General features: G+C 43.3%; 1 protein-coding gene across 1 annotated transcript; it reads right to left on the reverse strand.

Moving 5' to 3' along the window:
• Positions 1-9,164: 9,164 nt before the first annotated feature.
• On the reverse strand, positions 9,165-108,916 carry rrn3 (RRN3 homolog, RNA polymerase I transcription factor). The gene is made up of 17 exons (XM_084328892.1): positions 108,537-108,916; positions 103,064-103,120; positions 102,886-102,975; positions 99,218-99,347; positions 93,770-93,829; positions 93,335-93,398; positions 90,317-90,386; positions 89,390-89,488; positions 60,259-60,354; positions 54,180-54,321; positions 45,080-45,210; positions 43,091-43,221; positions 40,318-40,505; positions 25,773-25,881; positions 24,925-25,077; positions 10,236-10,320; positions 9,165-9,801 (listed from the first exon to the last, which is right to left on the reverse strand). The coding sequence occupies exons 1-17, from the start codon at positions 108,630-108,632 to the stop codon at positions 9,649-9,651; spliced, it is 1,854 nt and encodes a 617-aa protein (XP_084185018.1). The 5' UTR covers positions 108,633-108,916; the 3' UTR covers positions 9,165-9,648.
• Between the last annotated feature and the right edge of the window lie 35,263 nt (positions 108,917-144,179).

Raw genomic sequence — 144,179 nt, forward strand, 5'->3', positions numbered from 1 at the left:
CCAATCCATGTGTTATAAACGTTACTCATCCCCGACTACGAAAACCCGGACCGGACTTTTTAGATCGACGTACAGGCTGAGCCAGAGAGATTCCAAGGATGTGCAATACCGGCCACAAGGCGTTAGGCGGCGGTATTGGACGTTTGCGATCTCAGACCCATTCAGGACAGTCTGCACAGGCTGCCTTGATGGATTATGAATGGAAATAGCGAATAAAAGAAATAACGACGGCACTGAACCGTTGGGCCACAGAAACGAGAATTCTCATGAACGGCACTGGATGTGTTAATAAATAAACAAAAACTAAAAATATACTTATGTCAACTAAAATGTTCAGTAGGCCTAACGAAATAACAGATACGCGCATAAAATGCTGAACACAACCAACTGTACTAACGACACTGAGAGTACTGAGTATTTTAACACTTCTGCCAATGACGCCGTAACACGTCATTGAGATCAATATTTCAAAAATCTGTGATCGCAATCATATTTCTCCCCCGGAGACTTGAGATCTACTGTTGATCCCCTCTCAACTCTCCAACGGTTCAAGAGCGCCATCTGGTGGCCGATCGGCGGATCGCCCAAACCGGAAACCGGAAACGGAAGCTGGTGCTCATTCCAATTCGGTCCGATCACTCGCTAATAGTCCCGGGACTCGAGCTAGACACAATGGATAGCAATCCGTTACCAATAACTCGATAAACAACATGATTTGGACGTATATACTATTATACAACCTGGAGATGGATCGCATATTTCAACATCCCATAATAGGAATATTTCTGCTCCACGCTCATCGCCCAATGCTACGAGGAAGCTACGGTGAGTTTTAGCATTTTTTTTTAACGTGTTCGATACTAACTGCTCTAATGATCATATCACCCACACTAGATGAATCATCTAACGTTGGCCACGGAATTATAAACGACCCCCCCCCCCCATCCGGTCAACATCAGATGATAAGTAGTAACTTCTAGAAGCACGTCCATTTGAAATTTTTTATCTCACGCAGATCGCTATCAAACTGTATTTGATCATCAATATAATGCATTTAGGGCTATAAATCACGTTCTGGAGAAAGCTACAGAAAACGATAAAAACATACTTATACTTTAGACTGTATTTTAGTATGAATATGTGAATGAAAAAGTATAACGTTCCTACGTCCTGAACGATAGATAATTGACGTTGAATGGGCCATAGTAATGTCAATTTAGCAATACAATTTAAAAAGGTATAGCCCTGCAAAGAAGGGGAACTTCTCCATAGACAAATAGAGCTGGCAGAGAGGGGTATAATGATGCCTGGCGAAGAAAGTGTTATTAATGAGGCTATTATTATTATTATTATTATTATTATTATTATTATTATTATTATTATTATTATTATTATTATTATTATTATTATTATTATTATTATTATTAGTATTAGTATTATTATTATTAGTATTATTATTATTATTTATTATTATTATTATTATTATTATTATTATTATTATTATTATTATTATTATTATTTTGCAACAAGATAGCCTACATAAAACATAAATAGCCGGTCAGTCGGATTTTTATCCAGGGATGGGTAAATCACAGCCTCTCTCCGTTACTGCAAGCAGCATCTGACGGTTGAATCTGTCTGATGGCCCAACCTGTCTGACGGCGCACTGGAGTAGATAGAGAAACTATATGAAATATAGAAATACTGTAAATGCATTTGTTGGAGGAAACAAATTTCAATAATATATGCCTTATTCTATGTGCACTGCCAGCCAGCCTTAATGCGACGGAGATATACACCTTCAACTTTGACAAAGAAGATAATCTCCCGATTCAGATACAATTGAACACAAACAAGATATTTAATGTTTGTCGGCATAGTTTCACACCGCCAACAAAGTACTGGGTCCATTGTCTCTCAGATTTTCTGTCAAAACATAATTTTTACTTTTCAGTTGCTGCCGCCAATGAATATCAGCTCACTATGCATGCTCGGACTGTTGTTCTATGGCAGGGGTGCCCAACCTTTTTTGAACCAAGATCTACTTTTTTATTTACCACCTAGCCCGAGAGCTACCAGCCAAAATTGTATATTGTAAGCCGTCATTTGAGGCTTTATAAAAGCAGCATAATGAACACAAATCTGTCAGTGCCGAGTCCGACCTCATCTTAAATAACAAACAGCATTGCTTGTTGTACAGTAGTTAACAAGGAGAGGAAGAGTTGATTTAGCAAAAAAATAAAAAAAAAATGTTTTATAATCGAATTTTATTAATCAAGATCTACTTGAAATCAGCCCGCGGTCTACCTGTCGATCGCGATCGACTGGTTGGGCACCACTGTTCTATGGTATTTGAGATATCGCTTATCGCCACCTACTGGCCCGGCATGCTTGTGTTGGAGCAATTTATATTTATACGGATTTACTCTCAATAATTGTCAAACAAATGAATGTGTGCAAAACTGTTTTTGGATGTGTGAGATTATGTGCAAAATAAATCTGCATTGTTTAGTGCCTAAAGTAATATTTTTAAAGAGAAAGATTTATGAAAATGTTATTAAAGAAAAGAGTAATGAAAAGTACCATAATTGATAACTCAACTTTTGATAGTAGAAATGTTTTTCTTATACTCAATTATATTTAATAATACTGCTAAATCGTACTTTTTTTCTATACTTTTTCACATTATACAGTATAAACTACGCTTAATTCAAAATGATTCAGTGTTGCAGCTCTTGTTGACTTGCTTGCATGCACTAAAGTGTGACGGTTGAACACAAAATCAATTGCTACAGCTATTGGTAAAACAGATTACTCAACCATAAACAGTCACTGATGCTCCCAAAGCCACTAGATTTGTTGCTCGTCTCTTTTTAATAAATTAAGTCCCTTAAGAGGAGTGTGAAAAGTTGCTAGAAATAGTGATTAGTTGCGACACGGACAGCAGGGGCCATGGAAGCATGCAGGCTGCAGTATACGGTCTAAGACTTGGGTCATAAATTATTCCTCAACCATGACTTTTACTGGTTAGGGAACACAAGGCTTTCACCAGTACAACTTTAGAAAGTAACACGAGGGATGTAAAAATGAGTTCTATAGAAGGGTACCCATTACAAATACTGTACATCTGAATTACAACTGGTCATTCAGCTGTGGAAGGCCAGAGGTGGTCCTGCTGTGAAAGTTAAAACTCAGAAATCTATAAATAAAAGCCAATTGCAGAGAAAATAATACCTCTTTATTTTCATAATACTTTCCATAGTAACAGCTACTATGGGCTATGGTATTAACTTTATAAATAACCAGTTACATCTGATTTACAAAATCATATATCAACTGTTACTGCCAAATTTAACAGTATTGCCAACCAATTGTCTTCTGTGTAAAGTAGAAGTTCAATATTTTCTCAGGCACTAATAAAAGTCCAAAAACCAATAAACCTCTGAAATAGTCTGAATTGAGAGAGAAACAGTAGAAATAGTGTCCCTTGGCTATAAAGGAACAGTATATTCCCCTCCACTAAAACATCTCAGGAAAATACAATATTATGTCGGGAAAATGGCTGAAAAAATTGGCACAATTGACAACAAATTTCACAACTAACAGATTGTGAAACACTTAAGTAGAATATACACAACCGCCACCTCATAACCATTATTTTGTTGCGTCTCTGGTCACAATTTTCAAGTTGTAGCTTCCGAGCGGTCTTCTTCCACTAGGGATGTGCAAGTCTATTTCTTTTAAGAGTTTGTCTCCTCTTAACGATCTTGTTCCAAATGAAGAATAATAACAGCATGGCGGCCGGGTAGCACAGCGGACTAAGCGTCTGTCTACCACTGCAGAGACACTGGTATCGAATCCAGCTGTCAGCGGTGCCTCCGGCCGGCCGTCATACTGACACAATTGGCGGTGTCAGCGGGGAGGGAAGCCGGTGGGTGGTAATCTGGTCATTGTAAACAGCGACTCCTACAGGTCGGTCAGGGCGCCTGCACAGCGAGGGAGGGAAATGGTGAAGGTAGTGTGACCTCCCACGCATTACACTTCACCAATGAGAGTCCTCGCTGTCAGGTGAAAAGAGGCTGCTGGCTGTCTCCTATGTATCGGAGGAAGCATGTGATAGACTTCAGGGCTCCCTAGACCAACCAGTGGGGGGCACGTGTGCGCAACGACCAGGAAGGGGAGGGGGGAATTGGCATAATGACTAAATTGGGATGGGAGGAAAAGACAGAAAATAGGAGAAAAAGTGGATACAAAAAAAATAATAATAATAATAATAATAATAATAATAATAATAATAATAATAATAATAATAATAATAATAATAATAATAACAGCATCATTGATGAAAGACATCCACTCCATGTAAAAATGCAGTTAGTGCATTAAAGGGTAATTCCGGTATTTAAAAAAACTTTCCCCATCATTTGGCATCTACAGTAAATGACTAATAGGGACAAAGATATTTGGAATTGGTCCAGAGGGAGATCGCTTCAGCTGACAGCCGGGAAGAGAGCTGCAAAGTAACAATTTGGGGCATTTGTTCAACCCACATCAGACAAAACAAGAACTGCAAACAAAGTGCAATTACACACCATCATATTTTGCCTAGAGGTTGCTGTTTGACACCATTATAGATTCTACCTTTAACTCTTTCAGTGCCACTCACGAGATTTCTCTGTTTTTTTTATAGGTGGTTGCATGCCACTCACGAGATTTCTCGGAATTATTATAATTTTTTTTTTTTGCGATCTGAAAAATGATTGCATCACCCGAGCCTACCCAAGTATAGCCGAGCTGCGCCGGTGATCACTGTGGAAAAAAGCGCCCCCTGTCGTCTCCCAGATGACATAAGTGATTTTGGAATGGACTCAATGAAAATGAAGGGAAAAAAATCCGGTACTCCACATTTTCCAGTTCACTGATCCAGCCGGGGTTACCACAGTTCATTCTGGAGCCTCAGATCCCCGCGGATCATGGAGATCTACTGTGTCGAGTTGGATCCATACACGTATCGATTTTTTCGAATGGTGATCAGGAATTGGAATATACCAGTTGGATACCATCTGATGTCAGGTAAGGACTCTATGTTATCAGTGGTAGGATAATCGGAGTAAGTTTGATGAAGTTATAAGCTGTTTTGTGAAATGTCTTCTTTCGGTTTCACTGTAAAAGTCTGTGAGGAAATCAACAGAGCGATTATCAGTGCGCGGCCGTAATGTGCTTGCGTGCACGTATAATATTGATCATCTAGCGTTTATTTGAAAACGATTCATAAAAAGGCCGACGAATATCAACGTTGTGGAATATTCCACTAAAAGACGATTTTCATAGAATGCTCCAGAATGAGCTGTTTTTTATATCAAAAACGAGGGCTTTTCTAACTGCTCTGAAACGGAAACGACGCGATAAAAAAACAATCTGTCTTCACAGCACTGACTGGAAAAGTCTTTGATAATGCGATGGGCAGATTAGACACATAGCCATAATTTAAAACATAGATTAGGCGATATTAACGTTAACATTGGCGCCGATGGTGGCATTCAAGCGGTAAAACGGAAAACCAGGCGTGGCACTGAAAGAGTTAAGGAGTCCTAAACAAAGAACTGTGGCCAGTTGTGTGAAGCATATTATTCAAGTTTTTCCATACAAATGTTTTATTAAAATGAGTCGCACAAATTCACCTCAAATCTTGTCATTATGTATCCTTAATATTTAAGTGTCCTTCCTGGTCTTACCTTTTTCGCTTAAAGGAAAACGCCAACATTTTGGGAAATTAGCTTATTTGCTATCTTCCCTGAAGTTCCCTACAATCCCCTACAGTCACGAAATACACTCCAAATACAACTCCAAAATGTTCCTGTAAACATGTTGTGACCTGTATATTTACCACGTGGAGAAATAAAGAAATTATTGAAATCGACAATTACGTTTTCTAAGCAAATATACTCTGAAATCTTTTTTGCCAAACCACTCCTCTCTGGGCTCAGTCAGTGATTTCACGCAACGCAGTGATACTTTCTAACGTGACGCCATGCAGTGTTTGTTTACATTCTCATTTCATTCAAAGGATCCAAACCGATTGAAGTTTATGGATACCATGCCTTCAAATCCTCTTACCTTGACGATTAAAAGCCTCCACAATTTAGAAAACAGTATTCCCATGGCTGGTGTTGATATGCTGCTAGCTAACGGAAACCAACAAACACAGAACTGGGCGGACACTAAAGCAGATAACGAGGCATCATTTTTACTTCCGGTCGGGGGGTTTCAAAATAAAAGAGCGACGTCTAAAGCACCGGAAATACGTTTATTTTGTACATTATCTAACGTTAACACGAACCTTAACTAACTTTAGGTTAGTTGTAACGTTAGCGTTAGTCAACACCAGCCATGGGAATACTGTTTTCTAAATTGTGGAGGCTTTTAATCGTCAAGGTAAGAGGATTTGAAGACATGGTATCCATAAACTTCAATCGGTTCGGATCCTTTGAATGAAATGAGAATGTAAACAAACACTGCATGGCGTCACGTTAGATCACTGCGTTGCGTGAAATCACTTACTGAGCCCAGAGAAGAGTGGTTTGGCAAAAAATTGTTCCGAGTATATTTGCTTAAAAAACGTAATTGTCGAATTCAATTATTTCTTATTTCTCCATGTGGTAAATACACAGGTCACAACATGTTTACAGGAAGGTTTTGGAGTTGTATTTGGAGTGTATTTCGTGACTGTAGGGGACTGTAGGGAACTTCAGGGTAAAGGACTGCCCCACTTCCAGTGATGAAGCTAAGCTACGCTAACGGTGCGGGCGTTCCCTAAGCCCCTACAGTCACGAAATACACTCCAAATACAACTCCAAAATGTTCCTGTAAACATGTTGTGACCTGTGTATTTACCACGTGGAGAAATAAAGAAATGATTGAATTCGACAATTACGTTTTCTAAGCAAATATACTCTGAACAATTTTTTGCCAAACCACTCCTCTCTGGGCTCAGTCAGTGATTTCACGCAACGCAGTGATACTTTCTAACGTGACGCCATGCAGTGTTTGTTTACATTCTCATTTCATTCAAAGGATCCAAACCGATTGAAGTTTATGGATACCATGCCTTCAAATCCTCTTACCTTGACGATTAAAAGCCTCCACAATTTAGAAAACAGTATTCCCATGGCTGGTGTTGATATGCTGCTAGCTAACGGAAACCAACAAACACAGAACTGGGCGGACACTAAAGCAGATAACGAGGCATCATTTTTACTTCCGGTCGGGGGGTTTCAAAATAAAAGAGCGACGTCTAAAGCACCGGAAATACGTTTATTTTGTACATTATCTAACGTTAACACGAACCTTAACACTTTGGCTGCCAGGAAACGTGTTTAGACGTCATTGCCGGCCATGCTCAAGTTGCCGGAGGACGCTTTACAGCGTCCTTATATCAATATTTCAAAAATCTGCGATCGGATTCATATGTCCCCTCCGCTGGCCTGAGATCCACCAGGAGGACCCACTGAGCTCTCTGGCGGTTCAGGAGCGCCATCTGGTGGCCGATCGGCGCAATCGCTTTAACAGGAAGTGGCATAGAGGTTGTGCTGGACGTCCGTATTACTTCCGGGCACTCGCTATAGGTCCCGGCATTCTAGCTCGTCACAATACACAGTGATCGATTGCCAATAACTCGATAAACAACATGATTTGGACGTATATACCATTATACAAGCTGGAGATGGACCGGGTAAATCTACATCCCATAATGATAAGATTTCTACTCTACGATGATCGCCCAACGGCGCGCGGAGACTGGGGTGAGTTTTAACTGCTATTATCAACATTTGACCCACATTAGATGATTGGTATAACGCTGCCCACGGAATTATAAACGCCCCCTAGCCCATCCGGTCAACATCAGATGACGTGTAGTAACTTCTAGAAGTACGTCTAGTTGGAATTTTTTATATCGCGCTGATTGCCATAAAACTGTATTGCATCATCAATATAATGCATTTGGGGCTATAGATCACGTTCTGGAGAAAGCTGCAGAAAGAGATGAAAACATACTTATACATTAGACCATACTTTACTATGAATATGTGAATGAAAAAGTTTAACGTTGCTACACAATGAACAATACATATAGGACTTTGAATGGGCCCTAATAATGGCAATGTAGCAATAGAATTTAAAAAGTTATAGCCATGCAAAGAAGGGGTACTTCTCCATAGACAAATAGAGCCGGCAACCTATGGTATATCATGAATTTAACCCAAGGCAACCAAAGTGTTAACTAACTTTAGGTTAGTTGTAACGTTAGCGTTAGTCAACACCAGCCATGGGAATACTGTTTTCTAAATTTTGGAGGCTTTTAATCGTCAAGGTAAGAGGATTTGAAGGCATGGTATCCATAAACTTCAATCGGTTCGGATCCTTTGAATGAAATGAGAATGTAAACAAACACTGCATGGCGTCACGTTAGATCACTGCGTTGCGTGAAATCACTGACTGAGCCCAGAGAAGAGTGGTTTGGCAAAAAAAAATTCAGAGTATATTTGCTTAGAAAACGTAATTGTCTAATTCAATTATTTCTTATTTCTCCATGTGGTAAATACACAGGTCACAACATGTTTACAGGAAGGTTTTGGAGTTGTATTTGGAGTGTATTTCGTGACTGTAGGGGACTGTAGGGAACTTCAGGGTAAAGGACTGCCCCACTTCCAGTGATGAAGCTAAGCTACGCTAACGGTGCAGGCGTTCCCTAAGCCTACTGCACGCACAGAGAAGAAAAGGGTATGTATCTTCTTGTCTAACTCCAGGGAAGATGGCAAATAAGCTAATTTCCCAAAATGTTGGCGTTTTCCTTTAAGTAATTTGGGTCAAACTAAAAATCACCCTTACCAACTGAAACTTAAGGAGCCCAAAACAACCATTTAACCTCAACAAGTCTAGTCTTTTTCTTGATTTTTTTTAAGATACCGTATTGATCCGAATATACTGTAATACCTGATTTCTGATATCATACGACTATATATATATATATATATATATATATATATATATATATATATACACACACATTCAGACTAGATGAGACCTTTGGATCACATTTTCTCTGGAGAATATGTTTCCTCTTAACATATTCATCAAGCAGAATAAGCTTTGATCTTGGGCATCATAGGCTTCTGCTGTCTGCTTAGTGTAACTTCATGTTATGGCTACAGTCATTGTGTTAACATTATAGCTACAGAAATCTTTGGTCAATATTCATCACCTTGGTAACTGTGGAATATTCAGGCCATATTTCAGTTGAAATGTGGTAAACAGCTTAGTATTTTCCTTACTTAAGGAATCAGTTTGAGATGTTTGTCGTCTTAGAGCATTTCCTAAACCTAGGAAAAATAAGACCTTAAGTGAAATCTTAAATGACAAAAACATAGAATGTTTTGTGCAACCGGCCACTGGAGTTTAACTCTTATTCTATCGTCCTCAACAGGATTCATCAGCAGGGCTGTAAGTCTTCAGATGCTATAAAACACAGAGCAGGTAGGGAGGCCGGCCGACTCCTTCTCACAGACAGTGTGGAGAGGTTGGATTAGTCCATTTCAAGAGTGGGGCGGGGGTGCTCTTGGGTTAGTCCATTTCAGGGGAAGGGGGGTGTCAGAAAGGTCTCTGTAGGAAGGCAATTGGGGGCGATCCCACACTGCTGGGGCTGCGAAGGTGAGAATCATAGGAGCCCGGCGTCATACCCACAACCCCATCCGTCTGGGGCGTCTCCCCGCACAGGAAGTCGTCCTCATCTTCCACGGAACACTGAGGGAGATAATATGATCAATCAGGACCAGGAAAGACACACAAAACAACCAATCAGGACTCAACCACTCAAATCATCAATTCAAGAAAATCGAAATCCCATGTTAGTGGCACAACAGGCAGCCAATATCAGATGTCAATACCCCTTGCACTGCACACACAGCTGCAACAGAGTACAAACAACCATATAACTCTGTTTCATGTTTTCAAAGGAACAATGTTTTCAAACGTTGACGTAAGACGTAAGTTAAGAGTGCGGTGTTCATTCATAGTTAAAAGACAGTAGATATTGTGATATATCACATTCACAAGTGATTTGGATCGACCGCAAATACATGGGCTGTCCAAATAATTTAATAAGGGAGTTATATGGTTCTTCAGTGCAAGGGTTCCAACTAAATGAATGTAAAGTGAAGTCCACCCTGAGTGCTCACCTGTCGGCCTCTCTTGGTGGCATCTACCCCAGTGGCTGCCGGCTCCTCCCACACCTGGTACAGCGGCTCAATCAGCTTCCCTGACCTGCAGACGGAGAGAGTGGATCAAACATGCTGGAACTCTACACACACAGGGTTCCTGTAGGTTTCAACAAGTTCAAAAAGATTTTTTAAGACCACTTTGAATAGAATTTAATACCTATTTCACGGCCATACTGGCAAAAAAATTATGAAATTACTATGAAAGAGGGCGGCTAGGTGGTGCAGTGGGCAAGGCGCTCACCACCAATGCAGGAGATGCTGGGTTCGAGCCCAGCTCTCCGCATTGCTATCAGCTTGGCTGGTCGTTCATACTAATACAATTGGCAGTATTAGGGGGTGGGAAGCTGATGGGTGAGGATCGGACGTTGTGGACAGCGACTCCTACAGGTCGGTTGGTGCGCCTGCGCTGCAGAATCAGGAAGCGACGGGGGCGGCGTGCCCTCCAAACGCAGACCCCCGACGCTGAGAGATCGTGCTGTGCAGGTGAAAAGATGCGACGGCTGCTTCCTCGAGTACCGGAGGGGACATGTGATGTAAGGCTTAGTCCACATTGCAGCCGGCTTGTGGGAGGCATGGCCTAACAACGTTCGAGACAGGGGAGGGTAGAATTGGACAATATGAAATTGGGGTAGGGTGAAGTAATTTCATACAAATTGTGTGTGTGTGTGTGTGTGTGGGGGGGGGGGGGTGGACTGATTACCGTACTGCTTACTTTGTAGCCTGGACATTTCCCCCACACACATTTAAACAAGATGCAGAGAAGATATCACAACATAGAAGTAACTCCCTAATCCAATACTTTAAGACCTATTTAAGGCCTAAAACTCAGATGATTATGTAAGACTTGCACACAAAGCCACCAAAGAGACCTACAAATAACCACATTCCAATATTCCAACACCCTCCCTTTCCTTGACCTCCATGGTAAAAATGTTGGTGAGTGGAGGACAATAAGAGTTGTTCCGTTTTATTATTTTACATTTTGTCCTACTGTCCTTATAAGTGAACATACATGTGCAATTTCTGGGACTTTTTTACGTCCACTTTTACTAATGAAGTCAATAAAGAAATGAAGACAGGAAAAAGTCACTTAAAATTTACATATCTGTACTTTCACTTATAGTGACAGGAGGGTGAAGATGCATATTTATTTGAACCCGCAGGGACTGGACAGCATAGAAGTCAACTACATGTGTTTTGAGTATTCTGAAGGAGAGTCTGCTGTACACTTAAAATCCCATTAACTCATTCAGTGCCAGCTATTAGTCTTGGCCTAGCTAACGTGCCAGGTTTCCATTACATATTTTCACTGTGTGTCACTATGTTTGGAGAGCTATATCTATATTCTATATCAGGGGTAGGCAACCCTAGGCACGCGTGCCTGCATAGGCACGCGGGGGCATTTGCATAGGCACAGGGGGCAGCAAAAAATAAAAAAAAATAATAATAATTAAAATTATACATTTTTTTTTTTTTGAAATATTATAGTGAAATATTTTGCACTGTTGTCGCATTTATCTTGTTGAAATCCTCCCACAGGTTCTTTTTACTACCACATATTTAATTGAGACCCTTTATTTGTTTATTATTTCAATTTAGCTGGAAATACATTGCTACATCATTCAGTAACATTTGCAGAGCCTTATAACAAAAACATTATTACGGTCACCATTGTGACCAGTGGGATTAATCAACAAATTGTATTATTTATTTTTCTATTTCATTGAACATTGCACATGTTAAAAGCCATTTTTCTTACTCAAAATGTGAGTATTACCAAGTAAACTTGTGTTCTTAAAACAATGACAATAAACAGTTTTATTAGGTTGAAATAATGTGGTTGTGTACTTATTTTTCTGTTAACTTATTATGGATTGAAAACTGAAAACCTTAATGCACAGTAACTGAACTCAATATTTTTAAGTTCTGGTAACTTATTATTATATTTTTTTTTACAGTGTAGTCTTGCGATCAATCAAAACTTATTTACACGGTATACCTCACATTCACCCTCCATTCACATCCTGGTGTTCTCCATTAGGCCTGTAGGTGGAGCTATGACAGCACACGTACAGTACACACACCAATGGTGTGTGATGTGTCCAAAAATGAATGGGCAAATGTGAGTGAAATGGTCGCACTGTATGCAGCTGTTTGTCTGCATTGCATCCCCCCCCCCCCCCCCCCCGCCCCAACTCAGATTTAGGGTTGATGCAACCATCATAATAATATTGTTAATAATAACAATAACAATAATGATGTAATAATGTAAAAATTATCATTAAAAAGACCTGATTATGAGAAAAAAAATTACGATGCATGGAATATTGTTGAGGCACACTAGTTACAACTATATTTCAAACAGGCACTCCATGTCAAAAAGGTTGCTGACCCCTGTTCTATATTATAGCTATGGGAACAATACTATAGTAATTTGACAGTGACTTTCTTCCATCCAAGATGCAAAAAAAGAGAAAAAATTTTCATGCATACGTTTGCGCGTTATCCCGTGGTGAATATAAGTGATAATTCCCGAAAGGCTGAGTTATAGGGCGCTATGTGAATTCTACTATAAGCGTTGGCTTGTCTTGCCTGGACACGCTACTATTTCCAAATCAAATCTATATAATAGGTATTATGTTTCATCATGAATGCATGAAAAGGGGGGGGGGGGTGTCGTTTCTGATGCTTTGATTGCCAGTAACGGCATTCGTATTGAACACTAAAAATGCTGGATCGGTATGAAAACATTGCACGATCAAGCTGGAATTGACGTCAGATAGTCCTTACCTCTGATCGGTAGGGTTGGGCATCGTTTGGATAATGGATTTGAACGATTCCGGTTCCGATTCTCCATTTCGATTCCTGTTCTAAACGATTCTCGATTTTGAAAAATCATAAAAAAATGTCATACTATTCACATTGTCAGTTGCCTTGATACAGTTTAATTTGGTTGCTGTACTGTAACTAGGGTATTAATTAACAAAGTAAAAAAAAAAAAAAAATCCCCCCCAAAAAGAATATTCCAATTGTTTGATCGCCATCTGGTCCATCTGATGTCCATCTGGTCCACGACATAATACGGCACAACACATGCACCGAGTGTCCCGTAGACGTTTCGATGTGACCGAGTGAACCTCTAGGCTTCCCTGTACTAAAAAACTGCGCCCGGAGCGGTTTAAGAGTCCAAACTCCTTTTTGCACCCATGGGCGGAGAACAAACGGATTTAGAATGTCTCACAAATGCTCAGGAAGTCGCGCTTTTCAGAAATCGGTAAAAATAGAAAAATTACATTTTCGAGTGCTTTGAGATGTTATATATAAGTCTCCTTACATGCTAAACTTAATACGACTTGTAAATATGTTTAATTCTTGCTAAATGGTATAGTTCTAATTATCCCCGTATTCATGGGAACTACAACGCGTCACATACACGCACGCGCGCACACACAAACAGAGCGCCGTGTGCGGTTGATAGGTGTTAAATCACTGAGTGATACCAATATGCATTCCATGCAAATCATTCAGAGCGAGAGGGGGGAGGGATAGTTTGTTTCTCACATTGTCGCTGTCTGTGAACTCACTGCTCTCTGAAAAGCTCTCTCGACTCGCGAGGCTATCCATGGGGCTGCATATTTCTCCAACAAATCATATACCGTTTATAAGATCTATTTTCTGGTATTCCAAGTTTAGTCAGGATAATAGAACCTGCATTATACAACAGCATGCCCATTTCTCGATTCTGATTGGCTGAAACAGTCAAGTTACACGTGGGTATTTGTACTAACCCCACACTCTTGGTCCCAGGACCCGCCCACAACCGCATTACTATCACTCCGCCATGCGAGTTTTTAGAAGTGAAAGCAAGATGGTGGACACGCCGCGACAGTAAACATTACGAAAGGATATGGTGATAGGGTCATAAAGACTAAATGAAAAACGATTCTGTCACGGCGAATGTGTTAGTTTCTTAAACAATGTTGGATGATGTAATTGATGGGTCGTGAGTCATTGTGGAACAAAATAAAAATTGCGCGAATTGATTGATTGATTGATTGCAATTATTAATGTCTGCCTTGTTTCCAACTGGTTAAGTTTAGGCACTCTTTCGAAGTCGCTCTCTTTCGAAGTTGGTTATGGTTAGAGTTTGTCTTTAGAGGAGGGCGATAGACCACCAGCCCTGATTCCTAACCTCTAACCTTAACCAACTTCGAAAGAGAGCGACTTCGAAAGAGTGCCTAAACTTAACCAGTTGGAAACAAGGCGGACAGTAATAAAATTAGCAATCAATCAATCAATCAATCAATCAATTCAATAACCCACGCTCACTTAAAACAGCGTACCTCCCAGCTGCTTCTATAGAAAGTAGGTTAAAAAAAAAAACTCTTAAGAACCCCCCCCCCCCCCCCCCCCCCCCTAAAAAAGAAAACTTTTTTTTATTTGTTTTACCTACTTTCTATAGAAGCATCTAAGAATGAAGTTCTATAGAAAGTAGGTTCAAAAGAAAAGTTGGATGTGTTAGTTTGTTGGATGTCTTAGTTTGTTGGATGTCTTAGTTGAGAGACAGTTGGATGTCTTAGTTTGTTGGATGTCTAGTTGAAAGACAGTTGGATGTCTTCGTTTGTTGGATGTCTTAGTTGAGAGACAGTGAGAACAGTTGGATGCACTTCCAAGCTGCTTCCACATGGACATCAATTGCAAATCTATCATGAGGTTGAGTTAGTATGATGGACCCTATAATTTATAGGGCTGTCAAAATTAATGCTTTAACTTTTGAGATTAATTTAAAATAAAGCATTAAAATAAATTAATCTAGATTAATCTATAGAGTGAAAAATCTTCAACGTTCTGAACTTTCAGCAGTATATTCGCCACGGATATAAGAAAGAGGTCTAGCTGAGTCAATGTTGTTGAACATTTGTATTTCACAGGAGAGAAACTGTATTCAAAGAAAGCTATTAAAATAGTCTTTGAATCTCTCTCTCTCTCTCTAATGTACAGAGTGGAGTGTGCTCCGCGACAACACAGATAATATTAATGACTACACGGAAACAATGCTGGACTTTGTTTGTACTTTGGTAGAAGATACAATCCCCTCTACCACAATTAGAGTTTACCCAAACCAAAAGCCTTGGGTAGACAAATCCGTCCACGAAGCTCTGAAAGCGCGCACCTCAGCATACAATGCCGGGCTTGTGACAGGCAACAGGAATGACCACAAGGTGGCGAGATACAACGTAAGGAAGACAGTAATAGAGGCAAAACGGCGCTACAGGGGATAACATTTTACTTAAATATGAACAGGCTGACTCTAGAGGTATGTGGCAGGGCCTCAGAACGATGACAGATTACAAAGGCACCTCACTCAAGCTGAACAGTGACATCCAATTGGCAAATGATCTCAATACCTTCTATGCGAGGTTTGAGGCTGTGAATACATTTTTCAGGCAAAGCCGTTGCAGTGGCTTAAACGAGGAAATATTGTGCACTTCACACGTTTCTATAATTGTTTTGTCGAAACCGGAAAGCCTGTAGCCGGTACTTCCTGTACTTCCGTTTTCACACTTTAGGAGGCATAGCTTTAGCAGCCTACAGCGGGAGGGAAGCCGGTGGGTGGGTCCGGGTCGTTGTAAACAGCGACTCCTACAGTTCGGTCGGGGCGCCTGCACAGCGAGGGAAGGATCTGGAGGGAGGTAGTGTGACCTTCCACACGTTACACTCTCCCAGTGAGAGTCCGTGCTGCCAGGTGAAAAGAAGTGGTGGGCTGGGTACACATGTGTCGGAGGAAGCATGTGATAGTCTCCGCCTTCCCAGACCGACGGTAGGGGGTAGAGTGCGCAACGACCAGGAAGGGGATTGGGAATTGGCATAACGACTAACATTGGGAGGGGAGAAAAACGGAAAAAGAAGGGGGGAAAGATAATAATAATAATAAAAAAAAAAGTGAATATCAGGAAGGCAGCAGGACCGGACGGTATCCCCGGCCGCGTCCTAAAAGTCTGTGCCGACCAACTGGCCCGGTATTCACAGACATATTTAACCTGTCCTTAGAACAGGCTGTCATCCCCACCTGTCTGAAGAAGTCCACCATTATCCCTGTACCCAAAAAAATCCAAGCCCGCTTGCCTCAACGACTACAGCCCTGTAGCTCTCACCTCCATAGCCATGAAGTGCTTTGAGAAGCTAGTTAAGGGCTACATCTGTTCCTCCCTTCCCATAAACCTGGACGCCTGTACCCGTTCCGCAACTGTAAGTTACTTCCGGGGTAGGCCTGATTGGCCCCGACAGGCACGTGACGCGGCAAACTCAGGACGCGCAACGAGGCTGCTGAGAGCTGACGCGCGGAAATAGGCTGTCTATTGCCATTCTCTAACACAAACTCTAACCTTAACCAGCTCCTTAACAGCGCCTAAACTTAACCGTTCTAACCTTAACCAACTCCGAAACAATGCCTAACCTTAACCTTAACCTTAACCATGCCTAACCTTAACCATAGAAAGAATATTGCCATTCTCTAAGACAAACTCTAACCTTAACCAGCTCCTTAACAGCGCCTAAACTTAACCGTTCTAACCTTAACCAACTCCGAAACAATGCCTAACCTTAACCTTAACCATGCCTAACCTTAACCGGCGAAAGAATACACGTTAAAAAAAAATCACGTTAAAAAAAAAATTTGATGGGATTCGAACTCGTCAACAACGGACCGCAGGACCGCAGGACCGCTGCTCTGCCAGGTGAGCTGAAGCGCCTAATGAAAATCATGGCGGATTAGGGCGGTCACATAATTCCGCGGAGCGTGCCGCGCGGCAGAGAAAGTTGCGCGTCACGTGCCTGTCGGGGCCAATCAGGCCTACCCCGGAAGTAATTTACAGTTGCGGAACAGTTATAGGCAACCTGGACCCCCTGCAATTTGCATACCGCCCCAACAGGTCCACGGAGGACGCCATAGCCCATGTGCTGCACACAGCAGCATCACACCTGGACAAGAGGCAGGGGAACTATGTGAGAATGCTATTCATCAACTACAGCTCAGCATTCAATACCATAGTCCCCTCCAAACTCATAGCCAAGCTCAGGGACCTGGGCTTGAACTATGACCTCTGCCAGTGGGTCTTGGACTTCCTGACGGGCAGACCCCAGGTGGTGAGAGCAGGCAACTGCACCTCCTCATCAATCACTCTCAACATAGGGGCCCCCCAGGGCTGTGTTCTGAGTCCCCTACTCTACTCCCTGTACACACATGACTGTGTGGCACAGCGGAACAACAACACAATCATCAAATTTGCTGACGACACAGTAGTAGTGGGCCTGATCTCTGCAAACGACGAGAGGGCCTACCTGGAAGAGGTAAAGGTTCTAGCGGGATGGTGTCAAGAGAACAGCCTCTCCCTGAACGTCAGCAAAACAAAATAGATGATTGTGGACTTTAGGAGGTCGGGGGTCAGGGACTACAGCCCCCTCAGCATCGACGGGGCACCGGTTGAGAGAGTGAACCGTTTTAAGTACCTCGGAGTCCACATATCCGAGGACTTGACATGGACCACACACATTGACAGTGTTATCAAGAAGGCACGACAACGCCTTTACTTCCTTCGGCGCCTAAGGAAGTTCGAAGTGAGTCAGAAGATCCTCAAGAACTTCTACTCATGCACACTAGAGAGCATCCTGACTGGCAATATCACCTCCTGGTTTGGGAATAGCACTGCACAAGACCGTAGCAGACTACAGAGAGTGGCCCGTTCAGCCAAACGCACAATTGGAGGGGGGCTTCCTACTCTCCAAGACATTTACAACAAGCGCTGCATGGGTAAGGCTAAGAGAATAATCAAAGACCCCAGCCACCCAAACAACTGCCTCTTTGAACTGTTGCGGTCAGGCAAGCGATACCGGAGTCTCATGGCAAGCACAGAGACTCAGAAGGAGCTTCTATCCCCAGGCCATCAGGATGCTCAATGAACAATAACAGACCATCAAATACACCCACAACACACACATCCACACTAACACACTTTATATACATTTACATTTACATTTAGTCATTTAGCTGACGCTTTTATCCAAAGCGACTTACAAGTTCTGTACGACAAGCCATCAGGAAGGGCACAACTCTATCAGCTGAGCAACAATGTTCATCAAAGTGTTGAGTGCTACAGTGTAGGTTAGTTTATTAGGACAAGTGCATGACAGTACGGTTAGTTAGGGTTAGATTTTTTTTTTTTTTTTTTTTTTTTTTTAATTCAGATAATGGTTGAAGAAGTGCGTCTTTAGTCGACGGCGAAAGATTGGACGTGATTCGGCTGTCCTAACTGGGGTGGGTAGTTCATTCCACCATTGTGGGGCAAGGACTGAGAATAGGCGACTTCTCTTTGATGACCCTCCCGGAGCTTGGATAGGAGTAGGTCTGAGGCGGCCAGAAGATGCAGAGCGTAGGGGTCTTGAGGGTGTGTAGTTAGAGACCATTGACCGGAGGTAGGCGGGAGCGGTTCCCTTTGCCGCACGGTATGCTAGGTCGAGGGCCTTGAAGCGGATTCGTGCAGCAATGGGGAGCCAGTGCAGGTCCCTAAGAAGTGGGGTGACATGGGCCGACTTCGGTAGGTTTGAGATCAGGCGGGCCGCTGCGTTCTGAATGAGTTGAAGAGGCTTAGTGGCAGTGGCCGGGAGGCCAGCGAGCAGTGCATTGCAGTAGTCGAGGCGGGAGATGACTGTTGATTGGACGAGGAGTTGGGTGGCTTCTTTTGTCAGGAAGGGGCGTATCCTTCTGACGTTGCTCAGGAGGAATCGGCAGGTTCTGGTCGTCGCTGCGATGTGAGCAGAGAAGTTCAACTGGTCGTCGAGGACAACACCAAGGTTCTTGGCGGTCGGGGACGCAGTCACAGCTGCATTCTCAACTGTGATTGAAAGGTCGGTTAGGGGGGAGGATTTGGCCGGCAGGTGGAGCAATTCTGTTTTGCTTAGGTTCAGTTTGAGGTGGTTGGACGTCATCCAGGCTGAGATGTCGGACAGACAGGCCGAGATCCGCTCAGAGACGTGGATATCTGAGGGAGGGAAGGAGAGGAAGAGTTGAGTATCGTCGGCATAACAATGGTAGGAGAAGCCATGAGACGTGATAATGTTACCCAGTGATTTAGTGTAGAGGGAGAAGAGAAGGGGTCCTAAAACCGAGCCCTGGGGGACACCCGTCCGCAGGGGGCGGGTGGCCGACAGGGTCCCTCTCCATGACACTTGGTAGGAGCGGTCATTGAGGTATGATGACAGCCATGTCAGCGCAGAGCCAGCCACTCCCATTCCTGCGAGGGCCGCAAGGAGGATCTGGTGGTTGACTGTGTCGAAGGCTGCAGATAGATCTAGGAGAATCAGGACAGAGGAGAGGCCTTTCGCTTTTGCTAAGTGAAGTGCCTCTGTGACCGCAATGAGGGCTGTCTCTGTGGAGTGACCAGTCCTGAAGCCTGACTGATTAGGGTCTAGGAGGTCATTCTGTAAGAGATAAGCAGTAAGTTGGTTGGATACAGCACGTTCAAGTGTTTTAGAAAGGAAGGAGAGAAGAGAGACAGGACGGTAGTTGCCTATGACGGTAGGGTTCAGGGTTGGTTTTTTTATGAGCGGCGTGACTCTGGCTTGTTTTAGGGAGGTGGGGACCACCCCCGAGTTGAGTGAGGAGTTGATGGTTGCAGTTAGGAATGGGAGGATGTCTGGTGCTATGGTCTGGAGGAGTGGGGAGGGTAGCTGGTCCAGCTGGCAAGTAGTCGGACGGTTTGACGTTACCAGTGTCAGGGTCTCTGCTTCTGTAATGGGAGAGAAAGATGACAGAGTGAAGGATGAGGTTCTCGATTCAGCATTTGGAATGGGTGGGGGTTGGGAGAAGGAGCTGCGGATGTTCTCCACTTTTTCCTCAAAGAAGATCGCAAAGTCTTCGGCAGAGAAAGATGAGGGAGGGGGGGGTGGGGGGGGAGTGAGGAGGGAGGACATGGTAGCATGCAGTTTGCGAAGATTCTTGGCAGAGGCCTCGATCCTATGGTGGAAGAAAGAAGCTTTGGCATTAGTGATGGTTTTGGAGAATGTTAACAAGAGGTTGTGATATGTGTCGATGTCAGCAGTGAGGCGTGACTTTCTATACTTCCTTTCAGCTGCTCTCAGGACCTGTCTTTGTTCTCTCACTGGATCTGTCAGCCATGGACTGGGTGGGGAACGGCGGGCAGGTTTCTCAACGAGGGGACAGAGCTTGTTGAAGGAGGTTGCAAGGGCTGAAAGGAGGGTGGAGGTTGCCATCTCTGTGGAGAGAGCAGAGAAGGTGTCACTCAAAGGTAGAGCGGATAGTATGTCAGAGGAGAGGGTGGAGGGGGATAGGGAGGGTAGGTTGCGTCTGAGTGAGACTGTTTGAGTTGGGGTGAAGACCTTTCGGTTAAGCATGAGAGTTAGTGAGAAGGATATGAAGGAATGGTCAGATACATGTAGGGGAGTTACCGTGGTGTTAATGATGCTGGAGTTACGGGAAAATATGAGATCCAAGGAGTTGCCTGCTTTGTGGGTGGGAGGCATGGCAGTGGGAGTCAGGTCAAACGATTGTAGTAGGGAGACTACTATGACTGACTGAGATGAGTCAGGCAGGTTGAAGTCGCCCAGTAGAAGGAGAGGGGTACCATCTTCCGGTAAGGAGCTAAGAAGCATGTCCAGCTCATCTGTGAAGTGATCGAGTGTACCTGGAGGGCGGTAGAGTGTAACAATGGTGAGATTGAAAGGATTAGAGACAGATACTGCATGATATTCGAGAGAGGAGAGTGACAGTTCTGGGAGTGGTGTTACGTTTGTAGCCCATGAAGGAGATGTCATGAGGGCAGTGCCTCCGCCCCGTCTGGAAGGTCGAGGTGTGTGAGTGAAGTTATAGTTTGTAGATAATGCTGCAGGTGTTGATGAGTTATTGGGGGTTATCCAGGTCTCAGTTAGAGCCAGGAGCTGCAGATTTAGACTATGGGCGTAGGCAGTAATGAAGTCAGCTTTCTTGACTGCTGATTGACAATTCCATAAGCCTCCCCGTACTGTGACAGGTGTATTAGTGGCTGTAGGAGGGTAGGAGAGATTAGCCGGGTTGCTAGCAAACTGGCGTGGATGGGTAGAGTCAGTTCTGGAGGAGCAGATTGTGGATATAGGTATGAGACACATTGTCTTGTCAAGAGTGGCAGGGAGGAAGTAGAGAAATAGCAGAGTGGGAGGGAAAGGGAGATTTTTCAGAGTGGAGTGTAAGATAGGACTAGGGTGTACTTAGCACTAGGTGGATCGGTGGATCTCTCGGCGGATAACTCCAGGAAAACTCCTCCTCTTTGTCCCTCTTCGTTTCTCGACGCTTCGCTGACGCTACACCAGCAAGCCTTTAAATCTCTATCACTAATTAGTGCTGTCTTAACACCTGGCCCTTAATGGGGGCACTTAACAAAACAAAATGGCCGTTTTAAACACGCCCCTTTAATCTATATCTATCTAATATATTTATTGGCATCAATCTCATGCACCTCACCACCACAAGCTAAGCTATACCTCACCATTTCTACACTGTACTGTATCTGCATTGTATACTGTACATATGTATATTGAACATTTTTGTTTTGTTTACACTTGTTTACGTACTTGACTTTCTATTTTATACTTTTATTTTATCTTGTTATTTTATCTAGCACACTCTCAGGAGCATAACAGAAAGAAGCATTTCATGCAAAAGTATTCTGTTCTGTATGACAACTAATAAAGAAACTTGAACTCTGTCTCTCTCTCTATTATATTATATATTATATTACTATACTATTATATCTAATGTATTCAGCTAAACCTCGATCTATCTAGTGGGTGTACATGGCATCAAATCAAAGTGTGTGTCACTGTAGGCCTGCCTGGGCCCAGTCATTGGAATAACAAAGGAACAGACTATAAACTGGGCCTTTGTTCCAGGTGTGAATTGGTCTAGTGACATTGACATTGCATTCTGGGAGGGAGTGTAGTTCTCTTATAATTTTGCTGAATTCACTGAATCCTTTCAGACCCGCCTGCTGCGAATTGGTAAGGATTTTACCAGAATGTTTCATAGGACATTGATTAAAAACTATCGGCTTGAATTTTACAATTGATGGCTTATTTTGAAGGTATGAACCTGTAGTTTCATATTATGTACAAAAAAAAGTGAAAATTCTTGAGGAGGAGCATAACCGGCTAGACTTCAGAGGGTTAAACGTAACACACTGTCTGGGACAGGGGTTACTGCACTCTCGATACTGCCACCTGGCAGGATCTGGCCGGTACTGCACCCTCAGGGTCCCAGTATGCCTTTTAACGGCAACATACAGGTCCGTGACATTGAATAGGATATTAAAATCTAATAAAAGAAAAAACGACCTCGCCACCAACGCAGGAGATGCTGGGTTCGAGCCCAGCTCTCGCCGTTGCTACCAGCTTGGCTGGTCGTTCATACTAATACAATTGGCAGTATTAGGGGGTGGGAAGCTGGTGGGTGGGGATCGGACGTTGTGGACAGCGACTCCTACAGGTCGGTTGGTGCGCCTGCGCAGTAGAATCAGGAAGCGACGGGGGCGGCGTGTCCCTCCCACGCAGACCCTCGCCGCTGAGAGATTGCGCTGTGCAGGTGAAAAGATGCGACGGCTGCCTCCTCGAGTACCGGAGGGGACACGTGATGCAAGGCTTCGTCCACATTGCAGCCGGCTTGTGGGAGGCATGGCCTAACAGCGTTCGAGACAGGGGAGGGTAGAATTGGACAATACGAAATTGGGGAAGGGAGAAAAATAGAAAATGGGGAGAAAAAGTAGATACAAAAATAAGAAAAAAACGACCAAAACCAGAGATATCTCGGGTCTGGCAGCCAACGCATGCATGGTGAGTTAACCCGAGATATCTCGGGTCTGGCAATTAAAGAGTTAAGAGCGTGAGTCTCTGCTTTGTTGTTTCATGGCCACTTACTGTAAGTCACATTGATTGAAAACTTTAATTAGACTTTCGTCTTGTTTACATCAGGGTCCCCCATTTTCAATTCATAATGACATACACCACATACAGATATACAGATATAATAATCTAATCTGGTGATGACATTTATGACATACATGACATACAGTACCGTTACATTTGTGACATACAAGATATATAAAACAGATCCTAACAGTAAATATATACATACGAGGGGGAGGGAATTTACGGGTGCCAGTTTCGAATTGCAGCCTCCCGTAGGTGCTCTTTGAGAGGGGTTTTGAAGGTGGGTAGGGATTCACATTTTTTTACGGCTGTGGGTAGGGCGTTCCACATTGATGTGGCATAATTACGGAACGTGTTTAGTCCCTTGTTTGAGCTGAATCTGGGTTGGACATGATTTGTGGAACTCCCTCGGGTGTTGTGGTTGTGGTGTTCACTGACCTTTGGGAAGTATTTCGACATGTACATGAGTACCTTAGTGGTGTAGTGCATCTTGTAGACCAGGCCCATTGCAAGTTGCTGTACGCTGTCGTCTACTCTAAGCCATCCTAGGTTGTCAAAATGGGCAGGGGTGAGGTGGGTTCTAGGAGTAAGGTCAAGCAGTAGTCTGACCAGTTTGTTTTGTGATGTTTGTAATCTTGTTTTTAGTGCCTTTGAGGTGCTTTGGTACCATGAGGTGCAAGCATAGTCGTAGTACCCTTGACTAGTCTCGACTCTAGTCTTCAGGGTATTTTTGTTTAACAGAGAGGAGATCCGGTACAAGAATCTTGTTCGTTAGTTGACTTTTTTTTATTACATTGGATGCCATCTTGTCACAGGAAAGATTTGCCTCTAGGATGGGACCCAGGTATGTAATTTCATATTTCCTTGTGACAATATTGTCACCCACTGTAACAGAGAAGCCGTTGGTATTGCTGAGTTTGTTATTTGATCCGAAGAGAATGGACTCTGTTTTACCCAGGTGTAATGATAGTTTGTTATCAGCGAGCCAGGTGCAGATTATGCCGAGTTCTGAGCTGAGGGTTTGTTCAACCTGTAACTTGTTCTTGTCAGAGACCAGCAGGGCTGAGTCGTCCGCGAACAGGAAAAAGTTGCAGTCACAAGCTGATGACATGTCATTTGCATAAATTAGGAACAGTAACGGTCCTAGTATGCTTCCTTGTGGAACACCACAGTTCACTGGGAGAGGGGGGGGGGGGTAGGGTACTGTTTACCTATACCATCTGTTCTCTCCCCTCCAGGTAGGATTGCATCCAGCTCACTGATAAATTATCAAAACCAATGGCTTTTAGCTTGTCAATCAGAATGGAGTGATTGACAGTCTGACTGCACACTGATTGCAAAGGATTTAAGTTTGTTACTCTTGGTCCCCTAAAATGGGGGTGTTATGTATAAAAAGGGCTGCAATTACTACATGGTTCACCCAAGATGGATGTAAACACCCTGAAATGAAAGCTGAAAGTCTGCACTTTCCATTCCAAATCCAATATGCTGGAGTACAGAGCCAAAATGTTCTTAATAAAAATGCTTCACTGGACTCAGACTAACGGACTGCATTGGACACATAAATAATCACAATACGATATCACAGACGACATCAGATACATATCGATAGATCACCCAGCCGTACACTACATCTCTTGGCTGAGGTTCCACACAGATCTTTGACAGAGCCTACCTCTTGAGCAGGTAGGGGTCGAAGGGGAAGAAGCTGTCCAGGGGGTTGGTGTTGGTGGCCACAGCGTCGCCCCCCGTGGAGCTCCTCACCACAGGCAGCATGTTGCGGTTGTTCTTCTCTATGATGGTGTAACAGAACACCAGCTGGTACATCCTGTCAGGGATGAGACCGCCGAGGCCACAAGGGTGACTGAACCTGCTATGCTTATTTTCTTTCAACACGTCAATAGAATTCTGATAATGCCGCCGCTGTCATCAACACGATTTTCATCATTTTGGCTCTGTACACCACCACAATGGATTTGAAATGAAACAATCAAGATTTGCTTTCAGTGCAGACTTTCCGCTTTTACATACAAATCAGGTGAACGGTGTAGGAATTACAATAATTTCTATATGTGCCTCCTCCTTTTTAAAGGGACCAAAAGTTGTCAGGAAAGACAAGTTGTCAGAAAGCACATCTTGATTGTTTAATTTCATGTCCATTGTGGTGGTGTACAGAGACATTGTGGTGGGGGGCATGGGGGACGGATGTACCTGGTGCTGAGTGGTGGGGGGCATGGGGGACGGATGTACCTGGTGCTGAGTGGTGGGGGGCATGGGGGACGGATGTACCTGGTGCTGAGTGGTGGGGGGCATGGGGGACGGATGTACCTGGTGCTGAGTGGTGGGGGGCATGGGGGACGGATGTACCTAGTGCTGAGTGGTGGGGGGCATGGGGGACGGATGTACCTAGTGCTGAGTGGTGGGGGGCATGGGGGACGGATGTACCTAGTGCTGAGTGGTGGGGGGCATGGGGGACGGATGTACCTGGTGCTGAGTGGTGGGGGGCATGGGGGACGGATGTACCTGGTGATGGCAGCAAACATGTTGGTGACGGCAGGCAGGCAGACCTTCAAGGGGTTGAGCTGACACATCACCACCCGCTCCAGGTTCAGACTCTGTAGGTATGCCAGACCTGAAACACACACGCACATACTTTAAGATGGCCAGACTATGTAAATTGTGAGTCTGAGAATCTCTGCATGCGTGTGTGTGTGTGTTGTGTCGGCTGGACACAGGGTGTTGTGATGCGTCTAGTAGGCTTGCTGCGGTAGACATGATACCGGTGTTACTTAGTGTTCAGGCATCCATCGAGTACATTACTTGCCCACTGCTGGTGTATGTCTTTTTCTTTCTTTATCGAAATGAACCCCATTTAGTTAATTTTTAGCATATTTGTGGCCAAATTCATCAAATAAAAAACTATCAATTCTTAGAGCTATTTTATACAGTAGGTGTGCAGCAGAGATGCAGTAAAGAGTAGCTTTCATTTTCAAAATATGTAACTTCACGTGAAGCAGAGAAAGAAGGTTCTAGAGACAACAGATATTTTGTAAAATGTCTGGTGTCACCGGTAACACCGGTGTTGTCCTGAGTTTATTAATGATGGTAAACATCTCACTATCATCTACTGCAGGGGTTCCCAACGTTTTCAGGCCGCAACCCCCGAAATAACGGTGTCAGAGAGCCGCGACCCCCACTAGGTGTTGTCATGAGTTTATTAATGATGGTAAATGTCTCACTAGCATCTACTGCAGTAGTTAGAGATGAGGTGTTGTCATGTGTTTATTAATGATTGTAAACGTCTCACTATCATCTACTGCAGTAGTTAGAGACAAGGTGTTGTCATGAGTTTATTAATGATGGTAAATGACTATCATCTACTGCAGTCATTTGAGATGAGGTGCTTCCTTGGTTCCTTTGCCATTTGCTTGCAACCCTCTTGCTTACAGCTTGCTGCCGCTGGCAAAGACCTTGTGGGGAAGCCGTGTCTAAGTCTTCCCTCGCCGGTACAAAGCCTCCCTTCATCAAGACTCCTGTCCAGCCTCCTTGTGGCGGCACACAGTAACTGGATTTCTCACGATTCCAGGCAAATCAACAGGGAATCTCAGAGCTGCACTGGTCCCCAGAGTGTGATGTGCAGGCACACCTATGCTATGACGTATTGGAACCAGTGTCATCAGTAGATTCAAAGTTTTTATTTGCCACATGGAAGCAATACAATCATACAGTTGTCATACAAAATCATAAATACAGTTCTACCATGGGCAAAAGGAGCAGGAAGAAGAATAACTCTTATGGTTACCTGCCCCCTATTCTTAAACTAAACAAGTATCAGTTTCAGTTTCATTTGTTCATTTCAAACCATACAACCTATACAATACAAGACAACCACAAAACAGCACAACAACCACCACAAAACAATAGACAACAGCAACAACAGACACCACCCATGGTCCGAAAAGTGGGATGGAAGAAGCCAAGCCTGTGAACTTCCATTCCCCACACCCCGACCATCAACCGCTACACACACAACATGCAACACAGCTCCGCTTCCCACATTCCCCCGACATCTCAACAAGACACACATGAGTCTGACCAGTCAATACATATTTTATATAACGTACTCCTTTTAATGCCAAACATCATGTTCACCCTCCTCCTTATACCTTTCAAATATTCCTTTTTTAAACTTTCTTTTAAACTGGTATTGTTTTTACTCAATTTAACCTCCTCGTCCAATCCATTCCATAATCTTACTCCACAAACAGATATGCACATAGATTTTAGAGTGGTTCTTACACCCGGTTGCTGAAGTTTCTGTTTCCCTCTAATATTATAATTCCTAGTTCCTACCCTCTGTGAACCGATATTGGATGGGGGTTGGAAGAGAGTTATGTGAAGCTTTGAACATGATTTTGGCAGTTCTAAGTTTGATCAAGTCCCATAATTTAAAAGCTGATGCTTGTAAAAACAATGGGGTAGAGTGTTGGTTGTACTTCGCATTGTACACAATCCTAATGGCCTTTTTTTGCAGAATATAAAGAGGTGATATATTGGAATGATAAGTATTACCCCATACTTCCAGACAATAATTTAAATATGGGACTACAAGTGCATGGTAGAGGATGAGAAGTGACCTTTGGTTGACAATTCTTGGATCGATACATAATCCCCACACTTTTGGCCATCTTGGATTTTACTTGACTGATGTGTGGTTTCCAGCTTATCCTGTCGTCTATGATCACACCCAGGAATGTGGTTTGATTTACTCTTTCTAGGGCTGACCTTCGAAGCTTTTTTTGGCAATCGAAGCTTCGGGGCCGAGCTTCGATTTTAATTCGAAGCTTCGAGAAAAAAAAAATAAAAAATTAACGTTTTTTTTTTTTTATCTTATGTTGTGGGACTTGTACAGCACTTTCGTAAACTTTGTTGTTTTTAAATGTGCTCTATAAATAAAGTGGGTTGGATTAATTAATTAAGTAGCCCCTTTCGTGACTGTGACGCATCCAACAAGGTTTCACTCGGCTGTGTGATTTAATTCAAGGTGGATCGCTGTTGTCGTTTGAACAACTTCAGATTTCATGGGAACTACCAATCCCCCAAATCAAGAATGTTTAAGATGAATGAAGTAAGATTTTGATTATTTGAAATATGGCCTGTGTAGACTAAACTATGCACAGAATTATGTCAGTCTACAAGGTCCGGATTCTACATGGTCCGGCAATGTAGACCTTGTAGACTCCACTACAGACCAATTATCAGTGAATGTTCATGCATTTTTAAGAAGGGCAACTTCCACAAAAAAACAAAGAACTCACCAAAACATCTCAGTAGCACCTTATCTAAATGTTATATTTCATATATGGAGATTCATATTTATTTATGTATTGCATGCATTTCTACATTTTATTTCCTATTTTGTTTATTCATCCCAGTATCTTTCTTTCTTATGTGTGGAATTCTACAAGGCGCGCGCACACACACACACTTACATTTAGTCATTTAGCTGACGCTTTTATCCAAAGCGACTTACAAGTTCTGTACGACAAGACAGCAAGAAGGGTACAACTCTATCAGCTGAGTAACAATGTTCATCAAAGTGTTGCGTGTTACAGTGTAGGTTAGTTTATTAGGACAAGTGCATGACAGTAAGGTTAGTCACGGTTAGATTTTTTTTTTTTTTTTTTTTAATCATTTCAGATAATGGTTGAAGAAGTGAGTCTTTAGTCGACGGCGAAAGATTGGACGGGATTCGGCTGTCCTAACTGGGATGGGTAGTTCACTCTCTCTCACTCACTCACTCACTCACTCACTCACTCACTCACTCACTCACTCACACACTCACACACTCACTCACACACTCACACACACACACACACACACACACACAAATCGAAGTAAAAAAAAATTGAAACACACACAAATCGAAGTAAAAAAAATTTGAAAAAAGAAATTTGAAAAAAAAAAAATTTTTTCTTTTTTAAACTTCGATTTTTTTTTAATGTTCGAAGCTTGTGCCATCGAACGAAGCTTCGAAGCTTCGAAGTATTTAAGACAGCCCTAACTCTTTCAATACATACATTGTCTATCATAACTTTCACTGTTATGTCACTATGCTTTCCAAAAAACATTCATTTAGTTTTACTCAAATTCAACGACAATTTATTCTCATCAAACCATTTTTTTTAACTTGATCAACTCCTGTGTGATCACCTGCAAAATATCCTGCAAATTTTGCCCTGAACAAATTATATTAGTGTCATCTGCAAAAAGAATGAATTTCATGATTGATGATACTCTACATATGTCATTAATGTATAATAAAAACAGTATCGGACCCAAAATGTACCCTTGCGGTACTCCGCAGACGATGTTCATCAGTGTTGACCTACGTTTGTCAATTTGTACAAATTGTTTCCTGTCTTCCAAATAACTTTCCAGCCAATTTAGAACAGTTCCTCTAATACCACATCGATCCAGCTTTTGTAATAATATACCATGATCTATAGTATCAAACGCCTTCTTCAAATCTATAAATATTCCTACAGCACATTTCTTGTTGTCTGTACATGTGGTGATTTCCTCAATTAGGTCTGTAAGTGCCAATGAAGTTGATCTATTATGTCGGAAACCATACTGGCTGTCGGAAAGCAAGTTATTTTTTTCAATAAAACTGAAAAGTCTTATTGAAAAAAGCTTTTCTAGTATTTTTGAGAACTGAGGTAGGAGAGACTGGCCGGTCATTTGTAAAAGTATGTTTATCCCCCGATTTAAATAATGGTATTACTTTAGCTATTTTCATTTTATTTGGAAATGTTTCTGTTTGAAAAGATAAGTTGCAAATGTGAGTTAGTGGTTTTATAATTCCCCCAACAATTTTCTTAATAGTCTCCATATCAATATCATTATAATCTTTAGATTTTTTATTCTTACAGTTCAATACAGTGTCCATTACTTCATTTTCATCTACCGGATAAAGAAACATTGAGCTTGAGTTGAAGTCTATCAGTTTATCCAGTGACCCAGTTGTGAATATAATTTTCTCTGCCAATTCAGGTCCAATATGTACAAAGAATTTATTAAAACCATCAACCACCTCATCCATGTTGCTTATGGACTTTTCATTTACAATAAAATGATCTGGATAGTTCACACCATTAGACTCCTTTCTGATAAGATTATTAAGCACCTTCCAAATACCCTTAATATCATGTTTTTCTTTTAACTTTCTAGTAGATTGGCATAGTATTCCATAGTATTCCTTTTTACAATTTCTCATAATATTTGTTAACTTGTTTTTATTTTTAGACTCTGTTTCATTAGTTCTGTATTTAATAAATCTTCTATACAACAGGTTTTTCTTTTTGCAAGCATTTAATAGCCCCTTTGTTAACCATGGATTCTTTGTGGAATTTCTTCTCGTCCTGTTTTTTTATTGGACATTTGTTGTCATAAGATGCTTTAAATATTTCCAGAAAAGAGTCATAGGCGACATCAATATTATTTGCTTGGTATACACTAGCAGCCACTTTAACATGAGCACACACTCACTCATGCTGCACACGCTCACACTATGGACACTTTACAGAAGGAAATATCACTTTAAGAATAGTACAGCTTGAGATCGTATAATATATTGTATAGCAGTGTACATAAAGACCCAATGCCTCATCCGTAGCTAACAGTGTACTGCACTGCCGCAGGACCTAGCATGTCCTACCATGCTCTGTAAATGGCTCATGTACAGATACCGATATGCCTACTTTGTTTACTTGTTTATTGCACTATGTCGCTCTATTGGTTGGACTCTTATTATTATTACTTGTATTATGCACATCGTTGCGGGCGAGACCCCCCGCATTTCACTGTATGTGCCGTGACAAATAAAACTCTTGTATCTTGTATCTGTATTCCAATCCTGTTCAATTAAGTTATTTCTCAGAGCAGTCAATGACTCCTCACTTCTTACACGGCTATAGTTAAAAAAATTTGCCTCCAGGACATTTTTTTTTTTTTTTTTTTGGTCTTTTTCCCCCTCCATTTTCCTCCGATTTTCTCCCATCCCAATGTTAGTCGTATGCCAATTCCCAGTCCCTTCCTGGTCGCTGCGCACTTACCCCCCACAGTCAGATCATCTGGGAGAGTGGAGGCTACCACGTGCTTCCTCCGACACACGTCCAGCCAATCACCGCTTCTTTTCACCTGGCAGCGCGGATTCTCATTGAGAGGGCGTAGCGTGTGGGAGGACCACACTATCCCCCTCACGTCCAATCCGCGCTTAGCAGGCGCCCCGACCGAACTGTAGGAGTCGCTGTTTACAACGACCCGGACCCACCCCGCCAGCTTCTCCCACCCTCTGATACAGCCAATTGTATCAGTGCAGACGGCCAGCCAAGCTGGTGACAACCCCGGAGCTGTGAGCTGGATTCGAACAGGCAAATCCAGCCTCCAGGACATTTCTATACATAGTATCATACACAACAAAAGATGGTCACTAATGTCATTAAGTAATAGCCCACTTTTGACAGGTTAGAATGGTCGTATCTATGGGCAGTATTAGAAAGGATGGGGTTAGGAAAAGGATTCATTGATATGATTAAAGTATTATACAAAGACCCATCGGCCATGATTACAACAGGTACAATCATCTCCAAAATCTTTCCGGTATCACGCTCAGCCGGACAGGGTTGCCCTCTTAGTCCCGGACTATTCGATCTATCATTAGAGCCTTTAGCACAATATATAAGACAATCCCAATCCATAGAACCAATCATAATCAAGGGCACACAACACAAAATTTGTTTATATGCGGACGACGTAATACTGTTCATGCAAAACCCCAACACAGCATTGCCTCATCTTCTCAAGCTGATTGAGGACTTTGGAGATCTATCGGGATTTAGGATAAATTGGCCGAAGTCGGCCTTCCTCCCACTTAACGCCCCAGCAAAAAGAAATATAACCCTCCCAAAAGAGATACAGATGGTAAAACAATTTAGATGTTTGGGAGTTGAGATATTCCCCACCATAACCCAAACGGTGAAGCACAATTACATAAAAATCCAAAACAAAATCAAATACGACCTTGTCAGGTGGTCGAAACTTAAAAACTCAGTACAGGCACGTATATCAATAATCAAGATGGACGTCCTACCTAGAATCAACTTCTTCAGCTCAATGCTACCGTTACCCCCTCCAAAGGGTTACTGGAAAGAATTACACTCCTCCACATACAAATTTATTTGGAATAACAAACCACCACGTATAAAAAGATCCACCACACAGAGAAACAAAGCAGACGGAGGTATGGCATTTCCAGATTTCTACCACTACTTTAAGGCGTACACTTTAAGACCACTAACAACATGGTTTGATCCCCAAGCATTAGTATCCTGGAGAAATTTAGAAGAAAATATAGTAGCTCCACACAAGCTGAAGGGCATAGTATACACCAAATTACCAATTAAGCAATGCGAACGGAAATTTGGCCCCATAATCACTCATGCGATCCGGATATGGCGCGAAACACAAAAAAAATATTCTACCCTACATAAATGGCATAATCATACTCCCTTATTCAATAACAATGCACTCTGGATAGGAAAACAACCTATAAGATTCCCTAGATGGGAAAAGCAAGGCATACACTCATTAGGAGACGTCTTCAATAAACAGGGTTTTTGTAGTTTCAAGGAAATACGCAAAAAATGTAATCTCACCAAGTCCACATATTACTTTTACGCACAGTTATTGGCATGTTTGAAGGCTCACGGTGTTCCATTAAATATACCAATTGTACACCACAGATACCGCAAATTCTTCTATGAAAGAGAGACATCAAGAGGTTTTGTTTCAGATTTTTATCATCAATTACTAACGTCCTCATATGAAACCCTCCACCTAGACTCCGTCTGGAGGAGGGATATACCAGACCTGGAAAGTGATTTTTGATTGGCAAGAAGCCTGGGCAAATATTCGATTCACATCAAGGAACCCGGACCATCAACAAATCAATCTTAACTATATTCACAGGACATACTCGACTCCTATAAGACTGAAAAAAATGGGTCTTATACAAGACTCCAAATGCTCCTTATGTACAAATGGGGAGGGGACATTTATGCACATGTACTGGGACTGCCCACCAGTTAAGATATTCTGGAAAGAGGTGACCCATCAACTATCAAATCTCTTAACTTGGAATATACCTGTACACCCCTCTGTACTACTGCTGAATGATGTTTTTGAGTGTGCAGTACATCCACAGCTAAAGAGATTGGTTTTATCAGGTATCACAGTGGCTAAAAAGCTGATAGCATCACGATGGTTCCAACCGGAAAAAATTTGCCGAAAGGTCTGGATTATTACATATCTCGATGTGATCTATCAAGAAATATCTACAGCAAGAATTTTGGGTCTCAATGAATCCAAAATGACATTGTGGTTAGAAGTGGTGGAGAAAATAAAAGCTAGCATATAATGGTAATGTCTGGTTAGGAGCGAGGGAAAGTGGATGGATTATCCAATGGGGGGTCCGGAAGGGGGGGGTACGAGCTGGAGCATATGTGTGTAGGTTTTTAGATAACAGGTATTAAGGGTATATCCTATACAAGACAATTAACTAAAATGTGATTTCATTGGATGTGCACTGACTAATGCTTGTATATCTTATCGTGTGTTGTCATGTTTGTTTATATGTTTGTTTAAAAAATAAAAAAAATAAAATACAACAACAAGTAATAGCCCACTCACAGTATTGTTATCTATTATGTTTGTAAAAATGTTATCTATCAGTGTGGCACTATGTGAACTTATTCTGCTGGGTCTGGTGATTTTAGGATATAGGCTCATGCTGAACATAGTGTCAATGAATTCCTCTGTCAATCTATGTTTTTGGGGATTTAGCAGATCAATATTGAAATCCCCACATATGAATACATCTTTTTGATTATTTATAGAAAATAGTTTTTCCATCCAGTTGTTAAACACATTACGGTAATATCTGATCCTGGTGTCCTATATATACAGCTAACAACTATATTATTATTTTTTGCCAAGCTTATTTCAACTGTTACACATTCAAACACATTTTCTACTGCCAATGACATTTTATCCAACACTTTACAATCCATTTTACTATCAACATATAATGCCACACCCCCTCCGCTTTTGTTTTGTCTGTTTGTGTAAAACATGCCATAACCAGGCATATTAAGATCTGTACCTCTGCCAAGGTTTAACCAAGTCTCTGAAATGGCTATTATGCTAAACGGTGAATTAAATTGCATCAAGTAATCCTGAATGTGCTCATAATTAGCATACAGGCTCCTACTATTAAAATTAATTAATGATATTTTGTGTTTCGCATCAATCATTTCATTCAATTTTGTTTCTGTATAATATCTGCAGTCTTTCTTAATATCTATAAAGATGTTATTATCTGGATCAATTTCATTCACCGTATTTTGAGATTTATAGTCAGTATACTCAAACGTTTCAAATTCTAGACTCTCGTAATCAAGATTTGTGGAGGTTTCGTTCAAATTCTCACCCTCTATCAGGGATGAGTATTCATCATCATCATCGTCACCATTCATATAAAACTATCCTAGTAAATTGGTAACATGGAAAGTGGACATCCGAGCGAATATCAAGGGGTTGCAAGCAAGAGCCACGGACAAGACAAGGCGTTCTTCTTGTTCTTTCTAGCCTCTGTCAGAGTCGGGTAAAGCAGCCTCCTCCTACTCATGATCTCAAATGGAAATTGATCACTGACGGAGTACTTGGTGTTTTTTAGCTCCTTACCCTTGGACATGACAGCGTACTTCATCCTGGAGTCTGTGACTTTGGCCACGATCGGATAGCTTTCCCCAGGCGATGCACTCTGGAGAAGCGAATCGCTTCGGCTTCCTCAGACTTCATTTTCAAATTGGTGACCAAGAACTCCTTTAGAAGACCCTCTGATAGAGGGACTGCTGCCTCTGATAATAAACCCAGACCAGACAGGTTTTGTACAAGGCCGACACTCCATTGCAAACGTGAGGCGGTTACTGAATGTTATACAGTACTCTAATCAGCTGAAACACAAAGCGCTAGCAGTGTCACTAGACGCGCAGAAAGCATTTGATAGAGTAGAATGGCGGTACCTGTTCGACATCATGGAGCGATATGGACTTGGAGGGGATTTCCTTAAGTGGATTCAAACCATCTACCACTCTCCCGTGGCCTGTGTCCTTACCAATGGTACCTGCTCTGAGCCTTTCCCCTTGGCAAGAGGCACAAGGCAAGGGGACCCCTAAGCCCATTACTGTTTGCCGTAGCACTCGAACCGCTAGCAGAGGCTATCCGGTGTCATCATGAAATTGAGGGGGTCTCACTCACGACAGGGGGCACCCCCCACAAAATAGCTCTATATGCAGATGACATTATACTGTTTCTGTCCTCCCCGAAGAGGTCAGTGCCTACTGTCCTGTCAATTGTTAAAGACTTCGGCGCTATCTCAGGCTACAAAATTAACCAAAGTAAATCTGAGGCAATGCCACTAGGAACCCTGACCCAATCGGACATCCCAGATAATTTTCCTTTTAAATGGACTACGTCAGGATTCACATATCTTGGCATTAAAGTATCTCCCAACTTAAAAGATATGGCACGTCTGAACCTGGCCCCAGTCACCACAGCGGTTAAGAGAGATCTGGAATGGTGGCATGACCTCCCACTATCGGTCATGGGACGGGCGAGTCTAATAAAAATGAACATTCTACCCCGCCTTCTATACCCCTTACAAATGCTTCCCATATGGGTATCCAAAAAAGATATTAAAGATCTGGAGAAGGCTTTTTCTAAGTTCATTTGGCATGGAAAGAGACCCAGGCAAAGATTTAAAATCTTGGAGCTACCAACCAGTAAAGCGGGCCTTGCCATGCCAAATATACTCTTCTATAACTGGGCCTGTCACGCTTGTTACATCTGGGAATGGTTACAAGCCTATCTACACAATAAGAACTGTGTGGACTCGTGGGGCTGCTCACCAAACTCACTATGGGCACTGGTAACCGGTAATAAAAATAAGATTCATAGGGAGATACGAGGCAATCCAATTATCTATAACTCTATCAGAGTGTGGCGACAGATTACCATCTACACAGGGAGAGGAGACCTAAGATCATTGCTAATACCAATCTCTAGCAACCATGAATTTGGACCTGGGCGCAGTTCGGCCATCTTTAAGACCTGGCACTCACTAGGGCAGGGCTATTCAACTGGCGGCCCGCGGGCCAGATCCGGCCCGCGGAATGATTCTGACCGGCCCGCCAAAGATTACATGATAATAAAAAAAAAAAATAAAAATTAAATATTTTTTATTATATATATTTTTTTACTTTTTTTTTTTTCATGTCAACGTTAACACGCACAATTGAGCCAAAAGTCACTCAATTAATGACAGATTTCATTGATAAATTGAGGGAAAACTTTGCAAGTTGATTTGATGAATTTGACATGTCCAGATAATTGATGCATTTTGTGAGCAACCCATTTGCCAATGTAGCTGCTATTTCCACAAAAGGACAAGAGTTCCTTGCATCACTTCACATTGATGAAGGTCTCCTGCAACTTGAAATAATTGACATGCAAGCATCATCTGCTCTGAAGCAGGCACTTGAGAATGAATCCACCACAACATTTTGGATAAAGTGTATTCATGTCAAGACATTCCCCAAAATAAAAACGCTGGCAATATCTGTGCTAACAATGTTTGGCTCAACATACACCTGTGAATCCAGTTTCTCTCACATGAATGCCATTAAAACAAGCAACCATGCCTCCTTGACAAATGAGCATTTGCATCACTGTTTGCGGGTAGCCCTCACTTCCTATGAACCCTCTTTCTCTGCCATTGCCCAGTCAAAGTGCAATGGCTCTCATTAGATGTGTGTATGTAGGCTAGGCCTGTCTGCCCCCCACCCCCCTGATGTTTGAGAGTTAAGTCGACAATAAGTGCTAATAAGATGCTGTGATTTGCTGTTGTTGCACAGACATGAAGCACTTTTTCATAAGCTCAGCTGCACTATAAATGTGTTTTTTTGTTCAAGTGTTGATGTTAGAATGTTCATATGCACATCATGCACTTGTTTGTTTTTTATTTTATTTTTATATTGAAATGTTGAAGAGGAGATGTTGCAGTTGTTGCACATAAATGAAGCACTTTTTATGAAAAGTATACTACTTTTGCAATGTAGTTAAAGGGGATCTTATAAATGGCATTTTTCAGTGTTTAGCATTGTTTCCTAGCTATGTGGACTTATATTAATTTGATCTATGTCTCTAATTCTCATATTGGCGCATTCTTCCAATTCTCCTCTCACAATATTCACCCTCACTGAACTGAGTCATCTGAAAATGTGCTGATTTGTGATGTCAGAGAGACACTGCTGCATGATAATCAGCTGAGTTTCCACACAGTTCCCACAGTGGTTGGAGCCCAGGCTCAAAACGTGTTTTTGAGTACTTGATTAGAAATACAAAACAATGGATTAAAAAAAAACATATTACAGAGGTGTTCCATAAACCCACAGGAATTGTGTAAAAGTGCCCAAATAGTGAAAGAAATAGTAAAATAGTTCCCCTTTAAATAAAAGTTGTGAAAATGTGGTTGCGTGTTGTGTCAAGTGTACATATATTCATAGCACGGGGAGGCGCCGTGGCAGTCCGGCCCCTGGCCCCTTGGGTTTCTGACAATGTGGCCCCCTGAACAATTTAGTTGAATAGCCCTGCACTAGGGCTTCGTGTATTGGGGGATCTGTTTAGGGATGGTGTGTTGATGTCGTTTCAGCAACTGCAAACACAATTTAACCTCCCAAGAGAATTTTTTTTTTGGTTTCTTGCAAATACGACATTTTATTAACTCACTACAGCTGCCAACGCCAATGGGCTCCCTTTACAGCAAAACAGAGAACTTCTTATCCAACTGTAGTAAGGTATCACATTTCATCTCTGCGTTTTACTCACTGCTGTACTCACTGGACTCACAGGAGTTACCATCCCTCCGCAAATGGGAAAGAGATTTTAACAGTGAATATATTGAAGACGACTGGCAGGAGGCCATTGACTCAGTTAAAAAGGTTTATACTTGTAACAGACTAAGAGAAACACAATATAAAATTCTTCACAGATTACACATCACACCTGTGTTACTAAACAAAATGGACCGTTCAATATCTCCATTATGTTCGAAATGTCAAACAGATCTGGGCACCTACTATCACTACTTTTGGGAATGTAAGTGTATATCCAGGTTCTGGGGCCAAGTGGCACGTGAGCTGAGCGACATTTTCAAGGTGAAAATAAAGAAGGATCCAGGAGCTTTTTTACTGGGACTCCCATCAAAGGAAAATAATTTGACACCCTTACAATTCAAACTATTTGATAAACTTCTGCTTTCAGCCCGGAAATGCATTTTGATAAACTGGATTAAGGATAGGCCTCCATCCATACAGATGTGGTACAGAGAGATCTTCGGTGTGCTACCCCATGAAAGACTCTGTGCAATGCATAGAGGCAACGACGCCTCCTTTCAGGATGTGTGGGCCCCACTATTGGACTACTTTCCTGCTACAATTTCTCAGATCCTTCTAAAGGCCCAATGCCCCAATGTATGGACAGACTTTGGATAGAAAAAAATAATATATGTATATACATGTATGACTACATGTGAATGGGCTCGAGGCAAGTGCAGTACTGTGCAGTGCCTGTCTGGGTTAGATTTCCTTTTTTTGCTTGTTTTTCATTTTGATCTGTTTTTGCTGGCATGACGGCATAGATGAACTGGAGGAACCCCCCCCCCCCCCCTTCTGTCCCAATGTGTGTTTTGTAATGTAAGTAACTGTATGTGAAAAATCTTTTAAAAAACCAATAAAAATATCAAAAGAGAAGACCCTCTGATTTCTGTTAAGTTTCATTTGGGACTTCTGAAAGTCCGTGTATTATGATATTGTCCCTCATGCTCCTGCATTGTAGATCGAGAATATCCTTTGCCATGATATTAGTATCCTTCCGAAGTTTGTCCCTCATGCTCCTGCATTGTAGATCGAGAATATCCTTTGCCATGATATTAGTATCCTTCCGAAGTTTGTCCCTCATGCTCCTGCATTGTAGATCGAGAATATCCTTTGCCATGATATTAGTATCCTTCCGAAGTTCACCTGTTGGACGCTTGAGGCTGTTAACCTCGATCCTGAGTGAGGCGTTGTCAGCCTTTAACACTTCAATTAAAGAGTTGTTGAACTCCACGGAGGCTTTTAATTCATTAACATCGGTTGTTAATTGTTCAAGCAAGTCAAGCTTCTTGAGTTGTTGATATATAGATGATAAAGACTCACGGATGTCAGGCGAGTCTTCCTTGTCGCTGGAGCCCATCTGGAACCAAAGGCGTTTGTCCGCCTGGCCGGCATCTTGTCTTTATGCAATAATTGATCTATGAATGCTTCCAAACTTCCCACCGTTTCCTCCGCAGGCGAATCCAGTTTGAAAAAAATAAGTGTCAAACAATGATCAAACTAATTGTAAAGGCATATTAGGGAGGTATAGGGCAGAGTGCAGCTCAGCACTTCATCATGCCGTCGGCCATCTTGACATATCAACCAAGTATTGTGCCTCTCCTTTATGACATATTGGAACCCGTGCCGTCAGTATTGTGCCTCTCCTTTATGACATATTGGAACCTGTGCAGTCAGTATTGTGCCTCTCCTTAATGACATATTGGAACCTGTGCCGTCAGTATTGTGCCTCTCCTTTATGACATATTGGAACCTGTGCCGTCAGTATTGTGCCTCTCCTTTATGACATATTGGAACCTGTGCAGTCAGTATTGTGCCTCTCCTTTATGACATATTGGAACCTGTGCCGTCAGTATTGTGCCTCTCCTTTATGACATATTGGAACCCGTGCCGTCAGTATTGTGCCTCTCCTTTATGACATATTGGAACCCATGCCGTCAGTATTGTGCCTCTCCTTTATGACATATTGAAACCTGTGCTATCAGTATTCTGCCTCTCCTTTATGTATGTACCTTTCTTCAGGTTTCCCTCCAGCATGGCCTTGTGTCTGAAGATGAGTGTGTAGAAGACAGCCTGGCAGGCAGTGTAGAAGGGCCCGTGGAGGCTGATGTCACAGTAGGCCCGCCGCCCGCCACAGTCCTGGCTGTCAATGTAGCGGTGGAGCCACGGCACCAGCAGGTCCAGGCACGCCCGCACCGTACTGAGAGGGTGGGGTGAGAGAGCAAGGGCAAGAGAGAGGGAGAGAGAGAAGTGGTAAATATTAAGAGTTTAAATACATTATAATGGTTGTTTGCATTGCTGTTGAGTATCTCACTGCTCTGAACATACAGGTGAAAAGACACCATCAACATACTGTGTAGGAGATAATATATTGCTGACACCATACCAGAATCATCAGCCATGTCAAACATACCAACAGCCATGTAAACATACCAACAGCCATGTCCAACATGCCAACAACCATGTAAACATACCAACAGCCATGTCCAACATGCCAACAACCCTGTCAAACTTGCATGTCACATATTAAATACAATACATCTGACTTTTATTTTTTTTTGTTCATATATTTTTTTATTCAGCACAAAATCAAAATCAAAACAGTACAGATATGTAGATATACTTTACATCACGTTCTCAATCAACATCATGTCTGTACCGTATCATTAAGAGACAGCTATGCTTGGGGAAGGGGAAGGAGCGTGGGGGACACACACAAAAACCAACAACAAAACAAAATAAATAAACAGGTAACCCAGAAAGTCCAGAATATACTACGTGTCAACCTCTCTTCTCTGGGTGTAGTACAGCAGTAGCAAACATTCTCTTATACCCGAGCTTTGGTTGTATCACCATCACTGCATTACAAATCCAACCCTTCATCCTCCATCACTGACGTTTCTCAAAAGCATGTAAATGCATGCAGTTTTGGATTGCGTCCTTCTTCCCGTTCACATATCCCTTCTATTCAGCACAAAATCAAGACAGTACAGATATGCATATATACCTTACAAGTAGTTCTCAACCAACATCCTGTCTGTACCGTGTCATCAAGAGACAGCTATGCTTGGGGAAGGGGCGCAAAAATAAATACATTAACAGAAATAATAAAAATAATTTTTTTTAAATAATAATATTAAAATATATATATATATATAAAAAATAAAATAAAAATAAAGAACAGAATATACGGTACTACATGTGTGGTTCAAACCATTTTAAAAATAAAATGACAATTAAATGGGGAGTGAGATGAAAATAATAAGATGAAAATAAGTACCGTAATTCCTCTAATAGTAACCGGGTCTCAAATACAAGCCGGGTCTCTATTAATGGCCGGGTGCGCTCTTGAGCTAAGCAATTATAAGCCGGCCTCCTAATACAAGCCGGGTTACTAATATACTGAGCTGCATACTGAGCTAGTTACTTGATTTCACTTTGAAAACGTTGAAATGACCAGCGACCACCTGTAATTGCACTGTTTACTATTTCATACAGTACTTGGTTTCAATAAATGAACCCAGTACATTTTACTGGGTTCAAACTGACACAAAATGTTGATTTATTCATTATGATCAGTTTGAAAATTTGAAATATAGGCCTCCCTCTTATACAGGCCTCCTCCTAATACAAGCCTGGTACCCGCTACAGTTGAAACAAATACAAGCCGGGGTTACTATTAGAGGAATTACGGTAATACATTGCCTTTATAGCCCTATTCGCTCTATACAAGCCCACTTTCTATCGAACTGTTCACCTTGCAACCTGATCAGATGAGTCATCCTCTCCATGTCCTGAATTTCTTTAACTTTGTTTAGCCATTGGTTATGTGTTGGGGGACTGGGTTTTAACCAATTGATTGTGATCATTTTCTTGGCAGCAGTTAACAGTATTTGGAGAAGATACACACTTTTCCTTTCCTCAATGCCCTCTGGTATGACTCCGAGGATGGCAGTTTTGAAATTTTGTGGAATGTCCATGTCGAATAATTTTTTTACATCCCTGAATATATCATCCCAGAAGTGACATAGTTTTGGGCATGTCCAGAAAATGTGTGTATGGTTACCTATTTGTTCACCACATCCCCTCCAGCATTCGCTTGTGGGAGTCGTACCTGCTTTAGCAGTCAATAAGGGGGTCTTGAAAAACCTACTAATGACCTTCCATTTATATTCTCTCGAGGAATTAGAATTAGTCACCTTATGTGCTTCAGTACAAACCTCGAACCACTCCTCTTCTGAGATCTCCTGTTGGAGCTCAGCCTCCCACTTCAACTTAATGTATAGCGAGTCGTTGGGGTTCATTGATATTAGGTTTTGATATAATTTAGAAAGAATTTTTTGTATTGAAGCATCCATTTGGATATTAGCTATAAAGCGTTCTATAGCAAAAGGGTGTCGAATTTTGTCCCAATCTTCCTGGTTTTCTAAAAAATGTCTTAATTGGAGACATCTGAAAAAGTCAGTACTAGGAAGGCTAAACTCCACTCTGAGTTGTTCGAAAGATTTAAGCTGGCCGGAATGAATAAGTTGGTGAACAACATCTGACTTTTAGACACAAAAAGTATGGCAAACATCACTAATGGTGAAAGAAATATTACAATCAATCTATTTATTTTGCACAATGACCCCAAACGAATAGTCCAAGTCTACACTGTTCCGAAAAGTAATGAGCCGGTATTGTGTATCAGTTCTGGTACATTTCTAACCAACATAGAATTAGTCAATGTAGCCAACTGAGACCAACTTTAATGAGAGCAGAGAGATGAAGACTGAAGTGACTCACGCCACAGGCAGGAAGTTGGCCCGGGCCAGGAAGCTGCCCATGTAGCCAGCAGCAGCCTGCCGCAGGACGGCCGGGTGGGAGGGGCTCTGGATCAACTTCCACAGGTGGTCCAGAAAGGCTTCCGCTAGAGCCTGGGGGAGAGAGGAGGATGGATGACTTTATACTGTTGGACCAGTATGGTATTTGGCAGGATTAGAAATTAACATTTTTTTTCAATGGCTTTTTTTGCCCCCCTTAATTGATTTTCGGGGGCTTTTTTTGTATTTCGGGGGCACAACATTTTTATAATGAAAATTAACATAAAGATTATAAAACATTGTTGACACTTTTTTTTACAGTCTTCGTCCCTATGTTTGATAACGTAATGTTAATGTCTCCATATATAGGGCTCTACGCTAACCTTTTTCCCAAGGAGCACATGTGCTCCTAAATAAAATGTTAATAAATAAAATCTAAATACAAATTTAGGAGCACACAGAAATTTGTAACACACACACACACACACACACACACACACACACACACACACACACACACACACACACACACACACACACACACACACACACACACACACACACACACACACACACACACACACACACACACACACACACACACACACACACACACACACACACACACACACACACACACACACACACACACACACACACACGATGTGTGACATCATGGCTTGGTTTCATGTTTTGAGGTACCTTCAATTATCTGTAAATAATACATACATACTCTATCTAAATAGATTAAATATTATTGTCCCTGAGGGCAAGTTGTGTTGTTGTCTTGATATATCTACAAATAGCAGACGAATAACCGGTTGCCTCTGGATCAATGAATGTCTAATATTGAATAATATTATTAGCTATTTTATTTTTAACATCCCTAATTCCAACAGTCAAGAGGCTTGTTTCAAATTGATACATGAAAAACCCCACACACGCAACGTTTGTGAGTATAGGCTCTGGCCAGATCGATCAATGAAATACGTTGCGCGCTCAGCGCTGTGGAATGAAGGAAATGCGCATTGGGATCGGATTTGGATGTTATTCTTTGGAGTTGTGTTACAAATGGAACGGTCTTTCCCCGCCGAACACAAGTTACTTAATGTTACACAGGTCGCGCTATGCAGATGCTTAGCTTGCTAACGTTAAGATAGCAGTGTAATGCTTGATGAAAGCAGAGCGCTCTGTCTGTGTTCGCATCCTCTCAAGTGCCTGTAACACGCAGCGGGCCCCGCCTCCCTCCCTCCTTGGAACAAACATTCCACCCAAAAACTGAATTTCAGTCCAGTTTCAATCTGAACTATTAACAGTGGAGCTGTTTTGTAATCTTCACTCGTCTGTCTCGCACACTGCAAGTAAATGATTTTTCCGGTTCGCACACACACATATTATTAGGGGCAAGTACGAGGGAAATGCTCGCACTGTAGAGCATATAATTATATATATAATTAGTAAACTGTCGGGGGCTTTTCTTGCCCCCCTTAACTGATTTTCGAGGGCATTTGGTCAATTTTCGAGGGCATTTTGCCCCAAGCCCCCGTTAATTTCGAACCCTGGTATTTGGAAAGAGTTCTTTCTCCGTGTTCATCACCTGCCCAAATAATTCCTTTGTATATAACATACATCACAATAACAATGAGCTGGAGTGATTCTACACAAAGGTTGAGGTGAATTCACGCAAATGTCACTCCATTCAAAATGTAATCGCAATTCAATAAACTGGATTTTAAGAAATGTATCCTGAATGGATTGAACTTGAAGAGAATTGATCCCAAACCTTAGGCAAACACAAAACATACAGAGAGAAAGATCAGGTCTGTGGAACCACTAGAAACAGCTACAGACGGACTGACCAGGCAGCAGACATACATTTTATACATTCAAAACTGAAATTTTAAAATGTTTAAACTGATATTTAGCTAATTATGTATAAATACACTGCACGCACAGAGTTGGGAACACAAACCAGTCTGAAGCTGCAGAGGTAGAAGAGGGTGTACTGGGTGTGACAGGAGGCGTGTGTCGGTAGGATGAGCTTATCAAACACACACATCAAATCTCTATATAACTCCTTAGTCCTCTCCACATCCAGAAAACCTGAGGGCCAGACAGACAAAGGGAGAGAGAAAGAGACAGAGAGAGAGTTAAACTTAATACATATTGCATAAATCATATATTAAAAAATATATCTAGTTGAAAAGATACAACACTTTATACTAGATTGTGAGTGAATCCTATAAAACCATTTACTACTATTATGTTTCTGTCCGTTGTTCCCACTGTCATGGATGGTCTGTTTAGTAGGACATGTGCAGGTGGTGCTTCTAGTGAAGCCTTTCTTTGCATTTCCCAAAATCATCACCTCTCCCGTCATTATCCGTTTTTTTTTCTTTTTTCTTTTTTTTAACTTAAATTTTTATTTAACATCTATAGACATACAACACAACATCCACAGTGACATCCACAACACAACAACATACAGACATGGGTCCCCCGAACATGGCCTCGATCAGCCGCCCAGACCCCCGTAAGAGGAGAGAAACCCCTCCCTCCCACCTTCCTCCCCGAGAGATAGAACACCCCTATATCCTGGTCCACCATGCACGGAGCCGAGCACCCAGAGCCCCCACCCGCCCCCGCCCGACCGCCAGGCCCCCGGTCCACGAGAGCCCCAAGCCCAGGTCCACAGAAGGCCTAAGCACCACGCCTCAATGGCCCCCCGACCCCCCGCGACCCCAAGCCCGGTGCCCCCGCGGCCCGGAGACCAGACCGCCCGGCCACGAGGGCTGAGGACCCCAGGAAACCCCGCCCCCCCCCACACCAATCCCACAACACGCAAGGCCCCCCCCCCCCCCCCCCCGGGTCGAACCGCCGGAACGATGGCCCCTCCCCCCGACCCCACTGTACCTCCCATGTCACCGACATCACAGCATACATTTATGAAATTAAAACTAACACCACAATAAGAAAAAATGACATGGATATAAATGATTATATGGTTCGCACTCTTTCCCCGGTTGGCGGTTTGGAGGGGGATCAGCCCTCCCACTGGAGAAGCCCCCCCCCAGAGACGAAGATACCCCCCGAAGGAGGCTCTCCAAGCCTCTCTTCATGTCCAACATTTTGAATTCTTGTCCTTCATATTTGTCCATGTGCACATTTAAAGCAACTGCTATTCTAACATAACTCTGAAGAAATAATATAAAAGAAGACTAAAGACAATTGGCACTTCCCAGGTAATTCCTTTTAACCCTGTTTGACCCCTGTTGGCGGGTTGGAGGGGTAAGGCTCTCCTGGAGAGGGCCCCTCCTATAACGACGGAGATGTCCCCTGTGGGGGTTCTCCAATGTCCCTATTATTGTCCAACATTTTATTTGAATTTTTATCTTTCATATGATAGTACATTTCCAGAGCTCCCGATCAGGTCTCCGAATGTGATTCCCCATGTTCCCCGTCCTCTTAGCTGTGTGTCCTGTGTGTTAGTGTCTATAGTTTAGTCTAGTACGTATTATTTGTATTATATGTCTCCATTTCCCCAACTAATGTGTTCACCTTGTCTGTATTCCCAGTGGTCTGTGTGTTGTCTGCAGTATGTCTTGAATCATTGCCCCCATTCACTATCTAATTATATGCATATGTGGTATTGAATCTTGGTCGGTGTGTATGACCTCAGTGCTCGAGTCCTGCTTGGTGTGTGAGACTTCGTTTTTTCGAGTTCTGGCTAGTCCGGTTGATCTCGGTGCTCGGGTCCCGGTTGGTGTGTGTGGCCTCCGTGTTCGCATCTTGGCCGGCCCGGGCGACCTCCGCGCCTGCATCTCGTGTGCGGATGGTCCGGCCGACCTTGGTGCCCGAGTCCCGGTTGGTCCGTTTGTATCCAGCGTCTCCCTGTCCCTCCCCCGGGGGCCGTCTGTTTCGCCTCTCCCGAACCAGCCTCCATGCTCCTCCGAATACCCCACCTTGCATCGAGTACAGTCCGCGTGTTGGCCATGTTAGCTTGTAGCTCCCTCGCCCACCAGGCCTTGCTGCGGCCCCACGTCTCGTTAGCTTGTATCCCTTGCTGCTTAATTTTCACGTGATAACTTCCATGTTAGCTTGCAGCTCCTTCTCCGGCCAGGCCTCGCTGCGGTCCAATGCCACGTTAGCTTGTATTCCCCGACCCATATGCTAGCTGCCCACTGCGCCACGCTAGCCTGCATGCTAGCTTCCCACTGTGTCATGGCAGCCTGAATCATCTCCTGTGTCCTTCTTTGTACTTCTTCTGGGGTCGTTTTTCTCTCGCCTTTTCTCGTGTTCCTCCTTCCTCCTCTCTTATATCCTTGGATTGTCACTTTTTATTTCGCTTTGAATTGTTTTACTTCCTTTTTTGATATTCAATGACCGGGAGCTCTTTCACGTGGCTGTACACCAAAACGTTGCAAACCGGAAGTCCATTATCCCGCTTTCACTTGTAAAATATCACTACTTGCCGATCCCTGGCTGTATATGCAATGCTACCCTCCACTCACTACCTAGTACTTAGCGTAGCATAGCATTACATATACAGCCAGAAACCAGCAAAATCGCTAACATTATCAGATGTTTTATTAGATGCTCCCGAGCGCAAGTTCATGCCACATTTATCCATTCATTCAGCTTCTTTATATTTATAGTCTTGGGGAGCGATTCAGAGCCCTGTCTCTCAAATCTGGGCACCCGGAAACACAGCCAGTTTAGCATGTTTACTTCAAATACATGCAGGCCTGGGACAGCTACTTTTAAAATGTATTCCATTACACATTACTGATACCTTGTTTAAAATGGTAACTATAAGCATGATTAAGCCCAGAGCACTGCACTGTGGCTGCCTACTGCTCATAAAAGGTTACATAACAATCACCTGGTATAGTGCCTCACAAATCAATCACCTGGTGTAGTGCCTCACAAATCAAGAAGCCTGTGAGGCATAGAACCCGTTTTTGTATCCTAAGTAACAACATCCGCCTGTAAAGGATGGAAAGTAACCATAGCAGTCTGGACCTGCACCTGCTAATTGTTAGGGGACTGCCTGTGGTTTAATGCATGGGGGCTGCCTGTGGTTTAATGCATGGGGGCTGCCTGTGGTCTAATGCATGGGGGCTGCCTGTGGTCTAATGCATGGGGGCTGCCTGTGGTGTAATGCATGGGGGCTGCCTGTGGTGTAATGCATGGGGGCTGCCTGTGGTGTAATGCATGGGGACTGCTTGTGGTTTAATGCATGGGGGCTGCCTGTGGTTTAATGCATGGGGGCTGCCTGTGGTTTAATGCATGGGGGCTGCTTGTGGCGTGTAATGCATGGGGGCTGCTTGTGGCGTGTAATGCATGGGGGCTGCTTGTGGCGTGTAATGCATGGGGGCTGCCTGTGGCGTGTAATGCATGGGGGCTGCTTGTGGTTTAATGCATGGGGGCTGCTTGTGGTGTAATGCATGGGGGCTGCTTGTGGTGTAATGCATGCGGGCTGCTTGTGGTGTAATGCATGGGGGCTGCTTGTGGTGTAATGCATGGGGACTGCTTGTGGTTTAATGCATGGGGGCTGCTTGTGGTGTAATGCATGGGGGCTGCTTGTGGTGTAATGCATGGAGGCTGCTTGTGGTGTAATGCATGGGGGCTGCCTGTGGTTTAATGCATGGGGGCTGCTTGTGGCGTGTAATGCATGGGGGCTGCTTGTGGCGTGTAATGCATGGGGGCTGCCTGTGGCGTGTAATGCATGGGGGCTGCTTGTGGTTTAATGCATGGGGGCTGCTTGTGGTGTAATGCATGGGGGCTGCTTGTGGCGTGTAATGCATGGGGGCTGCTTGTGGTGTAATGCATGCGGGCTGCTTGTGGTGTAATGCATGGGGGCTGCTTGTGGTGTAATGCATGGGGACTGCTTGTGGTTTAATGCATGGGGGCTGCTTGTGGTGTAATGCATGGGGGCTGCTTGTGGTGTAATGCATGGAGGCTGCTTGTGGTGTAATGCATGGGGGCTGCCTGTGGTTTAATGCATGGGGGCTGCTTGTGGTGTAATGCATGGGGGCTGCCTGTGGTTTAATGCATGGGGGCTGCTTGTGGTGTAATGCATGGGGGCTGCCTGTGGTTTAATGCATGGAGGCTGCTTGTGGTTTAATGCATGGGGGCTGCTTGTGGCGTGTAATGCATGGGGGCTGCTTGTGGTGTAATGCATGGGGGCTGCTTGTGGTTTAATGCATGGGGGCTGCTTGTAGTGTAATGCATGGGGGCTGCTTGTGGTGTAATGCATGGAGGCTGCTTGTGGTGTAATGCATGGGGGCTGCTTGTGGTGTAATGCATGGGGGCTGCTTGTGGTGTAATGCATGGGGGCTGCTTGTGGTGTAATGCATGGGGGCTGCTTGTGGTGTAATGCATGGGGGCTGCTTGTGGTGTAATGCATGGAGACTGCTTGTGGTGTAATGCATGGGGGCTGCCTGTGGCGTGTAATGCATGGGGGCTGCCTGTGGCGTGTAATACATGGGGGCTGCTTGTGGTGTAATGCATGGGGACTGCTTGTGGTGTAATGCATGGGGCTGCTTGTGGTGTAATGCATGGGGCTGCCTGTGGTTTAATACATGGGGACTGCTTGTGGTGTAATGCATGGGGCTGCTTGTGGTGTAATGCATGGGGGCTGCTTGTGGTGTAATGCATGGGGGCTGCTTGTGGTGTAATGCATGGGGGCTGCCTGTGATGTAATGCATGGGGGCTGCTTGTGGTGTAATGCATGGGGCTGCTTGTGGTGTAATGCATGGGGGCTGCTTGTGGTGTAATGCATGGGGGCTGCTTGTGGTGTAATGCATGGGGGCTGCCTGTGATGTAATGCATGGGGGCTGCTTGTGGTGTAATGCATGGGGGCTGCTTGTGGTGTAATGCATGGGGGCTGCTTGTGGTGTAATGCATGGGGGCTGCTTGTGGTGTAATGCATGGGGCTGCCTGTGGTGTAATGCATGGGGGCTGCTTGTGGTGTAATGCATGGGGCTGCTTGTGGTGTAATGCATGGGGGCTGCCTGTGGTGTAATGCATGGGGGCTGCTTGTGGTGTAATGCATGGGGGCTGCCTGTGGTGTAATGCATGGGGCTGCTTGTGGTGTAATGCATGGGGGCTGCTTGTGGTGTAATGAATGGGGGCTGCTTGTGGTGTAATGCATGGGGGCTGCTTGTGGTGTAATGCATGGGGGCTGCCTGTGGTGTAAGCGTCTATTTTTTTACCAACAAACTTGCATTTTTCAGCGATCTGATTGGCCACTGACGTTTCTGGTCATCTGACATCTGCGCCAATCGTGTGACACCTGTTTCTATCACTGGTTAAGTTTAGGCACTCTTTCGAAGTTGGTTAAGGTTAGAGTTTGTCTTAGAGCAGGGCGATAGAACACCAGCCCTGATTCCAAACTCTAACCTTAACCAACTTCGAAAGAGTCGCCTAAGCTTAACCAGTGATAGAACTAGGCGTTAGGTCGTTTGCAGGCTGTTAGAGGCGGAAATAGGCGCCGAAACAGGCGTCACGTGATTGGCGCAGATGTCACATGACCAGAAACGTCAGTGGCCAATCAGATCGCGGAAAAATGCAAGTTTGTTGGTAAAAGACTACATGCGTGGTGTAATGCATGGGGGCTACTTGTGGTGTAATGCATGGGGGCTGCTTGTGGTGTAATGCATGGGGGCTGCTTGTGGTGTAATGCATGGGGCTGCTTGTGGTGTAATGCATGGGGGCTGCTTGTGGTGTAATGCATGGGGGCTGCTTGTGGTGTAATGCATGGGGGCTGCTTGTGGTGTAATGCATGGGGCTGCTTGTGGTGTAATGCATGGGGGCTGCTTGTGGTGTAATGCATGGAGGCTGCTTGTGGTGTAATGCATGGGGGCTGCTTGTGGTGTAATGCATGGGGCTGCTTGTGGTGTAATGCATGGGGGCTGCCTGTGGTGTAATGCATGGGGACTGCTTGTGGTGTAATGCATGGGGGCTGCTTGTGGTGTAATGCATGGGGGCTGCTTGTGGTGTAATGCATGGGGGCTGCTTGTGGTGTAATGCATGGGGGCTGCTTGTGGTGTAATGCATGGGGCTGCTTGTGGTGTAATGCATGGGGGCTGCTTGTGGTGTAATGCATGGAGGCTGCTTGTGGTGTAATGCATGGGGGCTGCTTGTGGTGTAATGCATGGGGCTGCTTGTGGTGTAATGCATGGGGGCTGCCTGTGGTGTAATGCATGGGGACTGCTTGTGGTTTAATGCATGGGGGCTGCTTGTGGTGTAATGCATGGGGCTGCTTGTGGTGTAATGCATGGGGGCTGCTTGTGGTGTAATGCATGGGGGCTGCCGAAGAGGCGCAGATTATAATAGATGATTCTGATTACATAAAAATGCATGCGCTGGAGTGAGTGCAAAGTTTTAAAACAGGAAGTCACCGGGTGCGCATTGGGAACTTTGGGATAAGAAAACTGAACAAGAAGTAGAATCCCAGGCACGCAAAAAAGAAATAAGTTAAAAAGCCACTTTTGTTTTACTTTGGATTCATTCAATATAATTATCAATAAAGGAATATCATCTGCACCTTTGTTTAAGATAATATATTCCTTTATTGATCCCATTGGGGAAATGCAGGCATCATAGCAGCATGGGGGAGGTACAGGTATGGGCATGGTAATACTAGAAGACATAAATATAGGTAATACAATTACCGTACTTTTCGGACTATAAGCCGCGGCTTTTTCCCCCATTTTTCGACCCTGCGGCTTATATAACGGTGCGGCTTATATGTGGACCAAACCCGAAAATATTGCTTTTTTTACTGCATTGAAATGTTATTTATCTGTTCCCTTATTTGCTAAACTTAATACAACTTGTAAATTAGTTAATTCTTGTTATTTGTCCGACAGTATTGTGACAATCCCCTCTGTGCACGAACCCTTACATATGGTAATTAAACATTAAAACACCTACGGCTTATAGTCCAGTGCGGCTTATAAATGTACACATCATTCAATTTAGCTGCTGCGGCTTATAGTCAGGTGCGGCTTATAGTGCGAAAAGTACGGTATAGTAAAGCCATGTAAACAAATATAATTAACTCTGAATATAATAATATGAGCAAGTAAACAGTGTAATCAAGGTGCAGATGAGGGTCTGTATGCCCCATCAGTTATATTATATGATAAGGAATATCTTATTTCCCTCTTGCCGATTGCTGGCGAGGTATAATATCCACCCTGAGAATGTGGAAGGTATATTATCAACCCTGAGAATGTGGAAGGTATGAATAGAATAGAAGAATAGAAATACGGTACTTTTATTATCCCGTGGGAAATTTGACACTGCAAATCGCTCAATATTTAAACATTTAGACAGGACAGGTCACGAATTAGAATAATAACACAAATCAAGTTGCCTAGGATAAGAGTAGAGTAAAATAGAATAAAAATGAAATAAAATATACAGTAAATAAATACAGTAGAAATATACTGAGCATGGGGGAAGGGGGAGTACAGGTAGTAAAAACAACACAGCAGTGTAAACAAATTGGTCAATATAATAATTAACTATCTAACTAACTGAAATATATATTCACAGTATTCACAGTGTCACATAAGGTGCAGTATGCATCAGGTCCTCCTTGGGTTCCTATTAGTCCTAGGTCAATGTCTGGCAGCCGTCGCTGCCCCCTGTTGTGGAGCCTGGAGGCCGCTAGTCGCCACTATTGAGCTGCCGCTCTGTGCTCAGTGATGCAGTGAGGCACAGTGATGCATTGTAAAGTCTGATGGCTGTTGGTATAATATCCACCCCGATAACGTGGAAGGTATATTATCTACCCTGAGAATGTGGAAGGTATATTATCTACCCTGAGAATGTGGAAGGTATATTATCTACTCTGAGAATGTGGAAGGTATATTATCTACCGTGAGAATGTGGAAGGTATATTATCTACCCTGAGAATGTGGAAGGTATATTATCCACCCTGAGAATGTGGAAGGTATATTATCTACCCTGAGAATGTGGAAGGTATATTATCCACCCTGAGAATGTGGAAGGTATATTATCCACCCTGAGAATGTGGAAGGTATATTATCTACCCTGAGAATGTGGAAGGTATATTATCTACCCTGAGAATGTGGAAGGTATATTATCTACCCTGAGAATGTGGAAGGTATATTATCCACCCTGAGAATGTGGAAGGTATATTATCTACCCTGAGAATGTGGAAGGTATATTATCCACCCTGAGAATGTGGAAGGTATATTATCCACCCTGAGAATGTGGAAGGTATATTATATACCCTGAGAATGTGGAAGGTATAATATCCAACCTGAGAATGTGGAAAGAGAACAATGAGGGGATAGCGCCCCTGCGCCGCGTATGCGTAAAACTGTTGTGCAGATCATCTTGCCTCCTTATAAACTTCAAACGTGAAAGGTGATAACAGAGAATGAATAACTGCCATGTGGGTTGTTTAGTGTGATGCACCTCCTTTTGCATTGTTGGAAAGCAAGTTGTCGTCAAAAAAAAAAAAAACTTTACATTGTAAATTGTAACAGAAACTGTGTGCGCTCTATTCTATTAATTGGCATGTGGATTTAGTGATGTAGGCGTAGGCCTACGTGTTTATTTTGCCTATTGAGTGGGGAAACGAAATCCAATCACAAGCGATCACTCAAGACATCCGTCTCTACTGTCGACACAATCTGGATACCTCAGGATACCAAGTACAGGTCTGAACAGGGACCATGTCTGTCTGTCTGTCTATGTAATATTAATATCTGCTTCTGTGTAGGGGTGGGAATCACCAGAGGCCACACGATATGATGTTATCACAATACTAGAGTCACAATATTGTAATGTCGTCATATTGCGATATATTGCAAATTTCAACTGCAAATTATGTCCCCAATGGAAAACTGTCATCATCTGCAATACAAATATATATACATACCGTTTTATCTAATAGAAAAACGTTTTCAGTCAAAAAATTATATAGATATAATATTGGCACGCAAAATATTGTGGTATATTTCTGTATAGATTTTTTCCCCCACCCCTACTTGTGTGTGTGTGCGTGTCTCCTCAATACTTGCTCTTACCGTTGACATAGCAGATGTCCTTGATGTATGCCAGCAGCACTGCCATCAGGGTGTCCAGTCTCTCTGCAACTGGGTGAGCCATGATCACATTGCCCTCTGCTGTCCTGGAGGACTGATCGACTGGCACATCCTCATCCTGATCCTGATCGCCAGGGAGGACAAAGGGAGTGAGGGTAGACTGAAGCAGGAAGAGGGGAACGAAAAATCCCCCTGTTAAAAAATCTAAAACAGATGGATGACCATTATTCTTATTTCTCAATCTAATACAGACTAATCCATCATTCTGCCCTCAGATTTATTACTTGTAGATATGATACCCACCACTGTGTCCTTTATGAAAAGGTTGGATGGCCTTCTCTGGTTGAAAGGTGTAACTATCATTGGTATTTGTTAATCTTTAAACCCCTTATTGGTAAACGTCCCTCTTACCTCACAACACTGTTGGAATGGAATCTTGGAACCTATTCTACACGTTCAAATGACTGGTTGGTTCTTAGGGTTCCTCCAGTTTGCTCTGAACTAGAAAAACAGCTTTTTCCTTTGATGTTTCCAACACGGGGAAAGCCCTCCAACTGACTCTGAAGGCTGAAGCTGAAGATTCTTCATTTTCCTTCTTTTGCAACATTTAAAAGTATGATCACCGACCACTGTGTGTCGACTTGTAACGGTCTTCACAGATTTTGATTGTTTATTCTTATTTGTTGTGCCATTATGTATGAATTTGCTGATAAACTGTCTTTGGTTTGTAAGCTTGTCGTCGCTGTAAATTACGGTAACTTCAGTATCTCACAAGTTAAAAAAGTTTGAAATTAAATGCTTGATTTCTCATGTTTTTTGTAGTGAACTAAACTAAACAGCTGTTAAATGCCCAGCATAAAACATGATTTATTAGCCGAGCTATTTGGTGTAGAGCTAGCACCCGCCAAGCTCTACACACCAGTAAAATCAATGCCTTTACACATAAGATAAGATGATCCTTTATTAATCCCCTCAAATCAGCATGGGGGGGGGATACAGAGCTTCACAGTCCAGATCTATATACACTATAGATACAATATCAAATACAAATACAATATAAAAGTACAAAATACAAAAAAGTACAATGAGTGCACGCGGATATGAGTTCTCACATCCCAAGTTATGACAACAACAATTTTGGGAGTTAAATTGTGGAATAGCCTTAGTGACGGGTTGAAGTTGTGTACTTCTCAGGGGAGATTTAAAAAGGCCTTAAAAGGATAAAATAATTCAGGAGTACAGTTTTGAGTAAAACAAACATTTATTTTTCTTTAAAAAAAGAAAAATTATATCTTGCAGCATATTTTAAGTTTTTCTTTCTTATATTAAAGTATATTTAGTTTTTAAGAATTGTAAAGGATAGGCAAAAATAAGCATGTGCTTCAGCCTATTCCTTTTTTCGGTCATTGAGTTTGGATTTTGTGTGTGAGCTTACTTTGAATATGTACATTTTAGATTTTTTTTTGTGAAAGTCCACACAAGTGTGTTTTTGATTGATCTGTAAACAAAGACCGAAAATAAACTATTCATCATCATCATCATCACAATAGTTCTGGCAGCAGGGTCTTTGGCTGCATCATGCTAGTGGGGCCTGACTGGGGACCGAGAGGATGCTTGCTCACGGTATAATCATATGTGTCTCGTCTTTATATCTTCTAGTGAGGAAATGGTTGCAAACCTTACATCATATCAAATGTTATGAGTTTCATAGGCAACTTGGATAGCACAAGGCCTATGAAAATCATAATGTTTGGTATGATGTACGGTTTGCAACCATTTCCTCAGTAGAACATAGGACACATGTGATTATACCATGAGCTCCCCATTTTGGAAAAGGACATGTATCATGGTTTTGAGGGCTAAAGCACTTGCCACGTTGTATTGAAGCCTGGTGATGAAATGGCCTGTACTAATCAGCATCATGTTTTATAAAAAAAGAAATTATATCCAATGGAACCCATTCATTTAAAGTTGTAATCTGCAAGATCCTCATTTCTGTTTATTTTGGTAACATCTATTGGCGATAAGCAGTTGCAAGCTGTTGCATTTTTACACTGTATCCATCTTGAAAATTCATGCTAACTACGGAGTTCTTCTATTCATTGAAAACAAACGGCTGTTGTTGCTGGTGACGTAAACACACATCACGTCCTGCCTGCCGGATGATGTTCTACCACTGTTTAGAACAGCTGAGAATAGAAAATGTAAAAACATAAATTAACTGGGTATAGTTATATCAATTTGCGACAATGTGTCAACATCTTTAGGGTGTAGTAGGATTTTAAGGCAGTGGACCAGATGTTTAGGAGAGCATAGCGTGTTCATATTGCTCTGTGTATTTCTATACTCTGGTGGTGTTTAGGAGAGCACAGCGTGTTCATATTGCTCTGTGTATTTCTATACTCTGGTGGTGTTTAAGAGAGCACAGCGTGTTCATATTGCTCTGTGTATTTCTATACTCTGGTAGTGCTTAAAAGGGGCAGTTTACCCAAAAACATATTTCCCCCCTTACCCAGAGTGCTATCTATCCATCCAGACAGTTTTGCTGTGATTCGCCTAGTTTTGGAAATATCTGCTGTGGAGATCCAATCCATCACTCCTGAATGGAGCTGAATGGAGCTGAATGGCACTCGGTTTGTGGTGCTCAAAGCACAATTTTATTTATGTTTTTAACTTTTTATCAAATTAAATAAAATTTTAATTAAAATACACACATTGGAAAAACTCAAAAGCAATGTCTCTTTCCAGAAATTATGACCCTGTTATTGCAGTTGCGTGGAGGAACTATTTTCCACCAAAGTACACCCCTGTCATTCAAAACGAGGCGAATCACACCAAGGATGGATATATGGTACTGGCCACTGAAACCGATGGGGTTCTAGACAGTACAAAAACTAACACCTGAAAGGGTTAACAAGGTCTTGTTCATATTTGTACAGCAGATCCAGGTCTAGACTCTAGTCTTTTGGACCACAGCGCCCTCTAGTGAGGGGTCGTGCTCCACCGGCTTCTAATGGAGAAAACACCACCAGAATGGAGTATAGATGGAATTGCTTGGAATGCTAGAAATTCTGTAAATATCCATGCCAACATAACTGAACCCGAAGACCATACAACCCCAGCTTGATATTTCTTGAACAGCCCATGAATCTGTAGTTGTAAAGTCAATCCAAATCACTTGGAATGTGAATGTGACATATAGAAAGTACTCAACCTCTACAGTCTTTAACCATGAATGAACACAACATTCAATGGTTCTTCGGCTGAGGTACTCAAGTGTTGATCGTCTTTTGTAGAAGAATATGTTTCCTGCTTTGATTTCGTTCAAACTTTAAAACAATGGGCCGTTTTAAAGGCATTCTCAGGGTTCCTAGTTACTTTACTATTAAATTCCAAAACGTTCTCACAACTTCACTGCACATTTTTCTGCAGTGTAATGAATGAACGACCCTGTGCCAGCGGTGGAGAGAGGGCTCGTTGAACTTATTATCATTCCTGTATAGGGGAAAAAACACTCTTTTGTTTGTATTTATTTAAACCAATCGCAATCATCCTGGGCGGTGCTAAGCCCAAGATGCAGCGACGGTGCTCTAGCGTTAGCGGAGAGCGGAATAGGAGGAGAATTCCGACAGAAGTAGTCGGCCAATGGCAGCTTATACCCACAGTCAATAGATATTTGGACATTGACAACATTTTCACAATTTTGGCTCTGTACACCACCACGATGGACTTGAAATCGAGATGTGCTTTAAGTGCAGACTTCCAGCTTTAATCTGAGGGTATTCACATCCAAATCACATGAACAGTGTAGGAATTACAACAGTTACAACATGCTTTGGATCATGAGCAGTTCCTTTCCTTCACCACACTCTTTTCCTCCCATCATTCTGGCACAAGATGATCTTGGTCTCATTTGTCCATAGGATGCTGTTCCAGAACTGTACAGGCTTTTAAAATGTTTGACAAACTCCAATCTGGTCTTCCTGTTTTTGAGGCTCGTCAACGGTTTACATCTTGTGGTCAACCCTCTGTATTCACTCTGGTGAAGTCTTCTCTTGATTGTTGACTTTGATACAGACTTTGTGTCAGACACTCCTGGAGTGTTCTTGATCTGGCCAACTGTTTGGCCACACCTAATGTTTTTGCCATCTCTCTGATGAGTTTGTTTTTCAGCCTAATGATGGCTTGCTTCACTGATAGTGACCGCTCTTTGGACCTCATATTGAGAGTCGTCAGCAACAGATTCCAAATGCAAATACTACACTTTAGCTCTCAAATTAGCTCTAGACCTTTTATCTGCTCCTTGTAAATGACACAATGAGGGAATACCACACACCTGGCCATGGAACAGCTGAGCAGCCAATTGTCCAATAACTTTTTTCCCCTTAAAAATGGGGAGGCACATATAAAAATGTTATGACTACATTTGGAGGTAAATACCCTCAAATTAAAGCAGTCTGCACTTAAGTTTCAGTGCCAGCCATAACGTTGATTAATGTCCTTGAGTGCCATCATCCACTTCAATGATAGTGTTAAAAACGCATAATCTATGTTTTAAATTATGGCTATGTGTCTAATCTGCCCGTCGCTTATCAATGACTTGTTTGCAGTCAACATTGTTGAAACGGATTTTTTTTTTTTTTTTTTTTTTTTTTTTTTTTTTTTTTTTTTTTAATCGGTTCATATCCTTTTTATAGCATTTCGAAAAGCAATAGTTTTCTCGAAAATTTCCAGAAAATAGAAAGATTCCCTCATAAACGGCATTTATTGGAATATTCTCGAATACACTAGACACGTTGTCATTTGTCGGCCTATTTATGAATCATTTTCAAATAAACACTAGATTATTAATAGTATATGTGTACTTATGCACGCTATAGAAGCGAGCTGAGAAATCTATTCTCTCATTTCCTCAACATCACACACACACACACACATACCGGTATACACATACGGGACACGCTGTTATCTCAGTGAATACAGCCGATTATCCTAAAACTGGTAACATAGACTCCTTACCTTAGATCAGATGTTCTCCAAAAGGATTATTCCAATTCCTGATCGCCATTCCAAATATCGATCGTGTTTATTGATTGATTATTGGCTGCTGTAAATATATATTCCATGCTGCTTTCCAACTCGCGATCACTTCCCTCATCATCAGATCCCTCGCCAGCATAATGGAGCCAGTTGGCTCCCCCCACACAGATCCACCAGTCTAATCGAATGGCCTGCAGTTACACAGGGATAGACGATAGGGGGCGGTATTTTCCCATCTGAGCTCCTAGAGGGGCTGCTGTACCAACGGGAGACTCATTGATGAAATATGAATTCAGATCGCTAATAAATTTTAAAAAAAACGACAATTCGCGTCGTTGGCACTCAACGGGAGCATGATAAGATGACATAACACGTCGCTGGCACTCAAAGTGTTAAAGCATATCTTGATTGTTTAATTTCAAATCCATTGTGGTGGTGTAGAGCCAGAATGATGAAAGTTTTGTTGATGTCCAAAAATGTATGGGCCCGACTATATATCCTGTGAGTCAAACTTGCCATGCTGTGGTCTGTCTGGCACACAGTGAGCGTCTCCATTGTATTTAGAACCTGGTCAAACCTGGCTGAACCGTGAGACAGCCACGGTTGTATCATCATGGTTTAGCTTGCGTGAATTTTGAAAGGTTGCCGGAAACCCGGGAAGTATGCAATGGAGACAAAAACTCAACCATACCATGCCATGCTAGACTACAGCTCGGCCCAGCCAGGCTGAACATAGCTAATGGAGACAAGGCAATAGAGAATCACACAATTATATACAAATCAAAATCAAATCACATTTATTTATAAGGCCCAACAACACACGTCAATGTCCCCATGGGCCGTACACGTCCTCCCCAAACAAGTCAAGAAGAAACATCACATCAAATCAAGAACAAAACAAGAACACCACAAGGTCGGAAAAAAACAAAAAGATTTAAATTTAAAATTTAAATAAAAGAAATGCAAAATAAATAAAAGCAACACTCCCAGACATAGTGTTCATACAGTGTTCAGTTCTTACCATGTCAAAGAGCCCCTCCTCCTCACATGGTTTCTCCCTCTGGTTCTGCAGTGCATTCTCCTCCTCTTCCTCAATCTCTCCCCGCGGTGCGCTCACCTGGACAACACACACAATTGTTCTTATTCAACCTTGTCTATATTTCCGTAATTTTTATTGCAGCGTGGTGCCGTCTATAACACATGTTTCCCCTCAGGGACAATAGTTTGATCTCATGGAACAAAAAGGGACTAATCCCTATCAACAAAATAGTCTCCGTTTTGATGCTCAGACACTCCACTGATCAAGACCACCTGCAAATAGAGCTGCCGCGGTTACCGCATTACGGGTATCGCTGTTACATCACGCCCACCGCAGAGTTAAGTTGAATACCGCATCACTGCTGTTTTTTTTATTAGAAGAATAAGAATAAGAATAAGAATAAGAATAAGAATAAGAATAAGAAGAAGAATAAGAAGAAGAAGAAGAAGAAGAAGAAGAAGAAGAAGAAGAAGAAGAAGAAGAAGAAGAAGAAGAAGAAGAAGAAGAAGAAGAAGAAGAAGAAGAAGAAGAAGAAGAAGAAGAAGAAGAAGAAGAAGAAGAAGAAGAAGAAGAAGAAGAAGAAGAAGAAGAAGAAGAAGAAGAAGAAGAAGAAGAAGAAGAAGAAGAAGAAGAAGAAGAAGAAGAAGAAGAAGAAGAAGAAGAAGAAGAAGAAGAAGAAGAAGAAGAAGAAAGGGTCGGGGGGGGGTAACCGCCGGGCGCTACCACCCCTGCCCACGACACCGAGTGAACGGCGCACGACCAAAGGGGAGACTTCGAATCCCCCCCGCCTCTCCCCGTGAGGGAGAGGGGAGTTGGGAACCGCGGCGGCGCGCGAGGTTGTTTGGATGTGCTAAGTTGTTTCCCTACCTATGTGTTCCATAAATGAACACATTTATATGACCAACATACCCATGTTGGTCACGGCAGGTGGAACATTCATTTATGGAACACATAGGTAGGGAAACAACTTAGCACAAAAGTCTGATGTTGGCTGTTACCACCAGGGTTAAGGTGAGGGGTTGGTTTATATGAGGCATCAAGTTTTTAGGGGGTCCCATTGGTACAGAGGCAATTTCGACACGCAGTATCTAACGTTTCAAAACATGTTTCGATGTGATTGTGGTAAAACCGGGGGAAATGCTATAAGTACAGCGCAAAAAGGACTATGCAGAATCAATTGAATAGTCAAATTAATGTATACATACTAGGGATGTGAAAATGTTGATAATAAAAGTAGTAATCGAAAATGTGTTCAAAATAGCCTATTGAAAACGTACCAAAAAAAGGAGCAGAGTGTGTGAGGGATGTGTGGTGGTGCTGAAAGGAAAGCAGAGTGGTGTGTGGTGGTGCTGAAAGGACAGCGCAGACATGGTGGTGTGTGGTGGTGCTGAAAGGACAGCGCAGACATGGTGGGTTGTGGTGGTGCTGAAAGGACAGCAGAGTGGTTTGTGGTGGTGCCCTCCCATAAAACGGAGTGTGATTGTTGTCTATATGTATCTTATGTATTTATGTATTTACCCTCTGTACAGCACTTTGGTTGACACGCGTCATGTGAAATGTGCTTTATAAATAAATTTGATTGATTGATTGATTGAAAGGACAGCAGAGTGGTTTGTGGTGGAGCTGAAAGGACAGCAGAGTGGTGTGTGGTGGTGCTGAAAGGACAGCACATACATGGTGGTTTGTGGTGGTGCTGAAAGGACAGCAGAGTGGTGTGTGGTGGTGCTGAAGGGACAGCAGAGTGGTGTGTGGTGGTGCTGAAGGGACAGCAGAGTGGTGTGTGGTGGTGCTGAAGGGACAGCAAATATGTGGTGGTGCTGAAGGGACAGCAGATTCATCAGAGTGGTGTGTGGTGGTGCTGAAGGGACAGCAGAGTGGTGTGTGGTGGTGCTGAAGGAACAGCAGAGTGGTGTGTGGTGGTGCTGAAGGGACAGCAGAGTGGTGTGTGGTGGTGCTGAAGGGACAGCAGAGTGGTGTGTGGTGGTGCTGAAGGGACAGCAAATATGTGGTGGTGTGTGGTGGTGCTGAAGGGACAGCAGATTCATCAGAGTGGTGTGTGGTGGTGCTGAAAGGATAGCAGAGGTGGTGGTGCTGAAAGGACAGCGCAGCCATGGTGGTGTGTGGTGGTGCTGAAAGGACAGCAGACATGTTGGTGTGTCGTGGTGCTGAAGGGACAGCATAGACATGGTGGTTTGTGGTGGTGCTGAAGGGACAGCACAGATATGGTAGTTTGTGGTGGTGCTGAAGGGACAGCACAGACATGGTGGTTTGTGGTGGTGCTGAAAGTACAGCACATACATGGTGGTTTGTGGTGGTGCTGAAAGGACAGTGCAGACACTGGCAGTGTGGAAAAAGCAAATCCATATTTGATATGGGGGAAAATAAATGGGCGTATCTGGGGAAATAAGCTTACATTAAGATACATTTACTTCACAGTGGTTCTCAAACTACGGGTTGCGACCCAAACTGGGGTCGCGGGTAGGTGACAGTGCATTTTTTTTTTTACTCCAATCAAGTTTTACACCCGGCAGCTGTGTGTATTTGCAATGTCTCGCCCCTTCATCAACGGAGGCCGACACACAGTATTCCAATACACATCCTGCGCATGTATAATCACGGGAGGGGGCCGGGGGTGTGATTTTTTGTGTTTAACCTGGACTCGCAATGGATAGGTTTGTTGTCAGAAGCGGTGCCGGTTGGTCGCGATGAAATGGGCTCTGCCCATAACCAGCTGCTATACCACACTGAAGTGAGGTGGCTATCTCGAGGCTTCGAGTATTAAATCGCCTTTTTTAACTCAGAAGAAGCGCAGATTTTCCTTGCAGAGAAAAACAACTGATATGGCAAAGAAATTTGCTGATAATGAGCTGGATTACGAAACTCCGTTAGTGACACTCGAGGTTAATTTTGGGGTAATTAGTCTTTCGTGTGACGAAAGTCAGGTTCACTGGACAACAGGCCCTCGCAAAGTTCTGGATATCAGTTCGGAACGAGTACCCAGTGTTGTGTAATGCTGCGCTGAGAAAACTTGTCCCCTTCTCATCAACATACCTCTGTGAGGCCGGATTTTCAGAGTAGCAGCGGATCTCCGCCAAAGCGCGCGTGAGCGCATTTTCTTTTCATGTTCTGGCAACATATTTTGGCTAATAATGCCTTGTTTTATAAATGTGTATACAGAAACAATTCCGTCGCTTTTGTTGATAATGTGAATAAATTTCATTGATAACAGTGCTGTAATTTCATTTTCTAATAAATATGCATGATCAAGTTCAGCCGGTATTGCACTTTGGCGACCTCAGACTCATTCCCTATGGTAACAACAGGCTCCCTGGGTGGATAATGAATAAAAAATATCGGAAAAAAAGGAAAAACGACCCAGAAACGACTTAAGTCATTTTTGGCACTCAACGGCATGGGCCCAGAAACGACTTAAGTGGTTTTTGGCACTGAAAATGTTAACAAGACGTTTTTTTTGTTCTTTTTATACTATAGAAGGTAAAGACTGATTGTGGTTAAACTGGTTAGTATTATTTCTGTTTTAGTATTACGCGGTTCTGGTAAGGCTCAGCCCCACAGGGTAAGCTTTGAATATGTTTTTTTAGAGGAGGAAAGACGAGTAGAGGTTTCTGCAGTCTCTCATTGGGGGAGGGGCCGGCAGAGGGGTTTTGGGATGTTTTGTGTTAGTCTTCTAGTTTTCTTTTGTGTTTTTTGTTCATGTCTTTAATGATGCATTGTTTTTACAGAGGGTTACTGTCAATTAAAGGGCTCTGTGCCTGGGTAATTATGTCTTGTTTTATACCACGGTATGGCTGTACCTAATCCTAATAAATTGCAGGGGGCAATTACAAAATGTACAACAGGAAACACCAAAGGGATTAATCCCCCAGTGAAACGCAGTAAAATATTTGCACACTTATCAAAGTTGCAAACAGATGTAGCTTTTTTTGACTGAAACACATTTGCTTAATAAGAATCATAATATGCTGAAGAGGGGGGGCTTCTCAGAGATTTTTTTATGCCAAATTCCATGGTACAGCCATTCTTATTCATAGAGATGTGCAGTTTACACAATCAAAGGTGATCTCGAGCAGTGATGGTCATTATATTATTGTTCAGGGACGCCTGTTTAATATACCGGTGGTACTGGCATGCGTCTACGCTCCCAACTGGGACAATGCTAAATAAATGTCTGATTTGTTTTTTCTCTGCTTCCAAACTTGAATAGCCATAATTTGGTTTTGGGGGGAGATCTAAATACCGTCCTATACCCCCTGCTGGACAGATCCAGAACAACACCTGGAATATTGAGTAAATCAGCAGAGACTATTAATGCTTTTCTACAGGCATATGGAGTGATTGACGCATGGAGACACAAACACCCGGGGTCCAGACAATATAGCTTCTTCTCAGCAGCACATCAGTCCTATAGCAGGATTGATTATCTTCTACTGGACAGGAGGCTCCTCCCATTCCTTAAGTCAAGTGATTGTGAGAGTATTGTTATCTCAGATCACAGCCCGGTTACAATGGCACTGGGCTTTCCCAATAATGAACCTCTGCAACAAATATGGCGGCTGAACTCACGCTTATTGTCGAATGAAGAGTTTATTGATTTTATCAACTTCCAAATAGATTTCTTCATGGAAACTAACTAACATCCAGACACGAGCCACTGTAACTTCTGGGAAGCGATGAAAGCATACTTGCGGGCCAGATAATAGCTTTTAATGCCGGTCTGAATAAGAGACGCTCAACACGCCTCAATGAACTGACTTCCCTATTAAAAAATATTGACCATAAACACTCAGCCTCACCATCCGCTGACCTCTACAAGGAGAGAATTAAAGACAGAATTTGACATCCTGTCCACTGGGGCAGTGGAGGAGCTCCATCTTAAATCTCACCAGGAGTTTTATGAACATGGGGAACAAGCCAGCAAATAGCTCTGTCACCAGTTAAGACAGTCTGCAGAGGCTGGATTTATTGCGGAGATCGACACATCAGATGGAATAGCCACAGATACAAAAAAACAACCAATTTAAGAAGTTCTATGAGGACCTTTACACCTCTGAGAAGAGTAAGGATATACAGATGGCTCAGTTTCTCTATGATCTTGAGTTGCAGACCTTAAAGGAAAACGCCAACATTTTGGGAAATTAGCTTATTTGCCATCTTCCCTGGAGTTAGACAAGAAGATACATACCTTTGTTGTGTCTGTGCGTGCAGTAGGCTTAGGGAACGCCCGCTCCGTTAGCTTAGCTTAGCTTCATCACTGGAAGTGGGTCAGACTTGTACCCTCAAGTTCCCTACAGTTCCCTACAGTCACGAAAGGATCCGAACCGATTGAAGTTTATGGATACCATGACTTAAACTCCTCTTACCTTGACGATTAAAAGCCTCCCCAATTTAGAAAACAGTATTCCCATGGCTGGTGTTGATATGCTGCTACTGTAGCTAACGAAAAACAACAACCGGACACTCAAGCAGATAACGAGGGTAATATCTTCCGGTCGGGGGGGTTTCAAAATAAAAGAGCGACGTCTATAGCAGCGGAAATACGTTTATTTTGTACATTATCTTTTTTTTTTATCAAATTTTTTATTATTATTCACATGAAACAAGACAACACATTAACCACAATCACAATACATAGAACTTCACAAGAAAATAACAAAAACAATAATAATAATACAGACTAACAATTATACAGACAAGATAAAAGAAAACAGAGTTCAACCTTCTAAATTTAATTCCAAGGGTTACTATCTAATAAATGGCCTTTCCCAGTGTTCAGCCCCGATTCCCGGCCGTGTGGCCCTATATTAATAAAACGTACATCTCCAATCCACCACAAGGAACATTTTTTGCGAACACGAGCCGAAAACAGAGCAATGAACTTTCATGAAAAAACAAAAACCTGTAGAGGTGTTCCATAGACTCACAGAGACCGTGTAAAAGTGGCCAGACAGTGAAGAAATAGTTAAATAGCTGCCCCCCCATAATATCCCCAGCTAAACTCAAGATGACAAGACAAAAAACAAGACAGACAAAAACACTTCCTCCTCCCCCTCCCAAGAGACCGCCGGACTCACCCGAACACGCACCTCAACCCCGCTCAGCCGCACATTGCGGTCTTTACCTTCTCAGCTGCTGCGAACCACAGGTCAATTCCAGCCTGCCCCACCCCAATCACCCGGGCTGTGGATATCTCAAGATAAATCACATCCAATAGAGTTAGGGACCAGTTAATCATTGTAAGCTTCTCAGGCTCCTTCCATCTCATTGCTATTAGCTTCTTCGCTGCTGTGACGCCCGCTAGGACAACCCTTTTCAGTTGTACGGACGCGGGTAGTGTCGTTATATCGTTCAGGAGTAGCGTAACAGCTGTGAATGGGATAGTTAAGCCACACAGATCTGAAAGTTTGTCCGTTATTGACCTCCAGAAGCGGGCCACTGGTGGGCAATCCCAATACATATGCATATAAGTGCCAGTGGCCTTTTGAGAGCACAAAGTGCACCGAGAGTCGGTTATCAGTCCCATAGCATATAGCTTCCTAGGTGTAAGATAGGTCCTATGAATATAATTAAAATTAATTTGCTGGTGATTGGGGTTGCGGGAAGATAATGCCACATTTGCCCAAACCTCATCCCAGTCAAACTCGGGGTCCAACTCCGGGATATCCACACGCCAGATTGTATCCAATGATAAATTTGTATACGTGGATTGAATTAAGAGCGTATAAAAGTCGGAGACAAACCCTCTGGATGTCGTCCTGTCCACTATGAGCCTGAGGAAGGGGTGTGGGTGTAAGGCTTGAGCCCACGGTACGCCATGCGCCCTCAGTGCTGACCTTAGTTGAAGGTAAAGAAAGAAGGACTCGCCGGGAAGATCATAAAATTCTCTTAAGTCCTGAAACGCACGGAGGCCGTTCTTATCATAAATATCCTCCAGAGTATGCACTCCCCTCCTTTGCCATTGAGGAATATTAACCGGCTTGTGTCCAACAAGTAATTGCTGGTTATTAAAAATTGGAGAGTCCAGGTGCCAAGGGCATTTAACCCCACACGACCTCTGTACATTACGCCACGTTTGGATCACGTGAGTTATGATCGGTCCATACCTCAGCCGGCATTTCGAAATAGAGACAGTGGAGTACACTACATCCTGCAATCTTAGCGGAGATACCGCCGCCGCTTCTAAGGAGCGCCACGATACAGCCTCTACAGGGTCTAGCCAGCTCATCAGAGGTCTCAGTGAAAAGGACCAGAAATAAAGTTTAAAATCAGGGATTGCGAGGCCCCCATCTTGTTTTCTACGTTGAGTAGTAGCCCTTTTGATTCTCGGGCGTTTGTTATTCCAGACAAACTTAGATACCATCGATTGTACCTTGCGCCAGTGGTCTATTGGAGGGGGCAGGGGGAGCATTGAGCTAATAAAATTTATCCTAGACAGGATGTTCATTTTGATTATGGAAGCCCGGGCCTGTAAGGAGTTAGGAAGGGACGACCACCTGTCTAGATCCTGGCGTATTTTATCATAAGTACCCGTGAAGTTGTACTTAGTAGTTTGGTTCAGCGTGGGGAATATCTCTATGCCCAAGTATTTAAAATGTTCTACTATGGGGATATCAGCTGGTAGTCGTACCGCCTTGGCCAGTTCATTAAGAGGTAGGCAGGCTGACTTGTTCCAGTTAATCTTAAAACCTGACAATTTACCAAAGTCGTCGATTATCCTCAATAATTTTGTGGCCGACCGGGAGGGGTCGTCCATGAAAATCAGCAGGTCATCCGCATAGAGAGCAATTTTGTGTGGAGTATTGTTGACCATTATGGGGACGATGTCCTCCGATTGCCTAATAAATTGGGCCAAAGGTTCGAGGGAAAGCGCGAACAGTCCCGGGCTCAGAGGGCAACCCTGTCTAGAAGATCTGGAGACTGGAAAGAGTGTGGAACAGTTTTTGCCTGTCAGTATCATCGCAGACGGCGAGGCATACAGGACTTTAATCATATGAATAAAACTCTTTCCAAGACCCATGACCTCAAGTACCTTCCACAGGTATGACCACTCAAGTCTGTCAAACGCCTTCATGGCATCCAAAGACAGAACTGTGGATGGAGTTGTATTGTCTTTACTGTTATCGATTACATGCAACAGCCTCCTAAGATTATCTGCAGCCAGACGCCCCGGGATAAAACCAGTTTGATCGCAGTGTACCAATACAGACATACATTTCTGCAGGCGACGGGCCAGCACCTTGGCAAACACCTTTAAATCGCCCCCGAGAAGACTCAAGGGTCTATAGCTACCACAATCATTGGGATCTTTGTCCTTCTTGAGAAGTAAAGAAATCAACGCCATATTGACATCTCTTGAGAACTCCCCTTGTTCGATAGCGTAATTGATCATATCGAGCATCAATGGACCCAGTTGGTCCCAGAAAGCTAAATACACTTCGGGTGGAATACCATCCCAGCCTGGTGCCTTACCCCTCTGCATTTCAACAATCGTCTCCCTCAATTCTACGAGAGTAATCGGTCTACCCAGTTCCTTGGCCTCTTCCTCAGAAATGTGGGGCATCTTGAGCCCGCCAATGAACGATTCAAATTTAGAGTCATCAAGATTACCCTCTGAGCTATATAACTGTGAGTAAAACTCTTTAAAAGTGTCATTGATCTTTTTCGAATCAGTAGTGACTGCACCCTGGCTCGTCCTAATCGAGGGGATATCCGAGAAATGATCATTTGAGCGTATTTTCATTGCCAATAGATGGCTAGGTCTGGAGCCGTGAAAGTAGTAATTTTGTCTTGTCCTATGTATCAAGAACTCAGACTGTTGTTTAAGTATGGAGTTTATTTCTTTTTTGACTATCTTACGTTGTGTGTTTAGTCGTTCATTATAGTTAGTTTGCAAGGATGCGTATAGGTCCGCATATAATGATTCCAGTCCTTCTAGCTTTTTTGACCGGGATTTTCGCAAAAATGGAGGCAAATAGTGTGACATGACCCCTGACAAATCCTTTCAATGCGTTCCACAGGACCCTAGGGTCTTCTACTGTGCCAACGTTGATCTGCAAAAATTCAGCTAGTTTACTCCTGAACTCAGAACAGAAGTCATCGTTCTTTAGCAAGGTCGAATTAAAACGCCATCTGGGAGCTCTTGCGGAGAGCCTGCCAAAGGTTGCCGTAAGGAAAATCCCCTTGTGGTCTGAGAGAGCCAAGGGAACCAATGAGACATCGAAACTATCAAACATATTAGGGGACGCGAATGCATAGTCAATTCGAGAGAAGCTTTTGTGTCTGGCTGACAGGTGAGAGTAATCTTTGAGGGTGGGGTTGCATAAGCGCCAGAGGTCTGTGAGCCCCGTGTCTTTGGCCCACATCCTGAGGGCCTTAGAGGCCCGTTTTTGATCGCTCGTTTCAGAGGGCCCGGACCTATCCATCTCCGCATCCCAGCACGCATTAAAATCGCCACCCACAATGAGAGCGTATCCATTAAGTTCCAACATATTCTTCGTGATTGTATTATAGAACGCTGAATCAAATGTGTTAGGAGCATACAATGCTATTATAGCCATCTTCCTATGCAAGAATTCAACTTTTGCTATAGTAATCCTTCCCTCCGTGTCCGACCATACATCCAAGATTTTGATATCAAGGTTACGTCTTGTAACTATGACTACTCCTTTCGTCTTATCATCGGCTGAGGATGAGGAGATAACGTGATATTGCCGATTTGCCAGTCTTGACACGTCACCTACCATTAAATGCGTCTCACTAAGGAGAGCAAGGTCAATATTTCTCCTCTTCAATAGCCAAAGGACACTGGCACGCTTGTGTGGGGCGTTAAGCCCTCCTGCGTTCCAAAATATTCAATTTAGCCATGGTCGAGCTTGTATAAATGCATAGAGAACATACCAGTGCAGCCAGGCTGAGTACAGAGGTGCTGATCCCGGCGGGCCCGGACGGTCAATCCCAGGAGTTCAGAGGAGGAACACTTACACACATATAAGACAACAGTACATAGAACACATAAAAATACCACCCCAGCTACAACCCCCCCTCCTTCTACTCTAAACCCTAACCCACCCGTCCTACTATAAGGCCCCCTATACCCACTCTCCAATCCCCACCCTATGCCCCATCCACTGAGGATGGTCATCTTCCTATCACTTCCCACTAGAGACATGGATCAATAAGACGCTCCCCACTCCAACCCCCCTCTAGATAAACCCCTGAGTAAACCCCCACTAGTCCAATAAACACAAATAATAATAAAAATAAAATTCAATAAAGATATCGGTCGAAACCCACCTGAGCCCTGGCCCCAACATGAGACAACCATAATGGTAAAAATAGCCATTATTAAATAATAACTCCACATCAACCTGCAACCATCTATTTCCGAATCTGCGCTTCAACGTCGCATTGTTATAGCCCAAAAAGGTATAGGAAAATTCAAAACAAAATTAATTAAAGCATCCCAGCCGATAGTCTAAGGCAGGGTCGGGTCACAGGTTAATTGTGCAAAATTGTGTGAACAATGTCAATTAAACAATGACAAAAAAAAGGAGGAAGGGAAAAAAAAGGGTTATGGTCAAAGTGCACCCCTTTAGCTGTCCCTCTGATCAGGCACAACGGCTGAAATGACATAACCTATGTAAGAATAGAATTAAACACATTCATTAATTAATCAATCCGGGGATGGTAATAGGCAACACCTGACACCACCTGTTATCATACATTGTTTCAATAAAGATATCGGTCGGAGCAGTTAGTCCAAGGTAGGATCGAATCACAGTTAAATTGCTCATTCAAATGCCATTAAAACAGCGACAATAATTATTATATAATTACTCAGCATCAACCCTGTAACCATCTACCTTGGAGTCTGCATATTAATGTCGCAACGTTATAGCATAAGTGGATCACGGAAAATTCAAAACACATTTAAGGCAGATTAGCAGTTAGTCCAAGGTAGAATCGGATCACATTTAAATCGCGCATACGGATGACATAAAAACAGCGACAGTAAGAAAGAAAAAAGGGAAAGGAAAAGAGGGTAATGGCTATAGTGCAAGCCATATAACCTTATAGCCATGAAGTGCAAGCCATACCCGACCCAACCTGTTATCATATATTGTATATGCATATTCAACCGACCTTGGCTTCTACTATGGATCCCAAAGTTCAACAACCTGGATATAAAAATAAAAGCATACCAGAAGTTAGTTAGGGATTCGATCACTCTTGAATTGTGCAAACCAATGTCCCTTTGAACAGCAACAGCAACCAAAATACGTAACCATTAACGGGTCTCGAATGTCTCAGCGCAGACTATAGACGAAGCCCGCTGGACAGCCCGAGGCTAGCGCATAAGCTAGTGATGAATCCGGATAGCACGTTAGCCTATTATGTACATTGTTCAGCTAGCTCGTTAGCTTCCAAAGAGGCGATACACAAGTACGACCATGAGGTCAGCTTTAGCAAGTAACAGAAGTCATTGGGAAGCCCCGCTAGTTGGATGGGCATTGGCAGTTAGCATGTCTGGGCATGACAGCAAGTATTTGTGAATAGTCGGCCTAATCAATGTATATAGGCCCAAACCGCCAAGTCACTCACCCGCCATATATATCAAGCAACAGACTCGGGTAACTCCGCGAGATATTCCTTCGCTCTAGCCAACGACCAAAACAAACGCTGACCACCGACCTTCTCCAACACAGACAACCTCGCGGGAGCGAATAACGTGGGCCTCAGGCCTAGTTTCCATAGCTTAGTCAGGACCACCTTGTATTCGCCTCTCTGTGCTTGAACCTCCGGTGTAAAGTCCTCGAAAATGGCCACTCTGTGATCGCCAAGCCTCAGACTACCCCTTCTGGCACGAGCCGACCGCATGATGAGTTCTCTCTGCTGGAGTCTGTTCAGCTTGACTATGATAGGCCTCGGCTCTTTGTTCACGCCGGGAGAAAACCTGCCCGCTCTGTAGGCCGATTCACAGACAGGGGGAGAAGGGAGGACGTCCGTCCCTAGTATTTTCTGCAGCAGTTCGGACACGGTCTCAGAGAGACGGCCTTCACCGCTGGTCTCCGGTACTCCAACAATCCTGACGTTGTGGCGTCTATCCCGGGACTGCATCTCCTCCATTGCCGACTGTAGTTTGTTGACTTCAGCCTGCCTAGCCAGCAGGGCGGATTCGAGACCCGCCATCTTCTCGCACTGTGATGATACCTCCGTCGTTAGCATGGCTAGTTCGTTAGCATTAGCAGAGGAGACAGCGTGCATCGTCTCCATCTTGTCTGTCAGCGGTGCTACCGCCAGCCGTATTTCTTCTGATATCTCACGACGGAGGCTGACACAAAAATCCGTCAACACTTTCTTCTGTGCTTCAGCGATGCGTGTCTCAGAGTCTGCGTGTAGCTTGGTCATGACCAAGAGCACAGCTTCGCTTAATTCCCCGACAACGGGCGACGGTGCGGGCAGGCCCGGCGGTGATAGCTTGCTGGTTGTGGCGCATGGTTTCATGGCTCTGGTTTCCACCCCCGTCGTCATCGTAGAAAGTCGAAAAAAGTCGATGAATGTATACTAAACACGACGACCTAGCAAACAGATAAAAAACAAATAAAAATAAAATAAAGACTAATGGGGAGAAACGTATATTCAGCACGGTAGAAGGGAGCTCATGTGAAACACGTCTACTCCATGATCGCTCAGCTCCGCCCCCTATTTTGTACATTATCTAACTTTAACACGAACCTAAACTAACGTTACAACTAACCTAAAGTTAGTTTAGGTTCGTGTTAACGTTAGATAATGTACAAAATAAACGTATTTCCGCTGCTATAGACGTCGCTCTTTTATTTTGAAACCCCCCCGACCGGAAGATATTACCCTCGTTATCTGCTTGAGTGTCTGGTTGTTTTTTTCGTTAGCTACAGTAGCAGCATATCAACACCAGCCATGGGAATACTGTTTTCTAAATTGGGGAGGCTTTTAATCGTCAAGGTAAGAGGAGTTTAAGTCATGGTATCCATAAACTTCAATCGGTTCGGATCCTTTCGTGACTGTAGGGAACTGTAGGGAACTTGAGGGTACAAGTCTGACCCACTTCCAGTGATGAAGCTAAGCTAAGCTAACGGAGCGGGCATTCCCTAAGCCTACTGCACGCACAGAGACAACAAAGTATCTTCTTGTCTAACTCCAGGGAAGATGGCAAATAAGCTAATTTCCCAAAATGTTGGCGTTTTCCTTTAAGTGACCAGGATAGGTCTGAAAATGGCTGAAATTGATCAAGCTATCAGGAAGATGAAGGGTGGCAAAGCCCCAGGACCTGACGGCTTCCCAATAGATTTATTTAAAAAAGAAATACATTCGCTCTCAAACTAATTCCTATTTTAAAAGATGTATATGCAGAGGCATTGGAACGGGAGTCACTCCCACCCACAATGACTCAGTCCTTCTTAAAGGGGAGATGAAGCATAGCGATATAAACAGTCATAGCATCAAATTAGTATTTAGATAAACCACAGAAAAAAATCATGTTATAAAAATAAGGTGTTTCTAAGAAAAAACTATTTGTTATGTCCATTTATATAGCATAAATCAAAATGGGCGCCGCCATTTTGTTGCTGACGTCACAGAGATGGTTTCGCCCGGAGGCGGAGCCTCCCACCTCAGAGAATTGCATGCTGCAGCAATATTATTAGGCTCCTCAAATATCGTTATTCATAAAAACACATTTATGTAATATTTTACAGCATTGAGTAACCCCAACAGGGGGATGCTGCATATGCATGCTCTGTCATATTTGAGATGGCGAGACCTGCAGTTGGCACCTGAGATGGCGAGACCTGCAGTTGGCACTGTGTGAGGCCACGACATTTGAGCAAATTAATAATACTGCATGTTCTGTGAAGGTCCAGATTAATAATTAGAATGAGTTCAACAGAAAGGTATAGATTAGGCTATCACCTAAAGTCTGTTGGTTTATACGAGTTCAGCCTCAACCAAACTCAGTCTAAAAGGTCTGTCTCCGTTATACCCCTGCCGGTCGCCGTCGGCAGATCAATGCGGGAGTAGTTATATCCCTCCCTCAGGGTTCGAAATTAACGGGGGCTCGGGGCAAAATGCCCTTGAAAATGGACAAAATGCCCCCGAATATCAGTTAAGGGGGGCAGAAAATGCCCCCGACAGTTTACTAATTATATATATAATTATATATATGATCTACAGTGCGAGCATTTCCCTTGTATTTGGCCCTAATAATATGTGTGTGTGCGCCACCCGGAAAAATCATTTACTCGAGACGAGTGACGATTACAAAACAGCTCCGCTGTTATAATAGTCCCACATTACACAAGGCGCATAAACGTCCAATCACAGTAGCGCCCGAAAACAAAGTCACGGTACCGGCTTAGGCAAGTTATACATTCAGAATCAGACAACGCAAAAAAATCAGCCAGCCATGAAGCCCATTCATTTTTATTTTGAGCAAAAGATAGACGAGGAGAAAGAGAGGAATCCGGCTGACATGGCTTTTGAAGTGATATTCGCACGTGTTTTTGCGGGTCCAGTCCCCACGGTATGTTGACAGAATTCGCAAAACACCTTATCGACTGAAGCATAAAAGTCATTAGGATACTGCTCTGCTCTGAATTTAGGGCTTAGTGGGGAATTTCTTCCGACGTTAACGTTAACGACGCACCGAAGCAGCTAGACCATTTCTCCGTGTTGTGTGTAACACGCAGCGGTCCCCGCCTCCTCCCTCCTTGCAACAAACGTTCCACCCAAAAACGGAATTTCTATTTCATAATGAATTAAATAATTGTATAAAGAATTTTCAATGTTCTGTCATCTAATAATATATTCCATTACCTTTCCTATCTGTATCAAAGTCAAAATGTTGGTATCATAACAACACTACAACATACAAAAGCAGCTTGACAACCGATATCCTTTGCGTTTGATTGATTGAAAACTTTATTAACAGATTGCAGAATGGGTACAATACAGTACAGCTCAATACACACAAGTTAAGGGGATGCAGACCAGAGAAAGACTTTCGTCTTGTTTACATCAGGGTCCCCCATTTTCAATTCATAGTGTGCACACGCACAGTATAATAATGCATGAGATAAATAGTTAATAAACTCTGTTACTTGAACAATTTTCACTGTGCTCCTAAATTTCTTTGTGTGCTCCTAAATTTTTATTTAGATTTTATTTATTAACATTTTATTTAGGAGCACATGTGCTCCTTGGGAAAAAGGTTAGCGTAGAGCCCTATATATGGAGACATTAACATTACATTATCAAACATAGGGACGAAGACTGTAAAAAAAAGTGTCAACAATGTTTTATAATCCTTATGTTAATTTTCATCATAAAAATTCAGTGCCCCCGAAATACAAAAAAAAGCCCCCGAAAAGCAATTAAGGGGGGCAAAAAAAGCCCTTGAAAAAGAATGTTAATTTCTAACCCTGCCCTCCCTCCTCTCCCTTGGCAACACCACAACACCAACGTTACACAGCGCTGTAGCAAACACCTCTCTCTCCTCACTTTTATTCTCCAACTAACAGTTATCTTTGTCTCCGTTCCAATGCGCGCTGTAAGCAGCGGCGATACAAGGAGCATATACGGGCGAACAATAAAACAATAAAACACTATCAGGTCAACAGTAAATATATATCTTACAAATAAAACAATATATATATAGAGAGAAAATAATAATAGGGCTCGACGACCGCGTTACACTCTCCCAGGTCGCACGTATTTTTCAGACATTGCCCTGTACCCGAGCTCTACCACCAGGCAGTGTATTTGCACATTGATAGCCTTCTGAAAGAAGACGTTTCTTCAATTAGCTTTACCAGTGATATTTGGAGCTCTGATGTCAGCCCCATGTCAATGCTGAGTTTGACAGCTCAGTGGATTGAAGCAGACTTCCAACTCCGTAAAGCGCTCCTGCATTCCCAAGAGTTCTCCGGCTCCCATACTACTGCAGCGCTGGCATGGCAACAGCATTCGAGAATATGTTCCAGACGTGGCATATTCCAAAAGAAAATATTCATGTCATACTCCGAGATAATGCCCGAAACGTGGTCAAATGCATGAAAGTTGGGATGTATGGCCCACGCGCTTCAGCTGGCTGCCAATGTTCCGAGACATATTTATATATTTGTATAATTGTTAGGCTATTTGAATCCACCATTTAGGGCTGGTGTATTCAAATAGCCTAACAAATAAAATGTAATATGTCTCGGAACATTGGCCCGCAGATGCACCACTGCAAACCAAAGAAATGTGAACTCAAGAAGCCAAAACGAAGTTTAGCCTGTTTTTTTAGGCTATAGCCTAAAAAAAGTTGCCTTTTACCACCGGTTAGCCTATATTTTACGCGGTGTTTATCCTATTAAATAGGCTAATTATTTTTTTATTCGTTTTAACTTTCAGCCTGTTAATAAATGTGTCGTTAATTCAGTATTTAACTTCTTGAATTCATATTTATTTAGGCTATGCTAATTAAAAAAACAAATGTTATGGACATCTAATTTAATTATCTGCTTATTTATTAATGCTTCAATTCATTCAGAAATGTTGCAGCAAACAATCCATATGTGCATTTGTTTACATAATGATAACGTACATAAATAACATTATTGAGGGAGGAAAAAAAGGAAACTGATACCTACTTCAGCCTGTTAGTCAAGTTGAACTATCGCTCTGACTCAGACTGTGGGTGTGGGGGGGGGGGATGTCTCACAGATAATACAATAGTATAATTATATAATATATTTTTTTTCTGTAGGTAACGTTACATTTGGTTGACAATTTACTGACTGACTTTCACGACACTCCATATTTACGTAGCTATCTAACCATCACTGTAAACCGGGACCCAGCCCAAACCATCACCGTGACGTCACCATCCAGCTAAATCTAAAATGGCACCGCCCATGGCAAAAACGGGGAAATTACATTTGAGTTTTCAGACAAATAAGCACGATTTCACATTTGATTATAGGACCATGTCTTACCCAAGGTACACAACAAACAAACTAGGCTCATATTGTTTAACGCTTCATCTCCCCTTTAAAAAAGGAAAAGACCCTCTGAAGTGTGAATCGTATCGGCCAATCAGCTTGCTCTGCTGCGACTATAAGATTTTAACCAAAGTTTTAGCCAGTAGAATGGAGTCAGTTATTCATACAGTGGTACACCCGGACCAAACACGCTTTAAGACTCAGCTTTGTGGTAACATACGTAGGTTGTTCAATATCATATACTCTCCTGAAGTTCCGCCCACGGCAGAGGCTTTGTTATCTCTCGATGCACAGAAAACATTTGATCGCATTGAATATGAATATCTTTTCACAACTTTAGAGAGGTTTGGGTTCAGGCCCACTTTCCGTGCTTGGATTAGGGTCTTGTATATTTCACCACAGGCCTCGGTCGGAACCAATAAGACTATTTCCAAATACTTTCAGAAAGGGAGGGGCACTAGACAGGGTTGCGGATTGAGTCCCCTATTGTTCGATCTCGCCATTGAACCACTGGCGGTCGCTCTGATGAGCGATGCGGGCCTCGCTGGTATTGCTAGGGGCGGCCAAACACATACACTATCACTTTATGCGGATGACCTGATCCTGTACCTGTCCGATCCCCATGTTTCCATCCCGAAAGCACTGGATATTATCTAAAATGTTGGCAAGTTCTCAGGATACAAAATTAACCTCTCTAAGAGCTTGTTGTTTCCGGCTAATGATTTAGCTCGAAGGATGTCGTTCGGGGTGAAGATCTGAAGACACTGAAGATCATTTCTGAGTCTTTCACATACCTGGGAGTGACTGACACGCAAATATAGTGACTTATTTAAGCTAAACCTTAAACCAGCCCTGGATACGGCTAAACAAGATCTTGCTCGCTGGTCAACACTTCCCCTATCACTAGCTGGCTAGATTAACTCAATCAAGATGACAATTATGCCCAGGTTCCTATTTTTGTTTCAAACGGTGCCCGTTTTTAATCCCCCAGTTTAAAAAAAAATTGACAAATTCATCTCAACCTTTATTTGGAATAAGACCACCCTGCGTATTAGAAGGGCATTCTTGGAAAGACCGAAAGAGGATGGAGGATTAGCACTCCCAAATGTTTTACAATATTATTGGGCAGCAAACATCCATAAACTGACATATTGGATGGCTGCATCACATGGGGAGGGGGAATGGTGTGGGTTGACATGGAACAACACTCCGCTCACCCGGTATCACTATCCTCATTAATTTGCGCTCGACTGTCACTCAGTAAAAAGCGCCTCACAAATAACCCCATGGTGATTGCCTCACTCCGTATATGGGCACAGTTTAGGACTCACTTTAAATATAAACAAGCTTCACACAGTCTCCCAATTGTATCTAATGCACTTTTTACACTCTCACTCATGGATGCAGCATTCTAGACGTGGTCCAGAAAGGGGCTAAAGCGGGTGAAGGTCCTGTTTAAAGAAGGGCTGTTTGTCCTTTTAACAGTTGGTAGGCGGGTATGACATTTCCCGCTAAGATTTTGTAAGATATTTACAGGTGCTGGGTTTTGTTAAGAAATATTTAGCTTCTTTTCCTGTACTTCAACCGGATAGGTGGCTTGATAAGAGAACCAAAACAGAAGGGGATAGTGAGTTCACTATACAGTGATATCCAAGAGATGGCATCCACATCACTGAACGGTATTAGGGAGTCATGGGGTAATGATATGAGACTTGAAAATCCCTGACGATTCTTGGCAATTGGCAATTAAAAGAATACACTCATCATCTTGTCTGCATCAGACATGGACTACTCCAATTCAAGGTATTTCATAGACTACACCTCTAAGAGCAGAGTTGCCGAGATCTACCTGGATGTGGATTATGTCGTGGACCAGATGGCGATCAAACAATTGGAATATTATTTTTGGAATACCCCTGACCACAGGTAAGGACTATCTGACGTCAATTTCAGCTTGATTCAACAATGTTTTCATACCGATCCAGCTAATCGGCGTGTGTTGTGGTAATAACGAATGGCGTTACTGGCAATCAAAGCATCAGAAACGACCCCCCCCCCCCCCTTTCATCATTTATGATGAAACATAATACCTATTATATACATTTGATTTGGAAATAGTAGCGTGTGGGGCGGCTAGGTGGTGTAGTGGGCAAGGCGCTCACCACCAATGCAGGAGACGCTGGGTTCGAGCCCAGCTCTCCGCATTGCTATCAGCTTGGTTGGTCGTTCATACTAACACAATTGGCAGTGTTAGGGGTGGGAAAGCTGATGGGTGGGGATCGGACGTTGTGGACAGCGACTCCTACAGGTCGGTTGGTGCGCCTGCGCAGCAGAATCAGGAAGCGACGGGGGCGGTGTGTCCCTCCCACGCAGACCCCCGCCGCTGAGAGATCGCGCTGTGCAGGTGAAAAGATGCGACGGCTGCTTCCTCGAGTACCGGAGGGGACACGTGATGTAAGGCTTCGTCCACATTGCAGCCGGCTTGTGGGAGGCATGGCCTAACAGCGTTCGAGACAGGGGAGGGTAGAATTGGACGATACGAAATTGGGATGGGAGAAAAATAGAAAATGGGAGAAAAAAGTAGATAAAAAAAAAAGGAAATAGTAGCGTGTCCAGGGACGAAACGCCAATGCTTTTAGTAGAATTCACGTCGCGCCCTATAGCCAACCTCCCAGGAATTAGCCCGGATCATTCCAAAATTATACTTATATTCACCACGGCATAACGCGCAAACGTATTCATGAAAATTTATTCTTGGACAGAAGATAGTTACTGTCAAATGACCATAGTATTGTATCCATAGCTATAATATAGAATATAGATATAGTTCTACAAACAAGGTGACGCACAGTGAAAATATGTAATGGAAACCTGGCCTGGCTAGAACAGGATGAGGAAAGGCCTCGGCCCTGAATGAGTTAATGAACAACAACAACCGCGACGATCGGTCACAAAGACAGTGATTAGTGTGAGCATCTCAAGCCCGGGTTGGAAATACTTCGGATTTTGATTAACTTGTGGAACATCGAGACAGTTTTATGCAAGCTATGTAAACTACAGCTGGCATACCTTCTTTTTTATGCTAACACTATTTTGAGAGTTCTAGATCAAGAATGTAAGTCGCCTACTTTGTTTTAGCACTTTATTGTAAATCATCCATCAGGGTAAAACGTTATTGAATAGAGAAAGAAGAGTCATGCAGGTCCCGTTTCATATCATTAATTTGATCTCCGAGAGACAGCCCCTTCTCAACGCACAGAGAGAGGGTGTGCATGTGCGTGCATGCATGCATGCGTGTTCGCCACACTATGAGGCTATGCTAAATTACAGGTAATGTCTCAGTGTTGTGTGTGGGTTGAACGAACACCCGGCCCTTTGCGCAAATTATATTTTGGGAAGGGGTGAACTTGAGTTTTGAATAAAATTCTGCACGCTAAAAAGGGTTTTCTGCAAATGCGTTCGTTAGTGGTTAACGTACCGTTGCAATCGTTCATTACACAGCTGTACTGAACCGAAGGTCCAGTACTGAAACGGTTCAGTACGGATACGTGTACCATTACACCCCTACTAGACGCCTTATCTTGCTTAACTGGAAGTCAGCCATTCCTCCATCAGGGATGTGATTGCGCCTTAAGAAAAAAAACTGAACATTTTCTAAACTATATATTTTTTTTATAAACACTCCATTTGAATGAATGAACACATTTTATTTGTATATATTGAACTGTTCACAGGGAAGAGGAAGGTGGGAGAGGAAAGGGACAAAGAAAATGAATCAAATATATCAGTGTCCCCCTAAAGAATTTTAAGGGGGTCATCTTGACCCCTCCCAAGTCATCCTGGCTCAAACACTAACGTTAGGACCTTATCTTTTCTTCTTTGCAACCAGATTGTGCAACACCTGTAACTGCCTCCTCTCGAAGTCTTGCCTACTGTGAAGGGCTGCAGTTGGACTAATGGACTCTTTTGCTTTTCTTTTGCCCTCAGGTCGATTTTGAGAATGAAGGTGGTGACATTTCTCCATCTCAGCTTCTTGGTTATGTCTAGGTTGGCTTCTGTACCGCATGCTTGAGAGTTTGATGTTTCTACAGAGCTTTGAATTAACTGGACAATGCTTGCTCTCCCTTGAGTAGTGTTGAGTGGCAGACTGCGGCACTGCTTGCAAGTAACCTTCCCTGGTTGGTCAGTTTTACAAAAGCAATCCAGTGTTAGTGTGTTTCCTAGTGTGTTGACGTCTTTACAGCATCTCGCGCCACTCAACAAAACTGCTAACATGATCGATAGCCAATGAAAATCTGTTATGCAAGAATAGCAGGTCTGATAAATGTTGCTTTGGCGTTTCACTTAGACCAGATGGGGAAATAATCAAAACATATTAAAAAAAAATAAAAAAAAAATATTTTTTATGCATATTTTTTTATCATGATTTTAGGTCAGAAAAACCGGAAATCCGGTTAAAAACAGAAAAATCACATCCCTGCTCCATCACATCGACGCTGGGTCTAGGGCTGTCCCCGACTAAGGATTTGTATAGTCGATTTGTAGTCGCCAAAATTTGCCGATAGTAGACTATTAGTCGACTATAAAAAATAAAAATAAAAAAGTATAATATATATATATATATATATATATTTTTTTTTATCATTCCATTTGGGCTGTGGGGGTGCTTAATGTCTGAAGGAGTCGACGGAAGGCTTCTTGTCCTCTGCGAAAGCATGCAATTGGTCCACTGATGGATACATGTTGATATTTGTCTAGTCTAGTGTGTTCATTAGATGGGTGCTTTTATCCAAAGCGACTTATAAGTTCTGTACGACAAGTCATCAGGAAGGGCACAACTATCAGCTGAGTAACAATGTTCATCAAAGTGTTGAGTGCTACAGTGTAGGTTAGTTTATTAGGACAAGTGCATGACAGTAAGGTTAGTTAGGGTTAGATATTTTTTTCTTTTTAATTCAGATAATGGTTGAAGAAGTGCGTCTTTAGTCGACGGCGAAAGATTGGACGGGTTTCGGCTGTCCTAACTGGGGTGGGTAGTTAATTCCACCCTTGTGGGGCAAGGACTGAGAATAGGTGACTTCCCTTTGAAAACTTGAAAAAAATATTCCACCAGGGGCTCTACCCAGACATTTTTCAAGGTTTGGCAGCCATTTTTTTTATCATTTTTATAAAAAATTCCCAGCTGAAGATGTTTAGGCATAGGATGGTGATTTATTAGATAGGCAATTTCTGTATGGCAAGTGTTGTTGAACCTTAAAAAATCAATAAAATACTATTTAAAAAAAAATAAAAACAGATGCCCCATCAACACGTGACTCTGTTGTTCACATCCCTAATAGTTACAAGGAATTTCACTTAGTGGTGCTGCATGTAACTACATGAAACAATAATATACATTAATTATATGTTCATTAAATATACGTTCATTCATCATAATATATTTTCATTCTCACTGAATTAATTCGTTTTTTTGTAAAAATGGAACATTGAAACAGACATAATTACAACAAACTAACAGTCAATATATGGTTTAACCCCAAAAAAATTGATACAAAAGGTTTTTCAATGGATGCTGGTAGTATTGGGCGTGCTAAATAACATACAAAAAGTCGACCAAAATCGACCCCTCCGAAAGCCGTCATTTCCAAGATGGCGTCCCAGATCGCGCCGGGGCGATTAAAATGGCTATATCTCAAATTAAGAAAATGGTGCAAAGGATTTCTCAACTGATTCTGGTACCTCTGGGCATGCTCACTAACATACTAAAAATCTAGGAAAATACACCTTCCAGAAAGGCTTCATTTTCAAGATGGCGTCCAAAATTGCGGCTGGCCAAGCTTAAAATGGCTATATATATGTCAATATAAAAATTATATAAATGATTTTGTCATTTGATTCTGGTACCCCAAGTACCCCTAGACATACTTAGGAACATACTAAAGTTTTAGGGAAATACACCTTCCGAAGAGGCTTAATTTTCAAAATGGTGTCCAAAATGACGACTGGGAGCTTAGAATGCCTGTATCTCAAATGGGAAAACATTTCTAAAGGATTTATAAACTGATTCTGGCACCTCTATACATTAATAACGAGCAAAATATCTAGCTAAATATATCTGCTAGGAATGCATCATTTGCATCATCAAAATGGCTGCCTGTAGCTTATTTTGGCTAAAATTAAAATTGGTTATTATATTCAACCTAGAAAGCTGGCTTTGGTGTTGAACACAAAATAAATTACCCACTTATTGTGGTCTTTAGGCCTACTCATCATCATCTTCAGGATCCTCTGGGAGAAACTTGTTATGTGGATTGTCACATTCATGAAGTTGACATGGTCCACAGACAGTAGTACAAGGTAGTCCATATTTTCTGCATGAGCAGCGAAGTGTCTTGCAGGCAGTGGTACAGTTACAATGAATGACCTTCAAGAGACTGTCTGGAGCAGCATTCATTGTTGACATGAGTGGGACAAATCTATTGTCCTGCAGGTTCCAGCCCCAGTCTAGAGCATCTATACCATCATCTGTTCCCATCCAGACCATGACCTGGTAGTATGCTCTACGACAGTGGAATTTGGTAGCAGATTCAGTTGGTGGTAGACGTTCAGGCATTACCGTTGATGAAGCTGAGACAACCTTCTTGCTGAAAATGTTATATCTCATTTTTGCAAGCGAATCTGTGCACTTTCCACCAAAAAAGACAGCCATTGCTTGGCACCCAAGGTCATCGATCACATCTGTTGTCTGGTTTGGTACAGTGAATGCATTGGCACAAGCCTGAAGGACAGGATCCCATTTTACAAGTTTTTGGAATGCTGTCTTTTTGCCAACTCCGAAGATCCGGGAAGTTGTGTCACAGCCAGTCACAGCATGGATGAACAGCAACTGAGAACACACATCCTGTCCGAGTACTTCTTTCAAATGGTTTATGGCGTACACTTTAAAACTGCCATCAGCTTTCGACTTGTCTGATCTGAAATAAAGGCCCTTGCTATCTCTCTGTGCATAGTAAAGAAGTAAGACGAGGAGATCAGTATCTTCTCCAATCAGCGTCGTGGTGTGAAGAAGAGATGATCCCACTGCGGCCCTTACTATGTCTACATCAGCATCTCCAAGTGAATTGACCACAGTGCAATCCCGTTCTTTCAGTTCATCACTTATCATGTGGATCAGTTTCTGTTTATTCAGATCTCTTGACAGGAACTCCTCCTTCTTACCCGAGAACTCTGTCTCAGCAGTGAAGTTGACAATGGGATGAATATTGTTTCCTCTTCTTTGATGTGTGTTGTCTTTAATGGATGGCCCATCCTCATAGCCATCAAACACAATGGTTGTAGCTGAGCCATAATGTTGGATGGTGAAGTCTGCATATGACTGTGCAATTTTACCATAGCTTTGTCCGTGCTTCCATTGTATTCGGTGAAGGAGTGAATCACCATCAAGAACATAATGCTCCGTTTCTGGTACAGAATCTAGGATTGCATCACTTGCATGATCACAGATCGCGTGCGCTAGTTGTGGTTTATCAGCTTTGCGGAAGACGTTTCCGGCTTCAAAGAGGGCAGGAGGGAAAGGACTGAGTTCGTAACGCATAACCTCCTCCAATGACAGCTCTCCAGTTTGGGAGACAATAAGGAAACGTTGAAAAAGAAGTGCAGAATCAATGATTCGATCAGGAGCAACCTTGATAGACGATTTTTGTCCAAGGATTATGGCTTTATCCTTTCTACTAAATGAAAATGTGAATGCCGGCTGTCCGATCATTTTGTGCATGATGTTGCGTCCAACAGAGTCATAATCATGCACGTTCACTCCATCCTCAGCGACAACACCTGTAACAACATTCCTTAAAGAAGAGTCTGGAGAGAAAGGTGAACATATAGCAAGTTTTGAAGTGATCTTCTCCAGGTCAGCAGCATCCCTTTTCATCCTTGCCTCTGTTCAATCCTTGTGCTGTTCTGATGTTGTGTATGTCTGGTTTGAGAACTCCTGCATTGCGGTGTTATACTCTGATGTTATGCCCTTTGACATTGTCCAAAGGGATCTCTGATTGTCGGTCATTCCACTTCCATGTGTCATCCCTCCTGTAGTCTTCAATGACCTCATCAATGTTGTTTCGATTACAAGATCTGAGCTGAGGCCTGCCCATGATTGGCTGCTGCGACGGATAACATGAAAACCCTTTTCAAATTGTCTGAAGACATCTGGGTGGTTGATGTGAAGCTGACTCATCTCTTGGACATAAAAGTGTGCCGATTTCAAGTAATTGTAATGCCCAGCCGCAGCGAATATCGGCATGCATTCAGAAACAGCGCGTAGGTGCAAAAGCCAGGAACCTGTGCGATCTGCTGTTATCAGTGACCTAGCAACTTCTAACATGTGTTGGTAATTTAGCCACAACTGACTAGTTTTGGATCTAGCACACAGTTCCATCTTCCTTTTTCCCAGCTCTTCATTTATTGTAATGAGGGTCTCTGATGTGAACACTGTTTCCAATGGCATTTCACCCTTAACTATTGAGGTATACATTGCTTCAGACTGTTCAACCATTGCTGCAAATTCATGACTATCATCTACCATTTCTGATATTATCATGCGGTTAAGACATTTGTCAACCAGAAGATGGCCACGGAATGCTCTCTGAACTGATTTGCCTGTCATCATATGGGCTACTGAGTTCTCCCCATAGACTACCCCTAGAATGTCCTTAAGTCCTGTACCGTCCATCAGTGTACCAATTGCTCCTAGCAAATTCATAAATGTGTGAAATCCTCCTAGGAGCAGGACAAAGGACTTGAGGTGACTGCACTGTGGTGAATCTAGGATTATCTCTGCTGCTTTCCAATATAGGGGTTGGTCAAATGTAACTACTGGGGCAAGGTGGTGTTTGGATGCCAGACCACAAATGAACTCCAGTGTTGACAGAATGCATGTTTTGTACATGTCTATCATTGGTAAGTATCTCACTGAAGACTGCCCTGGATGTTCATCTCCCTTATGAATAATGTGCATCATCCCCTGCCAACCAGGTGCAGGCTGTTTGAAATTGAACGATAACTCCCAAAGCAGATCAACCATCTTGTTACATTCTGCAAGTCTTGGAAGTTCTTTAAATGTGGTGTCTCTGCAAAAGTGTTTGGCAAAGTGATAATCTATTATCACAACTTTTGACCTCTGCACAAGATTCAGTTCATTAATTCTGAACCTCGGAATCCTTTGGTCTGTCTTCTGTCCTGGTGTAAAGGCAGCTATCATGCCCATCCCATGAAATGTCCCTTTCCCATCAATTGTTAGAATATTATGATCTACATTGTCTGCAGCAAATAAGACGGTCGTGTTCAACACATCAATATCCTTACCAAGTATGTTTGGTGCAGTACAATTTGCAGCATTCATTTCAAACCACTGCAGTTCAGAATAGGAAGAGCAGAATCCCATCTTATTCAGCATATCTACAATGAACCGAGACCGGTTTAAGTGGTGCATTTGCACTGCTAGGCCAATTTGCAAAGGGGCAAGGACAGCTCGTGGTCGGACTGCCTGTATGATTGCGTGGCCAATACTAGCAATTTTCTGCTCTGTCTCTTTACCGACAAACAAAGCTTTTAACACAATGTGGAGTGATTGTGGAATATAATCAAGGGCATTCTGTAGTTTTAGTGTCTCTGTAGTCGGGTACTCATTAACAGGTGGAACATTAGTCATTATGTCACTTTTTATGAGTTTTGCAGCTGTTTCAAGTAAGTGTCTCTTCTCAGACTCTTCATCACTGTTTTGTTTTGTATTGTTATAGTAGGATCTGAGTATGTCTGATGTTTTCTCTCTTATTGTAACAATACAATCCAAGCCATCTCCTTCTGCAATAAATATGCTATTTGCATATCGTTGCATCAGCAATGTTTTTAGGTATTGATTACTATATGGGATGGAATCGGCCTTAGACAAATACTCTTGCATTTTACACCTAAGTGCAGAAACGGTCAGCTGTCCATCATCATTCGTTTCAAAGTAAGCACACATTTTTGAGAAGGCTTGTTCTTGGTCCTCATTCTTTGGCCTTCCAGACTTTCTCCGCTTTGGATTACAATCAGGCTGAAATTCCATGGGAACATCACGGTCACACCGGAAATGTGTGCTACAAGCATTATGATACACACAGTCTGCAGCATGTAGATCACTATTATAGTATTCAATTCTACCTTTGACTTTGAATGACCACTCATCATTTCGTTTATCACAGCTTTGCAATATAGACTTTGCAAAGTTGTCTGTTTTCACGTAACTGTAGTCGGCACGTCCTTCATGAACATTTGTGCCGCAGAAAAGGCAATCAGTTTGGCTATTGAATAGAGCTTCAGACTGCCTAGTACTAGTCCTTTTATTAGTGGTACTTGATTCACCGCTCTGTTTCCTCTGTAAATGTAAATCAATATCTCGGCTATGTATGTACATTTTGCGGCATTCTGAATGTACTTTCATGCCAGCAGTCACATGAACAGTGTCACCTCTTTTAACACTAGCTTTATTGATCCCATCAGCACCTTTCTGACAAATCTCAACAAAATCACTTCCATCTTCCAATTTACAAATGGGACAGATCTGGGCACTGAATTCACTCATCACTTTAGAAATCAGATAATGGTCAAAAAGAAGGATTCAACTATGCTAGCTTGGGAGCTGGAGAGTGCAAACAACTCTAACTATAACAACTATAATGGTCAAAAAGAAGCCTTCAACTATGCTAGCTTGAGAGCTGAGAGTGCAAACACCTCTGTCAAAGACTAGAATGAAACTGGGGCTTAAATAACACTGCCAGGTCAGACACGCCCAGGCATGCCCAAACACAGGACTAGGTCAGAAAAGAAAGAAACTGATTCAGAAAAAGAAGGCTTCAACGATGGTAGTTTGGGAGCTGGAGAGTGCAAACACCTTTTTTAGTAAGCTATTTGTCATTTTAAGCTCCTGGGCGCCAGTTTGGACGCCATCTTGAAAATGATGCCTTTCCGGAAGGTGTATTTTCCTAGATTTTTTAGTATGTTCACAAGCATGTCTAGAGGTACCAGAATCAAGTGAAAAATCATAGTTATATATTTTTTTCTATTGAGATATATAGCCATTTTAAGCTTGGTCTGCCGCCATTTTGGACGCCATCTTGAAAATGAAGCCTTTCTGGAAGGTGTATTTTCCTAGATTTTTAGTATGTTAGTGAACATGCCCAGAGGTACCAGAATCAGTTGAGAAATCCTTTGCACCATATTCTCAATTTGAGATATAGCCATTTTAATATCTCCACCGCCATCTGGGACGCCATCTTGGAAATGGCGGCTTTCGGGGGGGTCGATTTTGGTCGACTTTTAGTATGTTATTTAGCACGCCCAATACTATCGGAATCCATCGAAAAAACCTTTTGTATCAATTTTTTTTGGGTTAAGTGCTTTTTTTTCATAGATTGACTCGCCTATATGACCATCATCATCATCATCAGCATGTCACAAGAACTGTAACACCCAAAGTCTTCTCATGCACCTCCACACCGGCGAGTCTTCTCATGCACCTCCACACCCCCAGTCTTCTCATGCACCTCCACACCCCCAGTCTTCTCATGCACCTCCACACCCCCAGTCTTCTCATGCACCTCCCTCCACTCCCAGGTGGTAGTCTAGTCTCCCCCGGTCTAGTTCCAGGTGGTAGTCGCCCCGGTCTAGTTCCAGGCACCTCCCTCCACTCCCAGGTGGTAGTCTAGTCTCCCCCGGTCTAGTTCCAGGTGGTAGCAGGTGGTAGTCTCCCCCGGTCTAGTTCCAGGTGGTAGTCTAGTCTCCCCCGGTTTGGTCTAGTTCCAGGTGGTAGTCTCCCCCGGTCTAGGTCCAGGTGGTAGTCTCCCACGGTCTAGTTCCATGTGGTGGTCTAGTTCCAGGTGGTAGTCCAGGTGGTAGTCTCCCCCGGTCTAGTTCCATGTGGTAGTCTCCCCCGGTCTAGTTCCAGGTGGTAGTCTCCCCCGGTCTAGTTCCAGGCGGTAGTCAACAGGTAGTCAACACAGAGACGGACAGTGATTGTTCCATGTTGTTCTACTCACATCCAGTTTGAGGATCCTGCCGATGATGAGCTCCAGCACATCTCGCCGTACGGAGGGGATGTAGACAGTCACCCTGAGCAGGTTGTGGACGTAACACTCCTGTACAGAGCAAGAGACCACATGCATCAGCACCACAGGCCTGCTTATAATAGATTACATATTCATATTCAACAAGTAGAACACTGCAGCACTGTTTATGTCCGCTTCTGCCAAGTTGTACATGTCCCAAAAACCATGAAACCAAATTACGATACGGTCTACAGACTTCCAACACTCATTAATTTAGGACTGGGCGATATGAGGCGAGTTAATATCACAAGAAGGTAGGGGTGTAACGGTACACAAAAACCACGGTACGGTACGTACCTCGGTTTTGAAGTCAATGTTCGGTACAGGTTTTCGGTACAGTGGGGGAAAGTTTGGATTTCCATGTTCCACTCAGGGGCGATGTCGTGTGCAGTAACTAATTGTACTTGTAGGGCTGTCAACGAATATTCTATATTGAAATTAATACCGGTAATCGACTTGTAAAAAATAAAAAATATAAATATTATATTAGATTGTGAAAGAAACAGCCCCCGGTGGGCGGTCGTTAGTGGTTAACATACCGTTGTATTTGTTCTGTACACAGCTGTTCGGTACGGTACACTGAAACGGTTCGGTACAGATACGTGTACCTTTACACCCCTACAAGAAGGAGACTATATACCACAATATAGGGTTGAAGAATGACCTGTTAAGACAACCCAGTGGATGCTCATCCTATTGGACTGTATGGTCATAGGAAGTACAAGAAACATTTCACTTTACTCAAGACTCATGGACTGCACTGTATATATGCACATCTATATATATCACAAGAGATATGATTGCACCGACATATTGTCCAGCCCTACTGTGACATTTGATCATTCCGTCATGGCTCACCAGAGTCCTGGAGGATTTCTGCACAAAGGGGAACTGGTCATTGAGAATGGGCATCAGAAAGCGACTGGTCCTGGAGGAAGGAACAGGGTGGAAAGTTTACAATCTCGCAAAACAACCATATATACACTAGTAAAGCTCCTAGGGGTGTAACGATATTGAAAACTACTGTCCGATACAATGTATCATCATTTAAATGTGTATCGTCGATTCTCCTTCTCAGTCAGTCATCTAGGCATCTGCCTGCCTATCAACATAGAGTGGGAGGGGACACTACTCTATGCACACGCACACACAAACTGCATCATTCAGCCAAAGACGGCTTACGACGGGTTTCAAGGTCATGCGAATTCCGCCATTCCACGGTGTACGACGTAATTGAGATCATATTAAATTTTTTCGCCATGGTATTCATAATTCCCTCACCCAGCCTCGGCTGAGACAGTGGGACTCGGCACAACCGTGCAACACTTCAATACCGCCGCCTGGTGGATGATCGGGCGAGTTACAACCGGAAATGGATCTCTGGTGATCTCCGTGCATCTGGGAAATGCGTCCGGCAGTCACATATTGTTGCGGGACTCTAGACACACATCTGTGTATATGGATCGCTGCCATAACTCAATAATCGATATGATTTGGGCGTTTATTTCGCCATACAAACCGGAAATGGATCTAGTCGATCTACATCAAATAAGTGGGATCTTTTTTCCTCCAGTCTCATCGGCGAACGGTAAGAGGACAGTAACGTTACTTTCAGCGTGATTGTTTATTATTATTAATGCAAACCTCTCTGATCGATATATCACCCATACTACATAAAGCATTTACCGACGATCACGGAATTATAAACGTATATATGTATACATTTCGTATGAATCTATGAATGAAAAAGTATAACGTTCCTACATCCTGAACGATAGATAATCGATGTTGAATGGGCCATAGTAATGTCAATTTAGCAATACAATTTAAAGTTATAGCCCTGCAAAGAAGGTGAACATCTCCATAGGCTTAGAGTGGTGGCAGAGAGTGGTATGAGAGGGGCAAACTGCGTGGCAGTTAATGTGTTAATTTGGAATAATGTCAACCCTTTTACAAATCAATAAGTTACTCATTAACCTTTTTATTTTCCATTTAAAGACAAAATAGAATGCAGGTACAAAAATAGATTCAAGAGGTTTATTCGTCACATACATACACAAGTTTCAAGTTTGTTTATTATTTATCACAATAAAATACAGGTAGTTTACGATGAAATGCTTGTTTCTGTATGAACCCCTGAGAGTGTGCTTCATACAGTAAAAAAAAAAGTAAGTAAGTAAAAAGTAAAGTGGAATATTCAATATACATATATACAATACACACTACAGAGTAAAATTAGTAAACAGTGAGGTGTGTGGAGAGATCAGTGTCAAACTGATCTCAACAAATACAAACAAATCACACTACTACTGTATAACCCTAATCCCCTCGCCCTATACATCCGAACCCCAGTCCGCACGCTCATCCACCACCACACTTCCCAGGCAACACTGATGTTAATCATCCTCACCACTATCATCCGAGTCATCCACCCATGTAGCCCTATCCTCCGTTTCCTTAGAAACATTTGCACAGTTTTGGCATTGACAAAGATCTGTACATGGCAGTTTTGCAGATACACATGAACATCTTCCTGTCTCACATTTTCCTTGTTTGCAACCGCAGTGGACTACCTGCAACACACTATCAGGGGCCGGATTTGTAGTCATCCAGGTCACTGTTAACTGTGTGTGTGTGGGGGGGGGGGGAGGTGGTTAACAAAAGCATTGGTTCTAAAAGCTAACATACTTTAAACATCACTATGAACTAGCAGGCCGGGCTACATAAACTTCACTGTAAAACTAGATGACATACAGTATCTGAAGAAAACTAGAATGCTAGTTATGTCAACTATAAAAACACAGCTAAACTGTATCTCAGCACAGCATCAAATAGTGTATATTTCACATTAGTGTAGCTAGGCTTATTTTTCATACCTGCAGCCAAGGTTTCAGCCAATGATAGATGGTCCCTCTTGCGTTTGCCCTTCACATACACATACTTGTCCCTTTTCTTGCAAATGATGCACACGACTGGAAGTATAGGTCCGACATAAGCTGGTAGGTCTGTCCTGGATCGAAGTTTCTTCAGAGGACTTTCACTTGTAGAACCATGTTCTGTAAGCTCAGACTCTCCTGCATCCACATCTTGAGCTGCAGAACACAGCCTGTTTCGCAGCTATATCCAAGCGTTTTTTTGTCGATAAAACGCCTATAGCAAGTAGCGTGAAAACCAGCATCTCCAGGAATATTGGCAAACTCGATCTCTAAACAATGTTTGTATGTATCTGCAATGATACGATTCTCGCCTGGCAATTTAAGCCACCGCTCGACAGAGTTTCTATATCTATCCCACCGTGTCTGTGTAAAATCTTGTACACTTTCTTTCTGAACGGACGTGAGATGCATATAACATTGTTTAGAAACCTTTTTGCGAACTTTAGAATGTGTTTTTTGTCCATTTTCGTCCTGTTCTGATGTAACGTTAATCTGTGGATGTCATTTGTTGTCGCCCGGCGGCCGTATCCTCGCAACAAAGAGAGCTGCTATTGGTCGAGCGCCAGATACGTGACCGAACTTGCACCAATTGCGTAAAAAATAAAACTCTGTGGTGACCAAGTATCCGTTCACGAGGAAAGATCTATTCCCGACTTTTAAATTATGATTGTGCAAAACGGGCTAGTTTGTCAATGGAGAACTTTTTGTTCCTAAATCTACACCAATATATCTTTCACCCAGAGTGAAAATTGTGTAGTCCGCCGAGGTGGGAACGAGAATAATTTTCTATCCACTTCTCAGCCTTCATCATACGGCCTATTAGTAGTACTCTTTGCCAACTCCTCACCTTTTTCACACACAAATAAAAGAAAACACAAAAACCAACAAAAGCAGAGCAATAATGAAGGCCTTGTTATGTGGCAGAAAGCGTATCACTTACGACGGGACGTATCTGGCGATGACTTGCAAGGCCTGGTGACACTGGTCAAAGTTCCTGGGAAGATCTTTACAAAAAGAGAGAAGGTTCAGTATCGTGCTGCTACGACCTCTGCAGAGCAACGCAGCAGAATATAAAGCACTGAGATCTATCACCTCAAACGGATAAATCCAGTATCTCATCAGTGTAATGGGAACAACATGGGGGTCTAACTTCTGCACTGAGAGTCACCAGTGCTAGAGTGCCCTGACCATTATCTTAGCTATGCCTTACCTCCCCTCTCAATGACCTTCCACACCCTTAGAGCCTTGCATGCTCTTCCTGAAAAGGAGCGAGCAAGCAGCCTTTTAAGAACCGCGCGCTCAGGTCAGACGGTACTAGTCGTGCAGAACAATTCTCAACCACACCACAAAAGCATTGTGTTGTGCGAACACTTACCTTCATTCTCATCGTCCGAATCGGAGATGTCAACTCCTCCCTCGCAGATCTTCACTCTTTCTGAAAACAAATAAACAATGGGTCGGTATTTGACATTTCTCCGTTATACGTAGCTCTACTGGGTTAAGACAGTGAATATCTAATTACTGCTCTGCCCTCACCTAACAGGCCTCGACAGAGAAATGGCCATGCCACAACCAAACAAAAGCGAAGATGAGTCTTCAGGAATACGCTCTGTACATAATCTTTGAGCCCGATTTGTCTTTTTGAAAAGACAAATGTACATCAATGCATTGTGCTGGAAGGGGGGGGTCCCTTTCCTGCAAATTTGCCACCTCATGAGGTTTTCAGATGTGTAGTATGGTTTGTCTAGTCTATGGGAAACAAAAACCTAGTAAGCTCCAGCAGGATATCACCTAGATAAAATTTGGGGGGGGGGGTATTTTCTGGAGCTCACCTTTAACCCAGCAAACGCAGATAATTAGTAACAAACAATGAGCTACAACTATGAAAACAGTATTTGATACAGGTCCTGCCGTTTTCCTTTGTCCATTCCTCTCTAAGGCGTGTTCGATGGATGTCAACCCGACAAAGAAAAAACGTTTTATAAATTGGCATGTTAAAATCGCCATGCACCCATCACACATCTAAGATGGGCTTACATCAGTGGAGGCTGCTGACCAAATTTTTTGGTGAAGCACAAATTATTATATTATATTATATATTAAATAATATTTTTAAAACATCCCCCACTGTGTGTCAGTGGTCAGTGGACACAGATGAAAACATATTAACATTAGGTGACAGCGCACCTGATCAGATCAAAACATTTTAGGTGACAGCGCACCTGATCAGATCAAAACATTTTAGGTGACAGCGCACCTGACCAGATCAAAACATATTAGGTGAAGGTGACAAGGAAGCCACAGACTCATACCCCCCCGACACTCAACTAACCGCCTCGGACAGTCCTTCATACCAGTGGCCATCAGGCTCCACAACAGTGGGCAGCAACTGCTGCCAGACATCGACCTGGGACTTATAGGAACCCAAGGAGGACAACTTACACTACCTTAGGCATACTGCACCTTATGTGGATACTGTGATACTGTGAATAATGTATATTTCAGTTAGTTAGATAGTAAATTATAACACTACCTTATGCATACTGCACCTTATGTGACACTGTGAAAATATATTTCAGTTAGTTAGATAGTAAATTATATTGACCCATTTGTTTACACTGCTTGTGTTGTTTTCACTACCTGTACCCCCCCCCCCCTTCCCCCATGCTGCTATGATGCCTGAATTTCCCCAAGGGGATCAATAAAGGAATATCTTATCTTATCTTAAAAGGAAAGATGAAATTCCCTACCTGGGTTCCATCCTATAGAGGCAAATCATTCCTGTGACAAAATGGGATCCAATGTAATAAAACTAAGTCAACCAACGAACTAGATTCCTGTACCGGATCTCCTCTCTGGTAAACAAGAATACCTTGAAGACTCTAACAGGAGCACTCATTCAAGGGTACTACGACTATGCTTGCACCTCATGGTACCAAAGCACCTCAAAGGCACTAAAAACAAGATTACAAACATCACAAAACAAACTGGTCAGACTACTGCTTGACCTTACTCCTAAAACCCACCTCACCCCTGCCCACTTTGACAACCTAGGATGGCTTAGAGTAGTCGACAGAGTACAGCAACTTGCAATGGGCCTGGTCTACAAGATACACTACACCACTAAGATACCCATGTGCATGTCGGAATACTTCCCAAAGGTCAGTGAATACCACGACCACAACACCAGAGGGAGTTCCACAAATCATGTTCAACCCAGATAAAATAATTTAAAAAGTAAAAAAAAAAAAAAAAAAAAAAAAAAAAATCATAACTTAGAAATGAGATTGCATAGGTCTATGAATCGATATCGCGATTCTGTTTTGATTAATTGCCCAGCCCTACAGTGTGTACAGTAAGTTAGCTTGGTGATTATCATTGTGATGTAGGCTAAGCTGGCTAGCTACTGTTAGCATACAAGCTTTTACAAACACTAGCCTACTTACTTTTTCATCCACAACGTTTTTTCTGATCCAGATGCATAAGTCCACTTCTTCATGTTGCTCAGTTGCTGGTTTATACTTCGGTCCTAATGTTGGCGCAAAGTTTAATTTAGCCTGACTTTACTTGTTATAGCTGTACAGCTTACTTCTACTAAACAACAACTAAACTACTTCCTTGCTCTTTCAAACAGTCAAAATGGGTCCATCTGCAGGGTCGGAGGTTAGGTTTAGCTCTGGCCAATCTCAAGTTTCTCAAGTTTCTTTATTAGTTGTCATACAGAAGTACAGAATACTTTTATACAAAATGCTTATTTCAGTTACATTTTGTATAAAAGTATTCTGTACTTCTGTATGACAACTAATAAAGAAACTTGAGAAACTTGAGATTGGCCAGAGCTAAACCTAACCTGCAGATGGACCCGTTTTGACTTTGCAATGCAGCAATCTCTGATTGGATTTGCAAGGCTGCCAATCATATTCAACCCATGTATTGGATGGCAAGGGCTGTCAATCATTCAATCCTCCATTCAATGGCAAGAGTTTAACTGCACAGACCGTGCTTAGACGAAGTTAATAGCCTATTTCGATTGGCTGTTATTTATTATTTATATAACATTGGTTCACACCTGTGAAGTTTTCTTCACGAATAATTACTGCAGTCATTACTGCAGTGCAGGCCTGCTCAGAGCTGTCAATTTTGGCCATTTTTTTAAAAGAAAAAATTCACTGGAATTTTTTTTACAGAGGAAAACTTTTCTAATAAAAAAATATAAAATAATAATAATTAAAAAAATATTTTTTTTATATATATATAAATAAAATAAATGTATATATATATGTAAATTAATAATAATGATGAATTATGAGTGAATTTGTGTTTCACGTGTTGTCATAGAGAAACCTCCACTGGCTTACATTTACATGTGGGCTAATGGCCCACAGAGTCTTCCTGCATATCCAGCTAGCTCGCTAGCTCACTTGCCCGCTCGACGTGTGTTCGCTCTGCCTCGTTGCTAATAGGAACTATTTTCACAGCACACCACAAACTTGATGACAATGTTGATGATGTTAAATAAATCCTGAAACTGGATGGGAATGACCAAAATGCCTACAAAATAAATACTAATTGGTTCAACTAAATGTAACCAAGGGCGGTCAGGTGGCGTAGCGGAAATTGCGTTCGTCACCAATGCTGGAGACGCTGGGTTTGCCTGTTCGAATCCAGCTCCCGGCGTTGTCACCAGCTTGGCTGGCCGTTCACACTAATACAATTGGCAGTATTAGAGGGTGGGAAAGCTGGCAGGTGGGTCCTGGGCGTTGTGGACAGCGACCCCTACAGTTCGGTCGAGGCGCCTGCTCAGCAAGGGTAGGATCTGGAGAGAGGTAGTACGGCCTCCCACACGTTACTCTCCCAGTGAGAATCTGCGCGGCCAGGCTGGCTGCCGGCAAGCTGCACATGCGCCGGAGGAAAGCATGTGACAGTCTCCGGCCTCTCGGACCAACAGTAGGGGAAAGTGCGCAACAACCAGGAAGGGGGTTGGGAATTGGCATAACGACTAACAGTGGGATGGGAGAAAAATCGGAAAAAGGAGGGGGGGGAAAGATTAAAAAAAAAAAAAAAAAAAAAAAAAAAATGTAACCAACATACAGAGTTGCCAAAACAAAACTATATGGCTGATCATCAATACAAAGATTGATGCTTCATATTGTACTGTGTATTTTTTTTTCTTTTTGATCTTTTTCCCCCTCCATTTTCCTTTTTCTCCCATCCCAATGTTAGTCGTATGCCAATTCCCAATCCCCTTCCTGGTCGCTGCGCACTTACCCCCCACAGTCAGATCATCTGGGAGAGTGGAGGCTATCACGTGCTTCCTCCGACACACGTCCAGCCAATCAACCGCTTCTTTTCACCTGGCAGCGCAGATTCTCATTGAGAGGGCGTAGCGTGTGGAAGGATCACACTATCCCACTCAAGTCCTATCCGCGCTTAGCAGGCGCCCCGACCGAACTGTAGGAGTCGCTGTTTACAACGACACGGACCCACCCCGCCAGCTTCTCCCACCCTCTAATACTGCCAATTGTATTAGTGTGAACGGCCAGCCAAGCTGGTGACAACCCCGGAGCTGTGAGCTGGATTCGAACAGGCGAATCAAGCTCACAGCTCCGGGGTTGGTGACGAACGCAATCTCCGCTACGCCACCTAACCGCCTTGTACTGTGTATACAGTGTATTTCAGTATTTATTCAAATTATTTATTTAGGCGGCTGGGTAGCGCAGTGGACTAAGCACTCGTCTACGACCGCAGAGACTCTGGGATCTAATCCAGCTGTCGGCGGTACCTCCGGCTTAGTCAGTCGTCCCTACTAACACAATTGGCAGTGTTAGGGGGTGGGAAGCTGGTGGGGTATGTGTCCTGGTCGTTGTAAACTGAGTCTCCTACTGGTCGGTCGGGGAGCCTGTTCAGCAGAGAGAGGATCTGGGGGAAATAGCACAAACCTCTGCACGCGTTACGTTCCCCCAGTGAAACCCCTCGCTGTCAGGTGAAAAGAAGTGGCTGGCGACTCCACATGTATCGGAGGAGGCATGTGGTAGTTCCCCAGGCCGACAGTGGGGCAATGCACGCAACGACCAGGAAGGGAATTGGCATAACGACTAAATTGGGATTGGTGAAAAATACAGAAAGCCCAAAAATAAATAGAATAAAAAAATATTAAAGATTCAAATTATTTATTTAAAGTAAAGTAATTTATTTTTTACTTAGTTCATATAGGCTACTCACAGCTTGTGTTGCGAGTAGGGATCTCACAGAGATTGTGATGGTACGACTATAATCTGAGGAGCCGTCATTGTGATTACATTATGACAGACGTTTTACCTCGCTGCCTATGGTATTTTTTTTAACATGTTTAGTGAGAACAAACGTTCAGAGCTTCCTTCAAGAGCACCAACGAATGTCCGAAGCCTAGAAAAGGGCATTTGGGCCTAAAACTTTATATTGTATCAAACATCATAAGATAAGACTTCCTCAGTAGAACATAGAAAACACACCGGATTATACTGCGAGTTTCCCATTTTGGAAAAGGACACATATCATGGTTTTCATCAGGGAAAAAATTAAGATGGATTTCGTTATGTTTTTATTTTCAAGGAGCTACTTCATCATCGTCATGTCATTGGGGGAAAAAAAGCCATTTAAAATTAACACTTGAAAGAAAAGAAAGGTATGTTTTTGGCACACAAATAAAGGCACATAAGTTAGGCTATGTCGGATTCTTTTTTCTATTTGTTGACTGCTTGGTTAGACGTTTCTATTCATCAGATTTAGTTAGCACACATTCTGTCTAAGGCCCCCCAACCAATTAGCAGCTAAGGTCACATACTGGGGGTGAAGTGGGAGACGGCCATTTTGAGGCAGGCACGGAGGTAGACCGTCTGGGCAGAAACCAGGTTACTGAGGAAGGCCAGGTACTCCTCCACCACCGCTGGACTTCGGCCTAACCAGGGCAATCTCTGAAGGCACACACACACACAAACACACATGTATACTATTATTATTGATAGAATATACTGCCAGTCTAGGGCTGGGCGATAAAACGATAACAATAATTATCGCGATATATTTTCATTCAATCAGCGCCAGCCATTAGACGGGCCCTGTTGTAGCTGGGCCAAGCATTAAAAGATACGACTGCGTGACCTTGTTTGTAGAGCTAAATCTATATTCTATTAGGGCTGACCTTCGAAGCTTTTTTTGGCAATCGAAGCTTCGGGGCCGAGCTTCGATTTTAATTCGAAGCTTCGATTTCTTTTTTTAAAGAAATTAATTCTTTTTTTTTATAATTTTTTTTTTTTTATATTTAATTTTTTTTATTATTTTTTAAACAAACACATAAACAAACATGACAACACAAGATTAGATATACAAGCATTAATTAACAGTGCACATCCAATGAAATCACAATTTTTTTTTATCTTATGTTGTGGGACTTGTACAGCACTTTGGTAAACTTTGTTGTTTTTAAATGTGCTCTAGTATAAATAAAGTAGATTGGATTAATGAATTAAGTAGCCCCTTTCGTGACTGTGACGCAGCCAACAAGGTTTCACTCGGCTGTGTGATTTAATTCAAGGTGGATCGCTGTTGTCGTTTGAACAACTTCAGATTTCATGGGAACTACCAATCCCCCAAATCAAGAATGTTTAAGATGAATGAAGTAAGATTTTGATTATTTGAAATATGGCCCGTGTAGACAAAAATATGCACAGAATTATGTCAGTCTACAAGGTCCGGATTCTACATGGTCCGGCAATGTAGACCTTGTAGACTCCACTACAGACCAATTATCAGTGAATGTTCATGCATTTTTAAGAAGGGCTACTTCCACAAAAAAACAAAGAACTCACCAAAACATCTCAGTAGCACCTTATCTAAATGTTCTATTTCATATATGGAGATTCATATTTATTTATGTATTGCATGCATTTCTACATTTTATTTCCTATTTTGTTTATTCATCCCAGTATCTTTCTTTCTTATGTGTGGAATTCTACAAGGCATGTAGGTGTATATGTGTTTGAGGATGATATCCTTCAAACAGGCAATAGTGATGATATAATTTGGGCAGTGTTGAGCTGGGTTACTTTCCTCCAGTGTATTTGTCCCCTGGCCCCACCCAATGGCCCAATGCGCGCACACACACACACAAAAATCAAAGTAGCCATATAGGTCAATTCTACTATTTGCGTTGGCGTTTCTTGCCTATACACGCTAGTATTCCTGAATCAATATATATATATATATTATACAGTAGGTATTATGTTTCAGCATGAATGCATGAAAGGCGGGGGGGGGGGGGGGGGGGTCGTTTCTGATTATTGATTACCAGTAACGGCATTAGTATTGAACACTAAAAACGCTGATCAGCTGGATCGGTATGAAAACCTTACACAATCAAGCCAGAATTTAAGTCAGATGATCCTTACCTTTGATCGGGAGTATTCCAAAAATAATATTGCAATTGTTTGATCGCCATCTGGTACATCCAATGTCGATTTGGTCCACGGCATAACCAACCACAGCATATGCATCGGATGTCCCGTAGACGTTTGGATGTGACCGATTGAACCTCTAGCCTTGCCATCTACTGAAAATCTGCGCCCGGAGACCTTTGCAGTGTAACACAGGGTCTGGAACAGGGTTTACTGCAGCTCGATACCGCCACCTGGGAGAATCTGGCCGGTACTGCAGTAGGCCTTCTAACGGCAACATACGGGTCCCTGGCATTGAATAGGATATCAAAATCGAAAAAAGAAAAAATTAGCAAAACCCGAGAAATCTCGGGTCTGGCGCCCCCCAGCGCATGGCGGGCTAACCCGACTTATCTCGGGTTTGGCCCAGAATGAGTTAATAATCGATATGATTGATAATAAAAAGAATATAAAAAAATAAATAAATGTGTGACCTGCAACAGGGCAGTTTTAAAACCAGAGACAGTGGACAGACTTGTCTTTCTTGCCTGCAACTTAAAGTAATGGCTTTGCTTGTCCAAATGACAATACTGACCAAATTGAGATTTATTTTTCTCTTGTCCATTTATTTTGTTTGCTTTATAATTTAAAATAGTTTGAAACCGTCTGTACACAGTAGGCTATGTGTGCTAGCAGAGCTAGTCTCCAGTCGCGAGTCAGGGTGCACATGTGTGGTGGTTTGTCCACCAAAAAAGCGCCAAAAGATAGAAAAGAAACTAGCAGAGCCAGAACTATTCAACTCCCTTGGAGCCATAGCCAGCAGAGAAGCCTGTTTACTTTCGCTTTCAAACCAGCTGCAGCCTGAGAACTGGAGTGTGAGGGGCTGTAACACTAAAGATGGTGGCAACGACAAAGAATTGTTTCAAAATAATATGTTGTTAAAATAAAAAATAAAAATGTAATCTTTTTTTTTTAATACTTATAACAATATCAATGATTATCGATATCATATCGTTATCGTGATATCATTTTTGGCCATATCGCCCAGCCCTATGCCAGTCTACTATTATTATTATTATTACTATTATTGTATTTTTTCCATCCCTGTACCTCCCCTCCCCCATGCTGCTATGACACCTGAATTTCCCCAAGGGGATTAATAAAGGCACACTTGACTTGACAAAGTGAACTGCAGCATTGCATAACATTGCTAACGTAATGTTACGCTCCTAACACTGATAACGTGCGTTGCTAATGTTGTCCATGTTGATAATGTTAGCTAATAGCTGGGCTAATGTAAGCCGCTAGCTAATATTGATAATCTACCACACACATCGTTTCAATAATGTTGTTTCAGGACTATGGACAGCGCATTAGTCAGCTAAATTACTAATTGTAAATTGCATTATTTACTCTTCCTTTGCATCAAAGATATATGGGCTGGGGGGGCTTTAGCTTAGCCTAGTAGTAGAGAGATGGACCTTCTGGATTTCTGTGGATGCTAGCTGCTAACTAGCATGCACATTCACTTTATTTTGCATCTTTACTTAGTATAGCAGCAAAGCACACAGGGTGGTTGTGTGGTGCTTTAGTGGCTTAACCAGACGGCTAGCGATAGCTCTGTGTTGGGGTTTTGTGTGGAAGTGTGATTGACGTGAGTTGTAGGCACGTAGCAGAGTGAGCTTTGATTAGTCGACTTTTGTGGGAACAGAGAGATGCAGACATACAGGCAAACCCTGCTCTAGACCCTTCTGTGCCATAAAAAAATAAGAAGATTGGTCCACTTGCAACTGGTGTAGACACTCACATTACCATTTGAAATGACTAAGACTTTTATAAAAGCTGTACGCATAAAATTAAAACAGATGCATTTCCATATGTTAACCGGCTGAGCAGAAAAAAACATTAATCACAATCTCCAAGATGCATATAACTGTCAATAGTTACGTAAAAACCCTATTGTGATACAACATCCTTCAGAGCTACACACGTCAAATAGACATAATGAATGGCCCCTCAAGAGAGGGTTCAAGGGGATTTGTTTCCAGATGTGCTCAAAAGAATAGTCTCCTTTCCTCACCAGAACCGTGTAGATGAGATGCTCGTGGTCTTTGCTGAGCTGAGTCACACATTTACGAAATTCCTGTAGCCAGTTGATGATCTGAGCATCCTGCGAGATAAGAGTTCACTTTGAAGCGACAGTGCGTGGATCCAACAACATCACACATTGAATGTAACAATAGGAGACTACCTTGTACCTTTATATCAGGGTCAGACAGCTGGTGTTTCAGCAACTCGTAGTCACTTGAGTCTCCCTTCAAAAAGACAGGGAAGTGGTTTCAGCAGGTAATAACAACAATTGCAACAGGGTCAGCAGTGACAATAGTTAAAGAAGCAGGCTTGTGACTAGCAGTGTTGGGGAGTAGTTTCACTACATGTAGTAGCCAACTTTAACTAGTAGTTCAAAGGGATATTTCACTTTAGCAGAACCAACAGTATTCTCTCTGTCATCTACAAGTAAACTAATGACCAATGCTGTCCCTGTCTTCCGTTGTAAACAACACCATTCCTCGCAGGTGTCATTCACTTTGAATTTGGGAAAATATTCAAAATATCATACTTCTGAAGTATAAACAAACTACTGCTGTGCAGATTTCAATAAAACAGACAATTCTGAGACAAAGGTTTGTTTTGGCATTTGATGTGTTTTTACAGATTTATGACCTTTGAAAAATAATTGTTTGTAATTCACAAGTATTATATTTAGACTCGGTCCTCAAAATAAATGGATGTGAATGAGGATCCTGACACCTGGGTGGAATGGTGGTGTTGATGGCGGACTACAGTGGTCACTAGTTTACTTAACTAGATGATATCTGACAAGTTCTACTAAAGTGAAATATCCCTTTAACTACATTTTGCAGTAGCTTGCTGGTAGTTCAACTACATTCTAATGTACATACATGCTGATTGTATTTGTTAATTACTTTTTACCCGTCTTGAGGTGTAGTTAACTAGTAACTACAGGAACTACAAACTAGGTTTGTCTATAAAAGAAAGTAGAGCCATATGAAATCCGTTTTATTTTTTTCCAAATTCCATTTAATTTTTTTCCAAATTCCGTTTTTTCCGTTTTAATATTTCAGAATTCTGTATTTTGCTTTGTACGCTCATTTTACCATCAGAAATAGTGTCTAATAAGTGGGAATGAATAAATGTCCACAATTTAATAAGATATAACGGTCCATTTAATAGGGCTGTCTTAAATACTTCAAAGCTTCGAAGCTTCGTTCGATGGGCATGGGATTCGAATATGAAAATAAAATTCGATTATTATTAAAAAAAAATTCAAAATTATATATATTTTTGCTAAATCAACTCTGCCTCTCTTTGTTAACTACAACAAGCAATGCTGTTTGTTATTTAAGATGAGGTCGGACTCGGCACTGACAGATTTGTGTTCATTGTGCTGCTTTTATAAAGCCTCAAATGACGACTTACAATATTTCATGAAAGCAAAGTGTTTTGTTTGTCTAAGATTTAAAAAGGTTTAAACTTTACAGCACTGACAAAGTTGAACAAAGTGCTGTACAGGTCCCACAACATTAAAAAAAAAAAGTAAAAAAAAAAAAGAAAAAAAAATTAATTATTTTTTTTTTTTTATAGTTGATTCCATTTTTATTGCTCAATTCCGCGATTCCGTCCGCGATTCCGTGATCGCGGATTCCATATGGCTCTAAAAGAAAGGAACAAGAACGGTTAGAACCTTGAGAGACTACTCATAAATAAGAGATTCTGCTCCGGCAACTAAGTGGACAGGCCCAGTGATTAGACGAGTATTATGATCAAGTTGGTAAATGTTATATAAAAGGTGAAAGTTAACACTTTGGCTGCCAGGAAACGTGTTTACACGTCATTGCCGGCCATGCTCAAGTTGCCGGAGGACGCTTTACAGCGTCCTTATATCAATAAAAATCTGCGATCGGATTCATATGTCCCCTCCGCTGGACATATGGTGGTTCAGGAGCGCCATCTGGTGGCCGATCGGCGCAATCGCTTAACAGGAAGCGGCATAGAGGTTGTGCTGGACGTCCGTATTACTTCCGGGCACTCGCTATAGGTCCCGGCATTCTAGCTCGTCACAATACACAGTGATCGATTGCCAATAACTCGATAAACAACATGATTTGGACGTATATACCATTATACAAGCTGGAGATGGACCGGGTAAATCTACATCCCATAATGATACAATTTCTACTCTACGATGATCGCCCAACGGCGCGCGGAGACTGGGGTGAGTTTTAGCGTGTAACGTTACCGTCTTCGATACTAACTGCTATTATCAACATTTGACCCACATTAGATGATTGGTATAACGCTGCCCACGGAATTATAAACGCCCCCTAGCCCATCCGGTCAACATCAGATGACGTGTAGTAACTTCTAGAAGTACGTCTAGTTGGAATTTTTTATATCGCGCCGATTGCCATAAAACTGTATTGCATCATCAATATAATGCATTTGGGGCTATAGATCACGTTCTGGAGAAAGCTGCAGAAAGAGATGAAAACATACTTATACATTAGACCATACTTTACTATGAATATGTGAATGAAAAAGTTTAACGTTGCTACACAATGAACAATACATATAGGACTTTGAATGGGCCCTAATAATGGCAATGTAGCAATAGAATTTAAAAAGTTATAGCCCTGCAAAGAAGGGGAATTTCTCCATAGACAAATAGAGCTGGCAACCTATGGTTAGGTATATCATGAATTTAGCCTTAGGCAATCAAAGTGTTAAAGATAAACAAGTTCAGCATTTATGTTGATCGTTTCAACTGTTCAAAAGTGTGGGCATCTAAGGTCGCTTTCACACCAGAGCTGTTTGGTCTGGACTATCGGACCAGAATTCGATAGTCCGCTTTTTTGGGTTTGTGTGAATGCGCAGTCGAACTCTAGTGCGGACCAAACACGCGAACTCTGGTCCGCCAAAAAACATAGGTCTCGGTTCGCTTCATCAAACCAAACGTGGACCAAATATAGGAAGTCACCTGATAAACTGTGCATCTTGGGTAGAAGGAAGAAAAAAAACACAGCGGCTTATTATTATTATTATTACCGCAGTGCGCGGCATTCACTGCAAAACAAGCACACAGTAGCCTAAACATGTCTCCTGAAACTGTGCATCTTGGGTAGAAGGAATAAAAAAACACTGCACCTTATTATTATTATTACCGCGGTGCGTGGCATTCACTGCAAAACAAGCACACTGTACACATATGGGCAGAAGACCAAATAAAACAGCTGCTTGTGGGCACTCACAAAAACAACGAGGTGTACAAGTTGTTTAGCGAGAGGATGGCGGTAATGGGTTATAATCGAACGATGGATCAATGCCACGTCTCTGCTACTATCACGCTTCTTGCGCTGTTTGTGTTTGCGCGGATTTCACTTCCTGAAGGGGAGGGATTTCCACTCTCCATTGTGTCCAATAGACGAGCGCCCTTTTCGACCGTGTAACATTGTTCAGAAAGTTTGGTGCGCTTGACAAATTGCAATGTGAATGCAGACGAACCAAATGAAAAATGCAACAATGTTGCAACTTCACCACCAGAACCACACAGAGTCCACCAAAACTATATGGGAAAGCACCCTAAGTAGCTTATATTTCTCCTGGGGGCAGCTTTGGTGTAGCTACATTTCTTCCATTGTGAAATAATTGATACAATATACCGTTCGAAACATCTATTTGCCGCCGTTCGAACACCACCTCACTCGACCAATTCCGTGCCTCGGTTCTCGAGTTACATGACGATATGTCAGGCGAGCATCTTTTTACTCGCCACGTGTCAAATTACCACGTCGGACAGTATACGCTCAAGAACTGACCAATCACAGCTGATGGTGAAAATGATTGGTCAGTGTTGTAGCCAACAAATGTCCGCTTCCAACAATACCCCATGTGAGGGGGTGCAAATATAGGAAGTAGGTGAAAGTTGACCAGCGAAAATGAGAAGTGACTCAGTCTCAGACTTCAGAACACACAGCGGTGGATGGCAAAAATTGATTTTGGAACACGGTTTACTCGAACATCTCTAAAACACTCATTTCTGAATGGATTTTTTTTTTAAAGACACCAGCTATTTAGAAAGTGTATTTAGTTACTTTTGACAGTATGCTAATAATCCATATCCACTTGCAGTCACCTTGTAAGCTAGCTAACTAGCGCACTGCAGGTCTCTCTCCCTGTACTGCACGCACAGAGATGGGAAGGGTACCCATCTTCTTGTCTACTCTGAGCTAATTTCCCAAAATTTGGCATGTTCATTAAAGTGCAGCTTGATTGATTGATTGAAAACTTTAATTAACAGATTAACAGCAGAATGGGTACAGTACAGCTCAATACACACAATTGTTAAGGGGATGCAGACCAGAGGTTGTCTTGTTTACATCAGGGTCCCCCATTTTCAATTCATAATGACATTTATGACATACAATATACAGATATAAAAATGGAATTTAACCATCTAATCTAAACTAATCATGACATTTATGACATACAGATATGCAGTACTGTTACATTTGTGACATACAAGATATGCAAATATACAGTACTGTTAAACGGAGATCCTAACAATAAATATGTATAGGAGGGGGAGGGAACTGTACATTAGGAGGGGGGGTTCAGACATTTACGGGGGCCAGTTTCGAATTGCAGCCTCCCGTAGGTGCTCTTTGAGAGCGGTTTTGAAGGTGGGTAGGGATTCAAATTTTTTTACGGCTGTGGGTAGGGCGTTCCACATTAATGTGGCATAATTGCGAAACGTGTTTAGACCCTTGTTTGTGCCAAATCTGGGTTGAACATGATTTGTGGAACTCCCTCTGGTGTTGTGGTCGTGGTATTCACTGACTTTTGGGAAGTATTTCGACATGTACATAGGTACCTTCGTGGTGTAGTGTATCTTGTAGACCAGGCCCATTGCAAGTTGCTGTACTCTGTCGTCTACTCTAAGCCATCCTAGGTTGTCAAAATGGGCAGGGGTGAGGTGGGTTTTAGGAGTACGGTCAAGCAGTAGTCTGACCAGTTTGTTTTGTGATGTTTGTAATCTTGTTTTTAGCCTTTACCATGAGGTGCAAGCATAGTCGTAGTACCCTTGAATGAGTGCTCCTGCTAGAGTCTTCAGGATATTCTTGTTTACCAGAGAGGAGATCCGGTACAATGGCAGCTCCCTGAAGTGAATGTGAACTGCGAGTGTAAAACGGGGCTTTTCTGAAAAAGAGCATGCTTGCTCTGCGAAACATACCCTGTATATATAAAGATATATATTCATGTTTAGAGATCAAGTAACTTCAGCTGGGGGAAACATGTGCTTGCTCATGTGAATGAGCAGTTGGCAGAATATAAATTCATAGTCTTCTAAATGTAAGTGGTTTGTCATACAATGTGGCGCAATGCCACAGCTCACTGGCCATTTAATGATAATCATCTGCTATTTGATTACATTCATTCACCTGTTATTTGAGACCATGTCTGCGATCGAATACTATTTAAAAGTGTAGGCTGCCTTTTAATCATCTGCAGATGCAAATAATGTCTCATTTGCAATTTGACATTTGTTGATTGCTATACATTGTAATTTTTTTAAGAATCGCTAAGTTACGGACAAATACAATTAACCATGATTAATGAATGCATACACTGTCACTGACAAAGTCAACTCACGTGTTTATATTTGGCTAAAGTGTCCACAACACTGCCTCCAAACCTTACAGTCTTCATAGGAGGGGTATTGATGAAATCCCGACCTTCGATCTCCATTGTCACTATGCCTATGAAAATATAACGCAAGCATCTAACGTTAACGTTACTGTTAGCTTGTTAGGTAGCGGCTACAGTTAAATGTTGCTTAAAAGTTAACTAGCAAAGAGACTTGAGGCTAACGCTTGCTAAAATGGGTAGTTAGCAAGCAGGTTAGCAGGCTAACGTTAGCTAATCTGGTTGAAAAAAGAGGACGACTATATTACAAGCGCGGTAACATTAAGACATAACGATCAACTCGTCCTCGACGATTAAACTCTGACCCTCTGAGATTAACTAGCAAAGATCCGAAACATGTGCCTGTCCCACTTCCATAACAGGAAGAAGAATGTCTATTTACGGAAGTAAAAAGGACGGTGAAAAAGAAAAGCCCCTACAAACAGCGTGATTACGAAACCAAGCCGCATTTCTCGGAGACGCTCTCTGATTGGCCGACGCCTGTTTCTACACTGGTTAAGCAGAAGCTTAGGCACTCTTCGAAGTTGGTTAAGGTTAGAGTTTTCTTAGAGCGTGACGGCAAGTTCTTTCGACGGTTAAGCTTAGACACTCTTTCGAAGTTGGTTAAGGTTAGAGTTTGTCTTAGAGCAGGTAGTTTGCAGGCTGTTTGACGTGGAAATGAGAAAGACACAGCTCGTCACGGATTGGGCAAACGCGTCAGTGGCCTATCAGAGAGCGTCAGTCAGTGCCAATCAGAGAGCGTCTCCGAGAAATGCGGCTTGGTTTCGTAAGCACGCCTACAAACATGCTACACACATACACGCACACGCACACACACACACACACACTAGGGCTACTAGAATGAATGAATGAATGAATGAAAACTTTATTTAACAGATTGCAGAATGGGTACAATACAGTACGGCTCAATACACACAATTGTTAAGGGGATGCAGACCTGAGAAAGACGTTTGTCTTGTTTACATCAGGGTCCCCCATTTTCAATTCATATAGACATTTATGACATACACAACATACATGACATTTATGGCATAGGGACATATAGGTATTTAGTACTGATACATTTGTGACATTTTTAACCTTGAACTGGAGAGCCTGGACTGGTCAGATGAACTCAATGGTACACTGGTTGAAGAAACATGGCTTGGTTTCAAAACCAAATTCTCAACAATACTAAACGACATGGCCCCCCTAAGAACCACCAGGGTAAAAAATCGCGCTGAGCCGTGGATGCACGCTGAAATACTGGCCGCTATGAAAACCAGAGACAAAAAATGCTCTGAGTTTCGTAAAAGTCAGTCAAAGCTTACTAAAAGCACGAGCAGTGAACTCCAAGCCCACGTGACTGAACTCAAACTAGAAAGAAACAGACTAAGAAACGACGTAAACTCCATGATCAAAACTGCAAAAAAGAATTTCATCAATGACAAAACTGAGGAAAACAAAAACAAACCATGTGAACTTTGGAAATTACTCAATAATCAACTAGGATGCAGTAAAAAACTTAAAACCAGATTCTCAAACATAAACATAAAAACGGACAACACGCTCATCACAGACAAGCTGGATGTAGCCAATTACTTAAACATTTTCTTCACAAACATAGCCACAACACTGGTAAACAAACTACCCTCCCACTCAGGGCTTTATGGGGTAGAACACATAGTAGCTTACTACAAAAACCTAGGGGTCCGCAAGGACGACTTCAAGCTGGAAATGGTAACAACAGATGAGGTACTCAATAAACTGAGCGCCCTCCAACCTAACAAGGCCACTGGCCATGACAACATCCCCTCCAAATTCCTCAGAGACTCAGCAGCCGCCATCACCCCAATCATCACACACATAATAAACCTCTCCATAAAACAGGGACACGTCCCCAAGGACTTCAAAATTGCGAGGGTGACCCCTCTGCACAAAAAGGGCAGCAAATTAGACCCAGGCAACTACCGCCCTGTTTCTATTCTCACCTCCATCTCGAAAGTCATGGAAAAAATAGTCTACGAACAGGTCGAAAAGTACCTAGCGGAAAAAAATCTAATCTACGAATTCCAATCTGGCTTCAGAACATCCCACTCCACTGACACATGCCTTCTCTATTTGAATGACCACATCAAACAAGAGGTGGACGCAGGCAAATACTGCGGCATGGTCATGCTGGACCTACAAAAGGCCTTTGACACGGTCAATCACTCCATTCTGATTGACAAGCTAAAAGCAATTGGTTTTGATAGTCTATCAGTGAGCTGGATGCAATCCTACCTTGAGGGGAGGGAACAGATGGTGGAGGTAAACGGTACCCTATCCCCCCCTCTCACAGTGAGCTGTGGTGTTCCACAAGGAAGCATACTAGGACCGCTACTGTTCCTAATTTATGCAAATGACATGTCGTCAGCTTGTGACTGCAACTTGTTCCTGTTTGCGGACGACTCAGCCCTGCTGGTCTCTGACAAGAACAAGTTACAGGTTGAAAAAGCCCTCAGCTCGGAACTAGGCAGAATCTGCATATGGCTCGCTGATAACAAACTATCATTACACATGGGCAAAACAGAGTCCATTCTCTTCGGTTCAAATAACAAACTCAGCAAGACCGACGGCTTCTCAGTTACAGTGGGTGACAATATTGTCACAAGGAAAGATGAAATTACCTACCTGGGTTCCATCCTAGAGGCAAATCTTTCCTGTGACAAAATGGCATCCAATGTAATAAAAAAAGTCAACCAACGAACGCGATTCTTGTACCGGATCTCCTCTCTGGTAAACAAGAATACCCTGAAGACTCTAGCAGGAGCACTCATTCAAGGGTACTACGACTATGCTTGCACCTCATGGTACCAAAGCACCTCAAAGGCACTAAAAAACAAATTACAAACATCTCAAAACAAGCTAGTCAGACTACTACTTGACCTGACTCCTAGAACCCACCTCACCCCTGCCCACTTTGACAACCTAGGATGGCTTAGAGTAGACGACAGAGTACAGCAACTTGCAATGGGCCTGGTCTACAAGATACACTACGCGACCAAGGTACCCATGTACATGTCAAAATACTTCCCAAAGGTCAGTGAATACCACGATCACAACACCAGAGGGAGCTCCACAAATCATGTAAAACCCAGATTCGGATCAAACAAGGGACTAAACACGTTTCGCAATTATGCCACATCAATGTGGAACGCCCTGCCTAAAGCTGTAAAGGAATGTGAATCACTACCCACCTTCAAAAACACTCTCAAAAAACACCTACGTGAGACTGCAATTCGAAACTGGCCCCTACAAATGTCCTAACCTAGTTGTACAGTAAATGACCAAGTAAGGCTTTGTCAATATTCCAATGTACAGTGTAAAATGTGTGTGTGTCCCCTTCCCAACCCCCCCCCCCCCCCCCCCCCCCCCCACCTCCAATGTACAGCCCTCACCCAACCCACCCAACCCCACCCCACCCAACCAACCTCCTCCAATGTACAGTTTCTATGCCAAATGTATATACACTCCTTTTCTGGACACTTTTGTATCAAACAGTACTGTATTTGCAAATCTGATATGTCATAAATGTATAGATGTAGCAGTACTGTCTATCTGTATGTCATGTATGTCATATATGTTATGATGAATTGAAAATGGGGGACCCTGATGTAAACAAGTCGAAAGTCTTTCTCTGGTCTGCATCCCCTTAACAATTGTATGTATTGAGCTGTACTGTACTGTACCCATTCTGCAATCTGTTAATACACTTTTCAATCAATCAATCAATCAATCAATCAATCAATCAATCAATCAATCAAACATAAACGGTATTCAAAAATACAGTACTGTTACCCCTAGATCCTGACAGAGTATATACATATGATCAAGTCAAGTCAAGTCAATGATGGGGAGGGGACTGTACACTAAGAGGGGGTGGGTAAGTGGGAGAGAAATATACATACGGCGGGGAGGGAATATATACATGCGGTGGGGAGGAGACTGTCTATTAGGAGGTGGTGGGGGTTTTGGGCATTTACGGTGGCCAGTTTCGAATTGCAGCCTCCCGTAGGTGCTCTTTAAGAGCGGTTTTGAATGTGGGTAGGGATTCACATTCCTTTACAGCTTTTGGTAGGGCGTTCCACATTGATGTGGCATAATTGCGAAACGTGTTTAGTCCCTTGTTTGAGCCGAATCTGGGTTTAACATGATTTGTTGAGCTTCCTCTGGTGTAGTGGCTGTGGTATTCACTGACCTTTGGGAAGTATTTTGACATGTACATGGATACCTTAGTCGTATAGTGTATCTTGTAGACCAGGCCCATTGCAAGTTGCTGTACTCTGTCGTCTACTCTAAGCCATCCTAGGTTGTCAAAGTGGGCAGGGGTGAGGTGGGTTCTGGGGGTAAGGTCAAGTAGTAGTCTGACCAGTTTGTTTTGTGATGTTTGTAATCTTGTTTTAAGCGCCTTTGAGGTGCTTTGGTACCATGAGGTGCAAACAATAGTCGTAGTACCCTTGAATGAGTGCTCCTGCCAGAGTCTTGTTTACCAGAGAGGAGATCCGGTACAAGAATCTAGTTTGTTGGTTGACTTTTTTTATTACATTGGATGCCATTTTGTCACAGGAAAGATTTGCCTCTAGGATGGAACCCAGGTAGGTAATTTCGTCTTTCCTTGTGACAATATTGTCACCCACTGTAACTGAGAAGCCGTCGGTCTTGCTGAGTTTGTTATTTGAACCGAAGAGAATGGACTCTGTTTTGCCCATGTGTAATGATAGTTTGTTATCAGCGAGCCATATGCAGATTTTGCCTAGTTCCGAGCTGAGGGTTTTTTCAACCTGCAACTTGTTCTTGTCAGAGACCAGCAGGGCAAGAATGAGGTTGGGACATGTAGTGTAGTGTAGGACTACAACTCCCAATGTTATCGTGTCACGTGTCTTGCGTATGATTGGTTACTGTTACGTTAACCAGAGGCGCCTCGGAGCGCTCTGGGTCAGTGTGAGGCAGCCGCCAGAGGGACTGCCTGCGGTTCTACTGTTTACCTGCATTAATACAAACTGTGAATAAAGCACAACTGAGCACTACCACAGTCTCTTCTATTAAGATACAACAGTGGCGACGAGGATAAAGGAAAACACACGTTTGTGTCCACCTCGGAAATAGAGGTTGTAGGCTTGTAGCCGAAGAAAGAGTAATAGTCAAGCTAGCTTCCACGTTTTTTTCTTCTTGGAACTCGTGGCGGGCAAGTGCAAAAAGGAATGGCGCTGTACAGTCTAGAAACAGGACTGGTGTTTGATGAGACGATAGAGACATTTGAAGCCTATGAAGAGAGACTTCAGCAGTTTTTCATCGCAAACAACATAGCGGCAGGCCGGCAAAGGGCTGTGTTTCTCTCCGTGGTAGGAGCTAAAACGTTTACATTGCTCAAGGATTTGGTGGCGCCAGACAAGCCAGGCAACGTGGACTTGAAAGACTTGTTAACGGAAGTGAGAGCCTATTTCTCACCGAAGAAGAATGTGCTAGCAGAGAGGTATACGTTCAGAAATCGCAAACAGCTCTCTGGTGAGTCGCTCACGGAATATGTGGCGGCATTGAAAGGATTGGCTTCTTGGTGTGCTTTTGGAACATCAATGGAAGAGCAGCTTCGCGACCAGTTTATCTGCGGTATCATGAGTAACGACCTGCGCAGTAAGCTGCTGAATGCAGCTTGTGACGGGGTCCTAGCGTGGACCAAGACGCTGAGATCACCAACAACTATGAATGCACCGTGGTCAGCATGAAAAGGTTTGCGCCAGAGCCGCAGTTCAGAACCGACAGAGTGGAGATGACGGGAAGACAACGTGAAGACGCCACGGGTGGACAGCGACCACCGAGAGCAGAAACAGAGCAGAAGAGCGGCAATGCGTCGGAATGTTACCGCTGCAACGGAAGAGGGCATTCGGCGGGGGATTGTCGCTACAAGGACTTCCAGTGTCGGTTTTGCAAGACGACGGGGCATCTGGAGAGGGCTTGCAGGAAGAGGGGCCAATTCAACGGACAAGATCAGCGAGGGAGAGCAACGCGCGCGGCCCAGCACAGAGGCGGGCGAGGAGGAGGAGTCAACATGATCTCAGAGACTGAACATGAACAGGCAGAGTACGGGTCCGGTTCAGAGGAACAGACTCACATGGGACTGTATACAGTCCGACCTAATATGGATTGTGAGTATGAGAAACCATACAATGTGTTTGTGAAATGTAATGATCAGAAAATATGTATGGAGGTGGATACAGGTGCCGCGTTGTCAGTCATATCAGAGAGTATGTTGTCACGTTTTAGACTCAGTCGTGAAAGTTGTAATAAGATATTTAAAGATATAAGAGATGAAACACTTTTGAAGGTATTTATTATAAAAAGTGAACAAGCAATGTAATATAAAAAGTGAATAAGCAAAGTATTATAAAAGGTGAATATAGCAAGGTACAATTGAAATCTAGTTCGTTACAACCGGCCGGTCGAGTATAAAAGAAAGAAAATGCAGTCAAGTCATTGTTCCGTCAGTCCAGTCTCGTCCGTCCAGTCCAGTCAGTGCAGTCGTGTTCCGTCCCAGTCCAGCAGAGAAGTGAAGAAGTCCAGTGGTTTCTCTGTCAGGGTGTTTTATTGGTCCCCCAATCGATCAGTGTGGCAATGGCATGGTCTTCGTCCTGCGTGCACGTTGTGTGTCTGTGTGTATTGGTCCGCCTGTATGTCCGCTGTGCACAAGTGCGTGGTACGCACATTTACGTGCGCATTTGTGCGTGTGTGTCTCTATGATAACGATCTGTGATTAATGGAGACTGTGGTATGTTGACCAGTGGTTGACCGGATCGGATATTGGTTGGCTTGTGGCATTTTGTGACAATGAGTTGAATTATTTGATCTGGCTAATCTGGTGAGATCTCTCACCAAAGGAGTCAGTGTGTGTGTTGGGAGTGAGGGTGTATGTATGTATGTGTGTGTGTGTGTGTGTGTGGGAGATTTGTGTGTGTGTGTGCTTGTGTGTGTGTGTGTGTGTGTGTGTGTGTGTGTGTGTGTGTGTGTGTGTGTGTGTGTGTGTGTGACAGTGAGAGTGAGTGAAGGGGGAGGGCTGTGCTGTGTAGTGGAATGTATCAGTGTTTCTCCTGCAGTATTATGGAGAATTGCTATGTGGAATTTAGTAATTATTTAACAATGTACCATGCCAAGTTCAAAAATGTAACATTACTTCCATGTATGACTAAGTTGAAAACGTACACAGATGAGCCATTAGAGCTAATGGGGAAGATAATGGTCACAGTTGAGAGTGGGGAACAGAAGTTGCAGTTACCCTTAGTGGTAGCCAGGGGGCGGGGTCCTGCACTCATGGGTCGTAATTGGATAAGACCATTAAACCTAGACTGGTCTAAGGTCAACAGGATAGGGGATCCGGTAGAGTCCCTCCGTCAGACATATACGCAGGTATTTGGCAATGGTTTGGGTAAAGTGACAGGGGTTAAGGCTAAAATGTATGTGTCCCCACATGCAAAACCTAGGTTTTGCAAAGCCAGGTCTGTTCCTTATGCTTTGAGGGAAGCTGTAAAAAAACAGCTAGATGACTTGGAGAAGCAAGGGGTTATTTCTCCAGTGCCACACAGTGAGTGGGCAGCACCCATAGTGAATATACCAAAGAGAGACAACACGGTTTGCATATGTGGGGACTACAAAGAAACAGTAAATCCATTTCTGGATGTAGATCAATATCCTCTTCCCAGAACACAATACCTATTTGCCAAGTTAGCAGGAGGGAAACACTTTACAAAGCTAGATTTGACACAGGCATATCAGCAGATGGAGTTAGAGGAGAAGAGCAAGCAATACTTAACAATCAACACACCAAAAGGGTTGTACAGATACAATCGCTTGCCATATGGGGTAGCCAGCGCTCCAGCCATATTTCAACGAACAATGGATCAAGTGCTGCAGGGGTTAGATGGTGTAGTCTGTTTTCTAGACGACATATTGGTGACAAGCAATGACACAGACAGTCATATGAAAAACCTAGAAAGGGTACTGCAGAGGTTGGATCAATATGGGCTGAGAGTAAACAAGGGAAAGTGTGCTTTCTTTCAGGACAGTGTATGCTATTTGGGCCATCGCATAGATGCACAGGGGTTACACTCCCTTCAGGAGAAAACGGAGGCCATCGAAAAGGCCCCTGTGCCCAAAAACACCACAGAGTTGAGGGCGTTTCTGTCTTTGTTAACCTACTATGGGAAATTCATGCCTTCTTTATCTACTCAGATAAAACCTATGACAGAACTACTACAGAAAGGATAGGAATGGGTCTGGTCAAAGCAGCGTCAAGAGGCTTTTGAGAGAACCAAGAAGATGCTGACAGCAGCACCAGTGCTAGCGCACTTTGACCCCCAGTTACCAGTGATAATGGCCTGTGACGCTTCCCCATACGGAATAGGGGCGGTGATATCACACAAGCTACCAGATGGCAGTGAGCAGCCAATAGCATATGCCTCACGGACAGGGGTGTAAAGTACTTGAGTAATTGTACTTTGTTACAATACTTAAGTACTGTTTTGGGGGATTTGTACTTTACTTGAGTATTATTAGGTTTGTATACTTTGTACTTACTCTATTACATTTCAGAGAAAAAAAACACACTTTTTACTCCTTACATTTAAAATGCAGACCTACAAAGTACAAAGTACAAATCTCACAGGTCCAACCATTTTAATTAGTATATTTTAATTGTTTATCTGGCCGAACTAACGTTAACGTTATTAATCCTGCGAGGTGCAAGTAAACAGCCAATCAAATCCCCATCAATGGAAAATGAACCCGCCCATACCCATGCTGATTGGTCCTTGTGCAACACTAGAAAGCGGGGATCTTTGATTAAACACCTGCTATCAGAAGAATAGACAGTCAAATCCGCATTATGCTGTGGTTAATATTGTGATATTATTCAGGGTACTCCCAGTATTCTGTCTTTAATATTGTGATATTATTCAGGGTACTCTAGTATTCTGTCTTTAATATTGTGATATTATTCAGGGTACTCCAGTATTCTGCCTTTAATATTGTGATATTATTCAGGATACACCATTCTGTTTTTAATATTGTGATATTATTCATGCTATGATGTGAATGCCGTCCATGTTAGTTTACCTTCAATGGAGAAGTGCATTAAATAATTTTAATGCAAAAAAAGTGTCCTCTGTTCTTTCATTTCAGCATTGTCTATCGCAGAACACATTCCATTGTGGGCAGAGTGTATGCTTGGTTTCATTCCAGCCTTGCCTAACATTTAAAAGTAGGACTTTTTTTTACTTTTACTCAAGTGTGTTTTTAGCCAGATACTTTGACTTTTACTTGAGTCAGATTTTGAGACGGTACCCATACTTTCACTTAAGTATAATTTCTGGGTACTTTTTACACCCCTGGAGTCACGGACCCTGTCCAAGGCAGAGGTAAATTATGCGCAAATAGAGAAGGAGGCCCTCAGTATCATTTTTGGAGTACAAAAGTTCCATGAATATTTGTATGGTCGAAAATGTACCCTCTGTACAGACCATCAGCCACTGGTCAAGATCTTAGGACCTAAGGCAGGTGTTCCCACATTAGCAGCAGCAAGACTGCAGAGATGGGCCCTAATTCTAGCAGCCTACCAGTACGCCCTGACACATGGGAATGCGGATGCATTATCTAGGTTACCGATGCAGGCAGAGGCACAAGAGTGTAGCCCGGACTTCAGAGTGTCATTCTTAGATGAGATCCCTATCTCTGCTAGAGAGGTTGCAGAGCACACCAAGAGTGATGCAGTAATGAGAACAGTGAAAGATTTCACACAGAAAGGGTGGCCTAAGCATGTCACAGAGGAGGAACTAAAACCATACTGGGTGAGACGTACAGAACTGTCTGTAGAGAGTGATTGTGTGATGTGGGGTTTTAGAGTGGTCATTCCTCCCGTACTGAGGTCACAAATGTTAAAAGAGTTACATGACAATCACCTGGGTATAGTGAGAATGAGGACCAGAGCACGTAGCCATTTTTGGTGGCCAAACCTGGACAGAGACATTGAAAACCTGGTGGCCACATGTAACCCTTGTCAACTGACTAGAAACACACCACCGACGGCTCCGGTGCATGCATGGACTGGTGCAGTGAGACCGTGGCAGAGGGTCCACGTGGATTTTGCAGACAAAGGCAAACATAAGTTCATGGTGTTAACAGACAGTTTCTCTAAGTGGCCGGAAGTGTCATTGATGATGACAACGACAGCGGAGAAAACAGTGGAGGTTTTGAGGGGGTTCTTCGCAACATATGGACTGCAGTGATGTACCTGAACGCGTTCAATGAACGATCGTTCATGAACGCGTTCGTATTTTGGGCGAACGTGAACTGAACGTACTGATTATCCGCTAAATGAACGTAATTGAGAACGCGTTCATTCTCAGCGCTGTGTAACGGAGTTCAAAAGTGCGTTCATTCTCAGCACTCTGTTATAACGGCGTTCAAATATGTGCCAGATTTCATATGTATTTCAGCCGAAAACCCAGTGAAAACACACCGTAAACAGGCTTTAAAATTATGTGGAAAACCAACCGATCTGGCAACGCGCCTGTACACCCCCTGCTACGTCATCAGACTCATCACAACAACAGCTGAATCTGCGTCTGCGAGCAGAAGCTGAGAGCTGCGCAGCAGCAGGTCGAGAGCAGCACTCGCTCAGAGAACTCTACCTCTAGATGTCGGCGCTTGGGGATTTAAAATAGTTTAACGTTAAAGTCAGTACTGACTCAGACGGAAACAATCTAACGTTTGTCTGTAAACTTTGTCCACCCGGTTTGAAGAAGCAAGTCCCCACATCGACGCGACGACGTCGACAGCAACATTGAGAATATGCAAACGTCCTGTTTTAGTTTTCATAATAAAGACAATTCAAGCAAAGTTGTTCCTCATGTTTTTGAAAATATACTGTAGAGATGAAAGCTGCAGTGTGGACTGAATGCGCGGTGGCAAAGCGTTATGGAAATGCCAGTATTCTGATTGCTGTCTGTGTGGTTCAATATTTTTTACAAATAATAGTTTGCAGCAACGTATTGAAAAAAGAACTAACAAAATGGGCCGTTCAATATCTCCTTTATGTTCGAAATGTCAAACAGACCTGGGTACCTACAGGCTACAGTCTATCACTACTTTTGGGAATCTAAGTGTTTATCCAGGTTCTGGGGCCAAGTGATTGATTGATTGAACACTTTATTAACATATTGCAGAATGTGTACAGTATAGTACAGCTCAGTCATGAATTGAAAATGGGGGACCCTGATGTAAACAAGATGAAAGTCTTTCTCTGGTCTGCATCCCCTTAACAATTGTATGTATTGAGCTGTACTGTATCAGGGTCCCCCATTTTCAATTAATCAGGACATACATGACATACAGATAGACAGTACTGCTACATCTATACATTTATGACATACCAGATTTGCAAATACAGTACTGTTTGTGATACAAAAAGAGTCCAGAAAAGAGAGTAGACCTGGGGGGGGGGGGGGGGGGGGGGGGGGGGTTGGGTAGGAGGGGTGACACCCTTTACAATTCAAACTATTTGATAAACTTCTACTTTCGGCCCGGAAATGCATTCTGATAAACTGGATTAAGGATAAGCCTCCATTTTTACAAATGTGGTATAGAGAGATCTTCGGTGTCCTACCCCATGAAAGACACTGTGCAATGCATAGAGTCAACAATGCTTCCTTTCAGGAGGTGTGGGCCCCACTATTAGACTATTTTCCTGCTGAAATTTCTCGGATCCTTCTAAAGGCCCAGTGCCCCATTGTATGGACAGACCTAGGATAGGAAAAAATAAATATATGTCTACATGTGAATGGGCTCGAGGCAAGTGCAATACTGTACAGTGCCTGCCTTGGTTTGCTTTTCCTTTTTTGCTTGTTTTTCTTTTTGTTTTGTTTTTGCTTGCTTATGGTGTGGATGATGGCATAGAGATGAACTGGAGGACCCCCCCCCCTCCATTGTCCCAATGTGTGTTTTTGTAATGTAAGTAACTGTACGTGAAAAATCTATATAAAAAAAATATATATCAAAAAAGAACTAAAAAGAACTAAATTAGTTCATTTTTGAAACCATGAACTTTAGTTCAAAATTTTGAATTATGAACTATGAACTGAACTAGTTCATTTAAAAAATTGTGAACTGTGAACTGAACTAGTTCATGTAGAAAGTGAACTTTCCCAACACTGATGGACTGCCAGAGGAACTGGTGTCAGACAATGGCCCCCCATTTCAGTCACGGACATTTCAGGACTTTCTCAGGAACAATGGGGTGAAACACACACGGTCGCCGCCGTGGCACCCTGCCTCTAATGGGGCTGCAGAGCGCCTGGTGCAGAATCTGAAAAAGGTGCTGGAAAAAGCAAAGAGTCAGAGTATCAAAACGCAGCACTCTATTCAAGACTTTTTGTTTTGTTACAGGAGCACCCCCCATTGTGTGACGGGTAAAACACCGGCAGAACTGTTCTTGGGACGGAAACTGAGAACGAGACTGTCGCTGATACAGCCCAGCGGTGCAGAGACGGGACAACAGAGCACACAGCGGAGCCCGGAGGGACCGCAGAAGAGGGTCCGATCATTCCAACCTCACCAGCGGGTGTTGGTGAAAAACTATGGGGGGGGGGAAGGAGAAAAGTGGGTTCATGGGAGGATTGTGAGGCCATTAGGCCCGGTTACATACATGGTTGAGGTTCAGAACAAAGTATGTAAAAGACATGTGAATCAAATGGTGTCAACTAAGTTACCAGAGCCTGAAACGGAAGAGCGAGAAATACTAGGGCCTGTTGGTCCTCAGGTCATGGGAAGTAGTAGACCAAAACGAAATGCAAAACCCCCAGACAGATTAGATCTGTAATCTCAGGAATCAGGGTAGGGGAGGAGTGTAGTGTAGTGTAGGACTACAACTCCCAATGTTATTGTGTCACGTGTCTTGCGTATGATTGGTTACTGTTACGTTAACCAGAGGCGCCTCGGAGCACTCTGGGTCAGTGTGAGGCAGCCGCCAGAGGGACTGCCTGCGGTTCTACTGTTTACCTGCATTAATACAAACTGTGAATAAAGCACAACTGAGCACTACCACGGTCTCTTCTATTAAGATACAACAGGACATACAGGGTTGAACAGTATATTAGTAAAAAAAAAAGCATACTAATGGGCTATGTGAGTGCAGTGTTAGTCAAGAAACGGTAGAACATGTCGTAGAACAGTGTCCATTATATCAACGACAAAGAACAGTTCTTATCAGGAAATTGCAGAGTGAAAAGATTTCACAAAAAAGAACTGACATATTGCAAAGAAATTCTGGAGAAGTTTGTCTGAAGGGTTTATTTTATAGGATTCAATTTAGAACATCCAGATCCACACTCCTTATCAGTAGATGGCGGTAATGCTATGCTCATGGAAAGTGATTGCCAACCGCCAATAAAATAGAAAAGAAGAAGAAGAAGAACTTCCGTCTTCCGTCAATAAAACCAATCTGACTAGTAGCTAGCACTGGTACCTAGCAAAGCCATAGAAGATTACTCTGGTAGCTAGCGACAAGGGGACAAGTTGATGGTGTGGGATAAGGCTTATAAGCCATATCCGAGCCGCGTTATTCTTTTCGTAGCCGCATTTTGCGGAGACGCTCTCTGATTGGCCACTTCATGTGACATGTGCGCCCAATCGTGTGACGCCTGTTTCTACACCGGTTAAGCTTAGGCACTCTTTCGAAGTTGGTTAAGGTTAGAGTTTGTCTTAGAGCAGGGCGATAGAACACCAGCCCTGATTCCAAACTCTAACCTTAACCAACTTCGAAAGAGTCGCCTAAGCTTAACCAGTGATAAACTAGGCGTTAGGTAGTTTGCAGGCTGTTAGACCCGGAAATGGGCAAAGACACAGCTCGTCACGCGATTGGGCGCACATGTCAGTGGCCAATCAGAGAGCGTCAGTCAGTGGCCAATCAGAGAGCGTCTCCGCAAAATGCGTCTACAAAAAAAAATAACCCCGGGGTTCGAGGTCGGGACGCATGAACACTTTGGGCAACGCACATGTACCTCCGCGTTTCTCTGATTGGCCAGCGATCGGCCAGCCCTCTTCCCCCTACGCCGGTAACGCGCACATGCGCATTTCGTACTTGTCTCCCTATGTACAGCTGAGAGCTCCAGCATAGCTAACTTATGTCCGCGAGCTAGGCGCAAGCCAGAGTAAAACAGTTTTCATTCAATCAATAATAACATTAACGAGACTCTCGTTGTGTCTATTCTGCTAACGCTACCTCTCATTGCTTTAACGTTACCTAGGCTCTCGTGTCTATCTGCTAACGTTAACGTTAGCATTAAGCTAACAAGCTGGGGCCGCTGGTGTACAGCTGAGAGCTCCAGCATAGCTAACTTATGTCCGCGAGCTAGGCGCAAGCCAGAGTAAAACACAGTTCTGTGACATAGTGGATCCGCTCGGCGTCACTCATGCACTATCTCGCATATGTGCACGCGCACTGAATAAAATTCCACATGTACCTTTATCCCAGTATTCGTCTGACCACACCCCTCGTTAGCTTACCTTTATAAGCAGGTGTGTGGTCACCTGCTCTCCTCCTTCTCGCTTTCACCACAAGGAAGTGCCTTCGGTAGTACCCCACTTGACGTGTTGTTAGTTGAAAAGAGTTGAGACGTGTTTACATTGTGCTTAGTTTTTTCTTCTCTCATAACTATTCAAAGGAAAAAGCTAAGTCATAATGTCTACTTCGGAGAGTAGACCCACTCTTCACCAGCGGTTCTCCATTCCCGCCTCTGTCGTGCGTACTGGTGCGGGGCTGCTGTATCTTGACACGACTCCTATTACAAACAGGAGTCGTGTACAGGGTTTCCCCCCGTCATAGCATATACGTTGCGCTTACGGGTCTGCTACGCTCGATTTTATGTGTAAACTTGAGTCAGTTGGTCACGTGACTCACAGTTGACATGTCTTTTTCATAACCGCGACTCGTGTGGGAAGGCTTCTGGGAAGTTCGGTCTATACTCTTTGACAAAAGGAGTGACTGGATGTAAAAATGTAAAGCAGTTTTTACTCCCAGCTGTGCAGTTGGGTTTATACTGTTGATTATAGTATAATTATAAATGTTGATCTTTATTAATATAAAGAGTTGGAGTTGGTTGCATCTCACCCCTCTTGTCGTTCCCCTGGGCGCCTTGGGGATTCAATGAAAGGTCTAAATAGCCTATTTATTGATGTGGATATACCCGCCGCACACATAGTGCTAGTTCGGGATGTTCTGTTGGACGTTAAGCAACTGACTGGCGCGCCTTGGTTGCTTGGGGTCAGTGGCGTCGCGTGGGTAAAATAACAGGGGAAGCCAAAAAAAAATTATAAAAAAAATATTATTAAATGTTTTTATTAATATTTTTTTTTTTTTTTTTTTAAGTCAAGCAGTCACCATGTACACTACAGTATGGCTCGGCGGCCAGTCAAACTTTCTTTTTATTTATTTAACAGATTGCAGAATGGGTACAATACAGTACGGCTCAATACACACAATTGTATAAGGGGATGCAGACCAGAGAAAGACGTTTGTCTTGTTTACATCAGGGTCATTAATACTGCTGGAGCATTGGTTCATTTTTGGTCCGATTTTTCCTTGCACGATTTTGCGCGCCGCGTGGGAGCAAATTCGAGACACATATTCGGTTGCAAAAAGGTGTCCCACGGTCTCCTCTATGGCCGTGAATATTTTCACGCGGATCGGAATCACGGCGCGCCCGTGGGACACTTTTCCGTTTCGGCGAGTTTATTCCACGCTTTCTGTTTTCCTTTTCTAAGCATTTTAGGGGCTACATGTGAATGAGTAAAAGTTGCGGGACGCCCAGATGTTTCCACGATAGAAAGCTCGCGTGGATCCCATAATAGGCTCACTTAATACAGCGTTTTTAAAATCACGCGACATTTTCAGGGTCGCGAGCCAACCTTTTCCCCTCGTTTTCGATGCTGGAAGTGATTTAGGAAAAACTTCGGCACGCCGAGAGGTCCCCATGGATTTAATCTCGCGAGGATCGGGGCAATATTCGGCCCGTGGGAACAGTTACGGGTTAATACAATGTTCAGAGTGCAGAGGGGAAAATATGCTGAGTGTCTTCCTCTCAGCCCCGTTTTAAACTTTTAGGGTGTGGCAGTCAGCTCGAATCTGATTGGCTAGGATCGGATTTGGACTCTATAATGCTGGAAGCCTGGAGAAAGAGACCTACCCCCTGCCTCTCTCCTATACTAGCTGCAGTGAGCACAGTGAGTCTGACAGTGTGTTAGAGGGAGTGAGAAGGAGAAGAGGGAGACATTTAAAAAAAAATAAAAAAAATTATAACACAGATGCACAGATGAAAAAGAATGTAAACTATATTAAAAAAAAATTATATATTTTTTTTTCTTTTTTTTTCATATTTCATATTTGATATTAATTCATATTTTAATATTAGGGAGGCATGGCTTCCGTTGGCTTCTATAAGGATTTGCCACTGCTTGGGGTTAAAACAGCGTTTTTATAAAGCAACTGGGATGGGTTTTTTTTCCTCTTCCGACGACCTGTGTGGTTGTCGACGGATTTTCGTTCATATCGGGGGATGATGACAGAATGGATCTGAACATACGTAGAAGGGTTTTACGCCCTGGGGGTGGGCTGCCGGGCGTGGTTCGCACCGAACGTCTGGGTGGCGCCTTCTTTTCATGTTTAAGATCAACACGCATGTCTGCCCCTTCTCCTGGAGTTGGCAGATCGGCGTGATTAGGGCACGGGACTAGTTCTGGAGACCAGCGTTTCCGTTAGCCGGTAATTACCGGTATTTGACTGGCAAAATCTGTTGAAGTCCGACAAATTTAATCTCTCCGGTCATAGTGTCCGGTGAAAATAGTTCCCTCTGGGCACAGTTTGATTATTTGAATTGTATTTGGATGGGCTGGAGTTGGGTGGCCTATGCGATGAACGAAACAATCATTGCGTTTGTTGTCGTTGCATCGCCAAGCAGCCGGTCTGGTAATGACGACGCTGTGTCAGTGAGAGCTTGCTGCTGGATTTGCGGAAGGCATGCAGCTGCAGACCCACAGAACCCACCAGCTTTGCTGGCACAGTGCGGTCCCCAGACCTGGAAAGCTGCTCTGCGGGTCTGCAGCTGGATGCTTCTTGCAAACTAACTGCGGCCGGCTCGCGCTGCTATTGTTGGACCGGCTGCTTGGTGGAGCAACGATGAAACGAATGTAATGAATCGTTCGTCGCATGGGCTATTTAATTTTGGCCTGTTTTGGTACGGTTCGGGTGGTCAAGTTGTGCTTGGAGGGAGTTGTTTTCACCGGACATTATGACCAGCACCAAGTCGTTGGGAGGTGGAGATATACATCACGCAAACCCACGATAATGTTGCCGTCTCTCTGCCAAATTTCTCAGTTCTTCGCTTGATATAATTAATACAAATGTCCAATATAACGGAATTTGTTAGCTCATAAAAATGTGATTATAACAGACTGCTGTTTAGTGTCGGACCGACTGCCCACATACACGGTCTATTTTATTTCAAGTCAGCAGCAGCACGGAGTATCGAGGGACTTATTTTATTTGGAATATATTAATGACTGTATACGCAAAAGTAGTCTAGTTTTAAGTAATAATATTATAAATCTACATGACATTCTTTATATAGCCTGCCTATCAATTGTTTTAAAGCTCAATAAACTATGACCAGAATTAATCTCATTTGTCCGGTAGATTGAAATCTTGCAGGTCACGGAGACCGGCAACAATTTTTTCTAACGGAAACCCTGCTGGAGACGCTGGTCCGGATCAGTTGCACCCGTTGTCCGCCGGGGATGCGGATCTGCTGTTCTGGTACCCTGAGGGACTTGGGCTTTTTTCGGGGGGGAAAATGCCAGGTCGGTCCGGGTGTCACAGGGTTAAGCGCTATGGAGCCCTTGTTGGGTACATTGTATTCTACACTGTCGTAATGGCTTACAGCCGTGCCAACCTGCACACGCCCGATCTCGTCAGATCTCGGCCGCCGCGCAGGTTGGTCTTGGTTAGTACTTGGTTGGGTGACCTCCTGGGAATACCAAGTACGGGGTGTTGGGGCTGGTTCTCCATTTCTTTCGCTCTTCTCTTACGCGTGGCGTAGATGGGCCTGTTGGGGTGGTCTTGACCTCCTCGGGGGATCCTGTGCTCCCCGTATCGCCGGGCCCGGTCCGGAGTAATGTTTTCGTTGACCCGTAGTCCCGGGATAACCCTGTTGGAAACTGGAACAATACTGCGGTAGTGCGGTAGTGCCGCAGGTACGTTTTGGAGTTTTTTTCCTGAGGGGTTATAGGAACAACCACCGCATTGGGTAACGCCAAGGTGGTTGGTTCTCTGGTGTGTTGGAGCAGTGTCAACCCCCGGGTTACTCGGTTGAGGGTGCCCCTGCACGTTCATGACGTCTGCCGATCGTGTCAGCCTTCTCTGCCTCAACCCCTATGGGTGGTTTTTTTTGGTCATGCAACAACGCCAGCATACGCCCCTTCCGCCGGGGCGGCTGTGTTCAGCTGTCCCCTCTGGCGCCTGTCTCGTCCGCAGTCTCCAGGCTCGGGTTAACAGCCTGTTGTCTGGTTTTTTCCCCGGTGCGCTGCCTGCTTCCATGGTAAGTCTTGTTATTGCGGCCGTGCTGACTGTCTGTACTGCAGGGTAGGGGTGGACGGTATAAACGGTATACGGTATAAACGGTATGAATTTGCTCTACGGTATGGATTTTGACTATACCGTCTAAACCGGTAGTGCAGCTCTAAAATACCAATGACGTCATGTAACCACAGCGCGACTATTTCACTCGCATTTGCCCCTAAAAATAGATAGAATTAGTCATAGATAATAGATATGTGCGAACTGGAAAAAGTTATTTAGGAGGCTTCGCGCAGTGGGCGTGCCAGCCCCTACCGCACGCATGTAAACACGGATCTAGTAGTCTAGTGGGACGGGACACGGGAGCTCAGCTGTCGGCGGCGTCTCCCTGAGCTAACGTTAGCTTAGCTACCGTTACAAAATGACCCAGTCAACTATTCACTTTTAGTTTAATACATGATGAGGCATTGTCTAACCGAACGGTATCTAGTCGGCCAGCTACCGATAGCTCCTGACATCAACAAACGCTCCACAAAGTCTAGTAGAGAGAGACGTGTGTGTGCTACCTGTTAGCCGTTAGCTCACGTTAACGCGAGTTAGTTCACCGTTCAAAACGAAATGTCCCATTGAACTAAATAATTCACTGAGGCGTTGTATTAACGTTATATATCCGGCTTAGCCGGATAGCTCCTGATATCAATGTCTTATAACACTGATTCGATGCGTATTCGAGCTGAGGGCTTGCTAACGTTATTCCAATATAATAGGGTCCAGGTGCAGCGCCGGAGAATCCTGGCCGTAGCTCTGCTCGAGGCTACTGAGTATAGGTCCAGGTGCAGCTCCGGGGAAACCTGGCCGTAGCTGGAGGCTACTAGAGTACACAGTGTCTCGCAGATAATACAAGTACAAGTCTAATTATATAATATATATATTTTATAAAAAAAAATAAAAAATTATATAAAATAAAAAAAAAAATTTTATCAAAAACGATGATACCGTGATATATACCGTTACCGTCTATGCTTCAAATTATACCGTGATATAAATTTTAGACCATACCGTCCACCCCTACTGCAGGGTCAGTGTGCCAGGCGGTGTACTATTGGGGGGACAGGGCCCGCTCGGCTGAGGGGCCTTTGTCCGAATACGCTGGCGATGTGGGGGACGGGGTCACTAAGTGCCCACCTGGTGGGGTCTTGATGCTGGCATCATGGACCTCTCCGGGCCCCCGTTCCAGGGGGTCCAGTCCCTTTGGTGGGTCTGGGCCTTCCTTCGCGCTCCGCTGCTACGGCCTTGCCACGGGGTTGGGTTTGCCCTTGACCCCGTGATTCTGGGGGCAGTAACGAGGTTGTTCCCTCCGTTCGTTCCCGGGTGGCATGCGGGTTGTGCGTGTGTGTAGTCGTGGGGTCAGGCCACGGTCTGCTCACCCTGTGCGTTGAGTTGCTTGAGTGCCTCTTCGCACGGTCGGGTCCGTCGCCCTCCCGGGAAACCTCCAATAGGGGGGGTGCCCTCCATTAGGGGGGGTCGGGGGGGCTCGGCCCTCCCTGTTCTGATGGTTGTGGGGGGCCTTCAGCGGGGTGTATTTGTCGGCCGGTGGCTCCGCTCGGCCTCCCTTGTGCATGAGTGACGCCGAGCGGATCCACTATGTCACAGAACAATAGGTTATAACTATAACCATGTTCTGTTAATAGTGGTGACGCTCGGCGTCCGACGCCGCTGCAGCCCTTGATCTCACTTGTGGTGAAAGCTTGGGAAGGAGGAGAGCAGGTGACCACACACCTGCTTATGAAGGTAAGCTAACGAGGGGTGTGGTCAGATGAATACTGGGATAAAGGTACATTGTGGAATTTTATTCAGTGCGCGTGCACATATGCGAAATAGTGCATGAGTGACGCAGAGCGTCACCACTATTAACAGAACATGGTTATAGTTATAACCTATTGTTTTCATTCAATCAATAATAACATTAACGAGACTCTCGTTGTGTCTATTCTGCTAACGCTACCTCTCATTGCTTTAACGTTACCTAGGCTCTCGTGTCTATCTGCTGTAGCATTAAGCTAACAAGCTGGGGCCGCTGGTGTACAGCTGAGAGCTCCAGCATAGCTAACTTATGTCCGCGAGCTAGGCGCAAGCCAGAGTAAAACACAGTTTTCATTCAATCAATAATAACATTAACGAGACTCTCGTTGTGTCTATTCTGCTAACGCTACCTCTCATTTCTTTAACGTTACCTAGGCTCTCATGTCTATCTGCTAACGGTAACGTTAGCATTAAGCTAACAAGCTGTAACGGCACCAGTCTCGCGTCTATCTGCTAACGTTAGCATTAGGTAATAACCGGTTTAAAATGGATGGTGATTACCTCACGTTGTGTCTATTCTACTAGCATTAACCATTAGTTACTAGTACAAAGAATCAATAGCGAGTTATATTGATCACACTATGTACGATAGCCATGCTAAAACGCTAGCACAACATTAGCACCTAATAAATGAGGCAGAATACACAGTGACTGTAGATGGCGGCTTTCTGTTTTTCTGGAGACCCTCCAACGACGTGTCTCTCTTCTGACCAATCAGTGGTCTGCAGTGTTTCACGTGACTCATGAGGGGGTAAACGAGCGTAAAGCGGCTGGTATTCACGAAGGAGAGCACTGGCCAACGCTGGCCAATCAGAGAAACACAGAAGTACATGTGCGTTGCCCAAAGTGTTCACGCGGTCGGCACCGGAAGCATGCGTAGGAGTGAACAAAGCTGGTCATCGATCCCGAGCCCTGTTTCCCCCTGGGGTTCAACGTCGGGAGCCAGGGTGGGCAGTGCGAGCGAGTGCGACTCCGACAGGGATGGGAAAGGCCAAGACAAAGGAGAGGAGACGGATAGCGACATTGTGTAGTGTAGGAGAGGAAAACGAGGGAGAAGGGTGGGAAAAGGTGGAAAAAAAGAGTAGGGAGAGTGGGGGGAAGGGGCATAAGGTGAAGAAAGAGAGGGAAGGTAGCTTAAAGGAAAACTCCAACATTTTGGGAAATTAGAAGATAGATACATACCTTTTTTGTCTCTCTGCATGAATTAGGCTTAGGGAACGCCCGCACCGTTAGCGTAGCTTAGCTTCATCACTGGAAGTGGGTCAGACCTTTACCCTGAAGTTCCCTACAGTCCCCTACAGTCACGAAATACACTCCAAATACAACTCCAAAACGTTCCTGTAAACATGTTGTGACCTGTGTATTTACCACGTGGAGAAATAAAAAATAATTTAATTCGACATTTACGTTTTCTAACCAGATATACTCTAAACTATTTTTTGCCGAACCACTCCTTTCTGGGCTCAGTGATTTTACGTCACCAATGCTACTTTCTAATGTCGAGGGAGGTGAAAGGGATAACCTGTCCCTCGTGAGTTCTTGAATTGATATGGTCATGGACCAGTCGACCAAAAGATTTGCAGAACGACAGAGTATTTCAAACTGAGCTTTTATTTCACAGAGAAGAGAACAGCCACCCTCCTCCTGCAGCCCATGGGCTCATCCTCTCGCACACCAGTAGAAGAAAGCATACATCACATTACATGTCATTTATACCCTCTTGCACAGAGAGAGAAGGGGAGGGGTGTATGTGTGTATATGTATCTGTGTGTGTATGTATGGGTGTGTGTGGTGTGTGTGTGTGCTTGTCTGTGTGTGTGCTTGTTCCAGAAGGGGGGCTAATGGGTTCCAGATGTAGGCAAGGAGAGACCCCTAGTCTCGAACAACACCCCAACAAATCATGGGCCCGACAGCTGAGTGGGGGAGAGGTGTGCGCGTGTGTACGTGAGTGTGTGTGCGTGTGCGCGTCGGAAGAGGAGGATGTGTGTGTGTGAGGAGCGTGATCAGGATGTACAGGGGGCCCTGTGTGTGTGTTAATGGGTGTGTGTGGAAGGAGACAGCCACGAGGTCAGCAGGTCACTCAAGCTAGAGAGAGAGACACAGACAGAGAGCAGGGTGCAGCCTGCAGCCTGCACAAGCACAGATATAGGATATCAGACATTTTACATCAAATTTTACTAGATCAATGAACTAAACCTATCAATCCCCCTTTTTGACATTAAATCAATATGTCAAACACAACAGTTCATTGATGGATCTGTACCCGTCGATTGTCAACCATTACATGCATCACACCTAATACCAGACGGGATAACAACACCAGGAGAGGAGAGAGAGAGATAGAGGGAGGGGGGGGGAGTGGGAGAGAGAGAGAGAAGAAAGAGAGAAACACAGATTTGCAACTTTTCAGAAGAATACACCTACCCCCGAACCCCCCTTACAGGTACACCTAACCTCTATTTAGGATACATCCCCCCCTCTATTACAGTGCACCCCTGGTCCCGTCTTCTAGGGCGGGGTCTCCTCTTCTCAGAGAAAGGTTCCCGTCTCAGGGCGCGGTCCTATAGGCAAAAGTGTCTCCTCTGGTCTGCTGCCTCCTCAATGTCTCTGGACTGTCCCCTCCGCTCTCACCAGCTGGCCCACCGTCACTCCAGCTCAGCTCAGTGTCTCTCCTGCTGCCGCTTCCCCCGTTCTCGTCGTGGATGATCTGCCTGTCGTCGATGATCTGCGGTGCCTGGCTGCTGTCGATGATTTGCGGTGCCTGGCTGCGGTGTTCATCTCCGGCCTGTTCTCCGTCTCCTCCTTTCTGTCACCTGGTCGTCTGGTGGTCAGGTCACGGACGTCTGAGGGGCTGCTGCTGGTACCTCACCCCTGGTTCAGACGCGCTGCAGACAGCTGGTGTGAGTGTCTGGATCTTCTGCATCGTCTTCTCCTCCGTGTCTCCATTCCTCGTTCCGTCCTTGGTTGCGGCTGGCCCACATCAATTCTCACTTTGGAACCTCCATTTGAAAGGGATAACCTTGGGGGCAGAGGATGGTTGGCGGCCATAACCGAAGCCCCGCCCAGACATTGGGCTCTGCGGCTCTACCCTGAGGCGGCCGGCCGGCCAGTGTTTACATTTTCATTTCATTCAAAGGACTGGATGCAGATGGAAGAAGACTAGTGTGTATAAGGACGGTTTGCGGGAATGCCAGAGAGTTAGAAGGAAGTGTGTCGATGGATAGACGGGAGGATGCTGGCGTGGTGTTTGGAAGTTGACAACAGAAAATTATACGGAGATATGGAGGCGGCACCAGCGTGGAGGGTGGGCTCCCGCTGTCGTGCTGTATTTTCGGGAGACGGCAAGAAGTATCCGGGGGTTGTTTCCTGGATCGGAGATAAAAAATGCCTGGTCAAGTTTGACGGCTATGACGGAGACGAGGCGCTGGATGTGACTGCTGATCCATGGTGAACTGCTTTCGACGTCGGGAGCTAAGGCGGGTAGTGGGAGCGAGGGAGATGACGATAGGGATGGGAACGGCCATGACAGGGGAAAGGAGTCGGATAGTGGAAGTATGGAGTGTGGTGCGGGGGGTGAGAGCGGGGGAGAAGGGTGTTGTAAGGTGGAGAAGAGGAGCAGGGACAGTGGGGGGAAGGGGCTTAAGAGGAAAAAGGGTAGGGGAGATAGCTCAAGTGGGTCAGATGGTGAGGGTAGAGGGAATGATATTGCAGAGGTGATTCATAGTGGTTAGATTTGAGGGGGAGGGGGGAGTGAGGAGAAGGGAGTTTGAGTTGCCCAAACTCATAGATGAGCAATTAGGTGAGGTAAAGTTTGCAAGAGTTTTGGGAGATGGGAATCTGGCCATAGGGTGTGTAAGTGTAGAGCAGGTGGAGAAGGCTAGGAAGATGAGGAGCATTGGTAGAGTTAGTATAAGTAAAGTAGTAGAGTAGGGGAGAAGAGGGAGGGGGGGTGTAAGGGGGTGATAGCTGGGATACCGGTCGAGGTTAGCATAGAGCAGCTGGTGGGAGATTTAAAGAGAAACGTGCCTAATAGGAAAGTTAAGAGTGCAGAAAGGATGAAGAGAGGAGCAGATAGGATAGAGACGGAGACAGTAGTGATTCAGTTTGAAGGTGAGGTTGTTCCTAGTGAGGTGTTTGTAGGGTATATGGTGTTTAGGGTTAGGGAGTTTGTTCAGAGTCCACTGAGGTGTTATAGGTGCCAGGAGTTTGGGCATATAGCCATTACGTGTAGGAAGGAACAGAGGTGTGCAAGGTGTGGCGGGGAACATGACTATGGGAAGTGTGGAGAGGGAGTGAAGCTGAAGTGTTGTAGTTGTGGTGGGGAGCATAGTGTGCAGAGGCGGCTAGGAGGGTAGGACTGGGAGGTCAAGATAAGGTACAGGGGTTTAGAGAAGGGCAGTTGGCAGAAAGGGTATAGGACAGGAGGATAGAGAGAGGGTGTGGGAGGAGAAGTTTAGTATTGTGGCCTTTGTGGCAGGAGTGGTTAATGCTACGGCAATGGTTAAGGGCAGAACGGAGAGGATAAAGATGATTGTTAGAGTAGCGGTTCAACACTTGGGCATGGAAGGTTTGAAATGGGGGGATGTGGTTAGGGAATTAGAGAAGGGGATTGTGAATATTCAGGAAGTTCAGAGTCAACCCATTGGAGGCAAGGAGTGTCTCACAGAGGGGGGCTCAGTCAGGGAGGAGCAGCATTATAGCTGCACTTCATGATGGGGAAGGGAAATGGACATTGTAGGAGGTAAAGGATACCAGAAGATGGCGGTAATGCCCTAAAAGTGGCCAGCCGCCGTTAAACCTCAAAAAGAAGAAGAAGAAGAAGAAGAAGAAGAAGATTTTATTCAAAGGATCCGAACCAATTGAATTGAAGCTATCGCTACCTGCTCTGATATCTCAACTTTATAATCATGGTGTATTACTGTGTTGTAAATAGTTGTGATAATAAACAATCGAGGCCAGGTGATTTTTTTTCGTTTAATAAAATTCCAACTAAAGATCCGGAAAGGATGAAGACATGGCTACTTGCTCTGAACATAGATCTCAACACACCAATTGAAATAATCAAAAAAGGATGCGTTTGCTCAGAACATTTTGTAAATGAGGACTTTCGTGACACAATGCTACTGAATTACCAAACAACGCAACGTTTTCTTAAGGATACAGCGATCCCATCCATCGGCATCGAGGAGAAAGTGAAAAACTGACTGCGGTGAGTTTTCAGTGATTATTATGTAGCAGGGTGGATTATCCCTACTTTATGAGAGTAGATGTACACTGTCACCAGGTAGTGGGAACGCAGCAGATCTGAGTCCGGCTGAGCCCCCGACTGTAGTGCAGGAGTATTAGAGTGGAGCTTTAGCAGAGGGAGTGGATGGGGCCTAGGATTTACTAACCTAGCTAGGCGTGGTGCGCTGGTCCTTCTTGCCCTCCAGGGCGACTCGCAGTAATTCCCCACACACCCACACTTCTCCTAATACTTCCCGCACCCTCCCACACCCGGTGGCAGTAGTGATAGATGATATACTTTCTCCCCAAAGCAGTACCTTTCCTTGCAGATGAGCAGAGACCTGTCCCAATGATGCATAGGCAGGGGGTGGGGAAAGGGTTAAACAATAAAATGCATTACCCGGACAGGAAGGGGTTAAGACAACAGACACAGTAACAGACACTCACACAGTGCTCCCATTTAGCTCTCTTTACTGAAGCTACTATCCTGTTATTAACACAAGGCACAATGAGTAAAGCTCTTCCCACACCGGTCAATATACAGTAATGGAACCCGTCCCTTTAAGGGTTGAAATACTGGGCACCTAGTGCTCTCACTCTACGGTAGGGAACAAAGCTCTTCCCACTTACATGAGGCACAATGAATAAAGCTCTTCCCACTTACACAAGGCACAATGAATAAAGCTCTTCCCACTTACACAAGGCACAATGAATAAAGCTATTCCCACTTACACAAGGCACCATGAATAAAGCTCTTCCCACTTACACACACGTGCGGTCTACACACCTTTACCGCACAACACATTTAACCAAAAACAGTGGGCCCACAGTTGAAACAAAAAGCCTGTCTAAGCCGGCATTGCCCAAAATAACAAACGTTGGGGCGCCCCTAATCACTGGTACACGTGCCAGTTCAAAGTATCTATTCTCTTCACCCTTAGAGGGCACGCTGGTACCTGGCTTGAGTGTACCAACCGAGTGCTGGCCTGCTCCCGCAACGAATGTCTGTGTTGCGAGATGGCCGTCGAACGGTCCCGTGCTTGTCACCTGTGACAGGAAGAGGCGGGCTGGGTTGACGTTAGGCAGGTGATGGCTGGAGGTGGGTGTAGTCCGGCGACGTCCGTTGAGGGGTCCGCTGCTGGGCTGGGGAGGTGGAGCGACACGCGGGCTAAACTGTGGTGCTAGGCCTAACTGAAGCTAAACTGTGGGTCGGGACGACCCCCTGTCCTGTCGCCTATACTTTAACTAAAACGCAACGTGTGCAATATCTACAACACTCTTCGGCAGTAGCACGTCTGCTTCTTTGCTCACAAAGTCTCTTTAGCATTAACTGGAAGCTAAGCTATCGCATACGACATTACTAACCCGCCCCGTGACGGGGGTCATATTCCGCGTGTCTTTAGTGTCTAGAGCAGTGGTTCCCAAAGTCGGGGTCGCGACCCAAAAGTGGGCCGCGAGCAGCCACGGGTGGGCCGCGAGATGATTTAAAAAAAATAAAAAAAACATTTTTTTTATTTTATTTTTTATTTTTTTTTATTTATTTTTTTTTATTTTATTTTTTTTTGTCAGGCCACTGAACAGTGTTTCTAGTTGTATTCTAAAATTCTATTCTATTGTATTCTAAAATGTGACTATATGGTTTTATATTAACTTAATAAATAAACAAAAACGAAAAATCGACTTATTTCAACGAACATTTCAAACTAAATAACAGATTATGCACATAAAACGCTGAAAACAACCGAAGCAACAATAGTATTTTAATGAGGCTATTATTATTATCATTATTATTTTGCAACAGGTTAGCCCTCTCATAAATAGCACATATAAATGAATAACTAACTTGAACTAACTTAATAGGATTGAAGTGATATTTGGCTTAAAAAATCGGTCGCCTGGCAAAAAAAAAAAAAAAAAAAGCCAGACGATGTGCATTGGGCCGCGGCTCTCTGACGCCTTATTTTCTGGGCCCCGGCCTGAAAAGTTTGGGAACCCCTGGTCTAGAGCTCCGGCTCTACGCGTCCGCTTACTTCTGTGTCAAAACGATGAAGAGGCAGTCCCGCTGTCTGAGTTCTGCCTTCAGCCAGCCCTTCTTCACCTGTTGTCTCTCCTGCCCAACGTCACACCAGCTCCCCCTGGCGGCAGTCCAGTGCCTGCTCCACTATTAAATGTCAATGTTAGGTAGGGGAGTTTACACAACGTTATCCTGAACACAGTACAAGGAATTAGGTTAGACACATTGAATTATTGTTAGACATATTCAGGTGTCTACAATTATATGACGATTATTTAGTTTTATGAGTGATGTATTCCACCTGTCTAGCGTTAGCGAATATTGTGAGACTTGACGCATCGATGAATATGACGTAACTTTGCTTGACTACTTATATACTAGTATAACACTAGGCTACTCGTAAATATGGTCAGGTCTATGAAAAGAAAAGAGCAAGATGCAAACCGAATTTATTCTACTGTATTTCAATAATTGTGTCTAATATGGTAGTATTATTGTTTTCATATGCTGTTGAATGTGTGTTGGATCAAAGGATTTCACTGAAGTGTTTAATATAGTGGTGAGATTTGAAGGAGAGGGGGGAGTTAGGAAAATAGAGCCGTTAAAGTTGTCAAAATTCATAAGAGCGCAGTTAGGAGAGGTAAGGTACACAAAAGTGTTAGGGGATGGAATCTTGATTGTAGGGTAAGTTTAGAGCAGGTAGAGAGGGCAAGGGAAATGAGGTGCATTGGCAAAATTAGTATCTATAAAGTAGTGAGAGTAGGGGAGAAGAGGGATGGTGGGTGCAAGGGGGTAATTACTGGAATTCCAATCATAGTTAGTGTAATATCCTAGGGATATCTGTGTAAAACCCTCAGCTCGGAACTCGGCAGAATCTGCACCTGGCTCGCTGATAACAAACTATCATTACACCTGGGTAAAACAGAGTCCATTCTCTTCGGATCAAATAACAAACTCAGCAAGACCGCTTCTCAGTTACAGTGGGTGACTGTCAACCCCCCGGTCCTGTTGGACCGGCCATCGGACTGTCAACACCACTCATGAACAATACCCTATTACATTTGTGCTTGTCTTTGTTTATTAATTTGTTATTTGTTGTGCTAACTTGTCTGTTGTCTGTCTATCTGTTGTCTGTGTTGTGCCCCATTGTCTAGTCTAGTGTATTCTCCCCCTGTCTGTATCTATGTGTTATTTAGTCTCGTCATGTTTCAGTATGTTACCCCAGGTTGTTTCAGTCTTTTCCACACAGCTGTGTCTTGTTCCCAATCACCCTCATGTGTCAATTAGTCTGTGTATATTAGTGTTGTCTGCCCTGCCCTCCTGTGCGGGATCATTGTTCATGTTACGCTCGTCCTGTGTGCTGTCAACCTTTTGTTCCCAGTGTGTCAGTTTTGTATTGTTTTCCACGTTAAAGTAAAACGCTTATTACTTTCATCCACGACTCGTGCTTCATCTATTTTCATCCTCCACTACCCCTCCTCGTGTTAAATCTGCATTCCGCGTTCTACTCCTCTCTACCACCGACATGCCAACAAAACGTTCCAGGAATCGTAACAGGTGACAATATTGTCACAAGGAAAGATGAAATTACATACCTAGGTTCCATCCTAGAGGCAAATCTTTCCTGTGACAAAATGGCATCCAAGGTAATAAAAAAAGTCAACCAACAAACTAGATTCTTGTACCGGATCTCCTCTCTGGTAAACAAGAACACCCTGAAGACTCTGGCAGGAGCACTCGTTCAAGGGTACTACAACTATGCTTGCACCTCATGGTACCAAAGCACCTCAAAGGCGCTTAAAACAAGATTAGAAACATCACAAAACAAACTGGTCAGACTTCTACTTGACCTTACCCCTAGAACCCACCTCACCCCTGCCCACTTTGATAACCTATGATGGCTTAGAGTAGACGACAGAGTACAGCAACTTGCAATGGGCCTGTTCTACAAGATACACTATACGACTAAGGGACCCATGTACATGTCAAAATACTTCCCAAAGGTCAGTGAATACCACGACCACAACACCAGAGGAAGCTCAACAAATCATGTTAAACCCAGATTCGGCTCAAACAAGGGACTAAACACGTTTTGCAATTATGCCACCTCAATGTGGAACGCCCTACCCAAAGCTGTAAAGTAATGTGAATCCCTACACATTCAAAACCGCTCTTAAAGAGCACCTACGGGAGGCTGCAATTCGAAACTGGCCACCGTAAATGTCCAAACCCCCCCACCCCACCCCCTCCTAATAGACAGTCTCCTCCCCATCGCATGTATATATTCTCTCCCCACCGTATGTATATTTCTCTCCCACCCACCCACCCCCTCCTAATGTACAGATTCCTCCCCACCGTATGTATATATTCTCTCCCCACCATATGTATATTTCTCTCCCACCCACCCACCCCCTCCTAATGTACAGTCCCCTCCCCATCATATGTATATACTCTGTCAGGATCTATGGGTAACAGTACTGTATATTTGCATATCGTACATGTCACAAATGTAAAATTACTAAATAGGGTTGGGCACCGAGAACCGGTTCTAATAGGAACCGGTTCCTAACATATTTGCATTTCGATTCTTAATTTCGATTCTTAAAAAAAAAGATATATATATATTTTTTACTTTGTTAATTAATACCCTAGTTACAGTACAGCAACCAAATTAAACTGTATCAAGTCAACTGACAATGTGAATAGATTTAAAAAAAAAAAAAAAAAAAAAAAAAAAATCTCCTGCGAAATAAACTGTGACCTGTTTTGACCTGCACCTCAAAGAATCTGAATCGAGAATCGTTTAGAACAGGAATCGAAATGGAGAATCGGAATCGTTCAAATCCAAACGATGCCCAACCCTAGTACTAAATACCTGTATGTCATGTATGTCCCTATGCCATAAATGTAATGTATGTCACTATGAATTGAAAATGGGGGACCCTGATGTAAACAAGACAAACGTCTTTCTCTGGTCTGCATCCCCTTAACAATTGTGTGTATTGAGCCGTACTGTATTGTACCCATTCTGCAATCTGTTAAATAAAGTTTTCATTCATTCATTCATTCATTCATTCAGCCTATAGCCTACCACAGCACAGCAATGATGTGTACGTGATGACGTGTTACGTATTCCATTAATTTGATATGCAGGCACTTCTTAATGTGTTGTCATTGCTGCCCGGGACGTGAGAATAAACGGTAAACTATAAAGTCGTTGCCCGATTCCATCATTCCTTATTAGACACTAAGAGTGACAATACACGGAATATTACAGTTAGTATGGAGCAGCTGGTGGAAGATTTAAAGAGTGACAAACGTAATGGGAAAGTAAAAAATGCGGAAAGAATGAAAAGAGGAGCAGAGAAGGAGACAGAGACTGTTGTAATCCAATTTGAAGATGAGGTTAGTCCAAAGGAAATATTTATAGGGTATGTGGTAATGGTATATAGGGTTAGGGAGTTTGTGCCGAAACCGCTGATGTGCTACAAATGCCAAGAGTTGTTCGGGCATATAGCCAAGTCATGTAGGAAGAAGCAGGGATGTGCTAGATGTAGTGGGGAGCATGAGTATGGGAAATGTGGACAGGGAGTGGGGCCGAAGTGTAATTGTGGTGAGAAGCATAGTGTAGCGTATTGGGGTTGTGAGGTGATGAAACGAGAGGTGGTGGTTCAACAGGTGAGAAGGGAAGGTAAAATATCATATGCAGAGGCAGTTAGGATGGCAGGACAGGAAAAGAAAGATAAGGAACAGGGTTTTAAAAAGGGCATTTGTCAGTAGAGGTAGTTCAGGAGGAGAAAGAGAGGGTGTGGGCCAGGGAGAAGTTGAATGTTGTGGCAGGAGTGGTTAATGCAACAGCGTTGGTTAGTAGTAAAACGGATAGGATAAAGTTAATTGTTAAAGGAAAACTCCAACATTTTGGTAAATTAGCTTATTTAACATCTTCCCTGGAGTTAGACAAGAAGATACATACCTTTTTTGGCTCTGTGCATGCATTAGGCTTAGGGAACAGTCGCTCCGTTAGCATAGCTTAGCTTCATCACTGGAAGTGAGGCGGGGCCGGAGCCTGGCGTTCCCACACAGTGTATAGTTTGATTGATTGATTGAAAAGTTTATTAACAGATTGCAGAATGGGTACAGTACAGTACAGCTCAATACATACAATTGTTAAGGGGATGCAGACCAGAGAAAGACTTTCGTCTTGTTTACATCAGGGTCCCCCATTTTCAATTCTATGTCATAATATATATGACATACATGACATACAGATAGACAGTACTGCTACATCTATACATTTATGACATATCAGATTTGCAAATACAGTACTGTTTGTGATACAAAATTGTCTAGAAAAAGAGTGTATATACATTTGACGTAGAAACTGTACATTGGAGGAGGTTGGGTGGGTGGGGTGGGGTTGGGTGGGTGGGTGGGGGCTGTACATTGGAGGTGGGGGGGAGGAGGTAAAGGAAATGAAGGTGAAGGAAATTGACATTGTAGGAGGTAAAGGATACCAGAAGATGGCGGTAATGCCCCAAACAGTTGGTGGCCGAACGCCGTAATACCCAAGTAAAAGAAGAAGAAGAAATAGATTGTAGAGCATAGATATCTATAGAACACCATAGATATCTATATGTGGCCAGCTGGGGGTATTGTGGGTGTGGCTCTGGCGTCAGCGTGTATTTCAGCCTGACCGGATGGCGGCTGAAACAAACACTGCTAGTTGGGAACGGGCGATGGCAGCAGCATTCATTTCCCCACGCATGTTACCAGACGAGAGAGAGTGTGGCGAGTAAATACTCAAGTGTCCTGGTGAGTAATTTAACTATAGTGTAAAGAGTTCATCATTATGGCATTATCATGTCGCTAGGTTTAGGTGCACTGACAAGTTGTTTATACCATGTTTGGTCTTCCCCAGGGAATGACAGACTGTGAACAGCGACGAGGCGGGGCGTTGTGCTTGCGTCTGGTGATACCAAGGTATCGCTCGCTCCGTTTGTTTGTGGTTACATGCACAGGCTGTTGGGTATAAATAGTATAATACAGAGTCCTAGGGCTGCAACTAATGACTAATTTGGTAGTCGACTAATCTGCCGATTTATTTTTTCGATTAGTCGACTAATCGAAAACCAATGTAAACAACAACAAAAAAAAAAAAAAAGGATTTTTTTTTTTTTTTTTTTAATTACCTATCTTTGTGAAAGTGGCTTCTCAGCTCTGGTCCAGCTGAAGACAGAGCAGAGGAACAGATTGGACATTGAGCATGACCTCAGAGTTGCTTGTCTACCATCACCCCAGACTTTGAGACTCTTGTCAGGACCAAACAACAACATCATAACATGATGATCCCATAGCAAATTAAAATAATGACTCATGAAACATTTGAATTTGGATCTTTAAGCCACTTTAAATGAAAATGTATTTGAAGAACAATACAGCAATCACTCATAACAAGATAAATAAATTAAATAATACAAATTAAAGTGGAAGTGTACTTTAAATAACTTTTGTTTGCTGTGTGTGAGAGGAGTCTGTGTGTGTATGTGTGTGTGTCTTACTCTGATCGCTGTGTGAGTGAGAGGAGTGTGTGTACTGTGTAATTTGTGTGTGTGTCTTACTCTGATCGCTGTGTGAGTGAGAGGTGTGTACTGTGTAATTTGTGTGTGTGTCTTACTCTGATCGCTGTGTGTGAGTGAGAGGAGTGTGAATGTGTGTGTGTCTTACTCTGATCGCTGTGTGTGAGAGAGAGGAGTGTGAATGTGTGTGTGTCTTACTCTGATCGCTGTGAGTGAGAGGAGTGTGTATGTGTGTGTGTCTTACTCTGATCGCTGTGTGTGAGTGAGAGGAGTGTGTATGTGTGTGTCTTACTCTGATCGCTGTGTGTGAGTGAGAGGAGTGCGTGTGTAATGTATTGTGTGTCTAGTCTGATCATCATCTCCTGCAGGGGAACAATGTTTTCAATGTCCAAAATTTGCTATGGGATCATCATGTTATGATGTTGTCTGGAACCCTGAGAAGCCACTCTCACAAAGATAGGTAATGCACAAAAAAAAAAAAAAAATTAAATAATTTTTTTTTTTTTTTTTTTTTTTTTTTTTTTTATGACTAATCGACGCAACAATTTCTCGTCGACGATTTTTTATAATCGACGTCGTCGATTATGTCGACTAATCGTTGCAGCCCTAATACAGACTGTCCTGATTTCCCTCAGGTTGGGGGAATAGTCGTACCGTTGCGGTCCGGGTGTGTGCTGGGTGTGGCGTTTGCTATGCCGGGTGTTTCATTCAACGTGTAAGTTTAAGCTCTCTCTCGTTTGTGTCTAGTGCCATGCATTCCATTGTATCGTTATGTGATTATAAGTGTTCGCCGTTTATAGTGTGCAACAAGCAGCATGTTAAGTATGTTATATTATGCTTGGATATTCATTGTTCCATTTCCATGTCATAACAGGTGGTGGTCACTGTTTTTGCTACTTCAGGTTAGGGTGTATGTGAATTCAGTCTGTCTCTCTGTGCGTATTTATACGTGATGGTTTTGTACGAAATTCAACTTACTCCTTCTTTTAACATAGCATTCAATAAAGATAATTATATTAAATATAATTGCTGTGTCTGTCTGTTATATGCCCTAAGCCTCCTGGTTACAGTTTGGCGCAGTTGGCAGGATCTAATTTGATTTTGTGACCTAGGCTTTGGGTATTTATGGCAGTACATGGAGAGTAGGGGTGGGACGATACATCGATCCAGATCGATACATCGATGTAATTATCAACGATCGAATCGGATCGATGCGATGTAATAAGATCGATTCATATCGATACTCTTATTTTGAAAATCCTGTGGCGAGTCTCATAACTGATTGTGTTAAATGGGCATATGATATCATCTCATATCGATCGCAGGCACCTGAATCTTATTGTATCGTGAGACTTTGTGATATCGGCAAATATCGTATCGTTGTCCAAAGAATCGATATCGTATCGTATCATGATGAAACTGGTGATTCCCACCCCTAATGGAGAGACAGATTGGATTTGCATACAGGGGGAGGATTTAGGGACAGAGTGGCTAAAAACAGTGACCACACAGCGTCCAAGAAGAGAGGCCGGGGAGTCAGTCAACAGAAGACTCTGCCGTCACAACAGTCTCCTGCCGGCCGGGTGGACGAGAGGACCATTGGGGAAGTGACGCGACACCGCGGTTTAAGGTGGACTTGTGGGACATAAAAATGAGTGTGAAGGACTTGAGAAGTGAACTGGCTGCTCTGGAAGCCAGAGTGCAGTCTGGTGAAGAGGCCATCAGCCAGTTGAAAAATGAAAATTACTTTTTAGTACAGAGGTTGGACGGGAAGGAATCTCCCTTGTCTACTCAGTCCTCTGGTAATCAGGGGTTGGGGGGGGGGGTGGGCAGGTGGGGGGTGAGAGTCTAGCTGTTGGTCCCAGGGAACGTATTGTATACCTGACACAAGAGAGAAAATGTAGTGTTCACTGGGGGGTCAAGTGCACATTTTTATGAATGGTTGGATGAAATTAATGCCACTTTGGTCTACCGCTCCTACACTGGAGCTGAAAAGGCAGCGTACATTTATGAGCAGCTGGGGGGGGAAGCAAGGCAGGAGATAAAGTATCACCCACAGTAGTCTAGATGGAAATAGGGGTCCACGCGCACCCCCCGGAACTTTTTATGCCACCTGATTTTTCTTAATCCTTAAAGTGTCTACTTTCAGTATCTGCCAGGTGCCAAGCTGAAATAATGTCCGAAAGGCTCCATTTTAACCCTTTATTGCACCTAACCCAAAACTGAAACATTAAAATGTGATGTAGCAAGAGGCATAACTTTTGAAGTAGACAACTTAC

The sequence above is a fragment of the Notolepis coatsorum genome (assembly GCF_963971535.1).
Source record: "Notolepis coatsorum genome assembly, chromosome: 14".
Taxonomy (NCBI): Eukaryota; Metazoa; Chordata; class Actinopteri; order Aulopiformes; family Paralepididae; genus Notolepis; species Notolepis coatsorum.

Excerpts from the sequence above, each read along its gene's own strand:
- rrn3 (XM_084328892.1), bottom strand. The coding sequence starts at position 108,632 with ATGGAGATCGAAGGTCGGGATTTCATCAATACCCCTCCTATGAAGACT. Across the intron at positions 90,387-93,334 it reads ATCGCCAGATACGTCCCGTC|GACCAGTCGCTTTCTGATGC; the intron begins GTAAGTGATACG and ends TCCTTCCTCCAG. Across the intron at positions 54,322-60,258 it reads AGGAGGGGCTCTTTGACATG|GATCAGGATGAGGATGTGCC; the intron begins GTAAGAACTGAA and ends CCTGGCGATCAG.